The sequence below is a fragment of the Morus notabilis genome, unplaced genomic scaffold, assembly GCF_000414095.1.
Source record: "Morus notabilis unplaced genomic scaffold, ASM41409v2 Scaffold264, whole genome shotgun sequence".
NCBI classification, from domain to species: domain Eukaryota; kingdom Viridiplantae; phylum Streptophyta; class Magnoliopsida; order Rosales; family Moraceae; genus Morus; species Morus notabilis.
Genome location: NW_010368055.1, coordinates 192,583 through 301,248, shown reverse-complemented (window position 1 = coordinate 301,248; position 108,666 = coordinate 192,583). Strand labels below are relative to the sequence as shown.

The 108,666-nt window shown below is 36.8% G+C and overlaps 12 protein-coding genes and 1 pseudogene across 12 annotated transcripts; 5 read left to right on the top strand and 8 right to left on the bottom strand.

Moving 5' to 3' along the window:
- Positions 1-4,493: 4,493 nt before the first annotated feature.
- LOC21403339 lies at positions 4,494-5,377 on the top strand. The gene has a single exon (XM_010114412.2). The coding sequence runs from the start codon at positions 4,691-4,693 to the stop codon at positions 5,111-5,113; it is 423 nt and encodes a 140-aa protein (XP_010112714.1). The 5' UTR covers positions 4,494-4,690; the 3' UTR covers positions 5,114-5,377.
- Positions 5,378-7,314: 1,937 nt separating this feature from the next.
- On the bottom strand, positions 7,315-10,415 carry LOC21403338 (rho GTPase-activating protein 2). The gene is made up of 4 exons (XM_010114411.2): positions 9,930-10,415; positions 9,135-9,255; positions 8,497-8,847; positions 7,315-8,388 (listed from the first exon to the last, which is right to left on the bottom strand). The coding sequence occupies exons 1-4, from the start codon at positions 10,259-10,261 to the stop codon at positions 7,774-7,776; spliced, it is 1,419 nt and encodes a 472-aa protein (XP_010112713.1). The 5' UTR covers positions 10,262-10,415; the 3' UTR covers positions 7,315-7,773.
- A 7,112-nt stretch (positions 10,416-17,527) lies between these two features.
- Positions 17,528-20,786, top strand: LOC21403336 (NPL4-like protein 1). Its single transcript, XM_010114409.2, has 2 exons — positions 17,528-18,751; positions 20,126-20,786. Exons 1-2 carry the CDS (start codon positions 17,768-17,770, stop codon positions 20,375-20,377), a joined length of 1,236 nt encoding a protein of 411 aa, XP_010112711.1. The 5' UTR covers positions 17,528-17,767; the 3' UTR covers positions 20,378-20,786.
- A 2,284-nt stretch (positions 20,787-23,070) lies between these two features.
- Positions 23,071-31,445, top strand: LOC21403335 (sister-chromatid cohesion protein 3). Its single transcript, XM_010114408.2, has 22 exons — positions 23,071-23,347; positions 23,437-23,647; positions 24,160-24,272; positions 24,513-24,605; positions 24,747-24,910; positions 25,011-25,247; positions 25,377-25,521; positions 25,621-25,799; positions 25,946-26,091; positions 26,186-26,313; positions 26,872-27,045; positions 27,368-27,529; positions 27,646-27,846; positions 27,953-28,090; positions 28,182-28,382; positions 28,502-28,646; positions 29,133-29,239; positions 29,523-29,660; positions 29,787-30,052; positions 30,147-30,268; positions 30,622-30,931; positions 31,194-31,445. The coding sequence occupies exons 1-21, from the start codon at positions 23,303-23,305 to the stop codon at positions 30,909-30,911; spliced, it is 3,405 nt and encodes a 1,134-aa protein (XP_010112710.1). The 5' UTR covers positions 23,071-23,302; the 3' UTR covers positions 30,912-30,931; positions 31,194-31,445.
- Positions 31,446-32,081: 636 nt separating this feature from the next.
- On the bottom strand, positions 32,082-33,822 carry LOC21403334 (protein SLOW WALKER 1). The gene has a single exon (XM_010114407.2). The coding sequence runs from the start codon at positions 33,742-33,744 to the stop codon at positions 32,149-32,151; it is 1,596 nt and encodes a 531-aa protein (XP_010112709.1). The 5' UTR covers positions 33,745-33,822; the 3' UTR covers positions 32,082-32,148.
- A 3,367-nt stretch (positions 33,823-37,189) lies between these two features.
- On the bottom strand, positions 37,190-39,375 carry LOC21403333 (pentatricopeptide repeat-containing protein At2g22410, mitochondrial). The gene has a single exon (XM_024176289.1). The coding sequence runs from the start codon at positions 39,315-39,317 to the stop codon at positions 37,275-37,277; it is 2,043 nt and encodes a 680-aa protein (XP_024032057.1). The 5' UTR covers positions 39,318-39,375; the 3' UTR covers positions 37,190-37,274.
- Positions 39,376-44,399: 5,024 nt separating this feature from the next.
- Positions 44,400-50,867, top strand: LOC21403332 (nodulin homeobox). The gene is made up of 17 exons (XM_024176278.1): positions 44,400-44,483; positions 44,598-44,723; positions 44,835-44,993; positions 45,380-45,463; positions 45,541-45,669; positions 45,955-46,179; positions 46,544-46,675; positions 46,792-46,887; positions 47,196-47,357; positions 47,597-47,888; positions 47,988-48,113; positions 48,197-48,266; positions 48,767-48,830; positions 48,922-48,990; positions 49,354-49,893; positions 50,006-50,040; positions 50,152-50,867. The coding sequence occupies exons 1-17, from the start codon at positions 44,442-44,444 to the stop codon at positions 50,684-50,686; spliced, it is 2,886 nt and encodes a 961-aa protein (XP_024032046.1). The 5' UTR covers positions 44,400-44,441; the 3' UTR covers positions 50,687-50,867.
- An 812-nt stretch (positions 50,868-51,679) lies between these two features.
- LOC21403331 (SOSS complex subunit B homolog) lies at positions 51,680-53,050 on the top strand. Its single transcript, XM_010114404.2, has 2 exons — positions 51,680-51,913; positions 52,418-53,050. Exon 2 carries the CDS (start codon positions 52,448-52,450, stop codon positions 52,868-52,870), a length of 423 nt encoding a protein of 140 aa, XP_010112706.1. The 5' UTR covers positions 51,680-51,913; positions 52,418-52,447; the 3' UTR covers positions 52,871-53,050.
- Positions 53,051-53,053: 3 nt separating this feature from the next.
- On the bottom strand, positions 53,054-60,015 carry LOC21403330 (serine/threonine-protein phosphatase BSL1). Its single transcript, XM_024176295.1, has 21 exons — positions 59,516-60,015; positions 59,345-59,405; positions 59,162-59,240; positions 58,970-59,049; positions 58,763-58,857; positions 57,974-58,073; positions 57,791-57,860; positions 57,116-57,217; positions 56,770-56,851; positions 56,503-56,673; positions 55,957-56,143; positions 55,656-55,854; positions 55,397-55,564; positions 55,081-55,319; positions 54,776-54,860; positions 54,601-54,699; positions 54,312-54,511; positions 54,125-54,200; positions 53,897-54,032; positions 53,670-53,809; positions 53,054-53,562 (listed from the first exon to the last, which is right to left on the bottom strand). Exons 1-21 carry the CDS (start codon positions 59,718-59,720, stop codon positions 53,479-53,481), a joined length of 2,658 nt encoding a protein of 885 aa, XP_024032063.1. The 5' UTR covers positions 59,721-60,015; the 3' UTR covers positions 53,054-53,478.
- Positions 60,016-64,397: 4,382 nt separating this feature from the next.
- On the bottom strand, positions 64,398-82,219 carry LOC21403328 (protein tas). Its single transcript, XM_010114401.2, has 12 exons — positions 82,113-82,219; positions 81,921-82,020; positions 81,733-81,841; positions 81,570-81,658; positions 81,273-81,329; positions 81,021-81,129; positions 80,833-80,934; positions 80,651-80,715; positions 65,647-65,750; positions 65,488-65,552; positions 64,973-65,027; positions 64,398-64,734 (listed from the first exon to the last, which is right to left on the bottom strand). Exons 1-12 carry the CDS (start codon positions 82,168-82,170, stop codon positions 64,574-64,576), a joined length of 1,074 nt encoding a protein of 357 aa, XP_010112703.2. The 5' UTR covers positions 82,171-82,219; the 3' UTR covers positions 64,398-64,573.
- A 7,905-nt stretch (positions 82,220-90,124) lies between these two features.
- LOC21403327 (histone H2AX) lies at positions 90,125-91,238 on the bottom strand. The gene is made up of 2 exons (XM_024176261.1): positions 90,921-91,238; positions 90,125-90,509 (listed from the first exon to the last, which is right to left on the bottom strand). The coding sequence occupies exons 1-2, from the start codon at positions 91,116-91,118 to the stop codon at positions 90,288-90,290; spliced, it is 420 nt and encodes a 139-aa protein (XP_024032029.1). The 5' UTR covers positions 91,119-91,238; the 3' UTR covers positions 90,125-90,287.
- Positions 91,239-102,821: 11,583 nt separating this feature from the next.
- Positions 102,822-104,066, bottom strand: LOC21403326 (histone H2AX). The gene is made up of 2 exons (XM_010114399.2): positions 103,777-104,066; positions 102,822-103,681 (listed from the first exon to the last, which is right to left on the bottom strand). Exons 1-2 carry the CDS (start codon positions 103,981-103,983, stop codon positions 103,460-103,462), a joined length of 429 nt encoding a protein of 142 aa, XP_010112701.1. The 5' UTR covers positions 103,984-104,066; the 3' UTR covers positions 102,822-103,459.
- Positions 104,067-107,922: 3,856 nt separating this feature from the next.
- LOC112094695 overlaps positions 107,923-108,666 on the bottom strand; it is a 5,258-nt pseudogene continuing 4,514 nt past the window's right edge.

The following is a 108,666-nucleotide window of genomic DNA, read 5'->3' as shown; positions in this document are numbered from 1 at the left end:
TATATTAAATAATATTAAATAAATAATATTAAATAAATAATATTATTAAATATATTAAATAATAATATATTAAATAAACATATATAATACAAAAACGGTTTCAGAAAAGAGGGAAGAAAATGAAAAAAAAAAAAAAAGTGAAATCCGTTTTCAGAAAACAGAAAACGAAAACGAGAAAATGAAAACACATTTTTTTCGTTTTCTGATTTCCACAAAAAGACAAAAACGTTTTTGATTTTGTTTTTTAAAAAAATTTACACCAAACACGTTTTTAACACCCGTTTTTATTTTTTTGCTTTGAAAACCATGAAAAATGAAAATAAAAACACAAACAAACGGGCCCATTATGAATGATATATTTCATTCTTTTTTTGACACATCTCTCTCTACATCAATATATATACGCTCTCAAGTCTCACAAAACAAAACTTTAGCCAAACAGAAAAAAACAAAAACAAAAATAAAAAACAAAAAATTTAATATATTTGGGAGCTTTTCAAAAAAAATAAATTATCAATTTTTTTCTACTTTCAGCCATTAAATTTGTATTAATATAATTATCAATTAAATTTTTCTACATATTTTTTAATTTAATATGATTTTAATCAGATCTAACGGTCATAAATTGATAATACTAATAAGATTGTCCTATTAAATAAACTTCCAATACTTATATGATACATTGACTAAATCCACGGTTTTGGAGTCTATTATATTTGACATGTCAATGGTCATAATACTAACAATTTCTAGGTCAGAAATTAGAAATTTATTCTTCTATGCATAAGATACCAACGCAGTCATGTCAAATTCAAGAAAAAAAAAACCGTTTTAAAACAGGTTTTTTCCCTGCCAGTAATAACTCTTTATTAATTTCATTTTATGTTGTTAGATTTAATTTATATATATAAACTAATTCCAAATATTAGTTTTCTACTTAATTAGGTATTTAATTTAACATTAAATTTCACTCGTCTCAGCAGGCCATTTCCTTGTCTTATAATTCTTCGGTATGTATCTTTGCCATGCATTATTTTATATTGATTATTTTTATAAATACCCTTCGAAATATGTATCATATTTTAAAATGCACATTAACTTTTTAAAACAGAACAAAACACTCTTTGATTTGTAGAAAATCGTTTAAAATATTCATTTCATTTACTTCTATCTGTAATATTAACAAATTACTGATGTGACGCGTGATTAAAAGTTTATGAAAAGGTATTTTAAAATTAAAACCTTAATTATTAATAAAAAAACCAATACCTTGATATAAAATGACACAAAAATTAAACAAAATTCAAAGATTAATAAAAAAAACACCCAAACCAAAAATAAAAACATATCAAATTGACAAAAAATAAAAAAAATAAAACCATGTACATATTCTTCCTCATCCCCAACCTTTTTCTTCTTTTTCACCGTTCACTGAAAGTGAATACCAACAAATTAAACCACCATGTCTCTCTTTCAACTCCTCTTCTCCTTTCTTTGAACTCTAAACTGAAAAAACCCAACTCTTATTCACATTTAAGAAAACCCAAAAACCAATCAAATGAAAGAAATTACATTCATTCGGCCTTTGTCGTGAAGCATCCCGGCAAGTTGCTCCCCATCGTGCAAACTCATAACTATCGAGCTTCGCGATCTTGATTAGGGGTGACAATTTGTGTTAGTGAATCATGTTCGTATCAACCCGTTTATTAATCGTGTCAAAAAACATCAACTCAAACACGACATGTTTATTAAACGTGTTAAAAATGTCAACCCAAACACGACTAATTTATTAATCGTGTTAATCGTGTCAACCCGTATAACTCATTTAAATTAATATATTGAATAAATAACTAATATAATAATGATTTATTTAACATGATCATGACATGTTTAACATGTTTATTAGTCAATTTATCTTTTCCTTTAAGGAAAAAGAATGAATTTTACCTAAAAATATTAAAATTCACATTATTTGTATTTAATATGTCATATAAACTTTCATGTTATATCACATATCATTAGATTGTAGATGACACATATAGTTAATCGTGTCAATTCATGTCACTTCGTGTTAGGAGGTCAACCCTAACCTAACTCATTTATTAATCGTGTTAATCGTGTCAACTCGACTATAACCCAAACCCGCTAACTTCGTGCGGGTTTCGAGTCGTGTCGCTACCCGGATTGCCAACCCTAATCTTGATCTTCTGCCGCGCGAGTCCGTTGAGTCCACAAACACACTCTTCTATTGCAACCCAAGATCCGTTCATCTTCGTCGCGCCATCATGTGAGCCAAAGCAACATCTCTGCACAATTGGGAGCTCTGGCACGCTTGGGCGGCGGCTTGGGTTGGTTCGTGAGGTGGGCAACCCGATCGAGAGCTAACTTGGCTAGGTTCACGAGGTGCGGCGAGGTCACGGGTAACGATGGTTGGTGGGATCTTAGATGGGGATGGGTGGCGTGGTCTCACGTTTAGCTATCAAAACTAATTAGAATTCGAGTTTTGTTATAGTTTAAAGCTTTCAGAAACAGTCACATCTAACATTTTTGCTACAATAAAAAGCTCTCACAAAAAGTCACATCTCAACTCGAATTAAAAACTCGAATCAACGAACTAAACAGACCTAATATATCAAGCTTTTTAAACTTTTTTTCTTTATTAGTTTTTTAATACTTAAATCACTTTATTAGAGTTGATTAGCATTTAATATATTTAGTTAACCTTAAATGTCATTACACGTAAGCAATTATGTTAAATTTATTGATAGAAATAGACACAAGGGGTGTTTTGACATGTGTTTTTTTTATAAATTAAAAGGTATTTTGACATGTTTTAAAAAAATAGAAAGTATTTTAAAACATAATATATAATTTGAAGGTATTTATGAAAATAATCCTTTTATATTTCTCATTTTCTTTCCTCATTTATCTTATGTTATTTTAGGCTACTAATATTGGTCCAAAAGAAATAATTAAAAATTTTCCTGAAACAATAAATAAATAAATGTAAATATATATTTGACTTTGTTTTATCTAATCTAATCTAAGAGAGCTTTCTTTTCTTCTTTTTTTTTTTTAGAAAAAAAGAGATCTAGTTTTTAGTTTACGAAGGAGAAACAGTTTATTTCACCAAATAGTTATAATTATGACCTCAAAATACTTTTCAAAAAAATATATAACCTGAAAATAGAAAAAATAACAACAATATTTTGTCCTAAATTTTTAGGAGATATATATGGAAAGTGTAGAAAAAATAAATTACAAATAGTTCTTTATTTAGAGCCATCAAATATTGATAAAAAATTGTAGTTTTGTATACTTTTTTAGTTAGATATATTTTAATTAAATCTAATGGTCTTAACGATTACCTTAAAGTTATTATGTGAGATTTTAGGGTACATTTTAGCAACAAAAACTGACGAACAAATAATCAGGTAAAAATTGCTACTCCATAAATAAATAGGAAAAGCGCCGTAGAATTTCCCAACAACTTGAATATTCAACGAGGCATTTGTAAAAATAATCTAATAGAAAAGCTTTATTCATAAAATAACAATTCAAAAATTTTTATTTGCAAAATGACTTTATGAGAAGAAAGAAAAACGAAAAAGAAGTAAATTTTTTTGATTTTTTCACATTCATTCTCCCGAAGAAGCCATTCTTCCCATTCTTCGGAAACACTTCGCCATCTCCGCATCTCTGCCAGAAATTCCTCCGCCTTTCTTCCTCTCTCTCGCTCCTCTCTCTAGCCGCTGATTCTCAGCGTCATAGGCTCCGATTCCAGCTTCCGCCGCCTTCGATTGTCGCTGTCGATTGTCGTTGTTGCCGCCGCGGATTGTCGTCGTCGCCGCCTAGTTGCTGACAAACCCAAGATCTCTCCCCTCACCATCAACGCCTCCTCATTTCTGGTCAGTTTTATCTCCCTCTCTTTCCCTTTCTCCTTTCTCATCGTGAAATTAAGAATTTATTTAAATAAAATTAAAATTAAAAAGACATTTTCTTAATTTTACTTTTTTACTCGATTATTTTAGCTAAATTCTCATATTCAACAATCCTCAGGAATTGAACAATCATTCGATTTGATTTTGTTTTATGATATAATGCAACAATAAAACAATAACATTTTCGAGCTCTCAAAACCAGATTGAGTTAGGAAAAGAAAGAATGTGGCCGACACGTGGAAAATATAGTTGGTTTGAACCATTTTTTGTTTTATTTAATTAATTTAATGGGAGAAAGAGATTCGTTGAAGTTTCTTCTAGATGATGAAATAATACCGATCCATTCACGTAAACTCAACACTATTTTTTGCTTGTGGGCTTCTAGAAAGAGTGAGTTTTTGGGTAAAAGTAAAATTTTTTATAATGGCACATTAATTATTTGTCTAATCCTTCTAGAAGAATGTCATTTATATCATTTATATAATTCTCCCTCCTCCTTCTACCCTCAATCCAAATAACTTTTTTTTTTTTTTTTTCTTGTGCCTTCATTTTCTAAGCTCAATCATCATTGATCGAGAGAGCCCAAAATATATATATTTGTAATCGTAACAGTAATATAATTCTCTTTAGTACTTTCAAGTGTCAAAACAAGAAGCCTTATGTGTTTTTCAATCGGATTTTATAAGATTTTCCTTTCCTTTCTTTTCTTTTCAGACTAACCAAACAGCGCCTTCTCACAGAAGAAAAACATGGAGGCGACAAGTACTGATACCGACAAGAATGTCGTCGACGTTTCTTCCTTCTTCCTATTCGAAGCCACCGGCGACTCGGAATCGTGCAGTAAAACCAATCCCGACGAGAGAGTTTCTGATCTGGACGACGACGACGCTGAATCGTGCAGCTGGGACTCGACCGATCGCTGCCCGTCGAATGGCGATTCGATGGACAGCGTTGATGCGATTGATCGAAATTGTTCGAATGATGATGAAGATGATGAGTGTGATCGCGACGAGGAAGAGGAAGGGTCGGATCCGGTGCAGCGTCGGACATGGAGTGGTAGTGGAGAGAGGCGGAAATCGAATGTCTCTGTGGATTCGACGACGAAATCATTCGAGTCGTTGAATGAGATGGAGAAGAACCGGCTGTTTTGGGAGACTTGCTTGGCCTCCTAATTCATGTCGTTTTTCTTTTTTTTTTTTCGGAGTTTTATTGAATAGATGATCATATAGGTCCCTGTTAATCTTTTGGTTGGGGCTTTTGATCAATCCAAGAAAGGCAAAAACAAAGTATACAAAGTTCAACAATGTGTACATAAGATTTTTTTTTTCTTTTCCTTATTTTTCGTTTCTTCTTTATTTGTTTCTTTAAAGATAACTTTCATATTGGTTTGGGACTTTGGTCTTTTTTTCTTTTTTAAGTGAACCAACATTTTTATAATTCACAAAACAAAATGAAATTTTTTTTTTTTTTTTTTTTTTTTTTGGGTCAAGCGGTACAAATAGAAATGACCGAGAACATAGTGGAAGAATATGCGACTTTTTACATATCAATCTCTCTTTTTCTTGGTCCGAGGATTTTGGATTCATAAAATCTGGTTACGATTTTCGAACTGTGCCTTTTGACTCATGTCTTTAATTAATTTGTCTCTAGTTAAAAAAGCATTTGTGAATTGTGATAATGTCACGTCCCATTATCTTTAGTTAATTCATCTTAAGTTACCTTTAGCCACCAAAAAACTATACAAATAAAAATCATCTTTAAGGTATGTAAATGGCAACAACTCTACGTGTTTCGGAGTAACTCATGTATAACAAAATAATTGGTGCATATAAGATTTTTAAATGATACTTTTTGTAGCGTGGGAAAATGATATTACTTCACTGCCGCGGTGTTGCTGGTGGAGAGTGTTGGCCGTGGGTGCTTGGCGCCAGAGGGCGAGGTCCTTTGAGACCCCTGAATGGTTAGTGGTCGGGTGGTTGGAGCCTCCTTAGTGCAACGACTGGGTTGGTGGGGTGCGTGCCCTCTTCAGTAGGTGGCGGTAGTGGCAAAGTGGTCCCCACATGTCAGTGAGTATGGGCTTCTCCGGTGGCTCTTCGTTACCCCTATTGTCTTGTTTCTCCTGGCTTCGACCTAGGGTGGCCGGTTTCTTGCCGATGGATGGTCCAGAGTGGGTGGTGTTTTAGCCTTTTTAGTTTAATAATGGCGATGTTTATTCTGCAAAGGAGTTAGTTTTTTGAATTTGTTGTTTGTATTGTAATAATGAAGGTGGTTTTTTCACTTTATAATTTAGTTATTGTGTCAAATCCACATGGGTTGTGTTATAGCGGTATTGTCAGTAACTTTATTGATATAGATCTCTCGATCGATAAAAATCTTTCCATCAATTATGGAGGTATTATTAAAAGAGCTTTTTGCGTGTTTGATTTTTCTTTGTTGGAACTTGATATGCAAGTGTTATTCTCGATATGTCTTATTAGAAGATGTAATCAGTCTGTGATCACGGTTAAATCTCTTCTGTAATTGGAGGTCATTCAAATCATAATTAGTATGTGTATTTCTCTGAACGTAATACATTTTTCTTTGAATTAAAAAAAAAAAAACAAAAAGTTCTCACGAACGAATGACGTTCCACTAGGACAATGGAGCATGATTTATAATGGTTTTATTTTTTGATAGACGTGACTTTAAAAAAGAGTTAATAATCTAATAATCGTGACTTTTGTTTTTTTATTTTTTATTATTATGTACTAAGTTTTAGGAACAATACTTTTTGTTTGTTTGAAGTAGTGTTACAGACAATACTTAATAAAATTTGTTTACTTTCTTGAGCTTTCATTTTCTTACGTGTAATTCATGATACTGAAATTTTCACATATGATAGTGCTGGACCCTAAAACCATTATAATTCGTAATTACATAAGATTTATTTAGTCCCATATTTTAGGATGTGTATGTATCAAATATTAAGAGCACAGTTATAGCAGTTGTTATATAGCTTAATTGTGCTTTTATTTTTATTGATTTTTTTTTCAATAAGGTCTTCCTACTAGTGTTTTATAATCTTAAACGTTCGATCTGTTCAAAATCATATTAAAAGTAAAAATTATACAAAACGGCATAACTTACAAAAATTTAACGTTTCAAAATAGTGTTCTATTTGTATGGCATATTTTTTCCCCCGTAGCTTACCAAAAAAAATTCTCATTTGTCTTTCCTAATGTGTTAACCTGCTAGACATAGTTTCAGTTTAGATTGAAAAGAGAATAAAATCTGAAAGTATGAAATAATCACTCAATTTTGAATTGCTTAGTCGGCAGACTCGGCACTTACTATGAGCATGATATTTTGAAATGCAATAATGGACTCCGTTGAATTTGAATGATAGGATTCATACAAAGTCAAGCAAAGTTAAACAAGCACGATTTCAGACTGAAAATGGAAAAACAAGCTCCCTAAGGTTTTGCCGACAAGACTTTTTTAGTCTTTTACAACAAGTTACCATAAAGTTGTTGTACCACAAAAACATTATGGTATTGGTACTAGACAAATGTCAGCCATAGATAGAACATAGAACTCCTTTCCTAAAGCTTAACTTTGCCCATACACAAGCCAAGCTCAATCATGGTTGTTCAGCCTCAAGCTGAACCCCTTTTTCCCCACAAGCAAAACGTTCCCAATTCCCAACATCAGTTCAGTCAAGCCTTCTTGCTGAACATGAAAACAAACAAGTAATTTACAGAACCGAACATGAAGACTAAAAATGAAAAGAAAAAAAAATCTAGTAAACAAAGTACAAATTCTCAAGGACTTTGAGAAGTGAAAAGGTGTTTGATCAGATGTTCTCCACTAATCTCTCCATCTCCGCATCGACCCTCTTTTCTAAAGACATCAAACTTTTGCCCGAGTCAATAACAATACCTTCTTCTCCATCACTTGTAGTCAAGCCAGAATTTGCTTCATTGCTTTCAGTAACTGATATGACGGATTCCTCCATTTTGTTCTGGCCTGAGCAACACTCGGGATTCACATAGTTTTCATCGGTGAAGCTCGTCGTGACGCCTTTGTTGTCGTCCAATTGCCTCAAGAAGCACTCCTCTATCTGGTTGAGTGATTGAACCTCATCATCATCTTCATCATCATGGTCCTCCTCATCTTCGCTGTCGTGGCTGCAATGAGTGTTCTCCTCGTCGTCGTCAGATGCCTGCCCTCTCTCGCTGCCGGTGTCCATGTCTTGCTGACTATACAAGTCTTCATCAGTGTGATGATGATCAGTGTGACTGTATAAGTCTTCATCGGTTTGATGATGATCAGATGAACAAGATGACATTGGTGAGTATCCTCCGGCTGTTGCAGTCTCTTCGCGCTCTCTTAGCGTTTTGGTGATGAGGGTCTTGAGCAGATTCATCACTTGAACCGCGTGCATCAAAGCCGTCAATGGATCAGACATCTGAATGTGTCAAAAAAGGGGAAAATTTTGAGTTCTTCAACCAATCTAATTGAAAATTCATTTATACTATTAGAACACTGTAAGTACTTTTTGTCTAGTTTTACATACTTGAGTCATGTTGGGAGCGAAAACCATGGCGATATTCCTAGCATTCATTTTGTTGAATTCCTCTTCCTCAACAACATCAGCCATGAGATCAACTGCCCAGTTGAGCAATGCGGTTTCCGTTGGCTTCAGTTGCTTCACGAGTTTGACGCATTCTTCTTCGGTGTTGCATTGGAGAACTTGTTCCGGAGAAAGTCCATCCAACACTCCTGAAGGAAGCTCTCTAAACCAAGCCTTGATCAAGCCTGCCAAGCAATGCACATCAATGTCATCAGGCACATTGCCCCTGTTCAGCCGGTCCCTCACATGCTCCTCTTGACTGTTTTCCGGGTTAATTCGGAATATTCCCTCTGCCTGAGAAAGAAAAGAAAAAAGGCGAGTGAGGAGTTAGGCATATAGTATGAAAAAATTAACACCATAATATTAAATGCAATATTTCAATTCTACTCTTATACCCACAATTTTTTTTTATTTTTTATTTTTTTTAAAAAAGTCAATGAATGAAATCCGATTAAGATAAAGAATGGTAGGCACCGGAAAGGTCACTCGTGACACAAAGAAAACGACATTTTATTTTGTCATGGCAAAATTTATTACACAAAGAAAACGACATTTTATTTTGTCATGGCAAAATTTATTACCTTGAGACCTCCCTGTGAGTATAGCCGCTCCTGCATTAGCAAGAGAATGGTAGGCACACTGTTCCCTTTTGAATCATACGAACACTGCATTGATTCTGCTGACACTCCAAACACACTTGCACTACAAATCACCCAAAAAAAAAAAAAAAAAAAGAACAAATTATAATGCATCTAAAGCATTTTTATGTTAAAACATAAAAACGACACTTGGGGAAGCCCACTTTTCTAAGTCAAAATGATATAAATTACTTTGGTCGACTGAAATCACACAGTAATTGATTATTAGTATATATGTAATTAATATTAAGCTCCGATAATAGTAAAATTAGGGCCAGTAAACTGATCTTGAGTTTCTAACACAAATTTCTATTTTTGGTAGAAATTAAGAGCCAACTAAAATCTCAAACGACACCTTGGGGAAGCCCACTTAAGTCAAAACGGTGCAAATTATCTTTTGTCAATTTAATCACACAGGTTACGGAATGTGTGTGTATATATATATATATATATATATCTAATTTAGGGCTAGTAAACTGATCTAAAGTTTACAACACGAATTCCTTCTTTTTTTTTTTTTTGGTTAGAAATTAAGAGCCAACTAAATCTCAAACCCCCACAACACAAAACACAAATTAAAAATTTCAACTTTAAGGAGCTGAAAGAGCTAAATCTCAGCTCCAATCTCTACTCTCTAGGATCTAATTTAAAAAAAGTAACAAAATTTGCCAAGCAAAAAACTTTCAAATCTCACAAATCTAACAAAGAACACCCCACAAAGCAAACTCAAACCCTCACCTAGCACTGGGAACTCGGCCGGGGATCTCGACCTCGAACTCGACCGGAAGACCGAGAAAGCCGTTGAACCGGTCGAAGGTGACGTGGGTGATGTGGCGGACGTTGGTGGGCCATCCGATCTCCATCTGATGAACGGCGGAGATCACGTCTTCTCCTCCCCTGTCGACGCGACAAGACACCATGGATTTCCTTAAAGCCGCCAACAGCAACGTCACCAGCGGAAGCTGGCCCTGCTCTTCCTCGGAGCTCTTCGCTCCCACCTTGTTATTATTACTTCCTTTACCACCGCCGCCACAACCGCCTCCTCGAGTCACCATTACTAGCCCCGTCATCTCTCTCTCTTTCTCTCTCTACTTTGCTTTCTCTCTCTAGGGAGACAGTATCTTTGTCTGGTCCGGACGCTAGCCTCTGGAGCTTTCTCTCTCTAGAAAACGGGTTTCAAAATGGTGAACGGTTTTTGTAATGGTGCTCTTTGCATTGAGTTGAAGAAATAGTAGTGAGAGAAACAGTGTTCGTTGTTGTTAGCTGCTTTTTGTTCGGTTTTTGAACTTCCAACGGCCACTCGTTTCAAATTTTCTCTTTCTTGTGATTATTTTATCCTGTGTTTCCGAAACTCGCCTCCTACTTCTTTGTTATAACGATAATGCCACTGTAATTTTTCAACTTAATTGGATTGGTACTCTTTTTTTAAAAAAAAAAAAAAATTATAAAATTGAGCAAATTTGTCATTAATATGTCCCGTGATATTGAGTTAAGTAAGTTGAAAGCAAAATTAGCATGATCTCATGTACTAACTTTTTTGTTTAAAATATAAATAATCACTGTTAAACTAAACTCAGCACTCAAGGTGAGAAACTCACAGTAGCTTTAATTTCGATTAATTGTGTCTAATTAATTGACATCATCTAAAAAATTCCATAGTGCGCGTGCATTTGCTTCAGGGAAAGCAAATTAGAAGATTGAAGAAGACTGTGGGTGATAAAATAAATAATCATTGTGATTAGACCCTCAGATGTGGGACAAACTTTGATATTTCCAATATTAAGGCATCCTTTTTATGTTCTTGGCGTGATTAAAGGAAATTAAAAAAGGTGATTTTAATATGTTTTTGCGTTAGTACTTTTTAGTTTTTACCAAACATTTATATATATTTGTTTGCTTTACTTTTCCAAATTATTTGTCACTTTGTATATGACATTGGGACCCTACCCTTTGGCATCTTGGTTTTTTTAGATTCCATTAATTAGACCCACCCAAAGTAATTGAAACCAAAGTTTGGATTCCTTCTTTAAGAGTAGCCAAAGTTTGGATGTTAACGTTTATCAAACAAAAAATATTTGGATGTTAGTACTTGTTATAGACTTGTGTAATGCTTGAAAATACTCATCTCCTTCAATTACATTTTTACTGCGGTAATTCTCTTTGTTCTTCACAATCAGTTACATGTTTCAACTAAGATAGGCAAAATTACCATTCATACTACAATATTTTTTTTCATTTCTTTTTTTATATAAATTTTATCGGGAGTCTTTACGGTGGAGTAAGCTATTTTATTCCACTGGTGGAGACTGTATTTTTATCTTTGGATTAATTTTTCAACGGTCATATATGTATTAAGAACAGTTTTGTGTGGCGTATTGTTAATTTTTAATCGGATCTACACATATTTAACCGTTAAAAATTAATCTAACAATTAAAAACAACGGTTCTTACCGGTAGAGCAAAATAATTGACGCTCCACAGTAAAAAATCTCAAATTTTATGTCTTTAATTTTCATAAATTAATTTAATATCTATGGTATTGATTCGTTTGGCATTTCTTACTGAGTAAAAATTGCAAATAGTTTTCATTAAAAAATTATTGTTTTATGTCCATAATGTCACTCAAAAGTTTAAATTTGCATGGCATAATTAAGATGAACATTTTTTTTTCATACTCCGCGTGTTAAGTCAAAATTTCACGTTTGTCCCTGTTCGTTATTGTGTAGAAGTCTTAAATATTACTTTGTATTATCTGGAGCAGTTGAAAACTTAAAAAGAGTCCTTTCACTAATTAAACTTCTATAATATCAAACTATTTTTATTAATCTACATTGACTACTGTTCTAAATATTAATTAATTTGAAAACTAAATAAAAATGAAGTGTAATCTACAAACTTCTCAATGAACATACAAAGGCTCTGTTTATTTCACCGATTCGAGTTTAGAATTTGAGTTTTACTACATTAAAAAGTTATCAGAAATAGTCACATTTAACTTATTTGCTACAGTAAAAAGCTCTCACATAAAGTCACGTCTCAACTCAAATTAAAAATTCGAATCAGCGAACTAAACGGACCCAAAAAGTAACATAGAAATATTAGAACCTCGTCGATCTTCACATTTTATACCCACATCAACATCTTGTAGATCTTCCACGTCTTCTCTCCAGCTAACCACCAAGAACATATCTCCGCTCCCTTGTTGAGATTGGATCACATTCTTCCCTTTTTTTCCGGTACTTTTATGTCGAACTAGTTGAAATACGCATTGCGCACATGGTATTGAGTATGTTGTATTTTTTAGACACATACATTTTAAAAAAGAAATAATAACAACAACAAAAAATATTTAGGCAAGCATATATTTAAAATTATTTAAATGAGCACATATTATGAGATAAAGTTTAATAAGGCACAATTAGAAAACACAAGATCTAAAATGAACAAAAAAAAAAAACAAAAGGATCAAAATGTACGTGTCAAAATTAGGCAACAGTATTTCAATAAGTTATGGTAATAAAAATAAGATTTTTTTATGAAGAGACAAATGAAACATTCTGTATGTTTCATCATTTGTTTCGTCAGTCCATATATAAAAGCTTATTCACACTTAGTGAATAAGTGTGAATGAAATAAAAAGAAAATTTACTATTAAAAAGGTAATAGGTAGGCAATAATGAGGGGAAAAAAACAATAGGTAGGAAAAAGAGAGAGAAGAAAAATATAAAAAAAGTCTAAAAACGAAAAAAAGAGAAAAATAGAGAGAATAAAAAAAATAAAAAAGAAAAGAAAGTAGAGGCTAATATGTGGCCTCCATAAAAGCCAACATATGACATTTTTAAAAGTGAATTCTTTAACTCTTTTTAAGTATGTATAAACTGTAGATTAATAGATGTATTGAACGATTTGCAATTCCCTTTCAACAAAGGAGTGAAATTGAGACCATGCTAAACTAACTTGCACCCATTAATTATTATTTAGAAAAAAAAAGAAAAAAAATCTTGCACCATTGATTTATGATTTCAACTTTTTTTTCTTTTTTTAAAATAGTTTATGATTCCAAATTGGTATCGTTTATTTCACCGATTCGAATTTAGAATTCGAGTTTTACTACAGTAAAAAACTTTCAGAAACAGTCACATCTAACTTTTTTATTACAGCAAAAAACTCTCACATAAAGTCACATTTCAACTCGAATTCAAAATTTAAATCGACGAACTAAACGTACATAAGCAAATAAAATCCTTCTATTATGTTATTTCATACATCAAAATAACATCACATTAGAGAAAATTTTGACAAAATTCCACAGACAAATTTAAGGATATAATCCCACAACAATATTCTATATGGCATATTGGTATTAGGCATAAAAAAAAGTTAAAATAGAGGAAGACAGAAAAGGTCAGAAGCTCGAAGCTTAAATTAAAGTGAAGAATGATATGATTAGCCAAAAAACAAAAAAAAAAGTGAAGAATGATAGCCACGTGGAGGAAAGCTAGGGAAGGAGCGGACCAGATTTAATCTTTGCGTGCATCTTAGGGAGCGCAGTGGTCCCACTATACGTATCCCGTGTCTCCCACTCTCCCTCCAAAACCCACTTTTCGAATTTCAAACATTCTCATATCTATTCTACAAAAATAATGCCCCCCGTTTGTCCTTGTTTATATATTATTTCCACTTGGTCGTTACTCGTTACTAAGTACCAATTATGAAGAAACATCTTTTTTGTTGTATCTTTTCTTTTTTATCTTTCAGATTTTACAGTGTCACCTCACACTTCTCTTTAACTTTTACCATTTTCTTCACGTACGGTTCAGTAGCCGTTGGAGATTTTAGTAATTTAATTTTCTTTTAAAAAAATATATATTTGCATAAGCCATGCAAAAAGGTTTTTTTCTTAGCAGTTCTATTTATCTATAACATATAATAATTTCATGGGAGTATATTTGGGTAGGAATAATGTTATAGATCATTTACTCTATTTTTTCCAATATATATATATATATATATATATTTTACAGTGTAGATGAAATTTTTGGTTGTTTCATGTTTGCATCCCCGCCGCATTTAGTCGGTCTTTTTTTTTTTCCTCTCTCTCCTTCTTCTTCTTCTTCACGGCTCTCTTTTGTAAGCAATACCTTTCTCTCCCTCATCACTCCAAGGTATTTGTTTCACAGCTCAAGTTAAACTAGTAATAAAAAAGTAACTTGAGAGAAAATATAGAATACCAATGAGATATTTCATTATAATAAAGGATATTAAAATAATTTTATTTGTAAAAAGAAAAAAGAAGAATGATGCATGTACTATACGGGCCCGTTTGGTTCACTTTGTTTTTTTCACAATTCAAGTTATAACACAAGTTCTATTGTTACAGTGTATTCAAGTTCTAAGAATAATGTCAATTCTACACTGTTCACAGATTAATAATAAATTAGTAATTTAAAAAAATATGAAAATACTTTAAAACATTTAAAAATTAAACAATTAAAATATTTTTAAGAAAAATTTTTAAAGTTATTAATTTATTTTTAATTGTTAAAAAAGCCAATTTTAACATTTTATGTCTCAAAAATCGATTTTAAGATACTAAAAATATTTTTTTAAAAATGAAAATGTCATTTTAATATTAATAAAAACATAAGGTATCAACAAGATATTTTACTATAAGAGATTATCCCTTGTTTTTATTATTGAATCTCGTTGAATATATATGTACTCCAATGGAAATGAAACTTTCTTATAGGAGAATACCAAATTGCATGTGTTGGCAGATAAATATAAATAGACAGAATACCAAAGTGCATTTTATGGTTCTTATTGCATTTTTTTCTTCTTTTTTGTGGGCGCGCGCATGTAATTATTATTTTTTATTTCTTTTTTTGTTACAATTCTTTTGTTGTGTTTCATTAAAGACATGATTGCGACTCCGAATTTTTTCTTGACTTATTGGCATTTTAGGTCTGAAATTAATGAATGCGGGGAAGAACTGTCAATCGCCTAGCATTCCTTTCAATGGATTATGGAAGTGGGCCTATATGTTCCTTTTCATGTAATGGGTTGGTGGCCTCGTTGACAGAGACCAATCCGATCCATTATCTTTTATAATCCAGTGGATCTCTTCAATTAAGCATAAAAAACTACGTCAGGCGAAACAACAAAAATTGAAAAACCAAATTATTTATTTATTTTTTTCCAAACCAATATGAAGTGAATACTCGAGCTAAGCTTGAGCATGTTAGAGGACTTCACTTCAAAATGGATGTCAAAGAGGAGGAGGAGAAGGAGCTCCGTTTTACTAAGGTCTCGTTCATTTTACGGATTCGAGTTTTTAGTTTTAAATTTTTACAGTAAAAATCTCTCAAAAAATGTGACATCTAACTTTTTCTGCTACAGTAAAAAGTTCTCATAAAATGTCACGTCTCAACTCGAATTGAAAACTCAAATTCGCGAAGTGAACGAGACCTAAGTAATTGTACGTATTAACTTAATGTGGACTAAACAACTTTTTATTTTTATTTTTATTTTTGTTATCTCTCTTGGAAAAACTAATTTAATTGAGTTTTGTTTATTTTTATCTTGCACGAAATCTGGCAGTAAATATGGAAGAGTATGGATCTCATCACACATGTGACCTGTGACGTGTTTACGCAAGCCTAAAATGTCATGACCACTCATAATCCTTTCATTTTCTAGTCCCACTCATTTTCTAAACCATATATGAAACAATAGACAGTTTGATAAACCAAAAGTTTGGCGAGAGTTCGCCTAAATTTCTACAGTCAGAAGCTCATTACTTGTATTGACTCATTATCATAATTGTTTTATTTTAAGCATTTTCTTATATCAATTATCTTTTTAAGACAAACATGACTACAGACAAGGTAGATAGGAATTGTTGGGAGTTTGTGACCGCCCTAGAGAAAGAAGAGAGCAAGATTGAAAGGTCTAAAGAGAAAGGGGTGACTGGAGCTCTGGGGCATTCTTTGAACATGTCACCGGCGTTTTCGATCCTGAAATTTGGTCTCCGTACTTGTTTAGTTAAGGGCTTTTTACGAGTGGTGGCGGTGTGTGACAAGAAGCTTCTACCGTCATGGATTAAGTGTGGGATGGAAAATGGAGCTCTTAATTCAGAATGTTGTTTTTAACGTGTTTAACTTCCGACGATCAAGATTTTTTGGGTTTTTTCATCTGTATGTTGGCTACAGTCTTAGGTGATGTTTGGTAGAGGGATTCATTCTCTGATTCGAATCATGATTCGTGGTTCGCTACAGTATTTTCTCTCATAAAAAATACACGTAAATAAAAAATGATTCTAATCACATGATTCTAATCCATAAACTAAACGGACTCTTAAAGTCTTGTGGTGTAACTAATTTTGATCCCTTTGTGGGCGATTATAAATTTGTATAATTAATTTTAATGCTGGTTAAAAAAGGATAGAAATGTTATTACATATTATTTTATAGACTTATGTGTAAATATCACAATTTGTTTACATTTTTGTTTTCGTCACCTGCATATTGGGTATACATGTAATTTAACTCCCAAAAATGTTTTGAAGGAGGTAGTAAATAGTATATTTATAAAATTAAATAAATAACATATTTAAAAATTATTTAAAAAATAACAGTCTACCAGTAAATGTTTCATTTACGATTAGTAAAAATATTTTTTTTATGTAAATTTTATTTTTACGACTGTTAAAATATTTTTTTCCACATAAACAAAGTTTTTAATCATGTAAATTATTTTATCAGTCATAAATAAAATATTTACATGATAAACTACTATTTATTTTAGGGAGAAAGAGAGAAATAGACGAAGACTTGAGATAAATTAAAATTAATAGGCTAATAGTTTATATAAGTTAATAAATAGGCTAAATTACTGTTTTCGTCTATAATTTGTCTGGTTATGAACCATAACTTGATAAGTTATTGTCAATAATTCACGGTTTTTGTCCCTAACTTGTCTGGCTATGAACCATAACTTGACAAGTTTATCTATAACTTATCTGATTATGAACCATAATTTAACAAATTATGACCTATTAATTTTTATAACTAAAAGTTGGCATATATACTTTCTTAAGCTTTTCATATCGGCCTATTTTTTACTATTTCTTTTATTTTAAATAGTACGATTTCCGTGGAGGGTGAGAGCCCAATCCAACAATGTCCTATTAAAGGCCATAATTTGGCCCGAAACCAGTCCAATTTCATCCTAGCCCAATCCAAGTCCATCACCGAACGCAAAGTTCGGCCCAAAACACGTCAGAGCCCCCGAGTCCTGAAGAAACTCCCGAGTCCCGGTTCCCGAATAACCCCACCGCCAACGCAAAGTCGTCTTCGTAGTCCAATCCAAACTTCCATCACAAGCTACTACTTCCCCAGGGACAGGGAATTCTCTTCTCCTTTCATTCTTTCTCGCTCACCTATATATTTCCCCTCTCTTCCTCAATTCTCAAGTTCTGTAAATTCCCAAATCTCTCTCTCTCTCCTCTTTCTCTCTCTTAATTTGCATCAGAAACAACGCCCGCCAACCGCCATTGATTGGAAATCAAAGCAAAGATGATGCTCAGAATTCGCAGCAGAGACGGCCTGGAGAGAGTCACCGTCGACAATCCCCACGCCACAGTCGCCCAGCTCAAAGCCCTAATCCAGTCCCAGCTCCAAATCCCCTTCCACAATCAGACTCTCTCCACCAACCAGAACCTCCTCCTTGCCAAGACCGCCGGTGATTTCTCTCGCTTTGCCGACATGGCCGACCCCAACGCCACTCTCTCTTCCCTCAATCTCTCCCACGGCTCCATCGTCTTCCTCGCCTACGACGGCGAGCGCACCGTCGCCGGCTGCCCGGCCTTCCACCCGGCTGGATCCTTCGGCCGCAAGATGACCATGGACGACCTCATCGCCAAGCAGACGAGGGTCTCGCGCCAGGAGACCTCTCACTGCGAGTCCGTCTCCTTCGATCGCGACTGCGCCAACGCGTTCCAGCACTACGTCAACGAAGCTCTCGCCTTCGCCGTCAAGCGCGGCGGATTCATGTACGGGACGGTGTCGGAGGAGGGAAAAGTGGAGGTGGATTTCATATACGAGCCGCCGCAGCAAGGGACGGAGGAGAATTTGTTGCTCTTCAGAGATCCGGACGAGGAGAAGCTTGTCGAGGCGATCGCGCTAGGGTTGGGGATGAGGAAGGTAGGGTTTATTTTCACGCAGACGATAAGCCAGGACAAGAAAGATTACACTTTGTCGAACAGGGAGGTTCTCCAGGCGGCGGAGCTTCACGCCGAGAGCGGCCTCAAGGAGTGGGTCACGGCGGTGGTCAAGCTGGAGGTGAACGACGACGGCTCTGCCGACGTCCACTTCGAGGCGTTTCAGATGAGCGATATGTGCATTAGGTTGTTTAAGGAAGGGTGGTTTGTGACGGAGATTGGGGAAGATGATGATCCCAAGTTGTCAAAGATGAAGAACGATGTTGTTGTTGGGGTCAAGGATACTAAAGAAGTGGACAATGATTTTTTCTTGGTGGTGGTTAAGATATTGGATCACCAGGTATGGTTATCTTCTCTCTCTCTTAATCCACCTTAAAATTATTCAATTCGAGTTCTTTGGTGTGTTTTCTGAGAATATTGTTTCTGAGAATATTGTTGTTCTATTCCTATATTTTGTTTGTGAATTTTTAATCTTTATATCTCTAGTTTGGATGATTAAGTTTCTAGGCAGGGTGTTAATAAGTAATGCAGAATGCTTTAGTGCTTGTGATCTAGCTGGGAGTGAGACAGTGGATATTTAATGTCACCATTGGTAGTGTTGCACATATGTATTTGTGAATTGTGAGATTCTTGGTGGTTTCTAAAGTTGGAAAATAATGCTTGCACGACCTCTGTTCTATGAATATTTATTGATGCTTAATTTTGGTCTAGGATTGAGGACTAGCACGTTTAGAGTTATAGGAGAATTTGAAACTTGGGGCCGTATGTTATAGGCTTATAGCTCTCTCATTCTCACATCCTTCAGGGTCTGCCTTCCATTTATTAGAATCTTTAAGGATGGTTATGTATGTACATTTAATTCTAATTTACTTGGTATTTATCCTGCAAAAGTTAGTTGGATGGTGATTTTAGGCACAGTAGATGGTTTCAAATGATACGGTAGTCATTAGAATGGGGTTTGTCATAGGAGGGCTGTTGAGCCATCCGATTTGCACTCTTACCTAGCGCTCCTGTTTAAAAGTTTCTGGTGCCCAGTCTTAACTCCAGTGGCATTTATGTTTGCCTTCTGACATGTTTACTTTCAAGTTTTACAGTGATAGAATCATGTCTAATTGTCCATCTAGCATCCTTATTGGGTAGACATTGTTTAGTGGCTGGCCTCCCCCAAGGGGAAAGGCAGAAATTGGGGGATACTTGAGTTTTAAATGCTGCCTTAAAGGATATTGTTGCTTCGAGGATTTAGGTTTCAGCGTTGCTTAAAGCCTTAGAGGATGTTGGTAATCTGTTAAAATCACTTATGTCCTTGAATCCACTTTGAAAAGGATGTGTTCTTGCTTAACGTTTGTCTGAAGTTCCACTTATCTTGCAGTTGTTGATTTGATTCCATAGGGAAGAGGAGGGATGATAACATTCCCATACACAAAGTTACTGTCTCGAACAGACTTGCTAGAATAGGGCACTCGCTGTTCCAAGCCACTCATTATTCGATGTTCACTGAATAGCATGATATGATTTGTAGCCATTAGTTGCTTGTGTTTTGTTCTTCAAATCTTTCATAGAATTGTTAATATCGCCTTGCTGCGTGGTTATTCTATTTACTATGTTTTGCATGTATTTAAGCATATCTCTGCTACCTATTTCACTTTTGTTTCTGTACTCTAAAGAATATCACCGATCTCTCTCTTGCTAACATGATCTTGTATGACAATTACAGGGCCCCCTTTCATCAACATTTCCCATAGAGAACCGTAATACCGGAGTAACAATGAAGGCACTAAAAAGTCATTTGGACCGTGCGAAGAATCTTCCATTTGTGAAGCGAATTTCGGATTTCCATTTGCTGCTGTTGCTGGCCAGGTTTCTGGACCTTGGGGCTGATGTTCCTGCTTTAACAGACTGTGTGCACAAACAAACAGAAGTACCAGAGGGCTACAAAATATTAATCGAGTCCTTGGCCAATGCTTGATGTTACTCTTGATTGCATATTTATCTTTAGGATGATTGTAGGCAAGCGATATGCTTGATTTTGATTCGAGCAAATGTGGCTTGTTATACATTGGAAAGTTCTAAGTTATGGAAGGCGTTGATGCAAATGGAACCTCTGAGATCTGTGACTCAAAATTCAAGCATTATGTTGCACATAATATTTATTTATATTATAGCTGGATTTTATTTTCTTGTAAATAAAATTATCTGAAACATGACAATACTTAAAAAGTTGTCATACCACTTTCATGTATGTCTTGCTTGAGAAAAGAAAAAAAAAAAAACTTGCGAGAAGCTTCCGTTTTTTTGTGTCTCCAAAGTGCTGGAGATGGCCGACTGCTGTTTCCATTTTCGTGAAAACTAGATGACCATGTGTGACATTTTTCAAACGACAGTTGATTTTTCGCCCTATTTCTTCTTCTTCTTCTTTTTTTTTTAAGGAAAAAAAAATTATAAATTTTTTTGTGCGTTCTTTTTATATCTTTTTAAATTGCTAAACATGCTGCAAGATTAAAGAATTGTTTGGTTCGCTAACTTGAATTATAATTTTGATTCTATTTTCTCACAAAAAATTTGAATAAAAAAGTTTTTATTAATGAGTTTTTTTCACAAAATTTGAATTCATAATTAAAATTATTGACTTAAACTCATGAACTAAACGAGTCTTAATTTAGAATATGTCCCGTCTTCATTTGTTTGTTTTTTTAAATAACTTCGTAGCATATCTTTTTTTACTGGTACCAAGTATTAATTGTTGAAAAAAAAGAGTATCAATGGAGGACCATGCTCATTAATAGTTGTCGCTGATAAATTAATTTCTGAACTTTATTCTCTTAGCCCTGTTATTTCCATAAGTTTAAATCACAATTTGACTTTTTTACTATAATGTTTTATTTTTATTTTTTTTTCAAACCTATTTCATAGAGGTCCCTCTTATTATTGTTGGAACAAAGTTCAATTGATAATTGTTATCTGTCAACTCTTGTACGATCAAAATCTTGTAATTTGTCTATGAAACATGGAATTTCGCTCACTTAACAAAAATAAATTATTTTAACTCTCCAATAGTTTCCCTTTTTTGAGATCGAATGAACATATTTGAACTTGCAGTAAGCGGTTTGGGTCTCAGAAAAGTGCACCCACGTATTTGTAAATGCTGCTTGAAGTGAGGCCTGAATGGATAGTGCTTAGGGTTAATTTTTTGAGTTTTGGTCCTAGATGATGTTTTATAGTCTTGATTGCGTCCTTTTTTAACATTTACAATTTTCAATTAGTCAATAACAAAGCAAAATGTCCTAAATTCAAGTGCTTATGGCGTGTTGTCCTGTTAGAGACGCTTTCTTTTAATTGAGACATAATAATGCAAGAGCATATTTAAACTTTAAGAAATGTGTGAGTTTGTCCAATGAGTTTGCGGATTTATAAAGGACTCAACAAAATAAAGCTCTAAATGAATAGTGTTTGATGTGGCTTTTAGAGTCCAATCTTGAGCGGTGTTTAAGGAGTTTGTTTGCGACTCTCTTATCAACCCCAACTTTTAAGAGAGTTTTAATCGTGTAACTCTTAGGCTAGTATAACAAGTAAATAAATAAAAAACCAAATATTTAAAATCGATAATATAACTTAACCATATTATCAAACTCGCTTGTTGCAAGTGCCATGTGTGTGTTTATTTAATTAACATGGACAATTTGATTAATCTATAATTAGTTTTGTTTACTAAACACGACTAACTATTAATTAACAACAGTCGCTCATTTATTAGTTTTTTAAAAAATGAATGGAGAGAGTAACAATGATTTGATTGTGAAAATCACTTAAGTAGATAATAGCAATTCTTTTGCAAATAATTACACGAATATTATTTTGAGTTTTTTTTTTTTTGTGTATTTGTTACAGACTGTTAAATTTGATTAAAATTATATTAAATTAAAAAATAAGCACGATTCACCATTTTTAATACATTTGAAAAAATTCTTTAGCAATAGTTTATTTTTTCCCGTCCGTCAGAAAAATCTCCCATTACTTTTGCTAGCGTAACAAAGTCCTATATATATATAATTGTGTTTTGCTAATCATATATATATATATATATATAATCCTGAAAGAAAGACAACCCTGTTTTAAAAAAAAAAACGACAACAGCTTAGCAACAAAAATATTATTGCCCATCAAGAATATTAAAGAAAAAAGCAACAATAATATCGTTTCTTATTTTTTATTTTTTGGAAAAGAATAGTTTGTTGGGCAGCTAAAAAAAATCAAAATTAAAAAAAGAGATAAATATATATATTTTTTAGAGTGTATTCTTATTTTTTAATTGATATTTTTAAATTATTATATTAATTAAAAAATATTAATTAATGATAAAAATAAGGAACAAAAACTTACCTCTAATGGTTTAACTGACCGAATGTGTAGGAATTAGTATTAGCCTAGTCGATATCTTTCTAGCCTAGTTCGTTAGAGGAAAAAGAATAAATTTTTTTAGAGTAAATTTTTAAAAAACTAAGAATCATCTTTCAAAATCAAGACGAATAAAAAATAAATATATTTTTAATTTTTAATTAATATTTTTTAAATTATTATATTATTTAAAAAGATATTAATCAACGGTAAAAATAAGGAGCAATTCTCCTAAAATTTCGAAAATAAGTCACGTTCGGCCCGAAAATGGAAAGAAATTGGGAACTAAAATCCGCAGAGGATCCGTCCCCATGTCCATTAGCTTCTGAATTTATCATTTCCTTTTTTTGGCGGGAGTTTCTCTCTTCTTCTCCCGCTTACTCTCCTCCTTCTACCTCTCTCTCTCTCTCTCTCTCTCTAACGGTCTAGGGCAAATCTCTCTCTGCATCTCCGTAATCGGGGCGAGATATCGATCGCTGTGCTCAACAATTACCAGGTTATGGAGGACCAAGCTCCAACGACCGAAACATCGACCCGTCGCTCCGTGAGTTTAAGATCTCTGCCTCTCTCTCTCCGCGCTTAGCAGTGAAATTAGATGTAATTTTGACCTAATTTTGGTGTTTTGTTGTGCAGAAAAGAGCTAGGGTTCAGACTCAAGGGACCGAGAACCAAATGGAAAAGGGGAACGGTACTACTGGTGGAGAGAACAGCGATGGAAGTAACCAGGCTGACCGCGAGAGTTCGCCTGATGATTTCGAAGAGACTCGTCCCAGAGCTAAGCGAGGTCGCCCTCAGGGAGGGACCTCCGGCGGGAATCACAAATCTACCAAGCAGACCTTAATTGGTTAGCTGATTTCCCTGAACCCTAGATTTTATGTTTCCTTAAATTACAGGTTTAGGTTTTAGATTGGAGTTTAGAGTGATTACTTTTCACTTGAAATTATGCGTATTGTAACAATGCGAGAGTAAATCATCGTTGATTATCTGCTTTTCGATCTTAATTTTTTGCTTTTCCAATTTCGGGTGTATTTTATTTATTCTTAAATTTTAAATTTCAACTTACTTTTTTATTTGTTTTTACTCCAGTGACAGTGTATAGTAACCTTCTTGCTAGATCCCGTATGTTAGAGTTTCGACATTCTGCTCAGAAAAATGATGCTTTTGAACGAAGCTATTAACATCGTACGACTTATTTTAAATTATTGGGTCTGAGTCCTTTATTTATGTTATTTAATCCGAGCTTCAACTTCTTAAACGTTTTTGAACGCTTTTTTTCCCGTCTGAGTTGTGGTTTGTGAGGACTTACACATCTAGATATTGACGAACATTTATTTTGTTGTATTAATTCTTATGCAGAGGTCATTAAAGGTAATGGCAAATACATTCATCAAGCAGTCAAGCTTTGGGTCGAGCAATATGAAAACGATCCAAAACCTGCAATGGTTGAACTCTTGACTATGCTCTTTGAGGTAATATGGAAAATCCACGAAATTTCTCAACTGGAATGGTAAATAAGTATTGGCTTACACATTTTCTATTTAATTGCTCAGGGATCAAAGATAGGTCTTTAAAGGGGCCAAAAAAAAAAAAAAAGGAACGAGAGAAGTAAATAGTTAAATACCTACTTGTCAAACAAAAAAAAGTCTTCATAGATTTATTTTTTTTTAACTTTCAAATTTGAGTTCATAACTGATGAGATGAGTTTACAGGCATGTGGCGCCAAGTATTATCTCAAAGGAGAGTTTCTAGATGAAATTGATGTTGACGATGTTGTGGTTGCACTTGTTGATCTTGCTAGAAGAGTATCCTTCTATGCTATTTCTGTTATTATTTAAGCTCATCTTCATCTTATGTCTTTTGTCAACATTCTAGAACCTTCTCTAAATTTTCTAACAGAATTACCGAGATTTTGTACCCAAAGTTTTGACTTGACTCCTGGTTAGGGCGAAGTTGAAGATTACCAAAGTTCAAAAAAGAAGGAATTTAAGAATTTTAAAGATAATCTTCAATCATTCTGGGACACACTGGTTCGTGAGTGTCAACATGGCCCTCTGTTTGATCAGGTTCTGTTTGACAAGTGCATGGACTATATTATTGCTCTGTCATGGTCAGTATACAAATACTTGCAAATTTTAGTTCAAAGCTGAACCTTTCACCAAACTTACCCTGGGTTCTGGTTGAACTTGCCTTATTTCCATGCTACACAGCACTCCTCCAAGAGTCTACCGTCAAGTTGCTTCATTTATGGGACTCCAACTTGTTACATCCTTCATAGCTGTTGCAAAAGTGCTTGGTGCTCAACGGGAAACAACTCGTAGACAGTTAGATGCTGAAACAAAGAAAAGAGTTGAAGGGCCTCGTGTGGAGTCACTAAACAAAAGGTTTTCAGCAACTCATGAAAAGATTACTATGTTGGAGGAGATGATGCGCAAAATCTTCACTGGGTAGGAATTTCCAACTTGAAAATACAGAAAACGCAAATAAAAATGATAATGAGTATGATTTGATAGATTTCCAGATCTGCAGTCCCGTTCTGTAAATTTCTAAACTAAAATAATGTTTCTCTTTTGAAGGTTATTTATGCATCGTTATCGAGACATTGATCCAAATATTCGGATGTCTTGCATAGAGTCTTTGGGTGCGTGGATTTTGTCATACCCATCTCTGTTCTTGCAGGATTTGTACCTAAAGTACTTAGGTTGGACGCTGAATGATAAAGTAAGTTTTAAACTTTTGATGAATCATGAACCTATTCTGTATTGCTGATTATGTGCTGCGCAATGCTAACTTCCCATTTACCTTCTGCTGTATCACAAGAGTGCTGGTGTTAGGAAAGCTTCTGTCCTTGCGTTGCAAAATCTGTATGAGGCGGACGATAATGTGCCAACTCTTGGTCTATTCACGGAAAGATTTTCCAATCGGATGATTGAGCTTGCTGATGACAATGACATTCCTGTAGCTGTTTGTGCGATAGGCCTTGTAAAGCAACTACTAAGGTAACTGCTTGCTTTAAACCTTTTCATTATTTAAGCAATACATTAAAGTGATTCCAAACCTTTTATTCATGTGATAAACTAATGATTCCTGTGAGTTTATGCAATGTTCATTTAAGTTTGTGCATTTGCCTATTGGTATGCTGCAGACATCAGCTTCTGCCTGATGACGCCTTGGGCCCGCTATATGATTTGCTTATTGACGAACCAGCAGAGATCAGGCATGCTATAGGGGAATTAGTGTATGATCACTTGATTGCACAAAAGTTCAATAGCTCCCAATCCAGTGCCAAAGGTTTAATTATCACTTGGACTGTATTCTGTCAACCAAACTCGTGATTGTCTTCCTATCTATACAATAACGTTGCTCAAAACAATATTCTTTCCAGGTGAAGGAAGCGATTTCTCTGAGGTTCATCTTGGCAGAATGTTACAGATACTAAGAGAATTCTCCACGGACCCAATTCTGATCATCTATGTGATTGATGATGTTTGGGAGTACATGAAGGCTATGAAGGTATTAGCTTTAGAATAGCGGTAGAAAGGAGGTCAGACCACAGGAAATGAGTGTTGTCATATCAAACTACTAGCATCATTGCACTAGGTCCTTGAACTTGGAGATATTTTTGGAATGAAGTTTCCACCGGATTATGGTTGGATAAGACCTAAGTAACCAGAAAAGGATTGACCCAAAACAAGTTTCTGCAAATTTTAGATATACGTTTACGTTATACTTATAAGTGCATTGAAGTTATTGCTGCTAACAAGTTTTTGTGAATGTAACAAATACTAAACCCTAAAGAAGCTGTTTTGAGATATAACGTCAATGGAGGTATTGATGGAGATATTAGGGAGCAGAAGGTATTATGTGACCTAAGCAACTGATGGTTGAGAGAAATGGGAAAATCTAGGGTTTGTCTATATCAACTTTACCTAAGTACAAGTATTATTTGGAATCTGAAAATCTCTTAACAGTTGGATCAACTTTAGGACTGAAGAATCTTGAAAGAATACCGACTGATAATTTACTTTTATGTTAGTTGTTGTTTCTTAGAATTGTAGTTCATCCTTGCAGGACTGGAAGTGCATTATCTCTATGCTTTTGGACGAGAACCCTTCAGTTGAGCTTACTGATGAGGATGCCACTAACTTGGTACGACTTCTCAGTCAATCTGCCAAAAAGGCTGTTGGAGAGAGAATAGTTCCTGCAACTGATAATCGAAAGCAGTATTACAATAAAGCTCAGAAAGTGCGTATTTTCTCAGTTTCTTATTTGTTACATTCTTTTTAAAATAATTTTGTTCCACTTTTTCAATTATAATGATCTTTGATATCTATTAATTGCCTTAAAGTCCTATAATGCTTTCATTTTCCGAGGAATTTATATGTTATCTAGTTTCTTAGATGTCTGTTGTGGTTTCATAAAATTAAATAAGAGAATTGACTTTATTTGCTGTCATTTTCTTGGTACTTGTTCTGGTTAGTGATATTTCATCTTTAGTATTGTTTTTATTGCCTGTTTATGGTTTACATTGAAATTATAATAACTTTTTGTCCTGATAATTAATCAGGAAGCATTTGAAAATTACAAAAGGGACATTAGTATTGCCATGATGAAGAACTACCCATTACTTCTACGCAAGTTCATGGCTGACAAAGCAAAAGTACCATCACTAGTTGAAATCATTTTGCATATGAATCTTGAACTTTATTCTCTGAAGAGGCAAGAACAGGTAAGAAGAACGCACCTGATTGTCTTTTCCTTGTTGTTTTCACATAAGTTTTTGTTTTATATTTTTTTTAATTTTAAATTTCAAAGCATAAGGTACTTACATTATGATCTTTTCAGAATTTTAAGAATGTTCTTCAGCTCATAAAAGAGGCATTTTTCAAACATGGTGAGAAGGACGCTCTAAGATCTTGTGTACAAGCTATTAACTTTTGTTCTGTGGAGAGTCAAGGGGAGCTACAAGATTTTGCCCGTTCTAAATTGAAGGAAGTTGAAGATGAGCTTGTTGCCAAGCTTAAATCTGCTATGAAAGAAGTAGCGGTATGCATCAACAATGGTCCCCGTTCCCTGACCCACAGCAGCATGCACACGCACACACAATCACTAAAGTAGACGATCAATGAAACTAATGAGTTTAAAATTGCAGGATGGTGGTGATGAGTATTCCCTTCTTGTAAATTTGAAACGGTTGTATGAACTTCAGCTGTTGAGGGCTGTTCCAAATGAGACCATATATGAAGATCTAGTCAAGGCTCTTCAGAATTTTAGAAACATGGAAGACGAGGTGTGTAGAATGTAGTTGAGAATCACAAATTGCACCGTTCCATTTTTGCACCTCTCAGTTACTGATTAATTTGTCGTTTATGTTTATTCAGGTTGTCAGTTTTCTGCTACTTAACATATATTTGCATTTGGCTTGGTCTGTACACTCAGTTATAAGTAGTGAGACTGTCTCTGAGGCATCGTTGTCTTCTTTATTATCCAAACGTAACACTTTGTTTGAGCAACTACAGTACTTTCTTAAAAGTCCTCAAATGGAGGGAGCTGCTAACCTTGGGAACCAACTAGCCTCCAGGGTAAACGTTTTTTTACCGTGATGCCGTGATGTATGAATGCAAGCTATTCTTTGAAATGTAATAAAATGAGTTTTATAATGTTGCAAATATGGTATAATCATGCATATTTTGTACTCCAGGTTTGCACCATACTTGCAGAGGCATGGTGTCTGTTCAGAAGGACAACTTTTGTTTCCACACAGCTGGAAAGATTGGGATATTTTCCAGATGAGTCAATTGTCCAGAGATTTTGGGGACTTTGTGAGCAACAGCTTAATATTTCAGGTCAAATACTTCATATATACGTCTACAAGTACATACACGCTTCAACAAAAGTATTTCATTATAATAGGAAACAAACTTGCAGTATAACTCGATGAAAACCCACTTGCAAACCTTCTCACATGCCCCAATAAAACCCGCATGCAACGGGGAAGCCTACACGCAGTGAGGCTTAAGATGTTTCCTTATTCCCCTTCGTATTGGGCTCAATATTGAGAGTTGTAAGCTTCATGTTTTGAAGCTGAGGCTTAATCCTCAAGGCTAAAAAAATTCCCCTCGCCTTGAGGCATGCTGTGGAAATGACCTTTTAACAATTGAGGTTACCTTTGTGAGTCAGTAGTCGTATCTACTACCTCTCCTTGTTCACGTTCTATAAATCTTTGGCTCTGTCCTTAAAGTTTATGCTTTTATTGGGATTTGAAAACAGATTTTACCACTTCATGTTGCTTCGCTTTGTGCTTTTAAGATATCTCAATTACTTTTTCACAGATGAGATAGAAGATGAAGATGCTAACAAAGAGTATATTGAGGAGACAAACAGAGATGTCGTCATTGTTGCTGCCGCAAAGTTGGTTGCTGATGATACGGTCCCTAAGGTGAATCTACAATATTTGGTATTGAAATGTAATAAACTTCCCACTTTAAACGAGGAAGAAAGGAACTCTTTTAAGTGTGTTTTCATCAGCTCGATTTGTAAAACGGTTGGAGAGGTGGTCTAGGATACATAACTGTGATCTTTTAACTTGTGGTTTCTATTGGAGCATTTTAATTCTGATTAGAAACGGAAAAAATTAAAAGCTGAAACGTCTTATTAAGGTCATCTTGCTCAATTTTTATTTGACGTTTATCTAAAACTGCAATAAGCGACATTCTATGCAGGAGTATCTTGGCCCAGAAATCATTTCTCATTATGTGATGCATGGAGCAAGTGTCGCAGAGACCATTAAGAATCTGATCAGTGTTCTTAGAAAAAGAGATGACAATCTCTCCAAAATTTTTCTCGACGCTTTGAAAAAGGTAGATTCTTGATTGTTTTTCTCAGGGTGATCTCTCCAACCCGAAATGTCTCTCTTTTATTGACACTTTTTGTTGAAAAGATGAAAATAGATTAAATAAATAAAGTTTGGCTTTGGATTTCAACAGGCGTATCATCGCCATATGCTTGAACTTACTAGAAGTGATGATGAATCTTTAGCGACCAAGTTGTTTCTAGAATGTAAAGAACTTTCTGCCCGGTTATCTGGAACATTTGTTGGTGCTGCTCGGAACAAGCATAAAGCAGATATTTTAAAAATTGTCAAGGATGGAATTGAACATGCTTTTGTAGATGCTCCAAAGCAATTGTCTTTTCTTGAAGGTTCTGTGCTCCATTTTGTATCCAGACTTCCTACACCTGATATCCTGGACATGTAAGCATCTCTATTTTCTAAGTCTTTTAAAAAGCATTCCAAAATATACTTTCATAAATGTAGCGCTTCAATTTGAAATTTTCCTCATGTATAGCATGAAGGATGTTGAAAAACGAACGGAGAATGTAAATACAGATGAAGATCCCAGTGGCTGGCGCCCCTATTACACGTTTATTGATAGTTTACGTGAAAAGTATGCAAAGAATGAAGGTCAAGGTAATTTTGAACTTCTTTTCTTTGCTAATCTTCCTTTGTGCTACGTAGCGATCACTTGTTATGTTCCTCTACTCTGCTCGCTACTTCCCGAGGTTGTTATTATTATTATTATTATTATTATCTGAATACTTTCAATGGCTCGGTGTTTCCCATGTTCTATTTTTGGTCAAAGATAGCCAACTAAACCACGTTCCTTATTTCTCGCCAAGTTTACAGAATACTGATTTTGTCATTATGCTTCAGTGATGCTAATTTCACTCCGCTCTTATTTTCGCAAAATATGTTCATGTCTTTCCCCCCTCGTAATTATCATAGAACGAGGAGTTGTTTAATTTCAAGAATGGGTATGGCAGATGAAAAAGAAGGCTTGGTAGTTAGGCGAAGGGGACGTCCACGTAAACGGCGTAACATAGAGGGAAGAAGACTTTTTGATGAGCAAAGTTCAAGTGAAGAGGAGGATTCTATCAGCACATCTGACCATGAAAATGCTCAAGATGAAGAAGATAAGCAAGATGATGACGAAGAGGAAAATACTCCTTTAATACATGCCATTAGGTCATCCAAGTTGAGGTCATTGAAAGTTTCAAGAGAGGAAAATAAGGGCCGGACAAGAGCAGGAGATTCCAGTAGAGCTAAAGATTAATCGACTGCTGCTAGAATCAGGTACGATTGAATTTGTTCTTTCCTAGGTACGACTTGATTGACATTTTCTTCTATATAAATTAAGGTCTTCACAAGTACTCAAAAATGAAGTACATGTTCCTAGATTGAGGTTTTGAAGAACCACCTTTTTTTTACATGTATATTTTTATGTTTTACTGATTCATTTTGAGCCTAAGCTGGATTTTGTCAATATTCAGAGCACCAAATTGTTTATTTCGTATATCATTGCTCGTGCCCGTCTAATGTGTTCACCTTCTAGCAGGATCCTCAAATTATGATCAAGTTTGCACCTCGTGTATATGAAGAATACGCATTACGCGGTATAGCTTGTAGGTCGAGAAGGCTATGCAAATTAGATGATCCTTGACTTAGTTCTATTCTATCTTTAGGATTTTGACAGGGTAAGAATTATTGTTTTCGTAGCAATGCATATATACATCTATAATCAGGTTGACAAACTGTTTGTAATGTTTGTGCGGTTTTATCTCAATGGCTAGCTCTTTGTTCTTTGTTCTATTTATGGAAATGTTGTCTGTTAATACTAGGCTCTAGCATGGTGGATATTGTTGTTTGAAATAGAAATCACCTGTACTTGATTTAAAGGTGACAACACGGACTAGCGAGATTGCCGTAGCCATGACTAGTGGTCATAACTAGACGCCAAATTCAGGCATTTTCTTAAACACAAAAACATTTCACGTCTCCCCTCTATGATCCAAAGGGACTATTATTGTTTTTAATAGTTAAGAGAAATGTTAGGGAATAACTCTGGCCTTTGACCCTTCGAATGAAGCTTTTTTCACCAAAAATAAAACAAAGTCGAAATCAAACTCATTCGATTCATATTGGTAAAAGTAAAAGTGAAGGTTCACCAAAATGAAAAACCATATATTCCTTTGTATACCAAAATTAACACATTCACTCATCTTCTGAAAAATTTGCATACCAAAATCAAATTTATCCTTGACAAGGAGATTAGCAAGTATAAATGATCGCATTTCTCAGCTCTTATCAGGAAACCACCCAAAGATACTCACGAATATGGATAAAACAAAGAACATACAAAGGTACATGCGCTAAACTTAAACCCAACGAGCAAAATTGCCAAAACTCCCCTGTAAAATGGAAAAATACGGAAAGAAGTACAAGAGAACAAGAAGAAAATTTTCACTTATAAATAAAAAAGAAAAAGAAAAGAAAAACAATGCAAGTTTCTTTCATCTTCTACCAGCAAGCCTTAACAAAGGAGAAATAATACCCTGTATTTCCTGCAAAGACTGCTGTATTCTTATCTCTTCCTCAACAGACCTTTTAAGGTTTCTAACATGACTCTTCAACTCATCAGAAGCTCCAATGTCCTCAGCTCTCATCTCCACAACCTTCTTTGTCAACCCGATCAACAAAGCCGAGTACGCTGGCACAGTCGAGTACTTGTGCAAGAACGCCAGCAATGCCCCGAGCTCCTCCAAATCCAAATTCTCAACGCATTTCAACAGCTTCTTCCTCGACACCAATTCCTCCATTACCGCCACCACATTCGCCGGATTCTTGCACCGCAACACCGAAACCAAGGCTTGCTTGTGCCTAAACTTCTTCAAAAGCTTGTCATGCTCGGCCAACTTCACCCCCTTCGTCCTTGTCACCAAGTAATCCCTCTCTGACGGCTTCTCCCCTTGCCCTCTCTGGAAGTACCGGAAATACGAGGGCTTCAATGCCCGCCTCCGCGGCTCATCCTCAGTCGCTCCCAAACTGGAAAACCCCCCCAATTCTCTTCTCTCCTCTTCCTTACTCTCCTTACTCTTTCTCCTCCCGGCGTAAATAATCCCATTCGACGTCCCGATCACCCTAGTCGCACAATCTGGTGAGAACGCCACGGACATTAACGGAGCGGGAAACCTCATCGAATGTGTGACCTTCATTTTCGAATAATCGAAAACCTTCATGTAGCCATCGAGCCCCGCGCTAAGAATCCGGTATTGCCGAGACGCCTCACCGGTGTCTTTCGCCATCATTCCGACGCAAAGCGACGTCACGGTCTTGTTGTGGCTTTCCATAGAACACATCATCTTCCCTCCTCCGATCAAATCCCAAATCTTAACCGAATTCCCGCCCGCCGTGGCGATCAGCCCGCCGGAGGGCAGGAAGATCACGTCCTCCACCGGGCTCCCGTGGTTGACCTCGATCGCCAGCCTCCTCAAATCCGTAACCCTGACGTCCCAAAGCTTCACGGTGTGATCGTACGAGCCGGTGGCAAACATCTCCGAGCTCACCGGAGAGCAATCGCCGCACCTGACGTAGTCTTTGTGCCCCGGCATTTCCGAAATCACGGTCTCTCCGGCGACATCCCAGTACTTGACGAGCGCGTCGTCGCCGCCGGAGATGAGGTGGAGCTTATCGGCGATCGGGTACTTGACGAAGCGGGCGGGGCGCGTGTGGGAGCGTAGCTTCCGGAGAGGAGTGCGGGTCTTGACGTCGAAGACCTGGACAAGGCCGGAGAGGTCGGCAGCGGCGAGGAGGAGGCCGTCGCAGCGGAAGGAGGCGGAGGAAACGACGTCGGAGAAGGAGGAGATGGTGGCGGTGGGGGAGAAGGTTTGGGAGCTGAAGAGGGTAAGGGAGGCGGAGTGGGCGGCGGCGAAAGGGAAGGGAGGGTTGGGGGAGAAGGCGAGGGAGGTTATGGAGGAGATGACGTTTGGGATCTGTTGGGTCTTGAAGGAGGACCAGTATTTGGACTCCGGGGTTTGTTTCTGGGTCCTGGGTTTGGGTTTCAGCTTCGGTTTTACTGGGAAGGTCTTGGAGAGTTGGTGGTCCGCCATTGGAGAAGCTCGAGAGAGGGGGAGAAATGGGGCTCTGTGGGTTAATGGTTTTGGGGCTTTAGGGTTTTGGCGTTTGAGGCAAAGGGATTTTGACGGAAAAAAGTAAGTTGAGTTGTGATTTTATACGAGAATTTTTTTATTATAGTAAAAAAAAATATATGTGAATATTTTTAAGAGTTTTTGACTATAGTTAAATTTAAAATTTAAACTTAAAATGAAATAAACATTATCAAAATAAAAATATATGAAATTAGTTTAGCAATATCAATAATGACAAGTATAATTAGCTCAAAAAAATAAACGTATAATTTTTTTTATATAGTACTCACAGAATGTTTATAAATAATTTAAGTCTTATTCATTTCACCGATTCGAGTTTTATTGTAATAAAAAGTTCTCAGAAATAGTCATATCTAACTTTTGTGTTACAGTAAAAAATTCTTACATAAAGTTATATTTTAACTCAAATTAAAAACTTGAATCAGCGAACTAAAAGAGTTCTTAGTATTTTTACTATTTTTAATCACTGTCAGGTTAATAATTACTATGAGAAATTATTGTAACTATCACAAACAATTAATATATAATTATATATTTTTCTTATTTTGCTCTCTATGAAGAATGAAAAAGCAAATAAGTAAAAAACATGTGATATTACATTTACTAATAATTGATATTGAAAAATCCAACATTGCAATATTTACAAGAACTTTCATTGGCTTGGAAAAAAAGGGCTCTTTACACATATAACAAAATTTAAATTATAGAGTGGGCTTATTATAGTGATATTCTTTGTGTTTTACTAAAATTACAGTGATATTTCTTGATCGAATTTAACAACAGTAACACTCTTTATCTGAAATTCTGTTAAATTTTAGTGAGAAATGTCAAAACTATTGCATTAAATTTGCTTTCTTTCTTTTTTATTTGATTTTCTAATAAAAAATTGTGTTAGGATGTGTTGTAATATTTTTAAAGAGTTAACGTAAAAATATGATAAAATTGTTAATGCATTTAATTTTTTGTATTAAATGGTTTTTAATTTAATATGCTAATTTAGTGGATGAAGAACACTACTAAAACAAAGGATTTTTAGAAGAAGAAAAATAAAAAAAAAAATCTTTTTATTAGAGTGATAATTGTGGTTATAAATGTGTAAAAATTAAATAAACTCATTTTTTGATGCTTAATAAGAGTAAAAACGTCTTTTTGAACATTATGTACAATTAGAAACATTATTTGGTAAATAGAGGGGCATTCTTGATATTTTTAAAAAATTTAATGGGTCAAGATTGATGGTCAACTCATGGTCAATTAACACAGGGAGGTGTCCGTGTAATTTTTATAAAAAGTCGAGGGTGTTGATGTGATTACTTTTGGTCAAGGAGGTATCTTTATTATTTTGGTAAAATACAATGAGTGTCAATGTAATAAGCACTTGCAGAGTTTAAATGTAGCAAAATTTTTGAAATATTTTGAGAGTAATAAAATTTGATATCAATAAAATAGTAATTATATCATTATACAGTACAATGCTACTTAAAAAGAAAAAAGTAATATGCTGTAATGTTAAAGTTACTTACAACAATAACAATAGCACTAGACCTATAATCTCGTTTTCAGACTATTACTCGTTTGCAGTGTCATCTTTCTCTAATTGAGCATTAGCAATCTCGTCTTGCTCTTGGTGAGATATCATTTCCGAATTAGTCTGCTTTTCCTTATTCATGAGTGCTTAAAAAAACGCAGAAAAAAAGTAAGAGGAACGACAGAGTCAAAGAGAAGAAAGGTAATGGGGATAAAGATAAATTCTCGCTTGCAGTGTCATCTTGCTCTAATTGAGCATTAGCAATCTCGTCTTGCTCTGAGTGAGATATCATATTTCCTTATTTGTCTGTTTCTCTTTAGCCATGAGTGCCTAATGCCTAAAAACGCAGGAAAAAAAGTAAGAGGAACGACAGATTCAGAGAGAAGAAAGGTAACGAGGATAAAGGTAAAAAGAATAATTTTAAGAGAAAGATGACACTGCAAGCAAGCAACAATCTGAAAAAGAGATTGTAGGTTTAGTGTTTTTCTTCTTCTTTCTATCTCTCTTTTCTTTTTTCTCACCTTAAAATTCTTCTTTTTATCTTCATCCACATTACATTTCTTCTCTTTAACTCTGTCGTTCCTCTTACTTCTTTTTTTTTTTTTTGCATTTTTTTAGGCACTCATGAATTAGGAGAAGCAGACTAATGGGAAATGACATCACCCCAAGAGCAGGATGAGATTGCTAATGCTTAATCAAAGGAAGATGACAATGCAAGCGAGCAACAATATGAAAACGAAATTGTAAGTTTAGTGCCTTTTTTTTTTGTCTCTCCTTTCTTTCCTTCTCACCTTAAAATTCTTCTTTTTATCTTCATCCCCATTACCTTTCTTTTATTTGACTCTGTCAATCCTCTTACTCTTTTTTTTCCGTGTTTTTTTAGGTACTCATGGATAAGTAGAAATAGACTAATGAGGAAATGATATCTCATCCTGAATAAGATGAGATTGCTGAGAAGCAGACTAATGAGGAAATGATATCTCACACTGAGCATAAAGAGATTGCTAATGCTCAATCAAAGGAAGATAATACTGCAAGTGAGCAACATTCTGAAAATGAGAATGTAGGTTTAGTGCTTTTCTTCTTCTTTCAGTCTCTCCTTTCTTTCCTTCTCACCTTAAAGTTCTTCTTTTTATCTTCATCCAATTACCTTTCATTTCCTTGACTCTGTCGTTCTTCTTACCTTTTTTTTTTACGTTTTTTTTAGGCACTCATGGATAAGGAGAAGAAGACTAATGAGGAAATGATATCTCACTCAGCAAGACGAGATTGCTAATGCTCAATCAAAGGAAGATGACACTGCAAGTGAGCAACAGTCTAAAACCGAGATTGTTGGTTTACTGCTTTTCTTCTTCTTTCCCGTCTCTCCTTTCTTTCTTTCTCAACTTAAAACCTTCTTTTTTTTGTCTTCATCCCCATTATCTTTCTTCTCTCTGACTCTGCCATTCTTCTTACTTTTTTCTGTGTTTTTTTAGGCACTTATGGATAAGGAGAAGCAGACTAATGAGAAAATGATCTCACCCAGAGCAAGACGAGATTGCTAACGCTCAATCAACAAGATGCATTGGAAGCGAGCAACAGTCTGAAAACGAGATTGCAGGTTTAGTGCTTTTTTTCTTTATGTCTCTTCTTTCTTTCCTTCTCACCAATAATAGTAATAAAAGTAAAGAAAAAAAGTAAAAGCATAGGATGAAGTAGTGGAATAAGCTTTTTAGAGAATTAGTATTCAAGAATATATTTCTGTGAAAAACTAATATTTGAGCTCAATTTACAGATAAGTCTAAATAATTAGGCTTCATTAAGTGATACTACCCGTAATTTGCACTAAAAATACACCTAGATGTCTGCTATGTGTTGAAAATGTATAAGTTTGATCCTTATCATAATTCGATCCAATGTCAAATTTTTCATGTTGTGTCCAACTACAAATCAGTTTAAATCCCTAATGTAAATAATAATTGAAATCAACACCACATACATAGCTTTGTTCACAAGTTTGCGTTATATTTGGGATATAGTCCTCCAAATTAGACAACAACAAAATTTCATTTAACACTCTATAAATCTCTTTGGATTGAGGGTGTGATTCATCACCAACCAAAAATTCCTCAAACTCACCCTCTATCTCTATCAAGCTACGGCCAGGACTCTTCTTGACCCCTCTCTCTCTCATCATGCTCCTAACCGTCCTCACATCAGCCCATCCCTTGTCATTAGCAAATGCATTTGCCAGCAATACATAGACGCCACTGTCTTTGGGATCCAAGTCCAAAAGTTTCTGAGCAGAAATCTTAGCCAGCTCTACATTCCCATGCATCCTAGAAGCGTTAAGAAGAGCGCCCCAAGCAGATTCACTCGGTACCATCGGCATATTCCCGATCAAATCATAAGCTTCTTCAAGACGACCAGTTCGGCCGAGTAAATCCACCATGCACGCGTAGTGTTCTCCCTTGGGCTCCATTCCATAGTCCTTTACCATGCTTTTGAAATGCTCTTTACCTTCAGAAACTAATCCACCATGGCCACAAGCTGACAAGACGGCTACGAATGTGATACAGTCAGGCTCGAGTTCTTTATGTTTCATTTGATCAAAGAGGTTAAGAGCTTGTTTGGCATAACCATGTGCAGCATATCCAGCAATCATGGTGTTCCAAGAAACCAAATTCCCCTCTGACATTTCATTAAAGACACCTGCAGCTGTATCAATACACCCACATTTAGCATACATGTCCATAAGTGCATTATTTAATATCACACTTGGTCGAGGCCCTTTCGGATTGATGTGGTAATGGTGAATCCACTGGCCCAAATCCAGGCAACCCAGTTGACCACAAGCAGAGAGCGCACACACCAAAGTATGCTCGGTTGGAGCCAAACCCGCTTTCATCATATCATGAAACAACTTCAGAGCTTCCTTCGGTTGATTATTCTGAGAATAGCCTGCAATCATTGCATTCCAAGACACTGCGTTCTTTTCAGGCATGCTGTCGAAAAACTCCCTTGCAACATCCAGCTCGCCACATTTAGCATACCCGTTAACCATGCTAGTCCACGAAAACACATCCCTGGTTTTCATACAGTCGAAAATCTCCCTTGCTTCAATCAAGCAACCACATTTAGCAAACATATCCAACGCAGCATTACTCAAATTTAGGCTGCAATGTACATTCTCCATTATGACATAATCATATATCCGCTTCCCCATTCGAACATCTCCTTTGCTACCGCAAGCTGAGAGCATCGTGATCATGGTGATCTCATTTGGCTGAACATCACTCAACAGCATCGATTCAAATACTTGAATAGCCTCATCCGATAAATCCTGCTTCGCGTACCCATCAATCATCGTGGTCCAAGTAACAACATCCCTCACAGAACATTCATCAAACATCTTGCGTGCATAAAACAAGCATCCACGTTCAGCATAAAACCGTATCAACCCATTTCGCACCAGCAAATCAGCATCAAAACCCATCTTCCATATCAAACAACAGACCGAATTTCCCTCCGAAATTCTTGGGAGCTTCTCGCACGCCTTAAGCGCATAAACAAAACTGAGACCGTCCATTTCTACGTGTTGCAAAACCATGCGGCGAAAAAACGAGAACCCCATTAGAGGAACTTGAGCTTTCGCGTAGCCTCTTATCATGGTGTTCCACATATAAGTATTGGGGTTCTCAATCTGTGAGAAAAGAAGACGCGCGTATCGAATGTCGCCGGCGTCGGCGAGAGCGCAGAAAGCCAAGACCCGGCTGGCGGGGAACGTGTGGGCGATGAGGCCGGTGCGGGTCATGTGTGCTTGGATTTGCTTCAAGTCGAGCATGGTGGTGCAAGACTCCGTGATTAGTAAAGTTGGGTTTGTGATTATCACGTTGGTCTTTGAGTTCCATCTGTGTTTATCTCTTGAGATGGATGAAAATCGTCTCAGAAGTTGATATAAAAGTGAACAACTAGTTGAGTTTTGATAAGGACTGAGGTGTTTCATGTAAGGGACAATAAGAGGTACTATGCGTTGCAAAATATGAAATACCAATGATATGTTTGCCCACTTGTTTGGTCTTATGAGGCCAATACAAGGTACTTTTTTGATTTTTATTTCATGGATTCAGATTAATTCTCAACATAAATCGAACACAACACAGTCCATTGACCGAACAATGACTTAAAAGTGGGACTATAGAGTGTGTCGAATCTTAAACCTATTTCGAAGGAGGGAAAAAAAAAAAAAAGAAGACCCCGTTGGTGGTTGATATTTTGCTTCCAAATGAGGTGGATTGGAGTCCATTCAGTTTGGTTGTTGATTTTCTGTTGCATTTTGTCGGTTTCATATCATAATGTTGGATAATCTCGCTTTCAATTTCTAGCTTCTCGCTGGAAAATGACATAAAGAGGAAGATCATATGGTACTTGTTTTGCTTAGTCTAATCAGTGAACAAAGTCAAAGCTCTATTGTACTAATTTGTTAGAAAAAGTTTGATTACCGATCAAACTAAACGTGCCACAAAATATGTGTGTGTAAAGTTTCGGGTTGTTATTTGTGTACGACTCTCTTGTTTATGTATAGTCATGTGGACATGATGACATAATTAATATACGTGGTTCTGGTTTCTTTCTACTACTATGGGCGTCATTTAGCCACTCAATGCAACTTCTTGTTCGAAAATAACCCTTAATGAGATGGAACTAGCCACTCAATGCAACTTGTTTGGACATTATGCCTTTTAACATGTCATTATAATAGTAGATGTACTAGATCCGGCGTTGCATTAAGATTGACATGGAGCCGGGACATGTTCGGGTGCGTTTGGAGTAAGGATCTGTGCTATGATTCAGATCATGATTCGTGACTCGCTACAATATTTTCTTTCATTAAAAACACAAGTAAATTGAGAATAATTCTGAATCATAATTCTGAATCTATGAATTAAACGCTTTCAAAAAATACTGTTAATGTTACCAACTATGGTGTGTCTCACTGAGAAGATATGGTCTTAAGTCGAAGTGGTACGATACTTGATGTAAAGGCTATTTTTCACTCTGAGAGTATATGTTTGAAGATTCGAACTTTCATTTTAGTTTTTGGACGTACAGGTCCATAAAAAAAAAAGTGCAACTAAAAGAAGTGATATGTCACCTTAATCTCTCGATGCCCTTTTATTTGCATATATATAAGTTACAGTTTCTTAAGCTGAAAATAAAGAAAAGAAAAAACATTTTCTCATAGTAAGGACATTTCTAAAGATACTGTGACATGCTTTCAATTTTTAATATCACGAGTCATGTTACTCAGTAGAAAAAAAAAAAAAACACGACATTTTCATTGTCACTGTGACGCAACATATTACCTGTCGTAACTCGGGAATGAAGGAAAACAGTGTCAAATTAGAAAAGAATCTAGATGAAACACGAGTTATTATAGCAGTTTTTATTCAGAGGGATTGAGCTCTGGACGAATTGTGTACACTTGTCGCTTAAGCAACGCCTCCAATCATAACTTCCTTTATTCTTCACTGTACGATTTCTCATCCTATGGTGGGTAGAAAATAAATTGTTAGCAATCTACTTTTCTTAATAGTCCAAGTGCATCGAAATATGAAAAATGAATGTACCGCCGGCAATCCACAGATAAAAAGTATTTTTTTCTAAAAAAAAAAAAGATTCCCCCAATCAATGTATAAAAAGTGAAATTCTACTTTTTTTCTGCAGTAGCATCAAATTTTAATTGGAAGAGTAAATTTTGAATTATTTATAATACATTAAAGTATTAAAATAGATTGAAAATAATAAGATTGCGCGATTGCGCGATTGCGCGATAACTATAGGTTCTAATTTTTGTCATTAACCTTTTAATACTAACTAAAATGATATATAACTTGTCTTTCTTTATTAACAAATATTTAAAAAATCGTTATGCCAATTAACATAAAAATATAACACATCTGCCATCAAAAATATATAATGTACTGAATAAGTGAGTTGATATCAAAAGGTTTAATAAAAATTGAGATTTTTAACACTATTATTTATTTAAAAGCAGTGCAATATGCCACTGTCAATTATATATATATATATAACAGATTACAAGTTTATGTTTTACTTTAGTCAGAAACTTACATATAGTCTCACAAAATTATATGATAATCTTTAAGGAGTTTAAATCTCGTGACAACAATGATAAATAATATTTTTATCGTTTTGGCTCGTTCACTTTGCGGATTCGAGTTTTCAATTCGAGCTGAGATGTGACATTTCCTGAGAGCTTTTCACTGTAGCAGAAAAAGTTAAATGTGACATTTTCTGAGAGCTTTTTACTGTAAAAACCTAAAACTGAAAACTCGAATCGATGAAATGAACGAGGCCTCCCAACTACAGAAAAATAGAATTAATTGAAAAAGTATAATAATTAAACACGTAACATTGGGTTATTATTATTATTATTATTTAATATCCTCTCCCCATCGTTTTCACGTATAACCTTAATTTAGCTATTTAGGGGTTTACAATAGAACGAAATGACTTAGACCTAATTTTGATCAAAGGATGGATTCAATTTAACTCCCCCTATACCATAAGTCAAGAGCTGCATAATCTATTAACCAAAATGGTTTTTGAGGTATAAAACCTTAAACTCATAATGAGAGGAGAAGAAAAAATGGATCATAATCATTGCTTCAAGTCTTTAGGTTTTGTTCATTTCACTCGTTCGAATTGAGAATTTGAGTTAACAAATAAATTTATGTGAAAGAAAATATTATAGTAAAAAAATAAATTTAATTAAGCATAATCATACTATTGTACCAATCGAACACAACCCACTATTTATTTTATTGTGCTAACCCACATACTTAATAGTATTAGCATATTGATCCGCTAAATTAATTTGCAAATTTTAATATTAACTTGTACTATTTGATTTTCTTTTTTTTTTTCCAGAAAATGATTCAAACACAAATATAAAAATAGTGTAGAAATTGTTAAAAAAATCAAACATCTATTACAAAAAATTGAATATAATCTAATTGAATATATTTCATCATTAAATCTCACTGGCTTAAATTATAATGTATTAGACTTTTGTAAATTAACGAAAAAGAAATAGATGGAATAAAGATGTATAAATATATTTGTTAAATATGTTGTGTCGTGCTCGAGGATCACGTCGAGTCGTATTTGATTCAATTTGCTCAACACGCAAACCCAAATACAACCCATACGATATAGATATATTGTACCATGTTTATGGAGTGTCATAAAAGGTGGGAATTAAGATCTGTTGTTCTATTTTCTATCTCAATGATTATTTTTAATTAAATTTTAATACCTCATGAATTGTTTAAATATTTTTATAATTTGTTCTTATTTATATGATTAGATTTTTAAATTTAAATGGGATGATAAATAATTAGTAAATAAATGCCGTTAAAACACGAAAATAGAGACAATAAAACTGGAGTCCTTAGGAACGGACCTATTCTTTATGAGGTGGTGAGAATTTAACCCGATGACGATAAATAACATTTGTGTATTGTCGTGTTTAGTCAATACTGAGCCCGTTCACTTCGCTAATTCGAGTTGAGATGCGATTTTATGTGAGAGCTTTTTACTGTAACAAAAAAGTTAAATGTGACTGTTTCTGAAAACTTTTTACTGTAACAAAACTTAAATTCTAAACTCGAACAAGTGAAGTGAATGGGACCGAAATCTGCTTAGCAACTCTAGTTGAACACAAGTTTTAGAGGGACGAGGGAGGCGTATTTTTAGAGGTGAGGAGGTTAATCGAAAATCCCCCATCAGCGCACGTTAGTGAGAATCAGCGTTCAGCGTGAAATTGTAAAAGTGAAAAAACGACAGGCAAATATTTAACAACAAACAATACTCAACTGACGTGGTGGTCCTCATCAATCTCTCCTCTCATTAACACTTTTTTCACTTCTCAAATCCATTAACACTCCTACTCTCTCTCTTATTATTAACTCTCCCAAGAAAACCCGCGAATTCAGTTTTCTTTTTCTTTGTTTTTTTTTTCCATTTTTATTTCTTCCATTGAAGCTCGTCGAAGGTAAGCTTTCCTCTCAATCTGGATTTTTGCAGTTTATAATATGGAAAGTTCTTCTTTTTTGCTTCTCCGCTCGTATTCGCACTGTATGGTGTCTGAAAGTTAATGCATTTATAGGTTTTAACGTTCAATTAGCTTCTTCTTGGTTTAAATCTAGGGTTTTTCAAGTGGGTTCTTCAAGATTTCCTCAGAATATTATACGTGTAATTACTCTATTTGATATCAGTGCTTGCGTTCTATATTTAAATTGACCATTTCGCTATTTTTTTTTCTTCACGTTACTATAACATATATACTCGTTAACTATTTTATTCTCGAATTAATCCTGTAAATATTCAGTTACATTATTGGAACGTCGAGTTTGTCTATATTATTTTTATTTTTCTTTTTGAGAATTTATTCTTAAATTCTAGCAATATATATATATATATTACATATATGTATAGATTGTATATGTATATATCCGTGAATTTTGTTTGTGGGATTTTTGACAATCATGCAAACGTATATGAACAAGGGTTAACATTATAGAAAAGTTTGGTGAACGTGACTTTTCAAAGTACCTTATTGGGTATATATATATATATATAGTATGTATATATATGTACTGGGCGACTTAATTATTAATTTCCAAATCTTTTGGGTTAGTATAAAATGAATGTTGTGAACCCTTTTCAAATAGTGACATCTGAAATGTTACAGAGAATTAGGTAATTTGAGGTAATGGAACGTGTTTGTTACTTTTTGAATTTGAGTTACAAATGTCGGTGCAACTTTCCCAGTAAATGTTAATACATATGTGGATAATTGATACTGTGCAAGTATGTATTCTTGCTTATAAACTGGATATTAGCTCATACTCGGTTTCTTGTCTGCCCTCATTTTGCAGCTAGAAGGAATCGCTTCAATATATAGATTATTGAAGCTTATGGAATTCCTAATATGCTTTTTGCTTCTCAAATTATTCTGATCTGCTCAACTATTTATCCTTATTTCTGCTTTTCATTTTATTTCCTTTCTCTTCCTCATTTTACTGGGCTTAGATATTGAACAATGAGAAATAATAAGGAAGAATCGACAAGTAGTGCTACACAAGTAAGTCCCCTCCTAGCATTCTTTTGTTAGTTTAGTTTTCGTTATAATGTTTTTACTCTGGTGTTCATCTCTTTTTCTCAAGCAGCAAGAATTTAAATTTATTTTGATGAACAGGTCGTTGACTTAATTTCAGCAGTAAAGGAATTACATCGACTCAACTCTCAAGAGCTTAACAGATTATTGAGGGACTCTGAAAATTTTACTATTCAGCATGTTACTGAGAAAGGCTCAGTATTAAAGGTTGGATATCATTCTGTTCTGCTTCCATTGATGTTATTTTGCTATTGAGTTGTTATTGTTATTCTGATGGATGTCTCGTCGTTGAATTGTCTGTCATGTTTGGTGTTTCAGATTGATATGGAAAAATTTGTGGGCTTTCTTCCTTTGCACCTTATTGCCGTGCTTATGTCCTCGGGCAGAGATGAAGCCCTGTTCAGATACTTGTTATGTGGTCTCCGACTCTTGCATTCCTTCTGCGAGTTAGCACCTCGGAATGCAAAGCTTGAACAGGTTGGGGGGGTTTTCAAATGTTGCTTTCTTCGCATTTCTGTTATATTCTTTATGTTTCTCTTCTTGTGCTATAGGAACTTCAAGCACTGTCAAATATAGATGTATAGTTCAACTTTGGTTCAATGTCTTGAAACGGTGTAGGAGCTATACCCTTTGATTGATTTGCAACCCTGCATATTGTATCACACCTGATTTTAGTCTTTTTAACTGCATTACGTGATTCTTTCTGATGTGTTTTGAAGCTTGTTATGGCACTTGAGATTGCAGTCTCTGTTTTGTCATATTGAGAAAATGTTATGTCTTACTGTTAGTTTAGATTTTTCTTTGAGTAGCATGAAAGGGGACCATGACCTTTTCTGATACTTTTCTCTGAATTGTTGTTTCAGATTTTGTTAGATGATGTAAAAGTATCAGAGCAGCTTCTTGACATGGTGCTCTACTTGCTAATTGTTTGTGGCAGAGTTGAACAGGTACTTCCAAATTCTCACTGTTTGGTTATATTTTCCCATTCTCTTTGTGTGTACTGAGATTTGCTTCCACCATGCAGAAAAACCATGATTTTGGCGCCCTTCCCCTAGTGCATTCGGCTTTAGTGGCATGCAGTCTACATTTGCTGACGGGTTTTATAGCTTCACAGTGGCCAGATCTTGTTCATGTATTACTCGCACATCCTAAGGTAAATGCAGCACAAAGATAAAGGCTTCACTTTTGCTGTTGCTCACTGAAACAAGCTTTATCTGGAAATTTCTATCAGTTTATTTGCCAAACTGTCTGCCATGTTAATTCGGCTGCTTTGCAGTTTTCACTTCTTTATTTTTTTTTCTTTTTCTAATAATTAATGATTAATACATGTTCTCAAAATAAGTTGTGCTTATCATCTGCCTTCTCTCTCTCTCTCTCTCTTTATTTTTCCCGTGTTGCATTTCTATGCAATTATTAATCGAAAAGCTTTTTGTGCCAGGTTGAGATATTTATGGATGCAGCTTTTGGAGCAGTTTGTGCAGCCATTAGGTTTCTTGAGATCAAGCTATCAGCTCAACATAGTGATTTTTCTTTTTGCAAATACTCAAGCTTGAGTCCTGAACAAGAAGTGAATTATCTCTGCCAGCAATGCGAGGCCTCTTTACAGTTTCTTCAGTCTCTGTGCCAACAAAAAACTTTTCGTGAGCGACTCTTAAGGAATAAGGTTTTTAAATAGGACACTTTACTCTTAAGATTAGATCAGACTTTACATTATATATATACACACATATATTATATTTCAGGCGCTGTCTATGATACGAAAGAGTTCCTTTGTTACACTAGGATAAATGTCATTTTGTCGAAAGTACACTTGTATTTAGGAATTGAGTTTTTAGTTGGAGGAATAATGAATTCTAAAAAACCAAAGTTTCTGTTTGACATAAAAGATGATTTTGCAATTGGACAGTGTTTAAAGTCCTTCAATAGCTCTGTATTGTCAAAATGGCCTGATGGGTTCTTTTGAAGTTTAAAGTCTTACTATATGTCTCCATGCATGTTGAAATATATCTGGTTCTGATAAAATGCAGGAGCTCTGTGGAAAGGGTGGCATTTTGTTTGCAACGCATGCTATCCTGAGGTTAAACGTTACACCACATTTTTTAGAGTTTCCCAGAGTAGTGGCTGCTGTATCTAGGCTGAAAGCCAAAGTGCTATCAATTGTGAGTCTCAGTGACCTGTTTACTGTTACCTGGAGGATCGAGCTACTTTAGAATCCAATATAGCTCCCTCCTGTTGATTCCTCCATGCGTACCCAGTCATAACTACTTTTTTGCAGTTGGTGAGTCTTTGTGAAGCAGAAAGCATTTCTTACCTGGATGAAGTCGCAAGCTCACCAGGTACCCTGGATTTGGCGAAGTCCGTTGCATCAGAGGTAAGATTTCTATTATATATATATATATATATATTTAATGAGTGGTAATACCGTCAGAAATGGTGTGCAGTTTCTTGTGCTATTTCATGTAGGCGAACCAATCAGATTGCCTTGGTTTGTTAATATTTCTGGAAGGTCCACTAGGCCAAAACCGTTTTGGCGACAACCAGTTGTGCATATATTTTTGTGTGTGCGTGTACTTTTGGCAGACGAAGAAACAAAGTTAATGAGTTCGTTATTCTTTACTGTGTGAGAAGTCCATCTTACCTGTCATCCTGCTATATATTGATTCAGTTTTCATGATACAGGTCTTAGATTTGTTGACTACTGCACTTGGTAGAGATCCCAGACTTCTTACCACTGGCTCGGAAAGAAATTATCCAGTGGGATTTTTGCAACTCAACGCAATGCGTCTAGCTGATATCTTCTCAGATGACTCTAACTTTCGATCTTATATTACTATATACTTTGTAAGCCACTATTATCGCTCTCTAGTTTCAGTGTTATGTATTTATTTTTGCTAAAGCAGTTTCAACTTATTTTTATTATTATATCTGTATCAATTATTTTCAAGAATACTGCCGCGTTTAATATTTTCAAGCGCAAAGAATCTATAGTTGATTAACAAGAATTCATCGTGATGCATACTGATGCATCACATACTTTTCTTGAAGAAACTTGTGACTCTGTCTTTTACATGTTCCTCCAGACCAGAGTGCTGACTGCAATATTTTCGCTCCCTCATGGAGATTTTTTATCCAGTTGGTGTTCTTCTGAACTCCCGGTAAAGGAAGACGATGGATCCATTGAATACGATTCATTTGCATCAGCTGGATGGGTTTTGGATGTATTGTCATCAATCAACCCACAGCATGCACCGAGCTTAGAATTTACAGTTGTCTCAAATAGTTTGCAGCAGGCTTCGTATGCACATCAGAGAACTTCATTATTTGTCAAAGTAATTGCAAATCTCCATTGTTTCGTCCCCAACATCTGTGAAGGTTGACTCTTGGTCTAATACTTTCAGTTTGTTATCTCAAGCTTTTTAGAGTACACTATTGTTTAAATGTACTAAGAGGAATTTCTATCTTCATTTGCAGAACAGGAGAGGAACCTCTTTCTTAACAAATTTATGGAGTGCTTGCAAATGGATCCATCTAATGCCTTGCCTGGTTTTTCTTTTACTTCTGATGCTCCTAAAGCTGCCTCGGTCTGCAGGAATTTGCGTAATTATCTTTTCCAACAACTTTCTTTAATGAACAGAATTGCGGAGATTATTTTCTTTCTTACAATCAGCTTACATGTGCAGGTTCCTTGTTAAGTCATGCAGAATCCTTAATTCCTAACTTTTTAAATGAGGAGGATGTACAGCTATTAAGGTAATTTTATTCTCAATCATGTTTCTGTTGCAAAACTTTTGTGCTAAATTTTTTCAAGGTATCCTCATATTTTATATCATGCAGTGATTGTGGAGATATCTTGCTTCGATTTAATATACTTACAAGTGAAACTGAAGCTTAAAGTTTTTTAGAGTAAAATGTGGAACTGACGTTGGGAACATGTTGTTATGCTGTGGATACTTCTAATCTTTCCTTTTAAGTTATAAACATATTGTTATAACCTAATCATTATGTGCATCTGACGTGGTGCAACAAGTGGAATCTTAAAGCCAAATTCATCAGAATTATACACCTGCAGTGACGAAAGATTTTATTTATTTTATTTTATTTTTTAAGAAGGCATTGACCAGAGCTTAAATTCTCCTATAAATGCCTATATAGTGCGAGGCCCCATTATGGGCTTAAGCTTATTTCTACATGTGCTTGACTTTATTGGCGTGCAATATGGCTTACTTTTTCTGTTCATCTTCTTATTGCAGGGTTTTTTTTAACCAACTGCAATCATTACTAAATTCACGTGAACATGAAGAGAACCGAGTTCAAGTAAAACCTTTTTTTATTTTTAAATATTCAGTCTCTTCCTTGCTTTTAGCAATATTTTAATGTTTCAAACTTCTCTGCTGGATCAATTCAGGAAAGGAAATTTGAGGAGCCAATGTCGTGGGAGAAGTTTTCTAAACTCAACCTCATCGAGCATCATCAGGTGAATGTTGAATATTCAAAATAAATAATTTGCCAGTGAAACTCAAACATAGGAGAGTCGTGAAGATTTGAGTTGGGGGTGGGGAGAAAAACCTCTGGAAGTGGTGTTCTGAGTGTGAGTTTGAATAAAGTGGTGAATGTTATATGGTCAGTTATTGTAAATGAAATGACTCGATGTTTTTTTTTTTTTTTTTTTTTTAACATAACCAATTACCACCTAGAGTTTTTGTTGTTGATTGGTTTTTTCTTGTTAATTATATAATTAAATTATAAATAACTAGCAAATTGGTATTTCGAGTTTCTTGTTGGCATGTGGCTGTTTTTATGTCTAGTGAATTAAGAAGTAATTTTTGATTCCTTTTAGGAGGCTCAGAGTGCGGGGGGATGTTCATCACCTTTGCTGATGAAAGAACCTCCTAATCTTAATAACCGAAGTAGTAGCTTGAAGGAGGAGATGTCCGAGAATTCTGCTATTCAAGATGCGGACCAAAAATATCAGAATATTGAACATACGGCTCAAGGAGGTGATGCAGTGAGGGAAGACAAAGGTAAATCGAGCAGGAGCGCATTTGGTGGCACGGTAGAGATTGATAAAGATGCCCAAAATGTTGAAACAAGTGGTTCAGATACTAGTTCCACGAGAGGAAAAAATGTTGATCAAATGGACAACAGCGAATTTCCAAAATCAAGTGCGCCTACTAAAGAAAGTGGGTATGGAAGAAACGCAGCAGAAGAAAAAAAGGTTGAAACCGTTCAGCATGACGAAAAACAGAGGAGAAAACGGAAGCGAACCATAATGAATGATAAGCAGGTGGAACTGATGGAGAGGGCCCTTGTAGATGAACCTGATATGCAGCGAAATGCATCTTTAATTCAAGCCTGGGCTGATAAATTAAGTTTTCATGTACGTCAATTGCACCTTAAACTTTTTTGTATAGCACAAGTGAATCTTGTACTTTGTGAGTAAATAGTATCATATTTTCGTCCCTAAGATGTTCCTCCATTGATTTTTCCAGGGTTCTGAAGTTACAAGTTCGCAGCTGAAAAATTGGTAAGGAAGCCTCATGGTGACGTACTAAATCATGCATAGTGATTTACTCACTTCATCTACTGTATCCTAATGCGTTTATGTTGATGCTTCTTTGATCTGAAATTGTAACAGGTTGAACAACAGAAAAGCCAGGCTTGCTCGCACGGGCAAGGATGTCCGTCCGACATTGGAGGCCGAGAACTCTTTCCTGGAGAAACAAGGTGGCCCAATACTGAGGTCCAATTACTCACCCGAGAGTCCTGGCGAAGATGCTACTGTCCAGCCAAATGTGGGGAGAGATCCTCAAGCAATGACTTGGAGAACCAATGCAGCTGAAACATCCGAGGTGGCCCCTGCAGAAGCTGCCTTTGGTCCTTCAGAATTCGTTCAATGCGAGCCTGGGCAACAGGTCGTTATTGTGGATGCAGCTGGAGAGGAGATAGCTAAAGGAAAGGTGTTTCAGGTGCATGGAAAATGGTACGGAAAGAACTTGGACGAACTACGGACATGTGTTGTGGATGTTAAGGATCTCAAAGTAAAGAGAGGAACTAGGCTTCCACACCCATCTGTGGCGACCGGAGGCTCATTCGAAGAGGCCGAAACAAAAATTGGTGTTATGAGAGTGTTGTGGGATTCAAGCAAAATTTTCGTTTTGCGTTCTAAATAAATGCTAGCTATGCTCAAGTGGCTGCACCTTTTTTTTTTTTTGATTAATTTTTTTCTTCGGTCTGGAGCTGTCACTTTTACCTAGTGTAGTTAGACCATTTTTCTTTACAGAATGAGAAATTTCTTTAGAATCTGCTTTCACATTGAGATATATTTGAGCTATAAAAGAATCCTATATGTAACGGCTGACTGATCACATGCCTCTGTACATCATGATTTGACGCCTACATTTTTTTTTTCTTTGGCTCCGGAAAAGATCTCAAGATTTGATTTCACCAGATAAAAATTGGTAGCCACAACAAGGCTACCTCCTAATGAGTGAAACAGCCACCGCCGCCAAGCCCAACTAACAAAGAGAAGGGACACCACAATTCAACTAGAGATTCTCTTGAACGAATGAAAGCTATGTTTTGTTCATAGGTTCAAACGGAAAATTTTAAATTTTGTGAGAAAAAATATTTTAATGAAAAAAAACTTAAGTAGTAGTTTGAATTTATAAAATAAACGGGTGAAAAGTTGTACCCATAAATAAAGAGTAAAAATAAGTCATCAACCAAAGCTGGACACCACACCACTCAGACGGCGCAATCTACTACTGTGTAGATGATTTTCTTCCTTTTTTTATTTTTATTTGTTAATGGTGTATACTTAGGCCCCGTTCATTTCGTTGATTCGAGTTTAGAATTTGAGTTTTGTTACAGTAAAAAGTTCTTACAAACAATCACATCTAACTTTTTTACTACAATAAAAAGCTCTCACATAAAATTACATCTCAACTCAAATTAAAAACTCGAATCAGCGAACTAAACGGACCCTTAGATAACGCAGAAGTAAATGTAGACCCGTGGTCTTAATTAATATTTTTTTTATTAAAAATTATATTTGTTAAAAGTGTATTAATAAATATAATAAAGGACTAAAATCCAGACGTATTCACTTTATGAGCATAAAGTTCAGCAATTTTTTCATAAATTTTTCGTCCATATAACCCGAACTTAGTGCAATGTCCATATACTCGACCACCGCCGGCGCCATGGTTCAGCCCGAACCCATGACTTGTTGCATTCAGAATTTAAAAGGCAACTAAACCCGCCCTCCAACCGACAGCACATCGTCTACTGATACCTGTAATCGTCCGATAATTTTGTATGATACTACATAATTATTACCACAGACTTGGCACTCTTATCAATTCAGTTCCAAGGATTTCCTCATTATATCAATCGAGGTATTTCTTGCTCATGCCTTTCTCTTCTCTTTGTTTTATAATTCTTAATCTTCGAATGTCTATGATTTCGAGACAACCATAGTTTGATTACCCTAGAAGATGCGATACGTACACAGAACCACCATCGCCGTACTTACTGTGTTTTTAAATCGTTGCATAGTTCTTTCGAAATCGTTGTGTTAATAAGGATACTTAAACTAGACATTGTACTGAAAGTGCTCGATGAAATGCGTCTTAAATTATTTTTTTATTTTTTATTTTTGATAGTTGCGTCTGAGAGATCTTTAATTCTTGCTCTTTTGTTCTGGCACTTTGTCATTGTGATTTAAAACTTCGAATACCTAATTGTTATGCTTATGCTTGCTGATCCCGTAGGGTCTTCTTATCGCTTTCTCTGATTTATGTGTGTAGACATATATAATATATATTTCAAAAATGTCTGCCCGAATATGGGGTTTTACCCTTTTATGGTCAATGTTCGTTTACCAAGTTTTGGTATTGCAGGTTTAGGTTCTTGTTGTCACAAGGCAAAAGATGATCTCTGTCAAAGACATAGTACCTGCAGCTCAAAACAACATAAGCACACAATTCATACTTCTGGAGAAAGGCAAACAAACGACGACGACGACAACAGAAGGTCACAACAAGGCATGCTTGGCGCTTGTGGCGGATGAGACGGCTGCAGTTCACTTCCAGTTCTGGGGAGACGAGTGTGATGCCTTTGAGCCGGGTGACATAATACGTTTGTCAAATGGGATTTTCTCTTACAGCAGAAACAATCTTGTGTTGAGAGCGGGCAAGAGAGGGAAGGTAGAAAAGGTTGGAGAATTCACTATGACTTTTGTTGAGACACCAAACATGAGTGAAATCCGCTGGATTCCTGACCCCAATAATTCCAAGAAATACATGCAGGAAGCTATTGTTTCTGCTCATTCTCGCATCTTTCCGCCAAAATAGTAATTCTTTTTTTTTTGTTTGTTTGTATTTTCTGTTAATAAGATCAAAAGTTAAACGTTTGGTTTGTATAATTTGGTTACTTTGTTTTCGGGTAGGAACAGATTTATGATGCAGATACCATGAAGTTGTGTAGCAAAGACAAATTGTGAATCTTTTCAATGACCACAAGGTGCAGAAAATTATACAAGACAAACCATATGCAGCGAATATGCCTCACCAATAGAAAATAGATTATTTTTAAAAGAAACAAATCGTGTACATAATTATTTATTTTATAATACACAAAACTAAACAACCAATTTCTCTCCCTGTAATTAGTTACCCCTATGATGAAAGGCAGAAAATACATCTCTATGGTCGACTAAAATAATGTACATGTATTACAAACTCAATTTTGAAGAGTAATGATTCCGCTAACAGCTATTTCTTTCTAGTATTTCCAACCTAAGTTACATTCATCTTCTGTAGAATGAATACACAACACAAGAACTAACACGCATATTCCGCTCGAGGCTGAATCAAGAAAGAGTTAAATCTCCAGAGAAGTGCAGGCCACGGAAAGGCAATTTACAAAGATGCAAAAATCTGTCGCTTGGGGAAGAAACATATCATATATAAGCAAGAGAGCTCCGGTCATGGTCAGGCTGTGGACGACCACGAGTAGGAGTTGGTGGTCTTTGAATGTTAAGCTCCTGCAGAACAACAAAAATATACAAGAGTAAGGCGCATGACATATTAAGGTAAATTTATGTTCCCTACAAGGGCAAGAGTAGAATATAATAAAATAAAAAATTATCGCCTGCATCCATGTGTCCTCTATAACACGTTCAGGAGATGTCTCTGGTGATTGCAGAGGCGGCGGCAAGGGGTGAATTAATTTTGGAACCACAACCAATCCCCTGCCAACTACTAGGATGGCACCAGCGTTGTTTGCCGTCCCTGTATGAAAATGTCATTAGAAATCCCAATTAGAAGCATTGCCAAGATTAGAAACTCAAATTAAAAAAAGAAAGCAAGTTTGCTTACCGCAATAGTTTGTTGCTGAGAAAAGAGTGATCAACTGTCCCTGGGCAAATCGTTCGAACCCATCCATGACACATTCATGGGCCCTTATAATTAGCTGTAATTTGTTTTTCTTACAGAATTCTGTGACACGATCCGGCTGCAAGAAAAACGAGTTGTACATGAATATCAATGTAGGCACAAAAGACGAAGTGTATTAAGATTCATCTATGTGAATAACAACATGCATACCCCAAATGTAACAAGACCGGGTCCTCTAGCATTTGGTCTCAAGCCCTCTACACTATCGTTCTCTGTAGGATCAGACCTGATTGTACAGATATCATAATACCCATAAGTCAAACTTCCAGCCAAATAATAAAAAAAGTCAAAACATATATAAATAGCAAATGAAAATTTTAATTGGAAAAAAGCATACCATAAAAGGTCCATTAGAATTATAGATCCAGCGTCCATTGTTATAGGTCTCTCGAGCTTCTCTATTTGTTCTACAGAATGTATGGATCTCCCTATGCCACCGTGCATACAGATAATTTTCTTTTCAATGAGTGCAGCAAGTGGAAGGTAGTTGAAAAGTTGATTGAATCTTGTCCATGCCCAAATTCCATCGTTCTCTCCCTAATAGTCAAATCAGTGTCAATTGTCATTATTATCATTATTAGCACTCTGAAAAACCAAAAGGCAGCATAATGTGTAAGCATATGCACCATTCTCTCAATGCATTCAAGACGAAAACCAAAAAGTGCATTTATGTCAGCAGCCTCATGGTTTCCACGTATTAAGTGAACATTTTCAGGATACTCGATCTGCAACATCAAGAGAGCACTAAGTGAGATGCAGGACTTTATACCAAAATCGGAATACTTTAAAACAGAAGTTTGCCTTCAGTGCGAGGAGCAATGTTATGGTTTCCAAGCTGTGCTGTCCTCGATCAACATAATCTCCCAAAAACAAGTAGTCAATATACCTGAAACAGACAGACTGGCCAATTAAACAACCATTCCTAGATTCTTCAAACAGAGAACCATAGTCTACCATCAAACTAGCACAGATGTTCTCTTATCAAAACGGAAGGGATAAGATAAACAGGACACAGATTTGTATGATAGATTCATTTATTTTCATGGGCCCAGATTTGCCTGCAATAATGATAAGTCAGACAGTATGGCAACAATTTTCAAACTAACGTTATGTCTCCAGCTGTGGATGGAAATCCATATTCATCGAACAGCCGCATCAAATCACCAAACTGGCCATGAAGATCACCAAATACTTTAATAGGAGCTTTCAGCTGAAGAACTGTAGGCTCATGCATAAAGATTTGTTCGGCAGCATAACAAAGCTCGCCCACTTCATAAGAATCCAAGAAAAACTTCCTGTTAGCAGGAGCTTTCCAGTTCCGGGGCCTTAGCAAAGTGGAAATAATCTGCAAGGAGAGATACAATGAGAAATCTTAACAAAAGACAAGAAGTAAAAAGAAAAGGAGCATAGGATGTTACTGACCTTCTTATGTAAGCCCTGAGGAGACCTCTGCCTGGTGAACTTTTTCGTAGGATAGGACACGTCATTATTTGATGGAATCATTCTCCTGCTCTCATTTTCAAATTGGTCTAAAGATAATTGTCTCACCATCCCACCCAGGTTACCTACAGCCTCCTTAGCAACTACAACCTGTAATACAACAGAACATAACTTAGAAATTGTACAATTTCAGTGACAAAAAGTCATTTTAGCAATAGATTGATGCAAAAAAAAAACATACAGCTCTGGGATGAAGCCGAACATCTGCTTCATTGTCGCTACCATCTGATATTGTTTCTGCAGCTTGCGAGTTGTCATCAGATACAGATGTTTCTTCTGGAGCCACAGATGAAGCCTGCAACGCTTGCCACACAGCAGTAGCTGCCTCTGCTTCAGCAGCAGAAGCCTCTCTCAATTTCTCCAAGGAATTTTTATCCATGCTGCTTAGGAGGAACACAACATCAGAGTTATGTAATATTTGGTGTCAATATATGAGGGTGAGAGAGAGGCTACATAGTAAAGAACTGAGAATGGAAGAATACCTCATGCCACCCGATGAGGGAGTCTCAGACCCACTGTCCAGAGTTGGCGTTGTTGAAAAAGAGAGATTAGAGTGATGTATATTGGGACTTGATATAGGTGATGATCTCTCAGATGTCAAAATGGGAGAATTTATTTCAGACGGATATGATGAATTTTCGGCAACCAGAAAATCATCTAGTAGCACATCTGTATAGAAAGAAATGATAACATAACATCATAACAGGGTGAAACATAATAAATAATGCGAAATTAATTCTACTTTTAGAAAGAAACTACTAAACCAGATATTGTTCCTGACCTCTTAATTGCTTCCTAAAGTTCTCTCTACAATTTAGTTTTTCACTAAATGCAATTCGTAACCAATAAAACCTCTCACAAGCCATCATAGTTATAACCCGCCACCATTTCTGGTTAGGTGGTCAATAAATTAGAGAGTGCCTAGATAACATCATACACATATCTTACTGTAGTAATTCACTAACCAAATTCTTAATAATAACTCTCATGGGTTCTATTATGTTGGGAACTGTGTCTAATGCCTTTACCTCCTCTTAGACCTCCATATATATAAATACGAACACCAATAGATGCAGCCGCATGCCGACAACGACGCATAAGCTCCAAGGCAGGATCATAATCAGAATGTCCCTTGCCAGTGCGTGACGAAGTCACGAGTCCATTCCTATCTAACCAAACTCCAGCAGCAGTGTCCAATACTACCGACACAAGAACAAATTAGCAAGATAAAGTAAACATGAAGCATACTAATTTTAACAATAACCATACGTGGTTAGTGCTAGCCAGAAGCTTACCTGCAATAGCTGCTTCACCTTCTACCCCGCGCCCTCCCCTTAGAGCACCTCCAGTAACATGTAATCTTGCACCAACAAAAACCTGATAGCAAACGATGTCAAGTTTGATAATAAAAGTTGGCTCGACAAGATAGGCTATCTCATTAAAGTGAAAAAAAGTGCATGCAAATGGAAACGAGTAACAAAACCAATAATGCCAAACCACTAAGGGCTTAATATCTTTGCTTTACTTCAAAAGATATATCTCAAATATGAAGCATATACCAATTCGATGCTAAGAAAATATAAATAATCAAGTAAAGAAATATGGTAACCACGCATTCCTGATGCACATCTAATAACTTACTGCAGCATGTTGGTATCTTGGTGAAGGAGACACTCCAGGTGCAAGGGTCCATTCCCATTGACCATTCCTGTGCATGAGAAGCCCATAAGCATCTGCCAGTGGCTGTCAAAGCAAAAATTTCACTTTAAGGCCTCAGGGAGAACTTAACATGCAGAATTAATAAATCAGTCAAGTTGTTTAAAGGATACAAATATTGTGTCCCATTCCTCGATTATCCCCCTCCACCTTAACCAAGATTCACCACAGTCCTCTATAATTCCCCTAAGTTACCTTAGATCACCCAAATTTTTCTACGCAATTCCAAATGATGCCCATTTCAAGTTTCAAATATTATTCAGAATTCCTGCTCTATTTTTATTTCTTCCAAGATCACTAGAATTGCTATGAAGCACTAAGGACGTATAACAACTTTATTATGATGACGTCCAATTTTTCCAACTGAATTACACACAAATATAGAACGAGAGAGTTCCAGATAAAAAATTTTCTTCCTAGAGATCTATACATGTAGATCCATTCATAGGTTTTGATGCATATTCTAAAGTTGGACGCTAGTTCACAGTTGGGCAGAAACCAAAAACAAAACAAAATAACTAATGTGTGAGCTATAAGGATAATATGCCATGTATTAATTGTTCATTTCATCCTAAGCTTCCACGGAAAGAGCCAACATACCGTGCCAGAAGCATCTCTTCCACCACAAAGCAAAAACATACCATCTGATCGAGCACTAGCTGTAGCATACCTACAAACTATGTTTGGTTAGTGTATTATCCGAATTTAAATGGCTGAAAGAAGAGCGAAAAGAAAAAAAAAATAGTGAAATCGACAATCGTTAATGTGGAAAATAGTACTCACATTCTAGCTGACGGCCTATCACCTTCAGGATTCAACCGCTGCCATACATAAGGTTTCTGGGCAGTATCCAGAACCCAAGCATCAGATAGAACTCTTTTTCCTGAAAGAAAATAATTCAGCACAACATGTAAAATAAATCAATACAAACTCTTCTAGATAACGATTTGAAGACATAATTATAGTTTAAACTTCGAAACACTATTTTGCATAATTGAGCACCCGCAGAAATTCAACACCACCAATAATTCTTCCTTCTTGTTTTTCTGTCAGGTTCACTTGTGGCCCACCCAAATTTCTGCAGTAAAAGCTAAGCCAAATACTGGCTGTCAAGCAAGATATTAATATTCCACGATGCTTGCTCAGAAGTGGCACACACTCAGCATTTACTTCCACACACCTTTGAAGAAAACTTGGATGATAAAGTAAATTTCCTTGAAAGCGCAGTTTAGTACATGTTGCAAAATAGGACCTCCAAAATGTCTATCTATTACAGACAAAGTCTTTTAGCCTGGCCCAAGCTTTGCATAACCCTAGTCTAAAATTGGTTTACTTAAGTAATGCCTTTAGAAGACGGTGGTTATCAGTGTATTCAATGACGTAAATCCATTCAGTATGACGCGCTCCAGACAACAACACAGGTCGCTAAGAAGATCTCCTCCGATACACATTATACAAACAACTTGCTAAAACAACTTCTTGACATTGCTCGAGGAAGTCCTTCCAGTTAAAATTTTCAACAAAATAGAACATGTAAATTTCAAGTATAATTGAACAGGGAAATGCCCTCACCGTCATTGCCACTGACAGTAACAAGGTATCTTTGAGCAACCAAATCCATTACATGGCCATAGCGAGGCCCAGGTCCTTGTCCTTGCACCACCACTCTACATTTACATCAAGAAAACGTACAAAAAGCTTAATGATTCAATTAACCCCAATCCCAAATAACAAAACACCAGAGAAAAATCGCTAGATTTTTGCTATAAAAAATCTCACCTATGCCACTTAAATTTATCGTTTGTCAAGTCAAGCACGTAAAGATCATCCGTAGAATGCCCAGCAGGACCTATGCCACCCTAAACATAGATCAAAAACTCAAATTCAATCTAATATCAAACGACACCGGAACAGAAAAAAAAAAAATCCTTTTCTTTTCCTTCCTTGTCAAAAAACCACTACTTTAAGCACCTGAAAGACAACCATTGTGCCGACCGTAGCAGCGGCATGCGCTGCCCTTGGAGACGGCGGCTCACCGGCCGGCCTGATTCTGCGCATCCACAACATAGAAAGCAGCATAGTTATCAATAATGTCCTAATCCAATTCCAAAATTACCAAGAAAAAACAACAATAAAATCAAAATTCAAAGTTACCTGGTCCATTTCCTGGTGAGAACATCGTATGAGTGAACGGAATTCGTCACACCGGCTAACCCTAAACAAGCCAAAAATTCACAAATTGCGGTTGGAAAAAAAAAACAGATAAAAGATACGACAGAAAAAAGCAAGAGCAATAGATATATAGAAGGTCGAGAGAGGAAGTACTGATGCCAGGGGCGGAGGAGGCGGCGCCGCCTTCGATGGCGGTGGCACCGCCGAATAGGATCAATCGGGGGCCGTGAGTCTTGGTGGCGGCGACGGCGGTGAGAGTGTGGCCGCAGCGAGGACCAGGAGCGTCCTCGTCGGTGTCCCAGTAGGTCTCCAATGGACGATAGGTCGGCGCCGGGTACAGCCACGGCTTCGAACCCATCCCAACCGGAACCAAAAGAATCAAACGGTTGTCAGATCACGAACTCCACAAATTTCTCCGACAAATAAAATTCCGGCCAAATTACGCGATCCGGATAGATAGATATACAGATAGAAAGAAAGAGATAGAGAGAGGAGAGAGAGAAGCAGTCGGAACCCTAAGATCGGAGGAGGCGCCGGCGGCGGAGGGGCCCGGGCTTAGGCTCCGGACCCTCTGATTTGGCGAGAACTGTCTTTTTATTATTTTTTTATTTTTAGTTTTTGTGAGGGTTTTTCGTTTTTGAGAGACCAGAGATTTTGGGGGAGAGAGTCCAGATTGTTTTTGAGAGAAGTTGTTTTATTTATTTATTTATTTTGGTTTGGCTTTTTTTTTTTTTTTTTTTTGCTAATTATACAGCACAAATTCTTAGTTGTAGCTCACTGTGTAACCAGCGAAGAAAAACCTCATTATCAGCGAAAAATGAAAAAAAAAAAAAAAGAAAGAAAAAGAGAGGGAGAAAATGATTATACAATGGGCCCACTATCACCTAAAGTTAGAGTCAACTGTTTTACACCTTTTGGGACAGTAAACTGTAAAAGAGACTGCAAATGTCAAACCCAATTAGCCAAGTGTGCACCCGCCCCCAGATAAATATTCAACAACAAGAAAAAAGAAAAAAGAAAAAAGAAATCCAACAACAAGAAATTAGCGTGGGGTAATCAGTTTAGAGTATTTTGGGAAAAAATCTAGGATTTTTTTTTTCAAGCAACGATGGGAGTTCATTTATATGAACATGAAAAATATCAAAACTGCTTTTTCTTAAATTTTAGACTTTAAAAAGAGAGTTTTTAGTAAGATTAGAACAAATTATCAATAATTTTTTATTTTTAACTGTTAAATCTATATGATAAATTGTCTTTTTATATATATTTTTTACCTACCAGTAGAGTCTCTAAAAAAGAAGCTTTATGTGGATGAAAATATCAAATCTGATTTTCCTAAAGTCCCGTTTACTTCGCTGATTCGAGTTTAGAATTTGAGTTGAAATGTGATTTTATGTGAGAACTTTTTATTGTAGCAAAAAAGTTAGATGTGATTGTTTATAAGAATTTTTTATTGTAAAAAAACTCAAATTCTAAACTCGAATCAACGAAGTGAATGGGGCCTAAATTTTCTCATCTCTTTATGAGAATTGTGTTTTTCTTTTTTCCCTTGTGAATGAATCTTTATGAGAATAGTTGCAGGTGTACTTTTACTCATTCCTGACAAAAGGAAGATGACTTATATGGCGTTGTCCAATAAGGAAAGAGCAAGCCGTCTCCTTCTAGAAAGGCTAACATACGGCCTACGGCCTAGTCGGTCCTGCCGAATTCATGTCCAGTTGTGAAAGTACTCAAATTTCAAACTACTTATCCCCCTTGACTTTTTTTTTTAAATTTTCCTGAAACATCTTTTGCTTATCAACATTTTCCTCGATTTATTTTATTTTATTTTTGTCAAGCCACATATTCCTCTAATTTTTTCAAACATTGACATTGTTTATGAATTCCTGAAACATCTTTTGCTTATCAACATTTTCCTCGATTTATTTTATTTTATTTTTGTCAAGCCACATATTCCTCTAATTTTTTCAAACATTGACATTGTTTATGAATTCCTAACTTGTTTTGACCTTTTCTATTCAACATGAAGAGTTATAAATAGAGGTTGATGCACTTTGATCAGTTTAAGAGAAAAAACATCCCTTCATAACATATGAATTATTTACGAATTTGATTGCAAAGATATCAATTCACTAACTCAAACTTAAAATTTTATCAAGAAGAACGAATAATCTTACCATCTTATTAGATGATCAGTGCTAGTATCGTGTAGTGATTTGGATCGCCAATAATAGAACTCAGTTAATGAAGTAAATATTATTAAAGGTCTGTTTAGTTTGCTGATTCGAGTTGATATGTGATTTTATGTGAGAGCTTTTTATTGTAATAAAAAAATTAAATGTGACTGTTTTTTAGAACTTTTTATTATAGTAAAATTTAAATTCTAAATTTAAATCGGTGAAATAAACAGAGCCTAACTATGAGATTTCTTGACAGAGCAAGAAGACTGAGGTTGTTTGGTTGGGGGATTCGTCTCTTGATTTGAATCATGGTTCGTGGTTCGCTACAGTATTTTCTCTCACAAAAAATACACGTAAATCGAAAATGATTCTAATCACATAGTTTTAATCCATGAACCAAACGTCTCATTGAGATGTGGCTAATATAGCTGACTGCGATGGTAAAGAAATAGTATGAAATTGAAGACCACTGCATGACTTTTAAGGAAACACTTCCCACCATTGTCTGACAATTGTAATCAAAATTTGAAACGAATATGAAATAGATTAGCAACCCAATTCACAATTATCGGATTGACACAAAAAGTAATATTATGTAGAATGGTACAATCATATGTTGTGGTATCCAATAAACCTAGGTGGCAGAATATTAAATTTCGATGTACAAACAGACACCGTCAATGCCGCATCACGATAGAATTCTTGACCAGATACATAAAGATAAAGAATTAGAGAGAGAGAGGTGCAAGTCCCTAATTAGATCCATGCTTTGAGGTTATCTTTACAAGCTGTGGAAATAGAGGCCATCCTCTCAAGATTATACTAGTTAAAAGTTCATGCGTTGTACGAAATTTTTATAGTAAAAAAATTAAGAAAGTTTAAAATTTTTAATTATATATAGTGTAGATCAGAAGATTTAGATGTAGTTATATTACATAGTCCTTAGACATTTATGGGTGGGTCTATTATCTTTAATTCAGAACTGAATTGATTAAAAATTGTTAATATATGTATTCAAAATAGTAAATGTTGATTTTTATTGATAATTGATATAAATTAATAAATATGTCTTAGCTTGCGGTCAATTTTATAGAATATGGTGTTTTTAGATCTATTGTTGTGACAGCTGATATTTATGATAGTGATATTAAAAGATGGACATCTTCAAGTATTTTTAAAACAACTGTAGTTATTTGTGCTCCCCTTTGTTGAAAATAAACTTGCAAGATTTTTATTTATCCTTTTAACTGAACAATGATTGGTAGAATTACAAATAGATCAGTAAAGCCTTCATCAATTGTTAAATGTAGAGCATGATTTTTTTATTAATGTTTGTGTTGCTCTTCCAACCACTGAAGTAATTTCTAATTTAATTTATTTAAAAAGGTGCGGCTTTATATTATTTTAGTGTATTTTTATTTAATTTTAACTTTCATTCAAATTTTTTATACTATTATCATTTGAGACTTTGAAAATTTAGCGCAAAATGGTATTGAAATGGATAAAATCAGACTACAAATCATCACCTTTCTTTTTCAATGTTTTTCTTTTTGTTTAGTTTTAACTTCAAACGCGTGCTACGCATACATGATTAATTTAAAATAACGACTAATACAAATTGTTTAAAAAAAGAAAGTAAAAAAGACAACATAAAAGAAATGAAAACAATAAAGGGGGAAAATCTTAAGCAGAGAGAAAGAAAATAATCTAACTTATTTCATTGCATTTTAAATTAATTCTATTTTATTTTGCTTATTTTTTATTTAATTTGGTGTTAATTGCTTTTAATTTAGCGTATTTTTATTTTATTTTATTTTATTATTTATGATATTTTTATTTAAGTAATATAAAAATTTTGACACAAAATAATGGTAAAACGGACAAAATTAAACTCCAAATCAATTCAAAATAATAAATAACTATAATAAAGAATAAAAATCTAAAAAATAAACCAGAAATTATTTGAAATCGTCCGATCAAAAATTTCGATGACTGTAATTCGCGCATAAAAAGCACGCGCAAGAAAAACACGTTCAACAAGGATAAGAGGGTAGCCTCGTAGTGGTAAGCCCCGCCACTTTTTTCTTCGGCCAGGACGTCGACACGTGATAATTCTAGAGCGAAAGACGTAAAAACTCATGCACAAGGAAGGGAAAAGAAAAGAAAAAAAAGAGTAAAATTAACAAAATACACTAAAAAAAAAGAACATAAACAAATTTCATAAATGTTACTGAATGAATAGTGATTGTGAATTGTAAATATGTGAATAGTGAATCTTTTATTTCTTATAGTATATATAATAATGTCCGGACATTGTTCAACATTCTGCCTTAAATAAACTCCCCAAACAACGACCCTGATGCTATTTATAAAACCGAGGGGCCTCTTTCATTTAGGACTGACACCTAAATACTCCACTCAAACCTTTAAAAAAAAAAACAATCTGAAAAGTGAAAAGCGTTATACATCCACACTTACAGGCTTTAAAAGCGCAATCCGTGTCCATATCTACAACAATAATGCATGGATAGCCCGAATCTTAGCCTCTTTTATAACAGATCTGTTCTACTTTACACCGATTGTGAGGATCCACTTGTGTGGATCCACTAGGACGAAAGCGCACGAACAAAAGAATACTTGAAAAAAAAAAGGTTTATTTTTTTCAATAAATTCTCAATAGTAATGAATAATGCAAGTAATGCTACTTATTATATCAACGTTTTAATATCGGTGCTATATAATTTGTCATCTTTATATTGTAAGTGACACGAGATTTTATTTCTAGTTGACTTGGTAACTTTTTAACACTTACAACAAAGAATGATAATATATATATATTAAAATTTGAAGCCACTAGCATTTTTAGTTGGTAAATTAACTTTCATCAACATGTTAATTACCCCTTTTTTCTACAAATGAAGATACTAAATGGAAAAGCATCACCAATCACAGCCTACCAAATTCTGAGTTTGTTATGTGTGATTTGATTTCCATTAAAACATCAAGGACAGATCAGTAAGATGAATGTTGATTAGGGGCATGGATTAGGATACTTTGAGTGAACCTTGTTAATTTCCTCAATTAATTCGGGTGCTAGGTTAACCTTGCACGCATCTAGAATCTCCTGAAGCTGCCAAGACTTGGTAGCTCCGAAAATAACACTCCCGACAAGAGGATGTCTCAAGACAAAAGCTGCCACATCCCAAATAAAACACAGTTCAGAAATATATAGTTTAGTGATTGACAAAAGAGAGCATAAAAAGCAAATGATTAATTGATGGAAATTTTCTCGACTCTATTTCAGAATGATTTATTAGGAGGAACAGAAAACTAATAGCATTTTCCAATAAAAGACATGTACACATGAGAGAGAGAGAGAGAGAGAGAGAGAGAGAGAGAGAGAGAGAGGAGGGAGGGAGAAACATCAAACCAATTGCAAGAGATACTGGATGAAGACCAAATTTATTTGCAATATCAAGGTATTCCTGTGGAACATACATCAAGCATAATATTATGTCAGAGTAATGAGCATGCGAAAACAGCATGTGGGATGAATTGAAGATAAACATCAATGTGGTCAAGTAAAAGCAAATGCAGGAATGAAAGATTCTTCAGCAAAACAAAGTGAAATTAATTTTTGCATTATCAGCTTTCACAACCCACAGCTTTGAACTGCAGATAATGGTGAAATTGCCAACTTTGAGTAGCAAGACTAAAAGTGCATCCACCTTAGGATCCCGAAAAAGGAGCACGACAGCAATTAACACACACACACACACACAGATATATGTTTATATACACTACAGTCACGTTGTAATTAAAAAAAAAAAAAACGTACGTATTAAATTGCACAAAGAGAGTGTATTGCTTGAAAGACAATTTTGAGCTTCAGACAATAGTTGCAAAAACGAAGGTCAAAAGCAAGACTTGGACGAATGTGCATACCACAGTAGCGGCTTTTATGATCTTGTTGGATAGATTGTATCTGGATTCCCCTTCTGAATACCTTCCTGGGAAAGAAATAAGAAAACTCGCTACATGAGACATCACCACTAGACTAAAGAAGATTGCCATATATCCAACGATGAATTGAACATAAAACACCTCTAAAAATATTTAACCGAGCATCTCCTGGACCTCCATCAGGCAAAAAATATTTCCCAGAAAGTATACCCATTGCAAGGGGGCTGTAGGCCAGTAAGGCGATCCTGAAAAGATTAAACAATCCAACAAACATCAATTAACCAGAGGATGGAATATTTGATGGTCCTTCTTGTTGGCATATTAGGGTAAGAATGGTCTAATCGGATTTTATTAGGATAAATCAGTTTGGAAGATTTTGGATATTCAAATCTTCTCTTATCTTCTCCTAGTGATAATCCCGGTTGGTTAGGATTAGCGATTAGTCAATAAAATCTGATTTGAATATTAAATTCAAATCGGTCACTTTATTAGGAGATTTTCTTTCCTTTTTATTCGGATAAGCCAACTAACCTTGGCTGTCTATTTATTTGTATTTTCGCAACATTCAATAATATAGCAGAATATTTGCTTTCAAATATGCTTTCATGGTATCAGAGCCACTCTCTGGACCTTAATTCTTTCTGCCAGCCGGAATGCCAAAATACGGAATGGCCGGCGGGAAAGAAACCTCATCATCCGAGGTTACCTCTGCCTCTTCAAAGGCTATCAATCCGATCCAGATCAATGGATTTGAAGCCTCCTTTCAGCAAATCAAATTCAATGGACAAAATTTCGTCCAATGGTCACATTCCGTAATGATGTTCATCGAAGGAAAGGAAAAAGAAGACTACCTCACCGGCGATGCTACACAACCGGAAGAAAAGGCGCCCAAGTTTAAAACTTGGAAACAGAAAATAGCATGGTTCGGTCATGGCTGATCAACTCCACGAATACCGAGATGAGAGAAAACTTCATGTATTACAAAACAGCAAGAGAGATGTGGGATGCAGTGAAACAGAGTTACTCCAACAGGGAAAACACTTCAGAGATTTCAGGCTCAAGGGAATTCTGAACGATCTTCGCCAAGGAGAATTAAGCGTAACAGCATACTTTAATACTCTATCACGCCATTGGCAGCAACTAGACATCCTTGACGAAATAGCTTGGCATTGTGCCGAGGATCATAAGCGATATAAGGAAATTCTGGAAAGAGATAGAGTTTACAAGTTTTTACTTGGTCTCAATAAAACCTTAGATGATGTTCGTGGAAGGATCTTAAGTACGAAGCCCCTACCAGATGTTCGTGTGGTTTTTTCAGAAGTAAAGCAAGAAGAGAGCCGAAAGAAATTAATGCTAGGAACCCCCAATGATGCTGTGATCTCGACTTCTAATGATGCTGGAAACTCAACCACGGATGCCTCTGCCTTAGCCGCACGAGGACCACAATTCAATAGCAAAAACCAACAAAGAAGAAACAGGCCTTGGTGTTGCAAGCGATCTAGACACACCAAAGACACTTGCTGAAAAATCCATGGGAAATCAGCAAACTGGACCCCTCGGAAGCAGAATGAAGGAAGAGGCTTTCAAGCCTCTCAAGATAAGCACAGAATGGATGCTCCCACACAACAACAGCCTGCAAAATCTTCAATTTCACTGAACAAGGAGCAGTTAGAGCAACTCTATCGTCTTCTCACACCACCATCTAAGCCAATTTCTAATGTAGGGTTGTGCACCACGACACATAATGGTAACCATTCAACCTTAATCTCATCACTTCATGCCCAGAAACCGTGGATCATTGATTCCGGTGCCTCTAACCACATGACAGGTTGTTCCAAACACTTTTTTTCCTATACTCAATATTCTAATACTGCTAAAATTAAGATTGCCGATGGGTCTCTAGCTACTATTGCTGGAATAGGTTCAATCCAAATCTCAAAAAACGTTATTCTTCATTCCGTCCTACATGTTCTAGCCTTAAAGTGTAATTTGTTGTCCATTAGTAAACTCACTCGTGACAATAACTGTGTAGCTAATTTTTCCCCTTCTATGTGTCAATTTCAGGACCCATCATTGGGGAAGACGATTGGCAGTGCTAGAGCCTATGAAGGACTTTATTTCCTTGAGAATTCAGAATCTGAGAGTCAACAAGAACATGTGTCAGGAGTGTCTTTTATTTTGGTTTCTAGTAATAAAGAAATAATGTTGTGGCATCATAGACTTGGCCACCCCAATTTTTCCTATTTGAAATTTTTGTTACCAGCCCTATTCAAGAATAAAGATACTGTTTCATTTACTTGTGATATTTGTCAATTTGCGAAGCATACGCGTGTACCTTTCTCACCAAAACCATATGCACCCTCTATGCATTTCTCCTTGATTCACAGTGATATATGGGGCCCATCTAAGGTAACAACCTTAGATGACAAACGATGGTTTATCACGTTTATTGATGACCATACACGGGTGACTTAGGTTTACTTGCTTAAGGAAAAATCTGAAACCAGCCAAATCGTTCAAACCTTCCATAATATGGTTCAAACTCAATTTCAGAGAAAGATTTCGATTCTAAGAACTGATAATGGCAGTGAATACTTCCAGTCCACTTTGGGTAATTATCTTGATCAACATGGAATCATTCACCAAAGTTCTTGTACTGAAACACCACAGCAAAATGGAACTTCAAAAAGAAAGAATCGACATCTGTTGGAAGTGGCCCGTGCCCTTATGTTCACTATGAATGTACCCAAATATTTGTGGGGTAATGCCATTTTAACTGCAGCCTTTCTCATTAATAGACTACCCAGCCGCCCCCTAAAATTTCAAACCCCATTGTTTGTCCTTACAACTCAAGTCCCACACTCCAATATCCTCACAAACAACCTTCGCCTTAAAACCTTTGGTTGTACTACGTTTGTCCATGTCCATTCCCAACATCGCTCCAAACTCGACCCCCGAGCCATAAAAACCATCTTCCTCGGATATTGTCCAACAAAAAAGGGGTATCGTTGTTTCTGCCCGCAAACAAAAAAAAACCCTTGTTACCCGAGATGTTACTTTTTTTGAAGAAATACCTTTTTATTCCCACACTTCACTTCAGGAGGAGAGTAATGATAAAGAAGCTTATGTGTGGGAATGGGATGTCACAGCCACAGTTGAAGAAGCCTTGACCCCACAGTCAGCCCCCATTGTCAATATTCCAGTTCCAGTCCAAACTAAAACTGAACTGGAAGATTCACAACCCCCTTCACAGTTGTCCTCACAGCCACAGCAGTCGTCCCAACCTTGTTCATAGCCAATTCCGCAGCCACCTTTGTTGCCAAATCCACAACCACCTCCAAAACTGCAAGTCTACTCTCGGAGGAAAAATTTTCAAGGAAATAAACAACTCACAGGCGCTGTGGACTGCCCTGAATCCGAACCTATGGTGGGTCCTAATCCGTCATCATCAGGTAATCCCGAAACTCTCCATGATAGACTAGATGATCCCATTGCTCTAAGAAAAGGTGTTAGGACATGTACAAAACACCCAATTTCCAAATTTGTGTCATATGATAATCTATCACCCTTGTTTCGTGGTTTCACAACAAACCTTTCCAAACTTGATGTTCCCAAGACAATTGAAGAAGCTCTAGCTGTTCCAAAATGGAAGACTGCGGTGCTAGAAGAGATGCATGCCCTTGAGAAAAACGAGACTTGGAGCCTAGTAGAACTACCACAAGACAAAAAAGTGGTGGGATGCAAGTGGGTGTTCACAATTAAAGTAAAGCCATAGGGTTCAGTAGAGCGGTACAAAGCCCAATTCGTAGCAAAGGGTTTCACTCAAACCTACGGAATAGACTACACAGAAACGTTTCCTCCAGTTGCAAAGCTCAACACTGTTAGGGTTCTCTTATCCTTAGCAGCAAATATGGATTGGCCTCTGTTAGGCCTCCTATGACATTAGTGTATGCTAGGAAGAAGGGCAGGAAGGGTAATTGGTAGGAAGCAGGGGAAAGGCGTGGGATTCAGGAATAAGTTGCTGAATTGGCAGAGTTAGTTACGAGTGTGAGCTAAAGGGTATTTAGGCAGTAGGGTAGGGGGATGAGTGGGCTGTCTGGATTTTGAGTATTTTCTGTTTCAGACCTTGGAGGCTGGGAACCTCGAATTCTCCCATTTCTATCGTCTCTCGGATACTTTCTATTTTTCATTGTTCCTGTAATTCTTTGAGGAAGAATTCACCTCCATTGGTTCTATTTGTTGAATCAATAAAAGGAAACCGTCTAATTTCTCTAGAGAATCTGCTTGTTATTGTCTGTTATTCATTGAATTGTGCAGGAACGTAACAATTTGGTATCAGAGCTGGTCGATCCATGGCAGATGCTTCCGGAGAGCAGTTTCAGGGGGAAGAACTGGCTCGGCTCGAGCAGAGGATGGGAACGTTTTACGAAGCCTTGCAGACCGTGGAGGCGATGACGGAGCCACTCCCAAAACTTCAAGAAGACGTGGTTGAGATTGGCGCCCAGATGGGGGAAATGCAAGGGTCGGTGAGGAGGCTGGAGAACCTGCTTATTTGGCAGGCGGAGTTGCTCCAACGCAACCAGCAACCTCCCCCAAGGTTTGATGTGGGGCCTCAGAGGTTCCCTGACCTTCGCCGACCACTGCCGAACGTTAGGCCAGTCTCGCCTCCCCCTCACCATGAGGAGCCTCGGCGTTATGAACGTGAGTACCGCCAGGAGACACCTCCAATACCGAGCAGTCGAGTGGAGCACCGAAGAAGGCGGCTCGAGATGCCCTTGTTCCAAGGAGATGATCCCCAGGGTTGGGTGTTCAGGGCCGACCGGTATTTTGCCGTGAATGACATGGAAGACGAGGAGAAGGTGATGGTAGCCTCAGTTTTGTTTGGAGGGGAGAGCCCTGGGTTGGTTCCAGTGGGCTGACGCGCAGGACCCGTTCCGATCTTGGTAGGAGTTCTGCGCGGCAGTGCTGAGGAGATTTGGCTGCGCCAGGAAAGTTGACCCGGTAGAGCAGCTGATGGCCCTCAGGCAGCGCACGTCAGTGGCGGAATACCAAGACGAGTTCGAAGCCACGACAGCATAGATGCACGGGGTTCCAGAAACCCGAACGCGCCCGCCACATTCCAAGCCCTCATTAACCGCATCTTTCGGCAATATCTCCAGAAGTTTGTTCTAGTATTCTTTGATGACATATTGGTGTACAGCCATAATTGGGAGGAACATCGCAACCACCTTTCCATCGTCCTACAAGTGCTGCAGCAGGAACAATTGTTTGCCAATAAACAAAAATGCTGTTTCGGCCAGCCACAATTGGAATACTTGGGGCACATCATCTCTGCCCAGGGAGTGGCTGCCGACCCTTCCAAGATCCGAGCCATGACGACATGGCCACCTTTGAGCAACGCTCGGGAGGTGAGGGGGTTTTTGGGGCTTACCGGGTATTATAGGAGGTTTGTTAAAGGATATGGGATGATGGCACGGCCACTAACGGAGTTGCAAAAAAACAAGGGGTTTAAGTGGACGGAAGAAGCAGGCCGCGCTTTCGACGAGCTCAAGGTGGCCATGACTCAGATCATGGTTCTAGCCATGCCTGATTTTGCGAAGCAGTTTGTGGTTGAGACTGACGCGTCAGGAAGTGGATTGGGGGCGGTGTTGATGCAGGCGGATCGTCCAATTGCTTTTTTCAATAAAGCGCTCGCTCCTGCTTCCCGTTTGAAATCGGTGTATGAACGGGAACTCATGGGGGTTGTTCTAGCGGTCCAGAAATGGCGCCATTACCTCTTGGGACGACACTTTGTGGTCCGTACCGACCAGCAAAGCTTGAGGTTTCTAATGAGTCAACGCCAACTCCCTCCGGAGCAACTGCGTTGGGTCTACAAATTGCTGGGGTACGACTTTGAAGTGCAGTACAAGGTTGGGGCTTGTAACCGGGTGGCTGATGCACTGTCTCGTCGCGGGGACTGGCCTGAAATTTCCCTAGCGGCATTCACTGTACAACAAACATGGAATTTTGCAACTATTCAAAAGGAGCAGCGCAACCAGCCTGAGTGGGGTGCCCTTATCTCCAAACTGGAATGAGGAGAGGAAGTGGAAAGTTATTCACTAAGGAACGGACTGTTGTTTTATAAGGATAGACTGGTTTTGGTTGAGGGTTCTCCTTGGATAGCTCGGTTAGTCCATGAGCTCCATGACTTGGTGATTGGTGGACATTCGGGGTTTGTCCGCACCTACAAACGGCTGGCGGCAGTGGTCTTTTGGCCAGGTATGAAGCGCTATATTTGGGATTTCGTAGCCCACTGCGAGGTCTGCCAGAAAAACAAGACGGAGGCCCCGTCTCCAGCGGGTCTCCTGCAGCCTCTCCCTATTCCGACCTAAGTGTGGGACGACGTGTCCATGGACTTCGTGGGGGGGGCTTCCCAAGTCCGGGGGGTTTGACACAATCTTAGTCGTGGTGGATCGTCTGTCAAAGTACGCCAATTTCTGCCCCTTGGCCCATCCGTTCTCTGCGAAGCAGGTGGCAGCTTTATACGTTTCAAACGTTGTTAAGCTCCACGGCTTCCCGCGGTCCATTGTCAGTGATCGCGATGCGGTGTTCATGAGCAGTTTCTGGCGAGAGTTGTTCAAACTCCAAGGAACCAAGCTGCACACGAGCTCTACCTACCACCCGGAATTCGATGGGCAAACGAAGGTAGTTAATCGCTGTCTAGAAACTTATTTACGCTGTTTCACAGGTGACAAGCCCCGGCAGTGGGCAGCCTTCCTTCCATGGGCAGAATATTGGTTCAACATAACCTTTAATGCTTCCACCAAATTCACACCCTTCCGAGTTGTGTATGGACGTGATCCCCCAGCCCTCTATCGTTTCCACGACTCGCCTGGCACGGTTGCAGCGGTGGAGGAGCAGCTCACCCTTCGCAATGCAATGCTTGATTTACTAAAATCCCATTTGCGCTTGGCTCAGCACCGCATGAAGAAATTCGCGGACCGACATCAGAGGGATTTAAGTTTCGGGGTAGGTGATAAGGTGCTGCTCAAGCTGCGACCCTATCGGCTGAAATCCTTGGCCCGCCGCGTCAATGAAAAGCTCAGCTCGCGTTACTATGGGCCCTTCGAGGTGACGGAGCGCATCGGCCTAGTGGCATATCCGGTGAGGTTGCCGGACGAAGCTTGCATAAACCCCGTCTTCCACGTCTCCCAGCTGAAGCCATTCCGGGGTGCTGAGGCTAAGGTCCATCCTCTGCCCTTTCAATTGTCGAAAGAACTGGAGCTCTGTGTCCAGCCAGTGGAGGCACTGGCGTGTGGTGATGATATGTGGAAGGGAAGAAACAGAGGTGCTGATTAAATGGCAGGGCCTGCCGGATTGGGAATCCACCTGGGAGCCCGTCACGGCCATCCAGACACAGTTCCCTACTTTCCACCTTGAGGACAAGGTGGTTCTCGAGAGAGAGAAGTTAGAGGAAGGGCAAGAAGGGTAAGGGCAAGAAGGGTAATTGGCAGGAAGCAGGGGAAAAGAGTGGGATTCGGGAATAAGTTACTGAGTTGGCAGAGTTAGTTACGAGTGTGAGCTAAAGGGTATTTAGGCAGTAGGGTAGGGGGATGAGTGGGCTGTCTGGATTTTGAGTATTTTCTGTTTCAGACCTTAAGGCTGGGAACCTCGAATTCTCCCATTTCTATCGTCTCTCGGATACTTTCTATTTTTCATTGTTCTTGTAATTCTCTGAGGAGGAATTCACCTCCACTGGAGATTCTGTTTGTTGAATCAATAAAAGGAAACCGTCCAATTTCTCTAGAGAATCCGCTTGTTATTATCTGTTATTCATTGAATTGTGCAAGAACGTAACAACCTCTTTATCAACTCGATGTGAAGAATGCTTTTCTGAATGGAGAGCTAGAAGAAGTATATATGAGTCTCCCACCTGGTTTCTATGAGGGCAAACGGGACAATATAGTGTGTAAGTTGAAGAAGTCTTTATACGGTTTGAAGCAATCACCTAGGGCTTGGTTTGAAAGATTCTCCAAAGTAATCAAAGGTCATGGATACTCACAAGGGCAATCAGCTCATACTCTATTCGTCAAGCACTCCACAAACAACAAGGTTACAGTTTTGATCGTGTATGTGGACGACATAATATTGACTGGAGATGACTTCCAAGAGATGGAGGAAATTAAGAAAATTATGGCTAGGGAATTCGAGATCAAGGACCTAGGATTCATGAAATATTTCCTAGGGATGGAGGTTGCAAGGAGTAAGAAGGGGATCTCCATATCACAAACGAAGTATACGATGGATTTATTAAAAGAGACAAGAATGCTCAGTTGCAAGCCCATAGACTCTCCTATTGAACCAAGAGGAAGGAAGAATTCAGGTGATGGAGATCTGGTAGACACAGGTAAATATCAAAGACTTGTGGGAAGATTGTGATAAGCCTTTGCTTAGGCAGGTTTACGTAAGGAAGGGTGGGGGTATTGGTAAGGGGACTGAGAGTGTATAGTGTTGTGTGTGTATAGGCTTACGGGGCTATTATGTGGGGAGGTATAGAGGATTATGGATATAGTGAGAGAACAGAAATAAATAGGATGACAGGCTGGAATGCCAGTAAGGCAACCATTGGAGTCTGTATCGGGAAGTCTTGGCATTTTGCTGAGCAAGAGGAGTTCTTTCGGTTTCCAAGAAACTGTTTGTGTAGTTCTTGTTGATAATTCAATAAAGATTCATTCTTTCGTTTTCTTGATTCAATTTCGCGAACTAGTTACTCTGAACTTATCAATTTGGTATCAGAGCAACGTCCTGGGAGAATTATGGCAGCAAGAAAAGCAGAGGAGAGGTTCGAAACGGTAGAGAAAGAGATAAAGGAGGTTAGGGTTTTGATGGAGAAGGGGATTGGGGAGATGGAGAAGGGCATCGGAATGGTTAGGACTGAGATGACTCAGAATCTCACAGAATTGCGTCGGTTTATGGAGGAGTAGATGAAATTGTTGGCAGCGCCGACGAAAACGTTCGAGAAGGTAGGAACTTCAACGACCATGGCGGAGCCAGAGTGCAGATAACAGGGGGATGGTTACAGAGGAGGGCGACACAGGGAGAATGGGGATAACATGGGGGTTTTGGGCGAGTTGCCGGAGAATGAGGATTGGACTTCATACCGCCGGCGGCAGGTGGAGTGTCCTTTATTCAGTGGCGACGATCCCGACGGATGGGTGTTCCGAATGGAATAATTTTTTTCCATCAATCGCTGCTCAGAAAGGGGGAAGCTGATTACCACTGGAATTGCTCTGGAAGGAGACGCCCTGTCTTGGTTCCAATGGCAGAATGGTCGCCGTTCGTTTTACGAGTGGACGGAGTTCAAGCTGTCTCTTTTGCAGCGTTTCTGTTCATTGCAGGCTGGAAACCTCTGTGAGAAGTTCTTGGCGATCCGACAGGAGGGGACTGTGGCGGAATACCGCAGACAATTCGAAGTTTCTACAGCCCCACTCTTAGATGTTCCCTGAGGAAATTTTGGAGGGCATTTTTGTTAACGGATTAAAGGCGGAAGTTCGGGCAGAGTTGCGACTCTTGAAACCAGAGGGATTAAGCGAAATTATGGAGATCGCCTAGAGAATTGAAGAGAAAAATGAGTTGCTTCGTCGAGAGGTGGCGGGATCAAGGGTGACGAGGCCACAATTCGTTGGAAGTCCACGAGCGGAGTTACCAACATTTACTACTAGACCAAGTTCTGGAATGGAACGATTCCAGCGAGCTCCAGCCAATTCGGATAGAACAGCGACTCAAAAGCGAGATCTTCCTTTTCGTAAGTTGTCGGACTCCGAGTTGCAGGAAAAGAAAGACAAGGGATTGTGCTTTAGGTGTGACGAGAAATTCACTTTTGGTCACCGTTATAAGAGGAAGGAGCTTCGAATTATGTTGGTTAGTGATGATGAAACCACGGAATGTTTGGAGGAAGACGACGACGTGGCTAAGACTATTTGGGAGGAGGGACAGCCCGAGCTTATTGATCATTAAATTCCGTGGTTGGGCTGTCAACACCAAAAACTATGAAGATTCGCGGATTGATTGCTCGACAAGAAGTAATTGTACTAATCGAGTCTGGAGCAACACACAATTTCATTTCCTTAAGTTTAGTTGAGAAGTTATCTATTCCAATTTTTCCTACTGTCGGATTTAGAGTGCAAGTGGGCACGGGGGAGTCGGTTAAAAGGCAGGGTCTATGTCGAGAAGTGACATTGAGTTTACCGCAACTAACCATTATAGAAAACTTTTTGCCATTGGAGTTGGGGGGGTGGATGTTATCCTAGGCATGCAGTGGTTAGAAACGTTGGGGGGTATGCACGTGAATTGGAAGTCCCAATTGATAAAGTTTCGAATTAGGGGGGAGGTGGTTACATTGCGGGGTGACATGAGTCTCTCCACTACTATGGTTTCCCTCAAAGCGATGTTTCGGACCATTAAACATGAGGGACAAGGCATCTATTTGGAGTTACAAGCGCTGGACGTGGAAAAGAAACAGGACCAGCCACTTCCTGCCCAGATCAGTGCCCTATTGCAGCTTCATCCACGAGTTTTGAACATGCCGGATGGACTCCCTCCTCACCGATTGCGTGATCACCGTGTTATTCTACAACCGGGCACCACCCCCATTAGTGTTAGACCCTACAAGTATCCTCATTTTCAGAAAAACGAGATTGAGAAGTTGGTACAGGAGATGCTTGCGGCGGGAATCATACAACCAAGCAACAGCCCATTTTCTAACCCGGTGCTTCTAGTAAAGAAAAAAGATGGTAGTTGGCATTTTTGCGTTGATTACCGAGCTCTCAACAAAGCTACAGTTCCGGATAAGTTTCCTATACCGGTGATTGAGAAGTTGTTGGATGAATTGTTTGGGGCTACGATCTTTACCAAATTGGATTTGAAATCGGGATATCACCAAATTCGGATGTCCGTGGAGGATATTCCTAAGACAGCTTTTCACACTCATGAGGGCCACTACGAATTTTTGGTTATGCCTTTTGGGCTAACCAATGCTCCGGCCACTTTCCAATCTTTGATGAATGAGGTACTTAAACCTTTTTTGCGGAAGTTTGTTTTAGTTTTTTTTTATGATATCTTGATATACAGTAAATCTTTGGAGGAACATGTGGGTCATTTGGAAGTGGTTATGACTGCCTTGGAAGATAACCAATTATATGTCAATAAAAAAAAATGTACTTTTGCCCAAAGTCAATTAGAGTATTTGGGTCACATCGTTTCTGGCGACGGGGTTTCGGCCGATTCCAATAAGATTCAAGCTATGTTGGATTGGCTTACTCCTCGCTCTATCAAGGAGTTGCGGAGATTTTTGGGCTTGACCGTCTTTCATGGCCGTTGACACAACAATTGAAGGACAGTTTCAATTGGACTGAAGAGGCTGAGGTTGCCTTCCAAAGATTGAAACAGGCCATGACTACAGTCCCGGTTCTAGCGTTGCCGGATTTCTCACAACCATTTGTGGTAGAATCCAATGCTTCTGGCTTTGGGATTGGCGCGGTTTTAATGCAACAACAGCGGTCTATAGCTTACTTTAGTCAGGTGTTGTCTCCTCGGGCTAGGGCTAAGTCCATTTATGAGCACGAATTGATGGCTGTGGTGTTGGCCATCCAGAAATGGCGTCATTACCTCCTTGGGCGGCATTTCATTGTTCGCACTGATCAGAAAAGTTTAAAATTTTTGTTGGAGCAAAGGTTAGTTGGGGAAGAGCACCAAAAGTGGTTGTGCAAACTGTTGGGTTACGATTTTGAGATCCAATACAAGCCGGGGTCCGAGAACAGCGTGGCTGATGCATTGTCTAGGTGGACTTCTAGGTTGGAGTTGATGCACCTTACCACTTCCGCGCTGTACGATGGAGCTGAAATTCGGCAGCAACTGTTGGGTGATCCGAAATTGGCAGGAATCAGGAAGGAGTTGCTGGGCAATCCGAAGGGGGTGAAGGGGTTCTCTTTATGCAACGACATGTTGCTTTGCAAAGGGCGGGTGGTCCTATCCCGGCTATCTCCTCTCATACCTGTCCTTTTGAATGAGTTCCATGGCAGTAAGGTTGGGGGACATTCTGGAGTCCTGAAAACGTTTGAACGATTGTCTTCTGAGTTCTTTTGGTATGGCATGAAACAGGATGTGATTTCTTTTGTGGCCGCCTGTCAAGTGTGTCAACAACACAAGGCGTCTACTTTGTCTCCTGGGGGGTTATTGCAGCCATTGCCACTACCGAACCTGGTATGGGATGAGATTTCGATGGATTTTGTGGAATGCCTGTCAAAGTCAGTGGGAAATGACTCGATCCTCGTGGTGGTTGATCGGTTGAGTAAGTATGCTCACTTTTTGGGTCTTCGCCATCCTTTTTCTGCAAAGTTGGTGGCTGCCCTGTTTATTAAAGAGGTAGTTCGGCTCCACGGGTTTCCAGGGACTATTGTGTCCGACCGCGACAAAGTTTTCCTCAGCCACTTTTGGAAGGAGCTTTTTAAGTTGCAGGGCACTTCCCTACATCATAGTACAGCTTACCACCCTCAATCGGATGGCCAAACGGAGGTGGTGAATCGGTGTTTGGAGGCTTATTTACGCTGTTTTGTTTCCGGGAAGCCTACTCAATGGTTTTCTGATTTAGCTTGGGCCGAATACTGGTATAACACAAGCTTCCATGTGTCCGCGGGAATGACTCCTTTCAGGGCATTATATGGTTACGACCCTCCTAAGTTGCTGCGTTTTGAGTTGGGCTCCACGGCTAACTCCTTGTTGGAGGAGCAATTGCAGGTGAGGGATGCTATTTTAGAGGAGCTACAGGGCCATTTACTTCAGGCGCAGCATTCAATGAAGAGGAACGCAGATCTCAAGCGTCGGGATGTTTCGTTTGACGTGGGGGATTTGGTGTTCCTGAAAATCAGGCCCTATCGCCGATTCGCCATCGTTCGTTGGCCAAGTTTTCCAATGAAAAGCTTTCTCCGCAGTTTTATGGTCCCTATAGGGTCATGGCACGCGTGGGGGCTGTGGCGTACCAGTTGCAATTGCCTACGGCCGCCAAAATTCATCCGGTCTTCCATGTATCGCAGCTTAAGAAAGCTATTGGCGTGCCTATTCCGGCTTAAGAGGTTCCGCCAGTTTTAGCGCCAGACTTGGAGTTATGGGTGGAATCCGAGAGGTTACTGGCCACTCGTTTTTCTAAGGTTACTGGGCAGCTGGAAGTTTTGCTTCAGTGGCGTCACTTACCGGATTTTGAGTTGTCTTGGGAACTTTTTGATGTCATTCAACAGCAGTTTCCTGAATTTCACCTTGAAGACAAGGTGACTCTTTTGGGGGGAGGAGTAGTTGATAAGCCTTAGCTTAGGCAGATTTACGTAAGGAAGGGTGGGGGTATTGGTAAGGGGACTGAGAGTGTATAGTGTTGTGTGTGTATAGGCTTACGGGGCTATTATGTAAGGAGGTACAGAGGATTAGGATATAGTGAGGGAACAAAAATAAATAGGATGACAGGCTGGAATGCTAGTTAGGCAACCATTGGAGTCTGTATCGGGAAGTCTTGGCATTTTGCTGAGCAGGAGTTCTTTCGGTTTCCAAGAAACCGTTTGTGTAGTTCTTATTGATAATTCAATAAAGATTCATTCTTTCGTTTTCTTGATTCAATTTCGCGAACTAGTTACTCTGAACTTATCAGATTGATCTATCTCTCACACACAAGACCAGACATAGCCTTTGCAGTCAGTGTGGTTAGCCAATACATGCATACACCACGCCAACAACATCTTGATATAGTCTACCGCATATTAAGATATCTCAAGAAGAATCTAGGGAGAGGACTATTCTTCCGGAAGAACGAGGATAGGAAGGTGAAAATCTACACGGATGCAGATTTGGCAGGTTCTGAAGAAGATAGGAGGTCGACATCCGGGTATTGTACTCAGGTTTGGGGAAACCTAGTGACTTGGCGTAGCAAAAAATAGGTTGTAGTTGCAAGAAGTAGTGCTGAAGCTGAATGTAGGGCTATGGCTCATGGAATTTGTGAGGCAATTTAGATAAAACGACTACTGGAAGAATTAAGAATTAAGTGTGAGTTTCCTATGCAGCTCTATTGCGACAACAAGGCTACGATTAGCATAGCACACAATCCAATCCATCACGACAGAACTAAACATGTGGAGGTGGACATGCATTTTATCATAAAAAAAATTGAGTGGGATAATCAGTGTTGGATACGTTCTTACGAAGCAACAAGTGGCTGATATTCTAACTAAAGGACTGCACGGACCAACGTTTGAAGAATTAGCAAGCAAACTCGGACTCATAGACATTTACGTCCAAGCTTGAGGGGGAGTGTCGACATATTAAGGTAGAATGGTCTAATCATATTTTATTAGGATAAATCAGTTTGGAAGATTTTGGATATTCAAATCTTCCCTTATCTTCTCCTAGTGATAATCCCGGTTGGTTAGGATTAGCAATTAGTCAATAAAATCTGACTTGAATATTAAATTCGAATCAGTCACTTTATTAGGAGATTTTCTTCCTTTTTATTCGGATAAGCCCAACTAACCTTGGCTGTCTATTTATTTGTATTTTCACAACATTCAATAATATAGCAGAATATTTGCTTTCAAATCTACTTTCACTTCTACAAGAAAGTGATCTGATCAGATTAGAACTCAATATAGAATAGCCAAGAAGCAGGTACAAGACACTTTATAGATAAGAGATGAGCCTCAAAATTGGAAGTCACAATAAACAAAATTTTGAAATGAGAAGAAACTGTTAGGATCCTAGTTGAGTCCCACATTGCTAAAAGTATAGGCTTAGCATGTGGGTTTATAACCACTTGGGCACCCTCTCCCTACAAATTAGCTTTTAGAGATGAGTTCTACCCAAAGGTTATAACGAAAACATATCACCAATTGCCTTAATTATGTTCTAAGTTGAAAATTGAAATAAGAATACCAACTTTGTTATCTTGCTCGCACTGCCAGTTAGAGTTTAAGGGTGAAATATCAGAACTTATCAAAAAATGTGAAAATATCCATTTCCAGAATCTAAATCTTCTTTGCTAGTTGTTTCATACGGTGCCTCTGAATCATGGAAAATGAAATAACAATATATCAAAGTTAAGGCCAACTATTACAATCTGGTTATCAAATACCTCTCGTGATGACAACATTCGGCCATTCCAGAATCAAAAGTTCGGCAGAGCAAGTTGTATGAGTTCTGTCACATAAACAACTTTCTTCAGCTAAATCTAGAGAAAGACAGAGGAACAAGATCACCAAAAATAAATAAATAAATAAAGGCCTCAAAGATTTGAACTGAAATGATTTATAGAACCTGCACAGATATTATTTTTGGATGGCAAGGGTCTCGTTCAGCTGCCTGAACAAACTTCATAACACCATATGGTGTTTCATTGCTGAGACCAGCATATCTGATCTGCAAACATAACTTTCCTTCTTACTTGGAAATTCCATGTACTTGAAATGTAACCGTAAAGGCACAAGCCATAGTGTCAGACTTACCTTTCCAGCACTAACAGCACTACCAAGAGCATCGAGTTGTTCCTCTATACTAATTGAACAAAATTGCCGGGTTGGATCATAATCCGTTTCTCCAAACATGGGGACATGGCTACAAAAGAAATAATGAAACTGAATCAATTGAAGCGTCATCAACACCCCAAGAAGCATCGAAACAACAGGTTTATTAAACTAGGCACAAAGTAAATCAACTGTCTGCCTAGATCCAAATCAAGGACGGATCCACATACAAACCGATCAGGCCAATGAATCTGATAAAGATCAATGTAGTCTGTCTGCAGTCGCAGCAAACTGCATCAAATCAAAATAGCCATCAGACAACACAAAATCTTCAAGCATGAACTACAGGGAAAAAAAAAAAAAAAGCATGTTCATCTCAATTCAAGCTAACAAGAACAAAGTGCACAGAAAAATTGGAACACGGTATACTGGGAAAACATGTGAAACCTATCTATTCCAGCACTCTAGCTCAAACGACAACTTCACAGTGCAAAATAGCACATATGAAAAACTTAAAAAAGGAAATCCAACCTATTGTCAATGGCGTCTGTGATATTTGTGGCATCCAAGCACTCTGGCCCTCCTCGAATCCAAGTCATCTGCCCTGATGGTCCTGAGACCTGCATCAAGCGAAAGAATGAAACGTTTGTTTCGAAGCAAAAGCGAAACAATCGGCATTATCAAAGTGAGAAACCTTGGTGGCCAAGACGACGCGGTCGCGAGAGATCTTGCGGTCACGAATCCAACGGCCAAGGTAGTCTTCGCTCCGTCCCTGAGTTTGGGAACGCTGAGGAACTGGATACCTGCGAAAATGCAATTACTGAAACCCTAGAAAGGCTGATTTTGGAAGGAATCATTATCGTATGGAGAGGAATTGGATACATTTCTGCGGAGTCGAAAAAGTTGATTCCGGCGTTGGAAGCTTGGTCCAGGAGGCGAAACGACTGAGAAATCGAGTTCTGCTCGCCGAAAGTCATGGTTCCTGAAAAGGAGTTTTCGACACAGTTCGAGAACGGGTTTCGGGCGGGAAGAACAGAAAATAAAAAGAAGAGGAATGAGGGAAAGAGGAGGAACCGAAGCAGAGCCTTGAGACGGAGAGTTGAGGGGCGAGATTGAACATAGGAACCGCCATTGCTGAGGAAGATTGATGCCAAAACTGTGTTCGAAATTTGGCGAGAATCGAGGCGTTGGAGGGGCTTAATTCTTAACCGAGGAGCGAAAAGACTTGGCCGTTCACTTCGCTTATTTGAGTTTAGAATTTGAGTTAAGATGTGTTTTATGTAAGAGTTTTTTACTGTAATAAAAAAGTTAAATGTGATTATTTATGAGAACTTTTTACTGTAGAAAAACTCAAATTCTAAACTCGAATCAGTGAAGTGAACGGGGCTTTAGTTTCGAGTTTTTAATTTAAATTAAGACATGATATTTTTTAAAAATTTTTTACTACAATAAAAAAAGTTAAACGTGATATTTTTTAAAAAATTTTTATTATAAAAATATAAAATTAAAATTAAAAATTCGAATCGGTGAAATGAACGAGACAAAAACTTCAAAGTTCAAACTTCATATAAAAGATAAAGAGCCCGTTTGGTTGGAGGATTTGTTATCTGATTCAAATCATGATTCATAGTTCGCTACAGTATTTTTTCTCAAAAAAACACACGTAAATCAAAAATAATTCTAATCCATGAACCAAACGACACATTAGTAAAAAAAATGAACTTATAAAAAAAAAAAGAATTTGTACTAAATATGAAGGGTGGAGTAGGGATCGAACCCTGTAACTCTCGCATGCAAAGCGAGCGCTCTACCATTTGAGCTACATCCCCACCGCTAGACGTTTTACTGATTAAACTTATTAAAATAAAAATCTCAACTTTTACATTACCATTCGGCGACCTTTATAAGGGATTTGATCCATGACCGATGTGACAGAAACCACACACCTTAATTCACACGATTGCGGTTTATCAAGCCTTAAAGACATATTTAGGGCACCGTATTGTATAGTATTGTTCTTTACAATTTATTCTTTGGTTTTACACCATATTAACATGTTATATTATATTATATAATGTTTGGTTTAGTATCGTATTGGATTATTTCCCATGTTAATTTTGTTCATTATTCTCTCTCTTCATTTTCTCCCCACATTTTTTCTCCTATTTTTCTCTCCTCATGTGGTTTCTCTAATACATGGGTCAGGACATAAGTTGGTCATCATCAGAAAGGCCCATGATCTTTAACGCAAGAACAATATCCTTTCCATCGCCGTTGCTCTGCACAAGCCGCTCACTAATTAGCCTCATTTGCTCAAATGATGTAACTTCCAACATTCCATCATGCATATTTTCTGAGCGTGATTATGATGAGGTAGGTCACGTGTTTTACATCAACTTGCAGCTAGTAAAAAAAAACAAAAAAGAACAATTTTGATTATGATGAGAATCAATGAGGTAAAATGAGAAATTTTTAATTTAAAAAACAACTAACATAACATCAGAAAGAAATTAACATGCCACTTCTCTTCTCTTCTCTCTCTCTCTCTCTCTCTTTTTCTGGGCTACTGATTAAAAGTTAACATGGCATTCTAAATGTGAATTTTCCCTAACCTCAATTGCCAGCACCCTGCCAATGGATGCTTCGGATTCATTCCACTTCATCTGAGAGCAAAGACCATTCTTTTCCACCAGCCCACCAATCCAGAAGGCCAAGCAGCATTTCAAGAAGACCAACCCTACAATGTTCATGCTCATATTATCATTGCACAGAAGATAATTTTTTAAATTATTAAAATTGTATGATAAATTATTCCAAATCTGAGCATCCATGTAGAACTCCCATGAGTATACATTATCAGAAAACATTGCAAGTTCGAAAGAGAATATATGCATGCGTCTATAGGTGTTCAACCCCTCTGTTACTAGCTCCCTCACACACATATGTTAGGGTCCGTTCAGTTCGCTGATTCGAGTTGAGATATGATTTTATGTGAGAGCTTTTTACTGTAGCAAAAAAGTTAGATGTGATTGATTCTGAGAGCTTTTTACTGTAGCAAAACTCGAATTCTAAACTCGAATCGGTGAAATGAACGGGGCCTTAATAAATGTAACTCACTTTGAGTCCTTGTGCAATGAGTGCATCCCCAGCTCGATTTCATCAAAAGAAGAACAACCTAAAAACGAAACGAACAAGGGTTGAAGAAGCAGATTAGTATAAAAAGACACCAGCATCATAATGACTAAGCCCATTGGAAAGTAACATCTATAGAGAGTGCTCTGTTAAAAGAATCAAGATCAACAACTAATTACGAATAATATGTGACCTACCTGAGGTGTTCCTGCACTAGTTGCTGCCATAGCTTCAGCACACGTTGTACTAGCTGCGAGTTGATGTAAGACACATAAACAGTTAAGGCATACACGATCTTTTCCTATCCTGTAAAAAACCATCAGGTAGCATCATTTGCAAGTTGATGGTTGTTGACGGTGAAATTTCGTCAACAGGAATGCGCCAGGTTATCCGTTGGTATCTCGCTGGGTTACCGACTAGAAATTAACTGCGTGCTTGAAATTACGTTATGAAGTGTTTGTTGTATTCCTTTGTAGTAAGAGAAGAATAAAAGTTGTGCTAGAATGAAAGAACACAAGAAGTTTTATAGTGGTTCACTCTGTTAATGAATAGCTACATCCACTGGGTTTTTGTATATATGTTCTCTTGGGCTCTTTCTTGGATTACATAGAATCAGCTCTCTATTATTTGATTACATATGAAAAATAGCCAAAAAATCTCCTTCCATTCTCTTTCGTTAAAGATTGAGGATCCCTGCTCATTTGGAGCTTTACCCCTTTTATAGACCAGAGATTACTTCATGGACGGTTCTCCTCGGTAGGCCCATCTCTTGAGTGGCCTACTAGTCTATGAGCCTAGACCCATAGCCTGTCACCACCATTTTCACTGTTCACTCATCCAATTTGTCTCCTATTGTGGCTATGCACATCCCCCTTTAATCCTCTACTGTCCATTAAAGAGTGGTTTAGGGGCATGTAATTAATGCATGCATTACTAACATTCTTCAAACCCAGACGTAACTCCCTTGTCCACTCAGGGGCCTTTCTGGGGACGTGGACGCCTCTCCTCCTTGAAGGGGTTAGCCGTTCGGATGACTCTCCTCCTTGGAGGGGTCGTCTGTTTCGGATGACTCTCCTCATTGGAGAGGTCGGCCGTGTCGTTTCAGATGACTCTCTTCCTTGGAGGGGTCATCCGTTTCGGATGACTTTCCTCCTTGGAGGGGTTCGGATGCCCCTTGGGGCTCCTGTAGATTTAAGAACCTTCTTCATGGAAGCCTCTCCTCCTTGAAAGGGTCGGCCTCATGGAGGCTTCTCCTCCTTAGAGGGGTCGGCCGTTCGGATGCCCCTTGGGGCCTGGCAGGTTTAACCTTCTTCATGGAAGCCTCTCCTCCTTGGAAGTGTCGGCCTCATGGAGGCCTCTCCTCCTTGAAGGGGTCGGCCTCTCCTCCTTGGAGGGGGAGTCCTCTCTTCCTTGGAGGGGTCGTCCGTTCGGAGCCCTCTTCTCCTTGGAGGGGTCGGCCTCATGGAGGCCTCTCCTCCTTGGACCGTCGTGGCAGCACATATTTTCCCACACAACAATGACGTTTGCATCATCTGCATCATTTGTACAGGGAGGGCAGCAAATTCAGACACAACACGACAAAACAATATCAAAACGGCACGAAATAAATGGGTTTGAACTGCATGATTATTTATTGGATCGTTAACGAGCTGACTCGAATAATATAAAAATAAATGGGTTAGATTCGTGCAAATCCGTTTAACGCGCTTAACCCTTTTAGTTATATAAGCCGTTATCAGGACGACACGACACGATACGGCCCGCCCGTTTAAACCCATATACTGATATACTGATATACACGACTCTGCCGCCTCTTTCACAACCCCTCTCTCAAACTCATATTAGAGATTTTAGGGTTTCAACTCTCTCTCTCTACCTCGCTTTCTTCTTTACTCTCTCTCTCAGTCCTCTGATCTTCTTTCCTCCTTCATCTCAATCTCTTCCTTGCACTCACGCTTAGTCGTCGATCTTCTTCTTGACATGTAAAGGGTCTTCTTCTCGACTTCACCTTTTTCTCCTTGGTGTTTAGCTTTGCAGTCGGATTTGTGAGTTAGTTTGTGTATTTTCACACACATATATATTGTGTGCTATTTTTTTCTCTGATTTTGAAAGTCCTCTGTCCTTTCTCTAACCCTATTTCAAAATTTTATTCTTCATTATCAATCAGCTCCTAATTTTCCAGTTACATGTTTTTGCAACCTAATCTTATATGTGTTTGTAACAAGGTAAAACTCTCTTTCTCTCCTTTTCTTTTTCTCTTTTTAATTTTCTAATATTAATTATATATGCATATGACGTACTACATGTTTTTCTTTTTTTTTTTTTTTCCCATTGTGTATTGGTTCGCCTATTTTATAGGAATTCACTTAAACTTGATATATTTGAGGCATTAGTTTGTACTAGAGATTAGCTATTTAAAGATAAAACTATTTTTATTATTTCTTGTTTATTTACCGTCTTAGCTTATGTTATCTTAACCATATAAGTTATTTGTTATTTATAGAAAACAACAAATCGATTCTTGAAGCTGTGGATGAAATTATTGAAGATGTTTTTACTTTGAATATTAATGAGTCAACTTCTGATTCATCTTAAAATTCTCGCAGCCTCAACACCTCAAATGCAATGGAAGATAACATGAATTTTATTTATATATTAACATTCCTTGTTTAGTGTATATATATATATATATCATATATAATATTATAATGCTCTTCCCTATCTATAAACTAAGGCCCCGTTCACTTCGCTGATTCGAGTTTAGAATTCGAGTTGAGATGTGACTTTATGTGAGAGCTTTTTACTGTAGCAAAAAAGTTAGATGTGATTGTTTGTGAGAGCTTTTTACTGTAGAAAAACTTGAATTCTAAACTCGAATCAACGAAGTGAATGGAGCCTAAGTTTTAAAGTAATTATATGAATTGTTTTGGCCAATAACTACATAACTAGCAATAAAACAAGATTCTAAATTCGGTTTGTTTTTTAGGATGACTTTTTTTGAAGTTTCTTTTTTCATTACTGATTTTTTACTCAGTATAGCAGTATAACAATGAAGATTTTTACATTTCTATCTTACAAATAAATTGTGGCATGCTCATGCTATAAACTTCTTTTTATTAATAAAATGTTTTCTTTTTCTATAAATAGGTTAAAGCAACTGGAAACTTTTAGAGCGTAATTTGACATTCAATCTCAAAAAAGACATTTTTCTATATTTATTTTATGTTTTATACACTTAAACATTCAAATGTTTGATCATGTTTTAAAACACACACACATATATATATATATATAATAATCTAGTTGTATTATATATATATATATATATATATATATACACACGTGTGTTTGATATTCGAATATTTTTATGTGTGTTGGCTATTATGAAAAATTTGAGAATTTATGGTTTTTTATTATATAGTCGCCAGATTTTAACTATAAGTGATATTAAGTAGTCAATTAATATTAGTTTTGAATACAATATAAAATTCCACTATTTTTGCTACTTGGGTCATAAATGTTTTTTTTGTGTCGACCCGTCACGGCCCGTTTAGTAACCGTGTTTGCGTGTCATGTCATATTAGCCGTGTTATTAATATTCCGTGTTTATGTTTGAGTTTCTGACACATTTATTAATCATGTCGTGTTGGTAGTTACTATAATCATATCGACCCGAACACAACACGTTAACACGAATTGCTAGTCCAACAGAACACTCAACAATAAACCCCATTGTTGCATAAAAATGACCTAACAGTGGGGCTAAATCAAACTTTTCCTATCATATAAAAAACCTCAATTCCCTCTCTTTCCCGTTCTAAAACCAAAACATAATCCACATCAAAACCAAAACGCCAAAACAAAGGGGGAAAAAAAAAGCCCTTTACTAATCCTAGTGATGTATCTGCAGGGCTCTATTTTTTTGCCTCTCCAAACTCAATGAATGCGTTTGAAATTCGTTCTAAAATAATTTTATTTTTTATATAAAAATAAAAATAAAAACATTTTCAATCTTAGACAAAAATTATTTTTAAAAATATGTTTGGTAGTTTTATCAAGAGATTGTTTTCAATATAAAAAAATCAATTAATATCTCTCTTTCACTCTCTCTCTCGAGAGACGAGAAAACGAAAATAAAAAATGAAAAACAACTAAAAGTGATTTTTCATTTCTTTCTCATTTTTACACTAAACCAAAAAATTTTTTTCATTGCCGTTTTTTATCTTTATTGCACCAAACACCGTTTTAGAAACGTTTTTCATTTTCAAAAAAAGTAAAAAACAAAAACGAAATCAATTCCAAACACAACCAATATCTCCCTTCCAAGACCAATACTACAACATGAACAACAATGTCAAAAACAACCTCAACACACCAAACTTTCAATTCAACAACAGATTGGTTTCTACCCCATTGTACAACTTTCAATTCCCATCTCATCAACAAGTCCAAGACAATCATCAATGCCTTGTAATGGAGTTATGAAAGTTATATTTTCACTTTAAAAAAAAATATAAAGAAAGAAAGCTATATTTGAACACAACTTGTCTGCAAATAACATGATCCATAATTCCTCTTATGCAAACATTTTAAGAAAAACTAGTATAAGCAAAGTTTGGGAACAAATGCATCAATGGGCAGATAATGATGGAGACAAAAAAATAAAAAAGAAAGTGGGGTTTTTGAAATTTGATCAGAGGACAAAGAAATACATTGAATGGCAAAGGAAACAATCGTATATACTTTATTTTGCTAACAATATCTCATCTCCTGAGTAACCAAATATGAACAACAATTGTAAAAAATATTTCATCCAATGAAAGTTTTCATGAGCAACAATTGCAAAACAAGAACCAAATATGTGAAAGACCATACTGAAAACAAATAGAAAATCGAAGTATTTGCAGCCAAATAGAGACGAGGCATATCTAGTCGAATTCACGCAACACACAAGCTGAAAGGAAAATTCAAATTTATTAACAAAAATAAATCCAAAATCAAAGTATTTCCTCTATTCATCTAAATCCCAGGCTACAAAACACCAGCAATCCATTTTTCGGTTATTAAAAAAAAAACAAAAAAAAACAAAAAAAAACAAACAAAGAGAAAAGAGAAGCAAGAAATTGGCATAGAAAATGATGAACTAGATGAGAGATTCCTTAACAAATTCAGAGTTTCGCTATCGGACGACGCTCAACTGAGGCTAAAGACGCTGCGGTTGGTGGATATTCAGACTTTGGGAAAACCCTAGAACTCATAGAAAATGCACAGAAATCTCACTGAAGAGGACACGAATGACGTACAAAAAAGAATAAAATGGAGTAATTGAAAAACCCTACACGAAAACGAAGAACAATTTCAAACAAAATTACCTGTATGATCTGAAATAGAAAAATCTTGGGAGGAGTTCAGAGGAGAGATCACACCATCGAGATTTCTCACCGAGAGATGAATTTGTTGCCGGAAAACTCCATTAGAGGAGCTCGGAGGAGTTGGAGGAGCAAACTCTGGAAGGAGGAGAGGCCGAGGAAAATGTCGAGGAAATATCTAAGGCAAGAGAACAATGTTTGAGAAATAATAGGAACCTAATACAATACAACTTAATACAGGCTTTTCTTTGTATATTATCCAATACAAGTGTGTCGTATTATTTTATATAATACAATGATACAACCAAATACTGTACAATTTTAAAATAACACAATACAGAGTCTTAATACGGCGCGCCAAACACACCCTAAAGGTGTCAAAATTCTCGACTGTAAGCTGAAATCAAACACAAGTGTACTTTCAAAGCATTAACAGGAACAAAACAAAACGGGTGAAACAGAGTTATAAAAACAAGTTTTCTTGCCAAGGAGGAAAATTGAAATGTTCTGAAAAGCACATCACAATCAAAGGATTTGTATCATAACATTGAGGACAGCAATCAAACCACTCAACAAGAGATAAAGTAACCGAGAAAAATTAGTATGCATCTGTATTCAAACCATAAAATAAATTTATCCCAGAATTTGAGTTTACACGGTATTAAAGGGGTCACAAGCCATACAATAGATAAAAGACCCTTAATCTGTTATCACTCTCTAAACTACAACATAAAAGAAAGGAAGCCGCCTAAAATTCTTGTGAAGCAGAACCAATATCGCCTTTCCCCTTTCCGATCTTCTTAGGCAAGAGGTTCTGGTGAATGTTCGGCAAAACGCCTCCATTGGCAATAGTAACAGATCCCAAAAGCTTGCTCAATTCCTCGTCATTACGCACCGCAAGCTGTATATGCCTTGGAACAATACGGTTTTTCTTGTTGTCTCTCGCAGCGTTCCCAGCAAGCTCCAAAACCTGTCAATTGCCATTGTATTTCTCATCATATTCCAATTTGAATCTTATTGAAAATTATTCAAACTCAAGACCTAGTTTTTTTGTGCCAAAGATTCAGTACCATCCTTTCACATCACAGTAACAAATAAGAAAATCGGATTAATTGCAGTTTTCTCCAATATTTCCGAAGATCATGACTAGAAATCTTCAAAAACTCCTAAAACCTTGATTACTTTTTCACCAATCAAACATTGAAGCAATCATACAAAATTCATCCGATGAATTAACAAAAATAAAAAACGCAAAGCGAAAGAAAGAGAAACGCCGAATAAATAAAACCCTAGATTTCCCCTTTTCCCCCATTTTCCCCCCAAACAGTGAATCGCAAACACAATCGCAAAATCAAAAACCAAATCAGAGTCAGAAACAGACCTCGGCGGCGAGATACTCCAAAACGGCCGAGAGATAGACAGGCGCGCCGGCACCGACGCGCTCGGCGTACTTGCCGGCCTTGAGGAAACGGGCGATACGGCCGACGGGGAACTGGAGACCGGCCTTCTGAGACCTGGAAACCGATTTGGAGGCCTTAGGCTTGCCTCTGCCGCCCTTGGTCGAACCAGCGGTGCTCATTTTTGGGGATTTGGTTTGGATCTAGAAGCACAAACCCTAGGAGAAAAATTGCGGACAGATTATCAAATTTTAAACAGTGTGTTCTGTCAGCGATTTCTAATGGAGGGTACCTGTGGGAGAATGTTGTATTTATATAGAGAGTGGTTTGGAGAAAATCAATTGGGTGCTTTGATGTAATTGGTCGAGGAGGGAAGGTGCGGATTGCCAACGTGTAAAAGTGGTTTCTGTTTTCTTTTTTGATGACTGATGTTTTCGGTCGTCTTCTTGTAAGAAAAGGAGAGAAAATCATTGGAGGGAGGGAACGGTGCATGTCCATTCATTTTATATGATTTAAGTTTAAAATTTAAATTTTATTATAATAAAAAAATTTTAAAAATAATTATGTTTAATTTTTTTATTATAATAAAGTTTTTTTACATAAAATTATATCTTAATTTAAATTAAAAATTTTAATTAATAAATTAAATGAATTCATAATTAATTTAGGCCTACGAACTAGAACATCAGGCTTTATAGGAGCCCAACTTGAAACCCATAGCCAATTAGCCATGGTGAATGACCCATGTTTTTTTAGGTGATTTAGAGGAATAGGCTATGTTCTCCTGTCTTGTTGTATCTCTGTTGGCTAGACATATGGTCTGAAGACCACCTTAGTTATCTTGTCCACTTATCTTTCGAGAATTGAGAAGTCTTAATCATGTAATGGGAACATCGTACACGGTGTAATTCTTGATGTGAATAAATTTTTAAGGTTTTTCTTAAAATCTCAAAGACTATCTGGATCATCAGGATGATACTGTCTCTTGATTGTCTGAGACTGAGGTCTGCAAGTTCCTTTCTTTTTCCTCCTTCTACTACTCGGACGAGTAAATAATTAGGCGTACTTAGCTTAATTTGCACCTTTTTCATTAGGCGGAGGAAGGAAATAACAAGTTTCCAATACTTAGTTTTTTTTTTTTTAAAAGCAAAACTTTTGGGAACATAAGTAAATATCCAAAATTTAAAAATCCCGAATTTTTAACGCAACAAAAAAAATAAAAACTATGCACCCCCATTTATGTACATATTACTTGAAAGCTTTACATTTATTTTCCATTTTATCTTTCTCCCTCAAAACCTTATGAGAAAAATTTGAACTCTTGTTGTTGTGTGTTGCTCCTCCCAACCGCGATGGTGGCAACATACGGAAAAAAAAATACAAAACAAGACATGTATCATCACAAATAAAGAAAAAGTTAAAAAAAATAATAATTAAAGGACAGATTTTGATAAAGTGCATGTTATCTAATGATTGTTCATGTCATACTAGAAAAATTATGACTTAATTTGATAGTACTGTGAATTTTAAAATAATTATTTTTAGTTGTGCTGAAGGAAGAAATAGCTGTTATAAGAAGCAGCTGAGTGTTTGGTAAACTATAATTATAGTAGTTGTACTGGTTCCAAAATCAGTGTAATAGCGTTTAGTAAATTTTGAGGTTGAATTACTCTAGGTGTGTAAAATGACTAAAATAGATATAGTATGATACTTAAATATATATAATTATTTTTTGTATTTAGAAATACTTGTTTAACTTTAAAAAAAATGCTATGATTTTGAATTTTTTAACAATAAATTTATGATAATTAATTCTCTTTTTTTTCATTTCTTCATTCACAATATAATTACAACTAAAAGGAGCATTAGTGACAATTACTCAGGGACAGTTGCAGTCTTCGAGTTGTGGAATTGTTTGGTGCTCTCTCTTTCTTACAAAGCTTGGCAAGGACAATTGAAGTCTTGATAACGCAACTAAATACCATAATTATCAATTTTGGTAGAGTTCTTTTCAAAAATTTGTAAGAAAATTTTAATATATCAAGACCAATGCTACTGTTGATACCAATATTGATTCTATTTTGAGCTCATATATGTAATGTCATTTCAAAAAGAAAAGTTTCCAAATACAATAATAATTTAATAAGTATAGAAGAATCAGAAGCAACCGCCTATGGTTGTCTAATTTGCCAAATGTTGTGTGGCACTAATATTTGTATATGTATCAACCGACAACATATAGGCAAAAACAAATACAATTCTCAAATCTACACTAACAAAACTTGGACAACCCATGATGGTGTTGGTCACCGAATCGAATTCGGATGTGGAAGCGTGGGGGGAGCGGATCGTGGATAACAAAAATTTTCATAAAACCCTTGAGATACTCTATAGATTATATTAATTTTTGCACGAATAAATTAATCTCATTAATTCATTTATTAAGAACTCAATTACAAATAATACCCGGCGGCCGATTAGGATGATAACTTGAGTTCTTTGACCTCGAACAATCCTTGCTCCAAAGCTTTGTATTTAGAAAACCAATGTCTTCCACGTCAATTCCTAGAATCCACGAATGCCTTTGTGGGGGCCCACATGGGGCCAAACGGGGGAGAATAAACACTCAAATTTCCACAAACACCAACGCATGCACGATGTTGAATTCTTGGAGAAAAATTTTTCCTTCCCTCTAAGAGAATAATTTCGGCCACCCTATTCACATTAGGGCAAAAATTGTTTCAAAAATTGTCTCGAAAATTGTGGACTTGTGTCCACAATTTTCTACTATTCTCTTATTTATAGAGTAGGAGTCAAACTTCTAGAAGGAATTCAATCTCTATTTCCAAGATAAACCTTGTCAATTATCTCCTATTTGAATTTGGAACAAAATCTCCCATTCCCTTATCCTTAGTGTGGCCGGCCACCTTAGGGGATTCTCATCCCTGTGTGGCGCCAATTTGCAGATAGGGAATGAAGAGAAAATCATCATTTATCATGTAATCCAATTTTGACTCAAATTCAAATTCCAATTTAAGTCAAACTTAAATTTATTTGAATTCTAAATTGAACAACTTATCAAATAAGTTTAAATGGATAAATCTAAATGTGTTCAAATTCAAATTTAAATAATCACATTATTTAAATAATAATTAATTCTCAATTAATTATTTTCGAGTGTTTAATTTTAGAATTCTGTAATTCTAAAATTCCCATTTTGCCCTTTGTGTCTTGTAGAATTACTATGACGATGTGGGGACTAATGGACCTATAATCCCGAGCTCCAATAAAATTAATAATTAATTAAACACTTTAATTAATTAATTCTATTAATTTCAATTGTTACTCCACTATAAACTTGGAATTGCACTCTCGAAATTATAGATATAAATTACTTCTAAACTGTGAAGTGTCCATTTGATATAGTCATTGCATATAGATCAATCCTCCATAAATAATTCATAATTAGAGCAAGGTAAAATCCGTTAACCTCTCTAATTACTTCTTTATCCTTGAGTACCATTAATTCTCTAATGGACAGTGATTCATAAACACATTCATGAATCGGAGCTCCTACTGGTCCAAGTACCGAATCAACCCTCAAGAGAATTATTTATCTACTTCTTTCTTACGAAGGAATGGATTCCATCTCGTGTTATAACATTCCCGGCTACCTACTTCATCATGTCTCCAAAATACAAGGAATAGGATTCAGGATCTCAGAATCCGTAACGAGTAAATCAAAAGACACAAATCCATAAATTGGAGTCTGTTAAGAACTCAGGATTAAGATCATTCTATATATGACCATCAGTAGACTCAATTAGAATTTCAATACTTAACGAAAATTATTAGAAATTCATATTGTGTATGTGTACTTGTTCCACATAATCTCATTATGCGAAATACACTCATTCAATATCTCACCATATTAACAGTGCGGATAACACCGTTCCATTCTAAATGGGAATGACATGTATTAATAATGTTTTAATTAAAGATTCTGAACTTTAATTAAATTCATTATGAACATTGCTTTTTTATTATTATCCTTAAACATTATCCTTTCGTATATAACACTTATATATAATGTTTAAGGTTACATAAATAATCACGTAATTTTCATTGATATTCATAAAATATTCACAAATATATACACATAAAATGATGAATAAACTCTTTTATTAATTAAATAATAAATATCTTATTACATCTTATGCTTCTAGGACACCATTCCCAACAGATGGCAAACACTTATAATGATAGCTGGAAACACCACCCAAACTTCAGTTGGAGAGATCCAAACCAACATGCATAATCATCTGGAGGGCAATGAAAATCAGAGCAACAATCTCAACCACCAAGGACATATTTTGTGCCTCAGAATAACATGCAGCCGAAAGGGAATTCTTTAGAGGATACCCTAAAAGCTTTTATGGATGCGCAAAATAAGACAAATCAAAGAGTTGATTCAATGCTCACGCAGCTGGTGGAAGAGAACAAGGAAATAAAAAGTTAGATCACAAAGTTGACAGAAGCTTTAACCGTTCAAGAGCGCGGTAAATTTCCATCACAAGCCCAGTCCAATCTGAGAGGACAACACATGGCTCAAACTTCCAACTCTGAAGGTCAAAATATCAAGGAAGTTAATGCCATCTCTACTCGAAGTTGTAAGAATTTTGACACGCCATCAACAAGTACAATCACTTCGAGTAATGAAGAATCGGCTCAGGAGAAAGAAGAGCCAACAAAAATTTCGGTAAAGGTGCCTTTCCCCCAAGCTCTCCGACCTGCTGGGAAAGTGCCGAAAAATCAAAGTGAGATCCTAGAGCACTTTTATACACCACTTTGGCGAGCTCTCTTTATGCATGTAATGATTTGGGTTTTGTTGACAAAGAAGTCAACGTTGCTTTGGAAGCAATTTTAACACCTTGATTAGCTCATAAGTGCGTGTGTCACAACCATAATATAGGCAGAGATCAAGAGGGGTCAAACCATCCTGCACCAAGTAGGAAATTAAAGTCGATTATTTCTTTGTTTTAACATGATATGATATGTAAAAGAAGGAATTAACTATATCTATCACTATCTTCACCAGAAGGACTTCCAACATTTGAGTTATGCAAGTTATGATAGACTTCTGAATTTCAAAAGAAATATGAAAACTTATACATTTGAATGATATACTAGCGAACTTTGAATGTTCACAGTGCCGACATAGTGCCGAGTTAATTTGTTACAAACTTAAGTCCACATCATACACACATATATACCTACAAACTTAACTCAAATAAAAAGAATTAAGTCGTATTCATTAAGCTTGCCGCAATTTGATCTCGTATTCATTAAGCTTGCCGCAATTTGATCTCGTATTCATTAAGCTTGCCGCAAACTTCTGTAGGTGCAGCCACTGATCTCACTGATAAAAGAAATAGCACACAAGACATTCAATTTTGCATCTATCTGAAAGCCCACATCATATGCTTCTCATTTAACAACAGATACTAAAAGGTGGCCAAACTTGTTCCCTACCCTTTTATTTAAAGATAATGAAAAATGGGCAGTAAATATATCTTTTTCTACCATTTTCCACTCCAAATATCTTCCATGTATAGAATTTCCTTGATTCTTTATCAAGCTCAACCATACATGATAACAATCATTTTTATCATCAAAACATAAACCACCTCCAATAAGACCTATTTTTTTTATATGAAATATCCAGTTGGGGACTTTTAGGCACCCACTAAAACCATCAAAATTAAGTATTGAACAGAAAATGGTGCCCAAAATAATCTAAAACTCAAAATAACACCAAACTCGGAAACTGCTTCTCTAAATGCAGCCACTAATTCGAAAGCCCATATCATATGCTTCTTTTTTGGATAGTTCAAAAAAAAATAATAAGCATGCAAACGAGTAATAATAATAATAATACTAATAATCAACTACAAGCGTAATTGTTTCTACTATTTTCCAATTCAAATATCTTCTGTCCTACTAAGCTCAACCAGTTATCATCAAAAGAAAACCCAATAGAAACAAAAAAACAAAAACAAAAAATAAACCAATTGAGTATTTTAATTTTAAACAAACATTCACTAAAATCGTTGAATTCGACACTAAACTAACTGTCAATAGTATTGAAAAACTAAACTCAAAGTGCACGAAATTGAAGTCCCAGTGAAATTCCCAGTAAAAATCAGACCCAAAAATCCAAATGTTCAAACTAAAAATCGCGTGGTTAGAGAGGCTTACCTCTTGATCTGATGACGAGAGACGGGCAGTCGGAGTAGGAGAAGGGAGACCGGCAACGAAGAGATCAATCGGGCGGAGGAGAAACCGAACGAGCTCCGAGAGGCCAACGGAGAGATCAACCGGCGAACGGAGCCGGGGAACCTCGCTTCAAACGACGAGGAGGAGAGAGGATAAAACTCTCAAAAAAAATTTCACAGAGGAGGAAGAGGAGAGATACAAGTGGAAGAGAGTGGATAGATCTGAAATGAAAATGGGTGGTAAATTTTAGATTTCAGTGGGGGGTAAAATTAGAAATAAAAAATTTCATTAAACACTCAAAACAGATTCCCGCATAAGCTGAAATCAGAATCAGCCTTGCTTTTAGCTTCAGATTAGGAGGAAATTATTTAAAAATATGTTTTACCAAACAAGATTTTAGATTTTAGATCTCTCAATAAGTACTTTTTATCTCCTAAAAGCAATACCAAACCCACCCTAGGTCTAGTAGTATGACACATATAAGGAGAGGAGTTTTTTGTTTATCCACGATGGCCATCATCTTAAATATGGAGATTGACTTAGTTTGGTAATGCTGTGGATTTTAGAAAAATTATTTTTAGCTGTGCTAAAGGAAGAAGCAATTGTTACAAGAAGTAGCTGAGTGCTTGGTAAACTGTAATTATAGTAGTTGTGCTGGTTCTAAAATCAATGTAATAGTGTTTGGTAAATTTTGATGTTGAATTGCTGTAGGTATGTAAAATGACCAAAATAGACATGGTATGAAACTTAAATATATATAATTATTTTTTGGTATTTAGAAATATTTATTTAACTTAAAAAACATAATGCTATGATTTTGAGTTTTTTAACAATAAATTTATGATAATTAATTCTTTTTTTTTCATTTCTTCATTCACAATATAGTTACAAATAAAAAGAGCATTAATGAGTAATCAATTTGTTGAACAAAAAAGTACATTCCATGTTCAAAAAGTGATAGAGTCATTAAAATAGTTAAGTCGTGTTCATTAAACTTATCGCAATTTGATCTCGTACATCAACCATTTCTTGTGATAGTGAAGCTTCATCTCCTTCTACAGTGTCCTCCAGTTGGTGCTCTTCATAAGCGAAAACATCTAGATTATCCTCGACTTCTTGAAAATATTGATCACGCTTGTCATGCATCCTAATATAGTTATGAAGCGCCATTGTTGCAATAACTATGTTTACTTGCTTCTTAAATGAATAATTAGACATGTCTCTTAAAATTTTCCATTTTTTCTTCCAAACACCAAAAGTGCGTTCAATGACACTTCGAAGAAAAGAATGTGCTTGGTTCAATACCTCTTTACTGCCTATTGGTCGATGACCCATTCAAAATTGTGGTAAATGGTATCGTTCTCCTTTATAAGGTCTAAGAAATCCTTTCAATTGCGGATAGCCCGCGTCAACCAAATAATATTTACCTATTAAAATAAAAATACAAGAATTAGTAAAATGTAAAACAATATAATATAAAATATAGACAATGTTTTAACCTTCAGGTGGTTTTAGAAATTTCAAATGTCGGTTACGTAGTGCTGATAAGAATATTCTTGTGTCATGGGCACTACGTTCCTAACCTGCATATGCATATACAAATTTCATACTGAAATCACAAGCAACCATCACATTTTGGGTTGGCATGCGCTTCCTTCCAATAAATGGCACCTGATCTTCTGGTGGTATTGTAGCTGGAACATGTACGCCGTCTATTGCACCAATACAATTCTAAAAAGAAGAATTTTTAATGTATAAATAAACATAATTTTAGTAGGGAATGAAGCATATAAAAAGTATGATTTTACCTTAAAATGTGGCATATATCTATGATCCGTCATTATCTCTATTGGCACGTCATTAAAATCTACGTCTGGAGGCTGTATAATATCGATGCTTATATGACATACAATTTCTAAAACATAATTAAAATATCTACTCACAGTCTCACCAGAGTGTTGAAATCGCTTTTGTGCTGAACGATTCCCCGCACCCTGACCCAAAATGAATAAAAACATTCCAAGTATTTCACCCGCACACATATTCCTTGATCCCTGTAACCCGTAGTTACTCTGTAGATTATTACATAGCTTCAAAAACACGTTCTTATCCATTCTAAACATCATGTAACTTCTAATTTCATGCCCTCTTAATAATTATGTCACCCACATGTTTCCAGTTTGTGAAAAGTTCATACACGGATTCTTATGAACATACGTGTTGTAGTAATATTCAATGAGTCGAACAATGATACATACAAGTTGTAGATCATACTCATCAAGATTGTCAGCCATTTTTGGCAACAACAATAAACCTGTCATTCAATATGGTGCAATAAAAATAATCAGACTCACATATAGTAGTAATACGAAATGTCATTGTACAACAATGTCTTAAACATAAAGCAAGAAAACCACACTGAAAGAGAATAACAATGTCTCAACCATCAATACAATAAGAAAACTGCACTAAATAGAAATGAGGAATGGAAATCTAAGTGGAGGATCCTAGCCCATGTTCAAACTTAAGCCAATTGAGCCTCAACTCAGGTTCCTTAAAAGCCATAAATGCCTCTCTCTTATTATTGTCTAACAACAAGTTGACTGAAAAGAAATAGAACTCGCTCCCAGTCTGTAATCCTGGTAATGAATCTAAAACTTTAATAACTTTTGTTATGCTATAGTTTCCAGCGTCAGATTGCGCAATGGATGATCCAGTACTTCTACTCTCAACTATATCGACAAGGCGATCAATTTGTTGAGAGACAATTTAGCAGCTCATTCTACCTTCACGTTTCCTTTTCCTTTCTTGACTTTCTTTTGTCTCTCATCTGTCTCATTGGCCTTTTATTCTTACGGTCTTGTGCCAATTCACTTCAAATTGGTTCACCTGACTCACCACTACTCTCAAGTTGTTCAGGTAGAGTAGAATTATCATTTCTAGCTTTACCAGACTCACATGGCTCATGTCCAGATGATGGTGTCCAAGAATGCACTCATGTGGCCACAATATTCATGAACATCATATTTAACTTTTCTTCTAACTGTGGTTCAATTCTCCGAGTGTGAAACCTCGATGCGTTGGGATGAATCTGCAAGAGCACTTGAATAAATTAAACCTGCCTAGTCCAACACCAGAATAAACAATGACAAACCACATAATTCTGTGTACCTGCAATTTATTATGCCACCACTCCTCAGATGCATCGACAGTATTCTTCTTAATGTTCCAACCTAGACCAGTTTCTTTACCAATAAGTTCCTTCCAAAGCTTCCAATCATTCTTCAAAGTATCCCATTTATTCTTCAATTGTTGTCTTTTATATACTCGTTTGGTTGCTTCATTAAATTTACGAATTAAATTTTCCCATCCAACTTTATCCAAATGGGTTCCAGGACGGCGTCCACTTCCGCCTCTATAATACACAAATCACAAAATAGATCCACAATCTCGGGGTCTCATATTGCTTTACCTTGTGGTATACTACCCTCCATTTGAGAATTGATAACTGAAAGTCTAAAACAATGTAAGGCTTCATGCTTCAATTTACAATAATAATAATAAGGGTAATACTAACCTTATTTCCAATTCGAACACTCAATCAATAGCAAGCAAGCTAATCCTAGCTTCTAGTCCTAGATACTTCACCTAAAAATTGGCATAATAACTAATGTATTTGATTGAAACATCAAGATCATTGTTTTATCAAGAATAGAATGCTAATTTGATTTACAAGAATTGTGCCTAATGATCACTTTCTCTTAATTCTTATTCATGGAAGGCATCCGGAAACACAACTTGGAGAAAATTAAAGACATCAAGGAGAAAATATTACACAACGAAAAATGACAACAAAGAACACAAGGGAAGATACAAATGTGTTTGAAACTAATGATGTGTTTAAAATAGAATCAACAAATTCAAATCATCTTGACCCAAATATCCCTAATACTAATGCTACAATAAACTTGGATTTACAACCTGAAAATGAGGGTAGAAATAATGAAAACCGGAATTGCAGCAGCACAGAGAATAGAGACAAAACAAATACTAAGAGTCCAGTCTTCATTTACTCGAGGAGGAAACAAAGATCAAAGGAACAAGGTCCCGATCCTCTACAAGGCCATGAGTCCAAACCGAGGGAAGAACCAAACTCAGAAAATCAGAACCCTAAACCCATTTCCGCACAAAAAATCAGAACTCAATTTAAAGCTGCACTAAAAATCGAGCACTTACAGAGGCTTACCTCTTGATCTGATGATGGGCAGTCGGAGAAGGAGATGGGATACCGGCAAACCCACTTTCAACAATGCTTAAGTGTTTCTCTTTGACGCAAAAAATCAGAACCCTAAAACCTAAAATATATGCGGACTAAAAATCAAAACTAAATCCAAATGTTCAAAATCAGAACCAAACCCAAAATCGCGCGGTTAGAGAGGCTTACCTCTTGATCTGATGACGAGAGATGGGCAGTCGGAGGAGGAGTAAGGAGACCGGCAAATCGACAATCACACGAAGGAGAAACCAAACGAGCTCCGACAGGCCAACGGAGAGAGAGACCGGCGAGCGGAGCCGAGGAGATCGCTTCAAACAGAGAAGAGAGAGGACAAAACTCAAAATTTTTTTGTAGAGGAGACGAGAGAGATAACAGAGAAGAGGAGATACCGAATTGTGAAATGAAAATGTGTTTCTGAGGTTGTAAATTTCAGATTTCATTAGGGGTAAAATTGGGAAAAAAATTCATTAAACCCTCAAAACTGATTCCCGCATAAGCTGAAATTAGAATCAACTTTTAGGTTAATTCTGCTTTTAACTTCAGATTGAGAAGAAATTATTCAAAAATTTGTTTGACCAAACAAGTTTTTAGATTTTAGCTATCTCAATAAGTGCTTTTTCTCTTCCAAAATCAATACCAAACCCACCCATTATATGTTTGAGCTAACTCTCAATTTTTTCTTATTGCGTGTTAAGGATTTATATATTAATATCTACTTATTTAGTAAATTAAAAAAATTAACAATTATGCATTATAATATTTTCTCCTTTTTTTCTATTTATAACGAAGGGAGAAAATGAAAAGAAAAATGAAATCAATTTTTATCCATTTTTAGAAAAAATGAGTTTTTGGGAAAAATCCAAAAACATTTTTGTTTTTTACTTTAGTATGAATTCTTCCCAAACACATTTTCATTTCCTGTTTTCATTTTTCCTTCTCAAAAAACATAAAAAACAAAAATGAAAACAAACAAACCCTTAGTCCTTTTTTTAACAAAAGACCCCGTAATCTTCTTAAATATGTACAATTAAGATGTTTCTATCTATATTTGTTAAATTCCTAATGGTAAATAGTTTGCAACTCATCATTTGATATTTTTTAAGCTAAAAACACTAAAATGACATCATCCAAAATTTTTTTTTTGTAAGCTTATTTAATTCACTGATTCAAGTTAAAATATAACTTTATATTAAAATTTTTTACTGTAATAAAAAAATTAAATGTGTATTTATAAGAATTTTTTACAATAATAAAATTTAAATTAGTAAAATAACCATGTAACTCCTCATTTTCTTTCAAATTTCTTGGGAACCAAACATCTAGCTTAAAGTTGATAATCAAATTTTCAGATTTTTGTTTTCCACAAGAATAACCCCACTACAAGTAGATCAGCAAATCTCACTGCAAATCGATGGGGAGGCGACGGCCATCAGGTCTATGATCGATGGGGGCTCTACAGTGCCGCGTTCTTCTTCTACCGGTTTGATGGAGGATGAAGCTTTGCTGCGAAGAAGAGGAGGGTGGACTTTTGCATCCTAACAATATTATATCAACATCATGTACATGTTCCCACTTAATCATCCCAAAATCAAAACCTCACTTGATTTTGTGACTAACAAACAACCAGAAATTGATCTACCAAACTTATTAAAGACAATCTTTCTCTCTTTGTTCTTCCAAGTTTCCTCACCCCTAAAAATCTATTTCCCGGTTGTGCTTCGAATTTGAGCAGCAAATCCAGAGTCTAAAAAAATAAATAAATAAAGAGAGAAAGAACAAATTGTTTACAAAACTTTCATACAATTTGTTCCATTGATAAGTGTCAAAAGGGCGACATATACGATTAGAAAACCAAGAGAAGCTATCCGTAGAAGTGCTTTACAGACCAAAAGCCTACTTTCATTACAGTAACTACACCAACGCTAGTCAGCAACAATTCATCCAAAAAGTTAAAAAGATCTAAATAAACATCTAGAACTCCTGAGAAACAGATCCAATCTCGCCCTTCCCTTTCCCGGACTTCTTCGGCAGCAAAGTCGGGTGAATGTTCGGCAGAACGCCTCCGTTCGCGATCGTAACAGATCCCATAAGCTTGCTCAACTCCTCGTCGTTCCTCACCGCAAGCTGGATGTGCCTTGGAATTATTCTCATCTTCTTGTTGTCTCTCGCAGCGTTTCCAGCCAATTCCAAAACCTAATCGAAACAAGAAAAGGTCAGCAATCGATCAATATCAAAACGTGAAATTAGAGGAAAAGACGATCGAGCAAACGAAAGCGAACTAAGCCAACCTCGGCGGCTAGGTATTCTAGGACGGCAGAGAGGTAGACCGGAGATCCAGAGCCGACGCGCTGGGCGTAGCGGCCGGTCTTGAGGAATCGAGCGACGCGGCCGACGGGGAATTGGAGGCCGGCCTTTTGAGACCTGGACACGGACTTGGATGCCTTGGGCTTGCCTCTGCCTCCCTTGGTCTTGGTGGCCGCATCGGGGGATTCCATGGCGCCGGCTTGTAGGTTTCTGGGGGGTTTTCTGCACTTTGGGATTTGGAATTTGAGTTTTGGTGGGACGAGAATGGCGTTTGAGATTTTGAATGGAAATACGAAGGCCCGGGTTTGGTTGTTTATATAAGGGGGAAGAGATGACGGTAATTGGCTGGTTGGGTAAGGCGCGGATCGCCAACGTGGCAGATTTGCTTTAATTTCCTCTTAATTATTTCCATTTTTTTCCTTTTGGAGAATTAAGCTGGCGGGAGCCGCAAATTGGTTGAAAAACGGTGTATGGTGAATTGTCACGACGTCGTTTGGAGAACGTTGTGTTTGGCAATCGGAATAAGCTAATCAAGTAAGAGCATAATAATCCCTGAATTTATGTGAACAAATCACAAATGTCAAATTGAGGTGAGAGCGAATGTTTCCAATTAAAAATGAAGTGTAATATTTAACTAGCAAAAGAATAAAAAATAAAAATGAAGTGTAATAAATCTAAATAGCAGGACCTATGAAATAACACATTTATTTCTTAACACAATTTATAACATGTATCCCTTTTTTAAGGAAACACATTATTTATATCTAATCTTCCGTGCCCTTAAAAAAATGGCGGACATTATTTCAATCTTTGTGTAGTGTTGAGCATGCTTCTTTTTATTTTGAAAGGAGTTCACATTTAAAAAAGAATTAATTTTTATTTGACAAAAGATAATCAAAATAGGTGGATTGAATTGTCATTTATTAGAGCCTATAGGTTACATGTCGAGTATTTATTTGTTCCTTGTGTTGTTGTGCATTAACAAATGTGTTGAGATTAACGTCCATTCTCGTGCAGTGGTGGAGTCACCTTAGGGTGAGTGGGGCGGCCGTCGTAACTAGAAGTGAACATCAGATTTAAGGTGGGTGAGTCTTTGAGATTTTTCAACCCACTTAAAACTTATTTAGGTAGGTAAATTTCAAATTTAACCCCACCCATCAGCTCACCTAATTAAATTTGACTAAGTTAAACATAATAAATAAATAAATGAAATAAAAACAAAATAAAATTAATCATTTAACCCGAAATAAGAAATGTATATGAAAATAAAGCTAATTTTTATCATAATATTAGTCTATAATTGATAAAATTAAGGGTCAATGGCCGAGTTAGGAGTCTTCAATTAAAGTGATTGGTTCGCTGCGAAAGTGAGAGCATTGTAAATGAGAAAATAATAATAAAACAGTAAAGAGACATGATTAACGCCTAAAAGTGATATTCACAAGCGGTCAATTGTAGCACATAAGGGCGGTCGTATCCACAGATAGATAACAAAATAACAAGAATAATTAATAGAATAAGAGCATTAGAGAAAAGTGAATTAAAGAAAAATGAGAGTTTTTGAGGTTTTTGTTGCAAATAAAATAAAAAGGAGAAAATCTGTATGAAGAAAACGGTAAGGTGTCGAGAATCCCTAATGCTTCGTTCACCAATTCAAGTTTTGATTCACAAAATAAAATAATCGAAAAAATTAAATCTCTATGTTGGCTAAGAAAATATTATTATTACAAGTTATCTGAAATCGACAATATATCAATTTGACAATATTGCAGTAAAAGACAATTTGTAAAATAATTTGAATAACAAAACATTGCATGACAGAATTACATAAGAAAAGCGTGACTGAACTTATATAAAAATTGACACACAATATTTTAAAAAGTAATAGAAAAATATATGAGATTTAATTTATTCAGATGTTGAACTTTACAGCACAAGGAATCAAAACCCCGAATTGGGTAACTCAACAGAAGTTCATCTCTAACCTCACCAAGAAAACTCTAGCCTATCTTGCAAAACATTCTCACAAGTTCTAGAGAGAAAATATAAGACTAACAGCAAGACGACAGAAAACTGAATATTGAAAGCTTCTAAAACCTTAGGCCAACCCCTCTATTTATAGTGTTCAGAGGTTGTCTGTCAAATAAGGAAATAAATTGTAAAACTAGAAAATTACAAAAGAAAAGGAAACAAAATAAAATTACACATAAATTAGGAGAAATCACATATTTGATTTGGGGAAGAAATCTGGTAATTTCCTCTGATTTTTGGAGAAGGAATTCGGATTCATCACCAAATGGGACACGTGTCGCAACGTGATTGGAAGTGATGAAGAAACGTGCCACGTGTCGCGCTTGGAGTGGTGGAGTGTGCTGGCGCGGAGTCAGAGTGGAGGACAGCTGGCGCGCGCGGAGAAAGAGTTGGGTTGGCACTCTGTCGTGCGGGACCCACATGAGGAAGGCCTTGGACGCGCGCTGACAGACGCGTGGAAGGAACGCACACTCTGATGAGCCGCATGCTGAAGACGCGCGCGAAGGAGAGTCGGGGAGCGTGGAAAAGCTGGGACCCACGCGGACTGATGTGACTTGGCCGGCTCAGCTACTCAGCTCAATCGGCTCGGCTCTCTCTCTGATGGCTTGCGCGGCTCGGCTGAGAGGCTTGGCTCCGGATGGTTGAAAATATGGCTTTCATGGCTTATCTTTGTGTGGCTTTTTACACTGCTTTTTATCTGTAAATAATTAAACAAAAACTAGACAAATTCCAATTAAAAATATTATGAATAAAAATAATGGAATTGTTTAATTAAAACTTAAATATTTTAGTATTATGTAAATCAAAAGTAATATTTAGGGTGTATTTTCATGCACTAATCAAGACACAAAAATTTATAAAGATTCGCTCCTTAGTGAAAGCTACGTCCTTTGTCGTTAAAGAGTCGTGTGTGTGTGGTCCAAACCATAACCTTCTTACCACTGACCATAACACATGCAGCTTTGAAAAATTCACCAAGTAGAAACCTCAACTCCATTGATCTCATAGGTGTCAGAAATATTTGAGTGCAAAGGTTTTCTCTCATGGAGTTGGAAATGAAACAATCAACGCTCAGTGTGAGGAAGGTCAAATTTAGGACAAACAGTCAAACGAACATTGACCAAAAGATAGGTTAATCAACTACTAGAACATTCCACAATTCTTACCACAAACTAGCTTTTGGGATTTCATTCGGGTCAAATAGAAATTTACATAAACGATCAAAGAGCCAAAAATGCATAGAAAAATAAACTACTCCTTTTTTTTTCTTTTTTTTATTATTTATTATTTTTTTTTTTTAGCAAGAGACAACCTACAATAATGAGGTGAATGTAGAAAGGTGTTCTTTTGACAAATAACTATATAGCATCAAATGTGATTACGACTAAACTACATCATCTGTGAAATGTTACTTTTGCTATTTTATTTATTTATTTATTTATTTTTTTGAAAAATAACAAATGAGGCTCTATTACATAGAATCATTCCTATCTAACCCGAAATCCATCCCTCAAGCATATGCACCAAGCATACCACTAACCATGTAATGATGTTCTAATAGTGATTTTACCAGCTCAAAAGATCAATGAAAGTTCAAAAGTCGTTTTCTCTACTCTTTTGACTCACCAAAAATCAAGCACTTAAACTTGAGAATTTTCTCAGCTGACATGCATTAACATCCATCTTACCACAAGGTTTAGCACATGCAAAAAGAAACTCTGAAAGTCATTTCTTAGTAACCAAGACAGCGAAAATCGACTTAAACCAAACATTTTGAAATCATACTCAGACAACTTTGCAAAAATTTTAACCCAAATATCAACGTGACAAAAATCACTCTTACGCATGAATATGCTCACCACCAACAACCAAAATCAGACAGTGTCCTTAGTGTCAAAAATTATGAAAAATAAAGAAAAAAGACACCTGGACGATGAGCTTTCCACTTATGAGCACAGCCTGAGCTTCCTGATATGATTCTCCAAAAACACACATAAAAAAATGCAAAGAAAAACAAAAAAAATCAAAATATGGTACAGAAGATGTGAGCAAACTACTCAGGGCTGGTAAACGGGGTCGTCCAGAATAATCTCTTCAACCTAGTTCACCCGCTCTAAGTAATTTTTCAGACGCTGGCCATTTACTTTAAATATTCTCCCATCGGTCGGGTTTTCAACCTCGACAGCACCATTGGGAAAAACGCGTTTCACTACGAACGGGCTAGTCCACCGCGACCTCAACTTACCGGGGTGGAGATGCAAACGGGAATCATAGAGATGAACTCGCTGATTCGGTTCGAAGTTCTTCCTTAGGATCTGCTTATCATGAGCCACTTTCATTTTTGCATTGTAGATCCTGGAATTATCAAAGGCATCGTTCCTTAACTCATCGATTTCGGAAAGCTGGAGCTTCCGATTGACACCTGCAGCGCTGAGATCAAAGTTGAGGGCCTTGGTAGCCCAATAAGCCTTATGTTCAAGCTCTACAGGTAGATGACAGGCTTTTCCAAAGATAAGCCTGTAAGGAGACATCCCAAGTTGGGTTTTGTAAGCAGTGCGGTATGCCCAAAGTGTGTCCGGAAGGCGCAGAGACCAATCCTTGCGATCGGGATTAACCGTCTTTTCTAGAATTTGCTTAATCTCCCTATTGGCCAACTCAGCTTGGCCATTTGTCTGTGGGTGATAGGCAGTTGAAACTTTATGAACCACACCGTACTTGCGCATCAGAGCCTCAAAAGAACGGTTGCAGAAATGGGTGCCTTGATCACTGATGATGGCACGCGGCGTTCCAAATCGAGATAACACATTTTCCTTTAAGAACTTTACAACAGTAGTGTTATCATT

What these genes read in the sequence shown, in the direction of transcription:
- LOC21403339 (XM_010114412.2), top strand. Translation starts at nt 4,691, where the DNA reads ATGGAGGCGACAAGTACTGATACCGACAAGAATGTCGTCGACGTTTCT.
- LOC21403338 (XM_010114411.2), bottom strand. Translation starts at nt 10,261, where the DNA reads ATGACGGGGCTAGTAATGGTGACTCGAGGAGGCGGTTGTGGCGGCGGT. An exon ending in GGCCGAGTTCCCAGTGCTAG is followed by an intron (nt 9,256 to 9,929) that starts GTGAGGGTTTGA and finishes GGTGATTTGTAG; the next exon opens with TGCAAGTGTGTTTGGAGTGT. An exon ending in ACTCACAGGGAGGTCTCAAG is followed by an intron (nt 8,848 to 9,134) that starts GTAATAAATTTT and finishes TTTCTTTCTCAG; the next exon opens with GCAGAGGGAATATTCCGAAT.
- LOC21403336 (XM_010114409.2), top strand. Translation starts at nt 17,768, where the DNA reads ATGATGCTCAGAATTCGCAGCAGAGACGGCCTGGAGAGAGTCACCGTC. An exon ending in TTAAGATATTGGATCACCAG is followed by an intron (nt 18,752 to 20,125) that starts GTATGGTTATCT and finishes TGACAATTACAG; the next exon opens with GGCCCCCTTTCATCAACATT.
- LOC21403335 (XM_010114408.2), top strand. Translation starts at nt 23,303, where the DNA reads ATGGAGGACCAAGCTCCAACGACCGAAACATCGACCCGTCGCTCC. An exon ending in ATGCGCAAAATCTTCACTGG is followed by an intron (nt 25,248 to 25,376) that starts GTAGGAATTTCC and finishes TCTCTTTTGAAG; the next exon opens with GTTATTTATGCATCGTTATC. An exon ending in CTTGTAAAGCAACTACTAAG is followed by an intron (nt 25,800 to 25,945) that starts GTAACTGCTTGC and finishes GGTATGCTGCAG; the next exon opens with ACATCAGCTTCTGCCTGATG.
- LOC21403334 (XM_010114407.2), bottom strand. Translation starts at nt 33,744, where the DNA reads ATGGCGGACCACCAACTCTCCAAGACCTTCCCAGTAAAACCGAAGCTG.
- LOC21403333 (XM_024176289.1), bottom strand. Translation starts at nt 39,317, where the DNA reads ATGAAACACCTCAGTCCTTATCAAAACTCAACTAGTTGTTCACTTTTA.
- LOC21403332 (XM_024176278.1), top strand. Translation starts at nt 44,442, where the DNA reads ATGAGAAATAATAAGGAAGAATCGACAAGTAGTGCTACACAA. An exon ending in AGAAAGGCTCAGTATTAAAG is followed by an intron (nt 44,724 to 44,834) that starts GTTGGATATCAT and finishes TTGGTGTTTCAG; the next exon opens with ATTGATATGGAAAAATTTGT. An exon ending in ACCTCATCGAGCATCATCAG is followed by an intron (nt 48,991 to 49,353) that starts GTGAATGTTGAA and finishes GATTCCTTTTAG; the next exon opens with GAGGCTCAGAGTGCGGGGGG.
- LOC21403331 (XM_010114404.2), top strand. Translation starts at nt 52,448, where the DNA reads ATGATCTCTGTCAAAGACATAGTACCTGCAGCTCAAAACAACATAAGC.
- LOC21403330 (XM_024176295.1), bottom strand. Translation starts at nt 59,720, where the DNA reads ATGGGTTCGAAGCCGTGGCTGTACCCGGCGCCGACCTATCGTCCATTG. An exon ending in GAAGAGATGCTTCTGGCACG is followed by an intron (nt 57,218 to 57,790) that starts GTATGTTGGCTC and finishes TTGCTTTGACAG; the next exon opens with CCACTGGCAGATGCTTATGG. An exon ending in TTCGGCTTCATCCCAGAGCT is followed by an intron (nt 55,565 to 55,655) that starts GTATGTTTTTTT and finishes GTTGTATTACAG; the next exon opens with GTTGTAGTTGCTAAGGAGGC.
- LOC21403328 (XM_010114401.2), bottom strand. Translation starts at nt 82,170, where the DNA reads ATGGCGGTTCCTATGTTCAATCTCGCCCCTCAACTCTCCGTCTCAAGG. An exon ending in CAAAAATAATATCTGTGCAG is followed by an intron (nt 80,716 to 80,832) that starts GTTCTATAAATC and finishes TTTATGTGACAG; the next exon opens with AACTCATACAACTTGCTCTG. An exon ending in GAATGTTGTCATCACGAGAG is followed by an intron (nt 65,751 to 80,650) that starts GTATTTGATAAC and finishes TAATCTTTTCAG; the next exon opens with GATCGCCTTACTGGCCTACA.
- LOC21403327 (XM_024176261.1), bottom strand. Translation starts at nt 91,118, where the DNA reads ATGAGCACCGCTGGTTCGACCAAGGGCGGCAGAGGCAAGCCTAAGGCC. An exon ending in TGGAGTATCTCGCCGCCGAG is followed by an intron (nt 90,510 to 90,920) that starts GTCTGTTTCTGA and finishes GGCAATTGACAG; the next exon opens with GTTTTGGAGCTTGCTGGGAA.
- LOC21403326 (XM_010114399.2), bottom strand. Translation starts at nt 103,983, where the DNA reads ATGGAATCCCCCGATGCGGCCACCAAGACCAAGGGAGGCAGAGGCAAG. An exon ending in TAGAATACCTAGCCGCCGAG is followed by an intron (nt 103,682 to 103,776) that starts GTTGGCTTAGTT and finishes TGTTTCGATTAG; the next exon opens with GTTTTGGAATTGGCTGGAAA.